The following is a 144179-nucleotide window of genomic DNA, read 5'->3' as shown; positions in this document are numbered from 1 at the left end:
ACTCCACAATGTATACATGTATCAAACATCATGTTGTATACAATAAATACATACGATTTTTACTTGTCAATTAAAAAATTAAAAAATATAAATTTTAAAAACAATAGTTCAGGATCCAGACCTTGGAAACATTCACCACAGACACAGAAGGTGCCAGTGGTGCAGGATCCATGCCTACTGCAGAGCTCAAGCAAGCCTCCCCGATGTATACGTGGTCAACTTGCCCAGCTTTGCTTTTCAGTTTCTTCTCCCTTCCGGATCCAGAGCAGCCCTGTCACACTAAAAGAGTGCTGTGCAAGTTGAAAGGAGAGTTTTTTTCCAGCTGGGTGATAGGTGAAAATTACATAGTGGAGGTGCTGTTCAAACCAGGTCTTGAAGAATGAGAAGTATCAATGACCATCTGCTGTTGCAAAGAACTGGGTGGCCAGAGGGTTATGGGCTGGCATAATAATGAGAGCACTGAACTTGAAATGCATCTGCTTCCTTGTTGCTCTCTGCACTTTATTTTTATTTTTTCATTTCAACTCAGCCAAAAATATCAAGGATATCACTAGCATGACAGTGTTTGGGAAACCCTACTCTAAGGAACACAAAGAAAATAATGCACAGGGTCTCTGTTCTAGGGATGCAAATAATTTTTTGGTGTCCTACTACATGCATAACTTAATCTTACTTAAAGGTGGGGAGGAAACTCTGCTCCAGAAGGTCATGCAGGGATCCAGGTTCTATCAACCTGTGGCATATTGTCCTTATTTGCTGGTTAAAACTAATCCACTATCTGCATTCCTACTTGAATGAAAAGAGGAAGTAGAGTACAAGCCACTTCCTTTTTAGGACAGGACCCGGAAGTTACTAACGTCCTTTTGGCCAGATATTAGTCACTTATCTAACAGCTGGCTCCTAGGAAAGCTTGAAAATGTACTCTTTAGCTGGGCACTCATGTACCCTGCCCAAATCTCTATTACTATGGAAGAGTACATATTGGGGAACACATAGAAGTCTACCACAGATAGGAAATGGAGGTGTTGTAACTAAAATCAGAACTTCTTACTCATACTCATAGACAATCAGAAAGCAGAAGTTGCTTTTTGCAAGCTCAAAGTTACTTCTGAGGTTAACGGAAAGTTGAATAAGATTTTCCTTTTGCCTTGAAATTAGCAAAAGGAACTGACAAAAGCTAAGGACAAAAAGGAGTTAAGTGGCCCCACATTCTGAAGGGAGCTGAGTATCAGTTGTGTCAGATATCCCCACAAAACCCACACCAGCCAACCTCTAGCCCCACCCCTAATTTCCCAAAGGCTGGAGTTAGCAGAGCAGTAAGAGGAAGACATTAAGCAATTGCCCTTGTGAGGAATGTAATTTTCTGTGGTGAGAGGCAATTCCCCACCACCAGCCCATCCTAGAAGAAGAGGGGGGGAAAAAGGGTATGTCCCTCCTCAAAGCTAAGTGAGCAAGGCTCAATAAAATCACTCCTAAAATTAGAGCAGTGTTACTCATCCAGGAGCTATTTTGCCCCCCAGATAAGATGACCAACAATTCTGGTTTTGGTTGGGACTGAGGGCATTCCTGGATGCTTTAATTTCCTATTGCTGCTATAACAAATTAGCACAAATATAGGGGCCTTAAACAAGGCAAACGTATGATCTCACAGTTCTGGAGGTTAGAATTCTCACTAGACTAAAATCAAAGTGTTGACAGGGCTGTGTTCCTTCTGGAGGCTCTAGGGGAGAACCCATTTCTTGCCTTTTCCAACTTCTAAGGACCGCCTGCATTCCTAGGCTCAGGGCCACCTTCATCTCCAAAGCCAGCAATTGTATCACTCCAACCTCTGCTCCTGTTGTCACCTCTCCTTCTTTGATTCTGACACCCTTGCCTCCCTCTTATAAGGGCCCTTGTGATTACAGTGGCCACATCCAGATCATCCAGGATAATCTTCCCATCTCATATACTTAATCATATCAGCAAAGTCCTTTTAGCCATGTAAGGTAATATGTTCATGGTTTGGGGGATTTGCCTGTGGTCAGCTTTACGAAGACATTATTCTTCATACCTGATAAGAGCAAGGGACTTTCAGGCCCAACAGCAGAAAGGTTGGTCACCCTATTACCAGGAGGCAATATCTGAAAACATTTTAGATTGTCACAATTGTCGCCTAGTGTGTAGAGGCCAAAGATGCTGCTAAACATACTATAACACACAGGACAGCCCCTCACAACAAAGAATTAGCCATCCCAAAATGTCAATAGTGCGAAGATTGAGACACTTGGGATTAGAGACACCTATGAAAATCAAGAATGGCACCCTTAAATGATAAAATTGATGACTTTCTCTGTGCCAACTTGAGCAGGAGAAAAGAAAACAGAGGAAAATGGTAGGTCTTACAGAAGGGCAGCAGTGACAGGCACGCGTTTCTACTCTTGGCATGGAACGGACACTTGGGTTTCCTGTGGGCTGAGTGGCTCTCGTGGAAGGCTGAGGGGAGAAAGCTGCCCTGCTAGTGCCACCCCCTGAGGATCTGTCCACCAAGTGAGTGAACTCTAGCAGCAAGGGCAGACAGACCAGACCTTCCAAAAAGGGAACTGTATAATGAGGAAGATTCATGCAGCCTCCTGAGAACATTAAATATTCCATGAGAGAATCAGCCTTGGGATGCCTGCCACAAAGAGAACATTCACAGCCCATCCGTTTTAGCAAAAGAAGCAGCAACAACCAACATGAGGAGATTGTGATGGGGTCTCCACCGCTCCTCTTTGTCTCTGGACCCTCAAAACAAGAAGATGCAAGGAACAGAAAGGCAGACACATACCTTCCGTGCTCCACATCCTTTCAGCCAGAAGTCTGACCCATGATGAGGGAGAAGGGATGCTTTAAATGAGATGTGATAACAGAGTTTAAACTGGACTAATTTAAATAAATTGGAAGTGACTAGAAAGAGGTCCAGGCCAAGATGTCTTAAAAATCTGCTGCTACCAAGTAGAGCAAGAAGAACGAACAGAGGGTGATTGAAAACAGTGATTGTATAACAGAAAATAAAACTTTATTCTTGCACTTCACCAAGTTAAGTCTCCAAAGAGTAATATGTGCATTGACAAGTATCATTTTTGGAAACATAAAAGGACCTCAGTCCCAAACTCAAAAATGTGGTGGCATTCTACATCCAGGGCCCAGAAACAACCACTTTCATGTGACATAAATGTGCATTCATGTTGCTATGGCTGGGTGGTCTTGCCTTCAGTGACCTAAAGGTCTCCTGGGGGCAACTGACCTACTTAAGGGAGCCCATTGCTAAAGTATGTCACCGGACCTGGGCATTTGCTCTCAGCAGTGGAATTACAGACTCTACAACCTCAAAGTAGGAAATGCTTCTCTTGTCCCCATAGCTCTTTGAAAGTAGCTTATTGCCTTAGCTTTTCGTGCCCACATATTGTTTACAGAAGGAAAAATATTAGCTTGCCTTTATCCTCCCTGTCATTTCAAACAAGTAGCCAGACACTGTGCCTCACGATAATGGGATATGTAAGAAGTTACAGAGCAAAAAGCAAAGGTTTTCTGCAAGATAACTCCCTTTCTTTCTTTTTAAAAATCCTAACTTCTTTAAAGAAGCTGCATTCATTGTCTGGAGGAAAAGAGCCTTTGAGAAGTGGTAAAGACACAGTGGTGATTCGGGCCTTTATTGGACAAGGGAAGGAGGTCAAGGTTGCAGAGAAATTGAGGACCAGGGTGATGCTTGTGGAAGGTCCTGGGAGGGGCCAGACACCAGACGGGCTGGCTGAACCCCCTCCCCACCTCAAGTGTGGCACAAGGTCATGGAGCCTTAGGAACTGAGAGGACCCTGTGGGCTATGACCATGGGTATCTCAACAATAACCAGACCAGAAAGGGGACAAATTGCTATAGGTATTTGAAAGATGAAAAGATCTCATCCAGTTGAGAAAGATCAGAGAAAATTTTAATGAAGCGGTATCATTTGAGATAGTCCTTAAAAAATGGCTAGGAACCTATTAAGCCAGAAGGGAGAGAAGGCAGTTAAGGCCAAAGGAACCCGTAAAACCAGTGATGATGCATTTAGGAAATAGCAACGTGCACCTTCCCCTCCAGATTACGAAATTCTCCTGTCTTAACAGAAAGGAGAAAAAAGGAAGGGAGGGATGGAGGAAGAAAGGCTGGAAAAAAGAAGAAAGGAATAAACAAAGAATGAAAAAAAGAATGAATGAGAAAAGAAATAAAGCTTCCCCGGACCCCACATCCCTTTGTAATTACCATGAACTTCATTCATTCCATTCAGAGCCAAGTTCAAAGAAAAAACACAACCCATTCCCCACTTCTAATTTCTCATTTTTTGCTCACTCTCCAAACTACTGCAATCTGGCTCCTGCCCACATCTCCCCCCTTAAACTTCTCTCAATAAAGTCCCCCACAACCTAATTGCTAAATATACCAGACACGTCTCAGTCTTTATCTTGCCTGACCTTCCTGTGTTATTTGACTTGTGTACCACACACCTTCCTTAAAACTCTCTCCCCATGGTTTCAGTTCCACCAATCTTCTTCTACTCCTTCCTCTCCAGCCAGTCCATTTCTCTGGCTCAACGTCTCTCTGCCCATCACTTAAATGTAGGTATCCAGTGCTGTGTCCTCACTTTCTCTTCTTTCTCTGTACGCTTACACTGGGTAGTTTTTTCCTCTTCTATGACTTTAAATGCTACCTATATGCCAGTGGTTCTCAACTGACTGGAGGTAGATTTTTCCCTCCAGGGAACACGTGGCAGTGTCTAACAGTTTTGGTTGTCACAATGGGATTCAGAGGTGGGGCTCCTGACATCTAGTGGGTAGAGACCAAGGATGCTGCCAAACATCCTACAATGCACGGGACAGCTTCTCAACACAAAGAATTATCTGACCCAAAATGTCAATTGTCCCAAGATTGAGAAGTCCCTGCTACTTACTAATGAATCTCAAAGCTAGATATGTATTGTGATTACATATCCAATCACCTTTTAGACAGTTCCACCTACATGTTACCCAAACATTCTAATCTCTGTGTGTCAAAAATTGAGCTCGTATTTCTTGTCAAAACCTATTTCCATCTCCTGTGCTCTATTATCTCAACTGATGGTACCACCAGTCATCCAAGTTGTCCAAGCCAGAGATCTAGAAATCAGCTTGGCCTCCTGCTTGCCTTTCCTTTGCTTATTGCCACACATCCAATCAGCAATTCTTTTTTTTTTTTCATTTTTTTTTTATTTCAGCATATTATGCAGGTACAGATGTTTAGGTTACATATGTTGCCCTTGCTCCTCCCTCAAGTCCGAGTTTCAAATATGTCCATTCTTCAGGTGGTGCGCATTGCACTCTTTGCGTATGCATATACCCATCCCCTCTCCCCCCTCCCCCCTGACCAACATCCAATAGATTTTATTCTTATATGTGCACTTATGTGTTGATCAGTTAATACCAATTTGATGGTGAGTACATGTGATGCTTGTCTTTCCATTCTTGGGATACCTCACTTAGTAGAATGCATTCCAGCTCTATCCAGGAGTATACAAGAGGTGCTATATCACCATTGTTTCTTAAAGCTGAATAGTACTCCATGGCATACATATACCACATTTTATTAATCCACTCATGTATTGATGGCCAATCAGCAATTCTTTCTCTTAAAGATCTTTCAAATCCATTTCTTCCTCTTCTTTATCCTTGCACATCTGACCTAATCTACTGTTGTACTTCCTAAGTTAACATCTGCTTCTAGTATCTGTCAGTTCACTGTAGTAGTCAGAATACAGGTTCTGAATTTAGAATATCTTGAGTTGAAATCGTAGCTTTGGTTGCACAACTTACTTTCTTGCGTCTTTCCTGTGAAAATTGCCTATACTCTCTAAACTTCAGTTTTTCTTCTTTGATGTTATCAGCATCTACTTCATGAGTTGGTTGTGAAGATTAAATGGCTTAATACATGTACACACATGCAGTGTGGGGGAGCACTTAATAGATACAGTCATTACTTTTATCTCATATCTTCAATTCAAACTGTCAGAGTGATCTTTCTATATCAGTCACTTCTCTGATTAGGAACCCTTTTATTCCTCTAGAATAACATCCAAACTCCTCTGTATGTTGCTTACCTGTCTCTTCAACCTAACAATTCATATTCACACACAGAATAATGTTGAGTTGAAGGATACATTAAGGGTCATCCTGTCCACATATCAGGGATGAGAAAAGAGGCCAAAAATTTTCCAAATTTGATGAGAACTATAAAATTGTCAACCAGAATTCTATACCCAGCTAAAGCAGCTTTCAAAAAATGAAAGTAAAATAAAGACTTAGTCAGATGTAAAAACCTGAAAGAATTCATCACCAGAAGACCCATACTGCAAGAAATGCTAAAGTAAGTCTTGGAGACAGAGGAAAATGATACCAAATGGAAATATAGTTGACCCTTGAACAACATGAGTTTGAACTTCATGGGTCCACTTATATACGGATTTTTTTCCAACTAAATATGGATTGAAAATATAGTATTCACAGGATGCAAAATCTACATAATCATGGGACTGACTTTTCATGTATGTGGGTTCCACATGGCCAACTGTGGGACTTAAGTATGTTCAGCTTTTGTTATATGTGGGGGACCTAGAACCAATCCCCTATGTATAGCAAGGGATGACTGTATAGACCCATACAAAGAAATTAAGAGCGTTGGGAATGGTAACTATGTAGATAAATACATAAGATTTTTTTCTTTCTTTCTTTCTTTTTTTTTAGAGATAGGGTCTCACTCTGTCACCCAGGCTGAATCATAACTCACTGCAGCCTCAAACTCCTGGCCTCAAGTGATCCTCCCACCTCAGCCTCTCAAAGTGCTAAGGTTAGTGTGATTAGCACAAAGACAATGGGGGTAGAAATGGAAGTATACCATTGTAAGATTCTTATACCATATGTAAAGTGATAAAATATCACTTGAATGTAGACTGTGATGAGTCAAAGATATATATGATAAACCCTGAAGCAACCATTAAAATAACAAAGAGTTACAACCAACAAAGGAGATAAAATTGAATCATAAAAATACTTGATTCATTTAAAAGAAGACAGAAAAAGAAAAAAGGGGGGAACAATGAACAGATAGGACAAATAGAAAAAAAATAGCAACATGATCAATTTAAACCTAACCTTATCAACAATCATATCCAATGTAAGTAGGATCTAAAAACCCCAGTTAAAAGCCAAGATTGTCAGACTGAATAAAACAAGACCCAACTATATATTTCCTACAAAAAATGTGCTTTACAAGTAAAGGCACAAAAAAGATTAAAAGTAAAAGGATGGGAAAAAACATACCATGCTAACACCAATCAAAAGAAAGCCAGGAAAAAATACAGTTAACTAATCACACTAATACATTTTCTAATATTAAAGTAAATTTGCATTTCTTGTAAAACCAGCTGAATCATGGTATATTTTCTTTTATATATGTGCATTATATTTGTATACATATTAAAGACAACATATTTATATAGATATATACATATTTTTAAAAAAGAAAGAAAGCAGGAAAAGCTATATTAATACCTAGCAAAGTAGATTCAGAGCCAAGAATTCTACCAGGGATAAATTTATGTCATATGATAAAGTTGTCAATTCATCAGAACAATGTAACAATCTTAAATGTTTATGTACTTATAACAAAACTTCAAAATATATGAAGCAAAATCTGTTAGAACTGCAAGGAGAAACACACAAATCCATAATTACAGTTGAAGTATTCAACAACCCTTCTCAATAATTCATAGAACAAATAGAAAATCAGTAAGAATATAGAAGACTCATGTATATGTAAATATATTGAGAATATGAGCTAATTGACACTTATAAAACATTCTCCCCCAACAACAAAATAGACATAGTCTTGAAGTACATGTGGAACATTTATCAAGTTAGATTATAATCTGAGCCATGAAACAAATCTTAAAAAAATAACTAAAGGAAGACATGTATGATTAAAAGCATTATTCACTGAAGTTTTAGATCATAATTTTGACAACAATCAGAACAAATATGAATCCGACAGGAATTTACTCTTTCCACAACAAAGCCTAAGACTGTGATTGAGTCACGTGAATTAGTCACACGCTGAAGGAGTGCTGGTCGCCACTACTCTTGAGAGAAGCAGCTTTCGCCACGTACAGACAGAAAGAAAATCTTCCCACCCACCTAAGGCCATAATACATCACAGAAAAGCATTCTTCACTGCTGGGTCATAATGAGTTACAACTGACTGACTGGGATAGCTGAAGGGATCAGTTAGGGAAAAAAATTTTTTTAAATCTTTGTGAAGATTTTATTTCCTATTTTAATTAAAAAAAAAGACTGACAAGTGGCTAATTAGAAAGGGTCATTTAACATTTACATAATAAATTAAACATTTCTCCAATTAGTAGGTGTGAGGGGTGATAGGGGAGGCTCCTTTTCCCAGCTCCCCTCTCCCACCGTGGTGTGTTGCACTAGTCACCGGAAGCTGAGATCTTAGGTCATGACCTATGCAGATGCGCAGAGAAACTTAAAAAGTGATATAAATATATGGGGAATAGGAAAGGATGGGAGGGGGTAAGTTATATCTTCATGTAGTACACCAAGAAGTCAGTTGACAATATCTATAATGAATAAATCACAAAGTTGGGACAGAGAATGTCATTTGGAGGTGTAAAAGAAACTACAAGAAGAACAACTCAAAGACAAGTGGTGACTTTTGGGGCACAAGGCTAGAGTTGAATGGGGTAAGTAGAGGACTCTAGCTTATAACTCTGTGAGTGTGTATTACTTTGGTTTTAAAAACATTTTTGAAGTATAATAAAAGTCATTAAAATTAATAGGGTGAATAGTTCAAGATTTCAGGACAGAAATGATGACAATCTTGTAGGTGTGTTGTCTCCAGGCTCTACCCACCAATGATTAACTATAACATCCCTCCCTCCCATTTGATTTCCTCAAACTTACACTCCTTTCCAGCTCATATACCTAAAATGGAAATTGACCTACATCTCTTCTTAGAGCATTTAGTAGCCTTGCATGGCCCATAGCACAAAGCCAGTGCTCCTAAACACAGGGTTTAAAATATCATACCCCTCCTGTGAGGTTTCTCACCACTCACTGCATCCCCACCTAGCTTCCTGCCGTGGCAACACCAAAATATTTTATCTTCCCACATACCCAGCCTGAGTGCCTCTCCCCTCTGGCCTGTATCTGTTCTTCAAGACTAAACCAATAGGTCATTTCCACCACCAGAAATCCATCTCAGATTTTACCCAAGGTGTGCTGGGTGTCTCTCCTGTCTTCTCCATAATTCCCTGTGAATATTTCCATCACTATTTCAACAATGTTTATAGTGTTCTGTTCTAGAGCCCCCACTAGATTGCGAGTTTCTTGAAGTCAGTCTTTGTATCCCCAATGCCTATCAATGTGTACATATGAGGTACTCAATAAGTGCTTTTTGGTTAGTTCCGAGAATTCCCATCAGGACTAAGAGGAAGTCATATCTAACAACAAAATTAGATCTAATTTTCACTCCGAGTAAATCCATCTTTGCCACAGAATGACCTATTTACACACACACACTAAAGCACATAAACAATCTATCCTGACTCACCGGCAGAATAGGCAGTTGCCTGAGGGATGTGATTTTAAAAGTTGCTGGAAAGTTCCTCCTTAGTCAGATATACCTTATCCATCTAGCTGCTTGCTATAATGCTAGAAATGCTTCCCCAAATTAACATCTAAAGAACTGCCTCTTCAAGCTTTGTCTTTGTGAACGCAAATAACCGTGAGAGTGGTTACTTTGGATTATGGTGTGATTTCCCCCACATCCAACACCCCCATGCCTTCCTCATGCCCACAGAGCCAGGAACATCTGGGACAATAACCTGAACGAGCGAGAGGCGGCTGGAAGGAGCAGGAAGGCACTGTTTGGGAATCTGGGGCTCTGTCACACAGAGACGAAGGTGGGCACCGCCGCACATAGATGAAATACTTTGGGAGCAGCCCTGGTTTAAGCTCAGCCTCTGACTCATATCTCTGTGATGTTGAGCAGGTTATTTTACCTCTCTAAGTCTTGTGGTGGGTTTTGGCATTTTGCTTTGTTGTTGTTGTTAGTTTGAGACAGGGTCTCACTCTGTCACCCTGGCTGGAGTGCAGTGGCACAATCACAGCTCACTACAGCCTCAAATTCCTGGGCTCAAGCGATCCTCTCTCCCCAGCCTCCCAAGTAGCTGGGACTACAGGTGTGCACCACCACCCCTGGCTAATTTTTGTAGAGATGGGGTCTCGTTATGTTGTTTGGGATGGTCTTGAACTCTTGGCTTCAAGCAATCCTCACACCTCCACCTCCCAAAATGCTGGAATTACAGGCATGAGCCACTGCACCCCGCTAAGTCTTGTTTTTAAGAGGCCACATTCTCCTGGTATAATTGGAGGATTAAATGATCCAATCTCCATTGAGCTCGTCAACAGGCTGTGGGGTAGTCTCTCAGGAAATGCTGGTTTTACCCACAGTACCATAAAGGGAAGATCAAAAGCATGGGGCCTCTAGGGGTAAAGAGACAAAGCCAGAGAGCATCAAAGACAGCCCTCAAATACTTCTCAATTGTGCCTGGAGCCTGAGCACTTCCTTGTAGGGGAACAGTCTCCCATATCTTCCAGAGGTAGTACTAGGGCTATCTCGTACAAAGTGATCTGCCTCCTTCTCTTAGCTTTTTTTGTGTATGTGTGTGCATTTCTACACATTACCTCTACTAATACCACAAAATTTGGTATTAGATCTGCCTCCTTCTTACAACGTGAGAGGAGGATGATGGTTCTAAGATTTCTATGTTAACAAACTTATATACTCACTTTGTCACATATATACTAAGTACATTGAGTGACTTCTCCAAACATTTGTAGATAAGGAAGACTTGTGAGGCAGAAATACTCCTTATATACCTCTAGCTGGTTGCTATATAGCCTCAGGTGGTGGTGGTTAGGGTAGGTGGGCAAACTGATTTATTTTTAAACCTTAAATCAGTGGTTTTTAAACCTTAAATCAGTGGGCCTGCATGGGAATCACTTGAGGACTTATTAAAACATGGATTTCTGGCACCACCCCCAGAGTTTCTGATTCACGAGGTCATAGGACCTGAGAATTTGCATTTCTAGCAAGTTCCTAGGTGATGTTCCTACTGCTGGTCTGAGAACCCCACTTTGAGAACCACTACTCTCAATAATACACTATGCAGGGCCGGGCACGGTGGCTGACGTCTGTAATCCTAGCACTCTGGTAGGCCGAGGCTGGAGGATCACTTGAGGTCAGGAGTTAGAGACCAGCCTGCGAGAGACTGAGACCCTATCTCTACTAAAAATAGAAAAAAGTAACTGGGTGTGGTGGCACGCTCCTGTAGTTCCAGCTGCTCGGGAGGCTGAGGCAGGAGGATCACTTGAGCCCAGGAGTTTGAGGTTGCTATGAAGTAGGCTGATGCCACGGCACTCTAGCCCAGACAACAGAGCAAGACTCTGTCTCAAAAATAATAATAATAATACACTATGCAACTTAAAACAATTAAATCTTAGTTTTGTTTTCAGAGAATGAAAGTCACCAAAAATGTATTTCATAAGTTCTTTTAGTATTTCTTTTAAATAATGTATTCTTTTTTAAAAAAGACATATACACTACCAAAGAAATCTCTTTTTAACAATCAAGTAATTCCAATCAAGTTTCTCAAATTAAATTACACACTGCTATTTCATTTTTAATCAATGCCATGATCTCAAGATCTTAAAGTGTGAAAAAATTCCAATTGGTATCAATGGACTTCCATATGTGGTATATGCACAGAACATGAAAAATAATTTTCAAATATGATTTATATAGTGTATACCCCTCTACAAATTATTTCTGTAGATCCAAGGTAACAATTTTCTTTTTGTGGCAATTTAATTTTTCTAGGTTATTGGTAATATTTGATATTACTCTACTTTGTTTCTTCAAACAGGATGAGAAAAGCATTTTTAAAATCCCTCTAAAATTAAAGCCAGAAAGCCCATCATGCTTTGAAGTCCTTCCACAGGCAAACTGGTTCAACCTTTCTGGAGAGAACTTCACCAGGATAAGTTACAACCCCTGGAAGATTTCAGATCCTTTGACCCATTAGTTCCTCTTCCAGAAACCATGAAGGAATACTTTGACAGACAGTTTATGCACAAAAATGTTCATCACTGCATTATTTGTAATGGTAACACTTGGAGACTCAATTATCACAATAGGGGATTAGTTGAGTGATCTATGACATGCACATACACTGGCATATTTAGCAGCCCTTAAAAATGAATAATTTTTAGTAGCATTAGAAAGTACTTATGATATAATATTAAGGGGAAAAGGCAGGCTAAAAAGTTTTTTTATATATTATTTAACTTCAATTGTGCAATCATAAAAAGTATGTACTGAAAAAATATTGAAAGCAAAACGCAAAATGTTGATGTGAGTTATCAATAGACGAAAGGATTATAAGTGAATTTTCTTTTCTTCTTTATACTTTTCTACATGGAGCACGTATTACTTTTCTAACAGGAAAACAATGAGCACTATTTTTAAAAACACGTAAAACAGGAGAAGGCCTTGAAATGTGTAAATTTATGCCCAAACTAGAAATGCTCCCAGAAATATGGAATGGGTGGAAATAATAAGTTTCCCCTTCACATAAAGTTACAAGAAAATACAACAAGCAAACTTTGTTTTCTGGGTTTTTTTTAAGAGAGTATTAGGAAATTGCAACTTTTTTAAATGGTCAATGAATTCTGCTTTTTAAAAGTCATTGTAAAGGCATTTCTTTCAATGCAAACTGCTGATGTATATGTTAACTTCCTAGCCAGCAGGCAAAACACAGGGCCACTCTCAGTTAGCCTGTTATTGAACTTGTTTTCAATGTGGTACTGTGCCTAGTTTTATTTTTTATATGTGTTAAAAATACAGACATTGTGCATGCTTACACTGCCTCATAACACTATTCCCCATAGAGAGAAATTCAGGAAAAGGCAGGTTAGGACTGAACATTTTCTTAAGTGGATTAGCAAATAAAAGCCCTGAGCACCTAGGCATGGGGTACATTATCTATAAGAGGTCTTACGCATTAATCTCAATACAGCAAAGCTCCACTCGATAGCTAATTCTCTCCTAAAAATGTGAAACATGTTTAAACTCAATCATATATTGTTAAGCAAAGAATAAAATTAAAAGGTTATGATTAACTCATTAAATTTCAAACACCTAAGCAATAAAGAAATAGCATGATAACGATATTTTTAAGTCCTTACTAGGTAGCTGGTACTGCGCAAACTGCCTTATATACATTATCTCATTAATCCTTAAATCACCTTATAAGGTACTAATTATGTCCAGATGAGGAAGCTGAGGTGCACATATCCCAATAAAATGGTCCTTTTGTCATTCAGGTCTCACACCGAGACCTGCTTAGTAGAGTAGATGCTATTGCAGTCCCCTCTTCCTTTCCATTTGCCCCAGTGCAAAATAGCAAAGAATGGAGTTACAAGCGCACGGAGACTACGACAGGCCTCCTGCCCGCACGTGAGGGCTCTGCAGCCCTCAAGCCGTGTAAACTGTCACCAGCTCCTTTTTCTCTGGTCCTGCCTGTCCCTCAGGCCCCTGACACATGAATGACAAGGGAGAGAGAAGTGGCACTGCCGGTAGAGAATGAAAAGGGCCTTCTCCTCTTCATTCCACAAAACCTCTCCAACCCAAACGGCTGTAGGTGAAGCCAATCAAACTAGCAAAAAGCTTGGTTCCCAGAATACTTTTTAAATAATGCAATAATGAAGGAACTTGAAATATACTTTATTCGCACTAGCAATAATTGATAGTAGAACTTAGAGCATGTCTTATAATCATGTTCTGATAAAAGTCACTCGATCTAACGTTAGTTCTTTGTAAAACTGCACACAAATAGCTTTTCTTAAGGCAATGGTTTCCCAGCCTGTGCCCTTGCCCCCCAACACAGGAACCAAAGTGATTCTTTTTAAGAGACAGATCCTGTCTCTGCTCAAAACCATCCAATGGCCCCCATCTCATTCAAAATAAAACCCGAAGTCCTTACCGTGGCCTAAAGGCCCTCAGAGGATCACCTGGGCTTAAGGCCTTTAAAAGCTCCACAGGTGATTCGTATGTGCAGTTGTGTGGAGAATCACAGTCCTGCACGATCTGACCTCATTCTCCACCACTCTCCTCCTCACCCAACCTGCTCTAGCCACTGGGCCCCTTGCTGGGAGCTGTACCTGGCAGGTGCCCACCTCACTGCTTTGGCACCTGCAGGCCCCACCCCTCCCCCGCCTGCTCACCTGAACTCTTGCAGGTCTTGCAGGTCTCTGCTCAAACATCACCTTTGCAGAGCATCCTTACCCAGCCACCCTCTGCACCCTTCACCCCTCGCGTTCTCTATTTTCCCCCACTTGCTCTATTTTTCTATATAACAATTATCACCATCCAATAGATTTACTAATTTTTAATTGTGTTTCCTGCCCCACCCCATGCCACTAGGATGGAAACTCCACAAAGGCAGGAATCCTTGTCTGTTTTGCTTCTTATACGTCCCAAGAGTCTAGAAGAGTATACGGTATTTAGTAGGGGCTAAATAACTAGTTGTTGAATGAATGAATGATTTAAAATTTTCTCAGCTTCTTTGCATTAATAATTTACTGGGTAAACCCCATTTTCATAGCTAAAACAAAGGTATACTTTAGCCTAGGTACTATCTGACAATTTATCACAAAGTCCAAAATTATGGGACCTAAATTGAAAAGCTTTCCTTCTATCTGGGGTTTTGTTCCATTTTGTTAAAATCAAATACAATCCCTGAGAGCCTGCTTTATGCAGAACACCACATCGTAAACTCCTGTTTATGCAGAAGATCGAGGATAGCATCCTCCGAGATATGAAAGTGATGACATACCATTTCCATTCAAGGACTGCCAAATATCAAAAAATTTGAGTACAGCAAGAAACTCCATTTAAATTGCCTTCATTTGCTGTCAGTATAAATCTATAAAAAATTGTCTTCAATTATTCAGAAAACTTCAGAATTTTACAGTAAATAAACGTCATTATTAGAAATATTATTTTAAGCCAAATGTGGTGGTGAGTACCTGTAGTCCCAGCTACTCAGGAGTCTAAAGCAGGAGGCTTACTTGCGGCCAGGAGTTCGAGGCTGTAGTGTACCATGATTATACCTGTGAGTAGCCACTGCACTCCAACCTGGACAACATAGTAAGATGCTGTCTCTTAAAAAAAAAAAAAATACTTCCTAATTTTTTAAAAAGGAAATATTATTTTAGCTTTCTAGGTAAATGAGTGCTAATCTCAGTGGTGTTGCTGATCATACAAACAACAGAGGACATGGTGCCTACTCTTGAGGGTTTACAGTCTATTAATATGAAGATAGAGCATAAGAACTAAATAATTAGAAAACAAGTTATGAAGCAACATGCCAACAAATGTTCATTTAAAATTTTACAAATGAAGACCTAAATGAGTAATGTAGATGGGTAATCTTAGAAGCCTTCCAGGAGGAAGTGACTGGGGAGTAGATTTTGCAGAATGTAAAAGTAAGAAAAAAAGTTAAGTAAACTGGTTCACATGCTTCTGATTAGGACAATGCTCTGTAAACAGTGAATGTTTCAGTAAACATTTTACAACAGACTGATTAACCTCTTTTTTTTTTTTTTGGTAGAGACAGGGTCTCACTATGTTGCTCAGGCTAGTAGTCTCAAACTCCTGGCCTCAAACTATCCTCCCACCTCGACCTCCCAAAGTGCTGGGATTACAGGCGTGAGCCACCACGCCCAACCTGATTAACCTCATTTTCCAGTGTCTTGGATGCCATCGATTGAACTCTGTCAGTGTCAACATCAGAAAACTCATTCATAATCAGGAGTCCATGTGAACCAAACAAGTTAAGATAAAAAGCACAATTTTAGAATGAGTGATTGATGCAATTAAAGTTTGTTAGTAAGTAAGAGATTGGCTATAAAGTAGCAAGTTTAAACAATGACACTATGCTAGGAAGCATTTCTAAAATTTTTGCTTACTCTGAAAAAGAGAATAAAATAAACTGAAAGAAATTTTTTTAAATCGAGGAAGAACTAGTCATTAAATTTATTTTTGAAACAACACTAAACTATGTTGTTAACAGTGTTCCAACAGGTAAATTAAGGAGCATAAAAATTACACATTAAGAAATCCAGCATATTTTCAATTTGGAACAAAAGCACCCCTGAAGTTTCCACAAATCAACATACCATACCGTAATTAAGCAACAGTGAGCTTACTGTAGAATTTTTTCATAGTGAATCATATAACCAATTTCCTTAATGTTCTTAATCTTCATTAAATTCCTTTGTTTTTCATTAATAAAACTAGCATATAACCCAATCTAATTGTAACAGTTTTCATTGGGACTGAATATATAAGGATTGAATTAAAATTTTGACCAGATGAACACATTAATTTTTCCAGGTATGTATCTTCACTAGTTTCTTGTATTAAAACGTTGGCAAGTTGGGAGTTTCCAGCTGAGCTCTGCTGCCCATGAAAACAGCCATGTGAACTCCAGAAATTGCCTTCTCAGGCTTCATGACTCCAGGCTTTCAGTTAGGGGGGGCCCCATAATGACAATACAACATTAGAAAACTTTTGATTTCTTACTCTTAGTTTAGAATTGGAGAGAGAGAGAAAGAGAGAGAGATTTGGGATGAAGAATAAATGGAATTGTTTTATTTAGAAAAATCATTGGGTCTCAAATGTTCCAAAAATTTTTCTTATATGTGATATGGTATAAATTTGTTTTATATAAATCTACCATCTCATTTGGGATGATTAGTAACCCACCTCTTTTAATCCTCGAGAGAAGGCTGGAAACTGCAATTGAAACTTTTTTCTTTTTGAGTCATCTCCAGTAAGCTGTCATTAATTCACTTCTTATGTGTGTTGCTTTTGTTTATTTGCATGGATTTTCTGGTTTCAAAATAAAACTGGTCTCAGATGCAGCTGTCCTGGCTTGTTGTTTGAATCTCTGCACATTCCAACAGCATTTTCCACTGGAATGTTGGATTTAATGAATGAAAGACCAGATGTTCCAGGTACATTCAGTCTGCGTAGAGAAGGGCATAAATGACAGGGCCCCAATGCCTTTTCGAATAGTTAAAAAAATTAGTATTCCTGTCAACTCTTCAAAAGTATCACTCCTAAACATAAGCTTAACATGTTCTATTAAAGTGAAATTTACATCTTTCAAAATGCTGTTAGATAACTTCACAGATAACATGACTTCATTTACATCATCTGATAATTATAAAAAGTCATGATAGGAGTGGCTATTCTACTATAACATAATAATTTAATTACTGTAAAACATCATTAATCCAATATAGTGTTATAGAAACAATTGTTTCAATGGTAAAAAGGCATATAGAGACTACAAAATGTGAAATACTCAACAGCAAAGTTATTTCCCCTGAAAAAAATTAATAGACATTTTTAAAGTTGTAAGTGAAAAGTTGAAAAACCTAAGTATTGCTGTACAAATTCAGCATCTGATTATACCTGGCTTTCGTTCCAGAATAATGGCCTTTATTTCCTTTTGGTTGCTAGTTGTATTAGTTTGCTAGGACTACCATAACATCACCACAGACTGGGGTCACTTAAACAAAAGGAATTAATTTTCTCACAGTCCTGGAGAAGTGGGAAGACAATTCAGTCTGTAACACTAGCACTATCAATCGCTTCTAACATCCTTTGAGCACCTTCTCTTTTGATAAGCAAAGTAAAGCAGCTGCCTTGGTTAAGTTGTAGCTTCTTCTTACTATCTAATTCCAAGGTCACATATAGTTTGCTATCATTTTACAACCAACAGCACACCATGCAATGTAAGTTATGCTCCTGAATAAATGGATTACTTTGTAAACAATTGTCATTACAATGGATGCCTTGGAAAGATGCCTACAAACTAGACAAGCACAGTAGGCCCGAGTTCTGGTACAAGTTCTCCCACTGACTACCTTTGTGACTCAACTTCTCTGAACTTTAGTTTCCTCACAGAATTGTGACACTCAAGTAAGACCATTAATGTAAGAGTACATTGAAAACCACAAAGCATTATGCAAATAGAAGGTGTTTTTAAAAGCTTTCTAGTGTGAAACATAACACAGATACAGAAAAATAGGTAATCATATCATCTAAATTACAGTTTTGTTTCTTCCATTTCAGTCATTATACTTTTATTTTTCCTTCTCACCTTACTGTACTGCCACGATCTCCAGTACAAAGTTGAATAGAGTTTTCATCATGAGTGGGTATCATAGTGGACTCCTAAAATAGACTCAAGGTTCTCTGGAATAATTTATAAAAGATTTTATTTATTTCTTTCATAAATGTTTAGTAGAGCTGCCAGTGAAGCCATCTAAGCTTTTAGTTAGCCCAACTCTCTTTCCTTTGAAGATAATCTGTCTTTTTTGTTTTTCTGTGCTTGATTTTATAAGACTTTGTTTTTGTCATTGTGTTTTTGTTGTTTTACTACAATGGGTCTAAGTGAGGATTTTTTTTTTTTTAATTTACCTGAGATTCATTGGGGATCTATAATCTGTAGATTGGTATCTTTCATCAGTGTTGGAAAATTCTCAGCCACTATCTCTTCAAATATATTATCTTCCAGCCACCATGGTGGCTCATGCCTGTAATCCCAACACTTTGGGAGACTGAAGTGGGAGGATCACTTGAGGCCAGGAGTTCCAGACCAACCTGGACAAACATAGAGAGACCCCATCTCTACAAAGAATTTGAAAATTAGCTGGGCAGGGCGGCATGTTCCTATAGTCCTAGCTACTGGGGAGGCTGAGACAGGAGGATTGCTTGAGCCCCTGGGAGTTGAAGGCTGCAGTGAGCTATGATTGCACCACTATACTCCACCCTGAGTGGCAAAGTGAGACCCTGTCTCTATAAAAAAAAAAACAAAAACTACCTTTTCCGTTGTCTCTGTCCTCTCCTTCTGGAACCCAAATTAAACCAATACGATGTTTCTCGATCTTCTCAAAGTATCTTCTATGTTTCTAATCCTCTTTCTTCTTGTTTCTCTCTGTTGTTCTTGGGATACTGACCCATTTTTTATAGTTCTGACCTACTTTATAGTTCTTCTGACCTACTTCATAGTTAACCAATTCCATCTTTAGTTGTCTCTAGTGTTAAAACCATTCACTAAGTTCAAATGTTTCTGTTATGTATTTATTTACTTTTAGTAGTTACATTTGATTGTTTCAAATGTGTCATAATCACTCTTCCCAGTTATTTTTGTGCCTGGTTATCTTTGACCATGCACTGCACACTGTATTTGTTAAAGTATTTATAGGAAGAATTTGAGGCTAACAGTGAAGGCACTTTGCTCCAGAGAGGATCTCTGCTCTCTTCTGCCAGATGTGGACTTTGGGTTTTGTCCTCTAGGTCCTCCAGCCTGTCAAAATGAAGATCCTTCTTTTTCACAGTTATAAAATGACCTCAAGGCAAAATATTCTTTCCTGCTTTCCTCTCTGGGTTCTCATTCTCCTTCCATGTTTGGCCTGAAAATTTCTTACTGTCTTCAATGTTTCCAGAGGTTTTTAAAAATATTATATCCAGCCTTTTTAGTTGCTTTCAGCTGGGGGAAGGACAGGGGCGTTGGTTTGAATACTATAGCTTACCATTACTGTAAACAGGAAGTTCTCACATAAGTTAGTATTTAAGAAAATGAATGTTAGTTTAGAGGAAAGGAGAACCAATATGTGTTGAGAACATTGTAGGTCAGGCCTTCTCTCACATAATTTCTACAGGAATGCTTCAAGGTAGGTACTATCTTTATTGTAAGGAGGTAAAACTGAATTCCGAAGAAGCCAAGCAGCTAGGCCAAGGTCACCAAGTAATTAGTAGTCTGGAGTTGAACACAGATATTTCTGGTACCAAATGGCTATTTTCATTATGGCATGTTGCTGTGATATCTTCTATTTTCCCCCTTTATTCTTTTTATTTTGAAAATGTTTAGGCTGTCAAAGAAGTCGCAAGAAGTATGTGATAAATATCTAGCTATTCTTCACTTAGATTCACCAATTGGTAAAATTGCCACAGTTGCTTTCTCTCTCTCTCATTGTGCATGTGCTTGCTCTCTCTCTCCTTCCCCCTTCTCTCCTTCCCTCCTTCCCTCCCTCCTTCTCTCCTCTCCCTTTTTCCTTCCCTTCCTCTGTCATTTGATGGTTAGGTGCAGACATCTTGACAGTTCACTCCAACACTTCATCATCTATCTCCTAAAAACAAGGACATTCTTCTATATCCGCAGCACACTTATCACTCTGGAGAAGGTAAATATTGATATAATATTATTATCAAATATAGAATCAATTTTAAATTCCCAGTAGTCCCAATAATATCCTTTATAGCTGTATTTTTTTCTCACCTAGGATCCAATCAAAGATCATGCATTTCATGTATGCATGTCCCATCCGTGACTTCTTATTTTAAAAATGAATGGCTAGAAAAAGATTTGACAAGATATATACACACAAATAATGATGTGGGTAAAAAGAAGAACTCAAACTTTTTAGTTTATACGCTGTTGCATTGTTTTAACTCTTTTTAATGTTCAATTTATGTAATTTTTAAACCAACATTTTTTAATGAAGGACAAGGGACCATCAAATAATTTATGATGTTCATAAAATATTGATATTTCTGCTTAGTATTTTTCTTATTATAATGCAGGTTTCTTATTTATTACAAATATTTGGTTTTATGTGACAACACATTAGATTATAAAAACTCTGTAAACAATTATTTTATCTTTCACCATATAATTATCAATTTGCTTTGCCTAAAAAATAGGGCCAGCAACTTAAAATACCAAAAGAAGCCATTAGTACTAAATCACAATTTAATTGAAAGAAAAAAATAAGCAATCTTAGGGGACTTTAGGGGATTATATTCATAACTACTCTAATATTTTGTAATAAAGTAGCTATTGTTCCAGGTATCTTTGAAAATATGCATGCTATTCCTTGGGAATGTGCTTTATCTTTGGGGAAAGACATGTAGTTTTAAAATCAGAAGACTTTATTTCAAATCAAGACTCAACTACTTACTATTAACACATGTGCAACCTTGAACCAGTCATTTAACCTCTTTGTACTTCAATTTTCTCATTTATAAATTGGAGATCATAGTATTTACTCTTTAAGGTTATTCTAAAGAAGAATTAAAATATGGAAGACATCTTATAAAGTCTAGGACACACACAAACACACAAAGAAATGTTAATTCTTCCTATTTCAGATGCAAATTCTATAAAACGATATTATATTCTCCCACCTGACAGAACCTGTTTGAGAATTTCGAAGATAATCTCAGCTAGAGAGATTAATTCCATAACTGGCTAAGTACGTTCCTTCTGATTATGTTATTTTTGAACTTTAAAAAATGCCTATCTCTATTATTCCTATCAATCCTAACTTTTCACTGGGGATTTGCTTAAAGAAGCTTCTTTGTCCAAAATGAATATGGGATTTATTTTTCTTCCTTGACTGAACTATTAACATTTTTCTGTGTTTAATATATAACAGAAAATGAAAAGTATTACGGTGGAATAGAAAAACTATATTAAGAATCTGTCTGATTTTAGTGGAAATTTTTCATCTGTGGGTACAGCATTGGCTTGAAATATTTAATTCTGGTCAAGGGACTACAGTAATTACATTAGTGTCTACTGGCCGGCTGTTCTTATCAGCTGACATTATAATTCACATCAGAAAGAAAGTTAATATGCCTGATGGTGCAGTATAAATTAGGGCAAACCTAATCTATCCTATAGTCAAGTTTTTATTAGATTAGAATTAAGCTAAGTAAAGCTAGATAAACTAGATGAAGTTTTTACTAGATAAAGATGAAGCTTCCGGATGAAGACAAAGGATTTCTTTTTTCTTACTATAATGTTTTTGAAGAATTTTTGTCTCTAAGTATTAACAATATAAGAATAGTATCTTCTATAGGACTGCGAAGATGGTAAACTAAAGAGCACCCTGTAATCCTGGTGAATCCAGGTAAAGGAGTCCATCCTAAAATATCTATACATTGTTAATTGTTACTCTGATTACATTTTTTAAAGTCCTTACTTGTATGTTTGATTCTAGAGGCCTAAAAGGTCCTGTTTCCTTCCAATAAAAGTAAGAATGAAACAGACTGGTTTTGATCTATAAGATGTGTTTGCTAAATCTTGGGTACAAATTTGATAGGAGTCAGATAATATTGATTGTAGAACTGGTTCTGCCAATGACTGACTGTGAGCAAGTCATGTCAGTTTCTGCCCAGGTAAAATAACAGAGTTGGATGAAATAGTCTTTAAAATCCCTTCCAGCTGTAAAATTCTGCAGTTCTCTGGGCTATTTTAAAATTCAAAATAGGACTGCCAATGACTCTTTGGTATTATTCTCTTTCCTTCGGCCTTTTCCTGACTGAATGCTAATCCTTGAGAATTGCTTAGTGTTACAAAACACAACTTTTTATCAGTCACAGGCTTGGACCCATCTTTCTCCCCAGCCCCACCCTCACGCCCACCCCACCCCCAACACACACACCCCTCTGTGATTAAAAGAAAGACCCAATGTCAGACTGAGCAAATACACCCTAAGGAGGTAATAGGAGGAAAGAGTGGGCTAAAGGCTGAGAGAGAGGAGGGGAAGCAATATCAATGATCTTTAGCTTCAAAGCCTAGGTCATTGGAATGGAGTACATCCTGCTTCACGGAAAGAGAGGATCCTGACTCAGTTACCCAAGTGCATTGGATGCCACCTGGCAAAAATGAACCTATGTCCAAATTGAGACTGCTGTGTCAGGTGCCATACCATTCAGAGATTGGGGGTTTTTGCTGAGGAATAACCCAGATAGAGTGTTGGTGATGACAAGAAGCCATCTTCCTTCTCACCCTTGGAATCATGAGGAACTGGGCTAACTGGCAGAGATCTATGCTAGGGATGGCTGGAGCCGCATCTCTGTGGGAGAGTGGGGGCTCTGGGCATGGTGGTCGGCAACCACAGAGCTTCACCAGTGGCAAATCCCTGGCACTTGAGGCAACTGAAACCAGAAGGCATGGCAAGGAGTGAGCAGTTACAGAGTTTAGCCTCGAGGTACATACGAGTTCTCTCTCCACTAGCAGATGGTAACAGAGGAACTGCAATGGTGGGAAAAACTGGAAAGCCTGCTAGTCAAGTGATGGGTGCTTGGGGCCTCTGTAAGTTGGAGTATTGTTATAAATTGGAGTATCAAGAGAATTATGATCTTATTTATACATCAAGGTTATTGAAGCCTGCACTACGTAAACTACATTTTCAACTATTAAAATTTCTTAAAATGAAGGCCAGCAGAAAGTTAGCAAGAGAAGGCAATAGTCATTTCTGTATATGACACTTATACATTCATCAAGAAAGCATGGTTAGAAGAAATAAGAACCCATCTTTGTAAATCCTAACTCAATGAATACCAGTCTACACTTTAAAATCTCTTTTTCTGTATTTGTTTGTTTTATCCATGTGAAAGTTGTTTTATATAAGAACTGTATCTTCATTTAAACAGCCATATAATATTCCATCTTTAGTCATGTACACTATGTATTCAATGACTACTTGTCAACAAGCACTATTTACTGAAAATATTATAACCTTTAAGATCTTATTTTCATGACTTCACAATAAATCCCTTTTATAAAGCCATTGACTCAGTAGTCACTAAGCCATAATAGAAGAAAACTTTGAAGAATTAAGGCATATTTTCTCATTTCTTTCTTTCTTTTTTTTTTTTTTTTGGAGACAGGGTCTTGCTCTGTCACCCAGGCTAGAGTGCAGTGGCATCATCATAGCTCACTGCAACCTCAAGTGATCCTCCTGCCTCAGCCTCCCAAGTAACTGGGACTACAGGTGTGCACCACCATGCCCAGCTAGTCTGTTTTTATTTTTATTTTTGTAGAAACGGGGCCTCACTGTGTGGCTCCGGCTGGTCTCAAATTCCTGGCTTCAAGCAATCCTCCAACCTCAGCCTCCCAAAGTGCTAGGATTACAGGCATGAGCCACCATACCGAGCCCTGTATTTTCTTAATATTCCACAGTAAGTATGTACTATTGTGCAATTAAAAGGTAAATTTTTACAAGTTACTAATTTAGTTCAATCCATGACAGACTTATTTCTACCTAATGTTGCATTTTGCTGGATTGTTTAAAGAATGTACTCATTCATTCATTTCTTCACTGAAACCTTTGCTATGCCCATTACAGGCAAGACCCTGTGCAAGGGACCCTGGTGGATGTAAGGGCAAAGACGAATCAGTGAAATCTAAGAAGTAGGGATCTAAATGGAGATGAACAGACTGTGGTAAGTGCCCCGAGGAGGGCACAAAGTGGGTGCTGGGAAGGTTGCAAAGATGGAAAGAGAGCATCTGTCTGGAGGATTGGGGGAAGTGGGTGCAGAGGTGGCATTGCAGCTAGACACTGAAGGAGAAGGTAAGTGGTTTGGGGTGTTTTTTTTGTTTTTTCGGTTTTTTCGGGTTTTTTACATTAGAATTTTGTTTAAACAACCTCAGCAGTTTGGATCACAGTTTGGAAGTGCTTAATTGCGACTAAGTTTATTCATACGTTCTCCTATGTCTGAGTGCAGGTAATATTGTTCACAGAGCTTCCCACTCCCACTTTCCCGTCCACCGACTTTCTCCCTGTGGTGGTCTCCTTGCCAGCCAGCCCTGAACCTGAACCGGGGAGTCATTATCTAAGGTCACAGCACTCTTGGTTTTATGGCCACCCAGTGTGGTTTCCTCAAATTCTTCTGTCAGTTTAAAGGAGGTCTCATTATTTTTAAAGATGCTTTTGGTTTTTTGTAGTGATCACATCTCCATTTTTACTGATGGTCACAGTGGGTTTTGCCAGACAGCCCAGTTTCCTGCTGGCTCTTCCTATTCCTTCAGTAACAGAAGTCTGCGAATTCAATCTGAAAGTGTCTGCTTTAGTTGGATCAACTCTTTCTGGAACTTCAGAAGTGGGGCATGTCTAGGCTCAACAAAGGAAGACACGTTATGAAACAGGTCACATTCTGATAAGCACAAATAGAAGAAATTGCAGGCACGATAGCAAAAGGCTAGGTCTTGATACTCTGCTTTCAGTTTACAAAGCAGTAGATTTTACAAACATGTAACACACACCCAATTTATCTATGGAAAACAGCACGGGTGTACCATGGTCAGGACCCCACAGGATCTCCCATCACTTTACCTAAAGAACTAGACGCATTTGTTTAAAAGTGGATTAATACTGTCCTCCCTTGGTATCCACCCCCATCCCTACTCGCCACGGATACCAAAATCCTTGAAGGCTCCAGTCCCTGAAATAAAATGGCATAGGATTTGCATATCCTCTACGTGTATCCTCCCGTATACTTTAAATCATCTCTAGATTATTTATAATACCAAATACAATGTAAATGCTATGTAAATAGTTATTATGCTGTATTGTTTGTATTTGTATTATTTTTATTATTGTATTGTTATTTTTTGTTTTGCTTTCCCAAATATTTTCAATCGAGATTGGTTGAATCCACAGATACAGATACAGAGGGCCAACTGTCCTGCAGTCTTTCCAAGTTTGGTTATATCACTTGAAAAATGTTGAAAATTATTTTGTCGCAAATAGAATGTCTTTCTTGCAGTTCACATATCTGTCTGAAATATTGATTATTAGCATAAGTGGGGTAGAGCTGGGGTGGGAGTATGCTTTAACATAATCTAATGTCAAATTCTTCTACATGAGCCCATAATGTCACTTGGCTCACCACAAGTTTAAATTGAAATACTGCATTAGCTTGTCACTTTGAAAACATTTCCTTTTCCTAAGGGCCCTATCCAATCTCACAAGACTGTTCAGACTCAGGAACCATTAAACATATAAAAGCACCTCCTAATCACTTCTTTGTCTCAATCATCCTGCCTGTTCTTTGCTGTTAATAGATGAGTTGTTAGAAACCAAAAAGCCTGACATTATCATGTGGAAAGAAAAGTACTTTGAAGAAAAAGAAAAGAAACAAAACACAATAGAACACAAAGTTCTTCAGCGAAATGCTGACTTTGAGCGTAACATAGACAAAGCAGTTATTCATACATCTGAGGTAACATTCTTTTCAATTTTCTTTAAAGACATGCTATAGTAGCTGAAACTGGATTCCAAGTGTTTCTTTACCATGTCATTTTTTCCTCCAATTTAGACACATAGACATTATAAAGTTCTTCAGAATTCATAAGATTTTCCATCTTATAACAGCAAGCATTTCAACATTTATTTTGGAAAATAAATGTTTAGAAAATTTTGTGTGAATTTTTCTAGTAAGTAAACCAACCAATAATTAGGTCTAGGATCAAGATGATTATCCAAAGCCTCTTCTTAGCCCCACCTCTAAGCACAACAATCCAAGTTTGTTTTCCTTTTTTTAAATTTCATGTGGAAATTTTGTTCTAAGAGAACAGGAAGGGAAAGAAGTGGGGAGGCGGGAGCTATCCTACAGGTCTATAAAATTGGGACTAAACAGTCTTATTGAAAACTTTCTGTATGCTGGGCATCATCTCCTGCTGGGTTCACCAGAGCAAGAAAGTAGGGGTGTGGATGGGAAGAGGAAACAGCCTATACAGAGATTTGAAGGCAGGAAAGACCATACAAAGTTTATTATCTTAATTTGTAGTTGGTAAACTTTTGAAAATAAAGAACTCCTTTGTAATGTAAGTGTTTTAAAATGTGGGTCCCTACACAACAGTAATTGTACTTGTGTCTATTTAGTTTTCAGACCATGCTACGGACCTATTTGAAATCACAGATTCCCTACAATAACCCCACAGTCCCCAGAGGGGACTATGCCCTCTCCTCCAGCCCCAAGATCTGAGGCTGGGACATAGCTGGTTTCTGTTCATGGATGGGTAGCAATGTGAGTCACAGAGCAATTCTATTGCAAATATGATAAGTATTAGGCCCTGAGTCCCACAAAAGACTGGGTTGAATTGGGGCATTTTTCTGCTACCTTAGCACAATAGCAGTCACAGAGCCAAGAGAACTTAATGTCTGGATAACAGGGCAAATAGGATGAGATTTAACAAGGACGGGAGAAGGGTGACAGGGATGAGAAGAGTAGTTCTCTTGTACTCTAAAGCTAGTATATGTGGAAATTTACAAAGTTCTGAAGTTTTCAGAACAGTAAGGCCAATAGCAAATCAACGAAGAGACAAATCCTCATTTCTCTTCCGTTCTACCACACCCCCACCCTGCCAAGGAACCTATTTCAAAGAGGTTCAGACTTTTTTGTCCGTCGGCCCCAGTCAAGATTTCTTTTTCTTCAATGCTTTTAACTGTTGTGGAAATGAGGTCAGTACTCTGTGATTGTCATTTTGTTCCAAATTCTTGAAATATTTTATTATTTACAAAGGTTTCCCTACTGACTTGGGACAGGAAAAAATATGAATGTGCAAAATCTGAGAGTCCTAATAATAAAAATTTTAGTTATCATGGCTTTGGTTAAGCAAAGGTTATTCCTAAAGGATTTCTTTAAAAAATATTTAAGGAACAACTTTTGATTAATTTTATTTTGTTTATTATTATATACGTAATATATTCATTGCTAAAAATTCAGAAAAAACACAAAAAAGATATAAAGAATAAAACGAAGATCACCCCTAATGTCACTGCCCAAAGACAATCTTTGTTATGTTTTTGGAATCTTTCCAGACTTTTTTCTATACATACCCAAATTCAAATACACATCCATATTTTTATATAATATCAGAGTATTTTTCACAAGTAGATTTCACTTTCATGAAATCTACCTAACATCTTCACTTGATATAATATTGTGACATCTTTTCATGTCAATGTATATAGATCCACATTATCTATATACGATTAATATAATTTAATCACCGCATCAAATTCAATTGTATTAATGCTCCATAATTTAACTCATTACTTATAAAGATGTATTAGAGTTGTTTTCAATTTTTGTACTATTATAAGGAATGTTGAAGTAAACATCCTTGGACATACATTTTCAAATATACATCCAACTATTTCTTCCTAGGAGTGGAATTGCAGGTCAAACAGTTTGCATATTTAAAATTCCAATACATGTTGTTAAATAGCCTTGCAGGAAGCTCACACCGGTTATACTCCCACTCCCGGATGTAAGAATGCCTCTGTCTCCATCATGCCAACATTCAGGTTTGTCCTTTTTTTTTTTCTAATCTTTACTATTAATAAACAAATAAATAAATCTCATTGGTTTTGCTTGAGTGGAATTGATTACTGATATTGAATTTGTTTTCCTATAATTACTGACCATTAGCTATACTTTTTTTTAAAAAAAAAAAAACAAAAAACCTCTCTTTTGCCCATCTCCTATTGCCCTGTGGGGTGTTTTTTTTTTTTTTCCCTTATGATTTTTAATAATCTTTTGGGTATTAGGGATATTAACTCTTAGTCTCTGCAGACTGTAAATTCCGTAAAAGCTACAACCATCTTCTGCATCATGATACAGGCAGCCTGTAGTGTAGTGCCTGATCCAGGGCAGATACTAAAAAAGTATTTGTGAAATGACTGACCTTGCCCATCATATATGTTGTAAGTTTGTTTTTCCAGTTTGCTAAGTGTCTTTTCTTCTTTTTTTATTTTTTCCCATTTAAGTTTTTAAACTTCGTGTATATCTGTCAATATATTTCTCTATGATAAATGACATTTGAGCCATATAGTTCCCCTATCAAGATTATAAAAATAATAACAATATTTATGTAACACTTAATACAATGCCAAGAACTGTTGCAAACACGTTAGGTATGTTCATTCATTTAATCCTTGTAATAAGTCTTTTGTCTAGTAGAGTGTGTCCCACCAGTCCCACCCAACCCCCAGCCCCAATTATTCCTCTGTAAAAAAACTGTTCTAGATATTCTTCTCAGATTTCATTAATTTTAACATATAATGCGTTCACATTTTCAAAATCAGAAAGAGGAAGGGATAAAATGAGATACCTCTCTCCCCTTTGTCTCAGTTGCCCATCTGCCTCCCCAATGTGTGTGTGTGAGAGAGAGAGAGAGAGAAAGAGATTTCCCCTTTCTTTAGACAAATCATTGCATGTTATACACACTGTTCTACAACCTGGTTATTTTATTTCACTTAATGATATATCCAGATGCTCCTTAAAATTCTGTCAACATTTGATTGCAATTAAGTTAAATTTATAAACTTGGGGGCAATTTTTATCCTTAAAATATTAAATCTTCCCATTCCAATGCATATTATTTTTATTTTTTTCCAGAGTTTTTGTGTCCTTCAATAGAGTTTTTAGTTTACTTCTTATAAATTCTACATTTTTCTTAAGTTTATTTCTGAATAGTTTGTCTTTTCAATCTTTCTCTATGTGATAGGCTGGAAAATAAAATCTCCTCTTATTTTTCAAATTTTTTTTTTTAAGAGATAGGGTCTCACTCTATCACCTAGGCTGAAGTACAGTGGCACAATCCTAGTTTATTGCAGCCTTGAACTCCTGGGCTGAAGCAATCCTCCTGCCTCAGCCTCCCCAGTAGCTAAGACTACAGGCATTACCACCATGCCCAGCTAATTTGTTTATTCATTTATTTATTTATTTATTTATTTATTTATTTATTTTAGAGACAGTGTCTCTCTGTGTTGCCCAGGCTGGTCTCTTACTCCTGGGCTCAAGAGATCCTCCCACCTCAGCCTCCTGAGTCACTGGGATTATAGGCACGAGCCACCACACCTTGGCTCCTTTTTTAAAAAACTTGCTTTTACATTATTACCAATGAAGTTGAAGTCTTTTTGTACATTTATTGACCACTTGTATTCTTTAAGCTCATGTATGCTTATCCTTATACATCTAAGTGACAGAGAAGGCTCTAGAAAATCCCCAGGACAACAAAAATTATTGTTTAACACATGAAAAATCTAAGTCATCATTCCCATCAAAGCAATTGATGGGAATCACCTTATTTCACTGTTTCTGTTAATAAGATAACAACTCTCCATTATTCAGGCTCAAAATCACATAGTCTTCTTTGATAATCTTTCTCCCTCGCCCCCTGTTTTCTTTCATTTGCCTAAAGTGATAAAAAAAATCTACAATGGAAATTTCTCTTGCTTCTGGTTCTTTCTTTTTATTGCCACAGTATGTTCAGGTGCTCCATACCTTTGCCTATTGACAATCGCTCTGTGGTTTCCCCACCTCCTCTCTCTTCCTTCTCTACCTGAATAGTGGATAGATGAAGTATAGACCCAATTATATTCCATTGTTCATAAAACTTGAATGGTACACCACTGCCTACCAAATCCAGTTTCACAATGCCACTTTTTTGCCTTGTCTCCCACCACTATTTTTCCTAGAATTCAGCAAAACCAGACTACTTAATGTTCCCAAAATATGCTCTATGCTTTTTCGACTCTGTGCCTTTGCTCCCACTATCATGTACACCTGAAATGCCCTTCCATTTTTTTCTGTCATTTGAAATCCCAACCCTTCTTCAAGATCCATCAGGAATATCATCTCCAGAAAACCCTTCCTGTGATCTTCTCTTCTGAACTCCCAGAGCAACTTAGTTTTTCTTAAATTGCCCACCCATTTTATTATTGCCATTAATAGCAGTTTGTAAATTGTTTAAACACAGAGAAGATGTCTGCATGATGGTATGATGAAAAGGACCCAGTATATGGAGTCAGAGAGCTGTTCGAAGCCCCACTGTTCACTTACTAGTTGTTTTATTAATAGATTGGGTAAATCACTTAACCTCTTAAACCTCAAGATCTTTAATTGTGAATTGGTACTAGTAGTAATGGTACCACTCTGAGTGTTAGTGGTAGCAACTGGTTATAATTAGTAAATTTGGTGCGCTCCGAGTTTCTGACATATTTGTTTATCACACCAGCGTATCAATATGCCATATTCTACATAAGATAGTAGCATTGCAATCTAGTCTCAAATATGGAAACCATCATTGTTGCTTACTTGGGAAGATAACAGAATTTTAAACAATAATTTTATAGTTATCTCAATGAAAAGAAGACCCTTAAATGTATTGAGCACTCAAATCCAGCTCAAAGATAGGTGACATTGTTGTAGATTGTAAACAATTGCTAAGTATGCTGACTGAAACCATTCTGAATGAAATTTATTATTATTAAAGAGGCTAATATATATGGTGAAAGGGAGAGACAGATGAGAAAATTAGTACATTCTAATTCCAACTGTTTTCAAGTCTAGGCTTGAGGCAAAGGGTAGATGAGTACATGAAGAGGACTGTTGATTTCTCTTGGCCCTCACTGTCACTATTCTCTGAAGTATGTCTTTTAATCATTTATAACAGTTTCTGGTGCTTCTCCCCACAGTGACATCACACAACACATACATACCATATTTTGTACACATAGGAGCGTGTGCATATAAATCACCTTATCTAGCCTAGAGAAATAAGACAAGAATAAATGAGTGACTCTCTTCCTTCACCTCACTGTCTCCATTCCATAAGTTTTGAATCTCCTTCCTAAGTCCCCTTGCTTTTCATATATCTGAAAGGATGAAGGCCACTACAAGATCTCTACTGTCCTTCTTTTCCTAAGCTGAAATTTCTTTACATTCTCATATGCCCTTTCTCCTTCTTTTTTCCCTACATTTTAATTGAAGCACAAAATATATTCAGTAAAGTGCCTAAATCACACTTGACTTTAGTATACGGCTCAATAAGTATTTGCCTATGTATAAATCCAAACCACCACCAGATCAAGATGTAGAACATTTCTGGAATCCCGGCTGGCTCCCTCAGGCCCCTCCCAACCGATATTCCTTATTCTGCACCCCACAGAGGTAATCAACCACTCCTCTGACTTGTGTGACCACCAATTAGTTCTGTCTGTTCTTAAACTTCATATATATGAAGGCATACAATATGTACTCTTGTGTCTGGCTTTTTTTCCCTTCCTCTCCAAATGTCTAAAAGATTCATCTGTTTTGTTGACTATATTAGTAATTCATTCTTTTTTAACATGTCACAGCTTAAGATGTAACTCATATGCCATAAAATTTACCCTTCTAAAGTCTAATATTCAGTGGTTTTTAGTGTATTCACAGAGTTGTGAAACCATCCCCAATAGATAATTTTAGAACATTTTCATCACCCCAAAAAGAAACCTCATACCAATTAGCAGTCACTCCATATTCTCCCCGCCTCCTTCCTCCAGCCCCTGGCCACCACTAATCTACTTTTTGTCTCTATGGATATGCCCACTCTGGACAGTTTATGTAAATGGAATCATACAATACTTGGTCTTCCACAACTAGTTTCTTTCAGTTAGCATAATGTGTTCAAAGTTCATCTATGTTGTAGCATGTGTCCATACTTCATTTTTTATTGCCATATAATATTCCGTTGATGAATACATCATATTTTGTTTATTCATCAGTTCACAAACATTTAGGTTATTTCCACTTTTTGGCTATCATAAATAACACTGCTATAAACATTTGTGTTCATGTTTTTGTGTTGATATATGTTTTCATTTCTTTTGGTTATGTACCTAAATTTTTAATTTTGGTAAAATTCAATGTATATGTTTTTTCTTTTTTAACTCATGCTTTTGATGTCATATCTAAGAAACCATTGCCCAATCCAGGTAACAAAGATTACCCCTATATTTTCTTCTAAGAATTTTATATTTTTAGCTTGTACATTTTGGTCTATGATGGATTTTGAGTTAATTTTTGTATGTTTTGTAAGGAGAGAGCTCAACTTCATGCTTTTGATGTCATATCTAAGAAACCATTGCCCAATCCAGGTAACAAAGATTACCCCTATATTTTCTTCTAAGAATTTTATATTTTTAGCTCTTACATTTAGGTCTATGGCCCATTTTGTATTAATTTTTGTATACAGTGTGAGGTAACTTCATTCTTGCACACACAGATATCCAATTGTCCCGGCACCCTTTGTTAAAACAACTCTTCTCCCCCGCTCCCCTGAATTGTCTTGGCAATCTTGTTGAAAATCAGTTAACCATAAATAAAAGTGTTAGTTCATTCTTTTTTATTGTTAAGTAACTTTCATTGTGTGACTATGCTACAATTTATTCATCTTTCTCTTGACAGAATTGGGTTGTTGCCAGTTCAGGGCTATTAAGAGTAAGGCTGCCATGAACATTCAGTTTTTGGCTATTATGAATAAATATGATATGAATATTCATGTACATGCTTTTTGATGAATACCTGTACTTATTTCTCCTGGATAGTACATACCTAGGAGTATTAGGGCTCTCCAGAGAAACAGAACCAATAGGAGATTTTATATATATATTAAACATGTGCATATATGATATATAGATATGATTTATTATAAGGGTCTGGATCACAAAATTATGGAAACTGGCAAGCTAAAATCTTCATAGTGGACTGGCAAGCTGAAGATCCAGGGAAAGTTGATGCTGCAGTTCTAGTGTAAAAGCCATTAGGCTGGAGAACCAGGTAGAGACAATGTTCCAATTCAAGTCTAAAAGTGATCTGCTGGAGAATTCCTCCTACTTGGGAGAGGGTTGGTCTTTTTGTTCTATTTAGGCCTTCAATTGATTAGATGAGACCCACCCACATTATGAAGGGCAATCTGCTTTACTCGAATTCTACCAATTCAAACATTAATTACATCTAAAAAAAACCCCTCACAGAAACACTCAGAACAATGTTTGACTAACTACTGGACACTGTTGGCCCAGCCAAGTTGATGCATAAAATTAACTGTCACACAGTTAGGTCATAGAGTAGGCACATTAGCTTTAGTACTGCCAAAGAGTTTTCCAAAATGGTTGAACCATTTATGCCCTAATTTGCAGCGTACAAGAGTTCAAGTTGCTCTACATTTTTCTTTGCCAACACTTGGCATTGTCACTCTTTTGAATTTTAGCTATTCTAGTGGAGATGTAGGTTATTTTGATTGTAATTTGCATTTCCTTGATAAGGAATTATATTGAACATTTTTGCACACACTTACTGACCATTTGGAAGTCATCTTTGAAAAGTACTTTTTCAAGTGTTTTCCCCATTTTACAAATTGGGTTGATTTACAGAAGTTTTTTATATATTCTGGGTATGAGTCCATTGTTAGATATATGTATTAAAATATATTCTTTCTTCCCTACCCACTCTCCTGATAGTGTCTTTTGATAAACAGAAGTTTTTCAAAGAAATTTCCCATTTAGGTCTATGATCCATCTTGAATTAATTATTGTATATGGAGTGAGGTAAGAGTCAAATACCTTTTTTTTTTTCCATATGAGTAGCCAATTGCTCCAGCACTATTCATTCAAAATATTAACCTCTCTTCACTGAATTACAGCAATGACTTTGTGGTAAATCAAGTTCTATCTCTGAATTCTCTATTATGTTCCTTTGGTGTATTCATCTATCCTCTTGCCAATACCACACTGTCCTAATTTCCAAGCCTTATAGTAAGTTTCGAAATTTGGTAGGGTAAGTCTTTCAACTTTATTCTTCAAAATTGCCTTGGTTATTCTAGGCCTTTACATTTCCATATAAATCTTAGAACCAGCTTTCAATCTGCATGCACACACACACATAAACACACACATACACACACACTTTGAGATTTTTTTTCCTTTTTTATTTTTGTCTCAGAAAATGTCCCTTCTTTAAAAAGTTAAACTCTCCTTTTATGCCTTCAATGTTTTTTCCATATGCTTCTCTTAGATGCTCAAGAGTTTGTCTCATTCTTTCCCTCTCCCCAATTTATTTATTTTTTAATTGACAAATTAAAAGTTCATATATTTATCACGTACATTTTGAAATATGTACACATTGTGGAATGGCTAGATTGAGCTCATCAACATACTCACCACCTCACATACTTACCATTTTTTGTTATGAGAACACTTAAAATCTACTCTCAGTGATTTTCAAGAATACAATATTGTTATTAACTATAATCACCATGTTCTCCAGTAGATCTCTTAAACTATTCCTCCTGTTTATATCCACCATCTCATTCTTCTACCCTCAATCTTTCACTCTACTGTGAATTTTACCCTCACCCTGAAAAAATAGCCAAGTGCCTTTTATTTTCTACCTAAACAAATGTTTTTAATTTTACGGTTCCATCAGATTACCATCCTCTGTCTTTGCCACCTAATATTTGTAAATATATGTATACATATTTTAATTATAAAATTTCTATTTCATTATACAAAATTGGAAAATAGAGAAAACCCCATTGTCCACCCACTCACAATTATCTATCATTTTATATATTTCTTTATAATATCTCTATATGCACATGTATATACTTTTTGGTATTGTAATCCATGTATTTTGGATTATTTTTTAAGTTTTCTATCTTCTTCCTTCACTTATATTGTACAGTAAGATTTTTCCAGATTTCTACATAATCTTTATTTTTTGATGATTCATCACATACAGTTGAGTACACACCCCCTAATTTTTAAAACAATAATTTGTTCAGGAATTTAGTTGTTTCCAGTTTTTAGTATTATAAATATTGCTATAAACATCCTCATTCATTTGGCTTTCCCTTTCATGACTACCAAACTTCTTGAAAGAATAGTCTCTATTTCATACCTCTACCTATCCATCTGCTCATTCCTTAATTCCTGAAATGTACCTGTTCCTGCCTTGCTAATACAACAACTCTCTTAAAGGTCACAATGACCTTCAAGTTGACAACCCAATGTTCCTAAGTCTGCATCTTCTTGCATCTCTCCATAGCCCTTAAGCCTCTTGGCCTTCTTGAAACTCCATCTGTTGCCCCTGATTTCTGTATAATATTAATACATGGCCCAGGTTTGCCCACCTCTCTGACCATGCCTTCCCTGTATCCATCTCTTCCTCCAGGGCTGTGTTGTAGACCCTCCCCACTCCTTCTCTCTTTTGGCAATCTTACAGCTTCGTTTATTACCTCTCTGCAAATGGCTTCCAATGTACATTCTCAACTTTGACCTTTGGTCTGAGTTCCAGTTCCATGTTTTCACCCACTGGTCATCTCCAGATGGACATCTTTTTGGCATTTCAAACTCAGGACTACTACAAAAATCATCATCTTTCCTGCCATAACTTTTCCTCTACTTTCGTTCTCTAGTCATTTGGCTCAAACCCTCAGAGTTAGCTTTGATTCTTACCTCTCCATCTTTGACTGCTGAACACTTGTTCCACTGTGTAGACCAGAAACTGGCTCAGGAATGGGCATGCATTTCAACTATGGCCTAGGAGATGGGAAGGGAAGGGAAGTCAGTCAGGGGCTTGGGGGAGGAGTTCTGAGAAACATTTTCCCTCTCTCTTAGCTGATATCTCTCCCTCCTCTGGACATTATGGTTTGGGATGCCTGGAAACTACTACCACCATCTTGCTATTGACCAGAGAATGATGCCTACACCCAAGATAGCGGAGCAGAAATGGAAAGAACCTGGTCCTTAGTGATATTATTGAGCTACTGAATCTTTCAGACCTGAAGTCTATTCTACTTTGTAATTTCCAAATTTGTGAGATATAAATTTCCTTATTATTTAAACCATTATAGTTTGGGATTTGTTACATGCAATAGACCACACTATATCAACTCTCCATTATCTCATCTGGGCTGTTGCAATGCTATCTGGTCTTTGTACCTTTAAACCTAATCCATTTTATATACCAGCTGCTAGATTATCCTTCCTAAAGATCTATTTGATCATGTCATTTGTCTTATCCAAAGACCTTTAGTATTATAACTTCCTGTTGCCTACAGAATAGTTCAGGCTCAGCAGCTCAGCATTTGTGGTTTTGTACAGCCCCACTCTCCTTTATAGACACACAGAATTAAATGCTGTCCCTTGCATTTGCCTCTCCCTTTTCTGCTATATTCATGTTTTCTCAGCCTGGAATACTCTTCACCTGTCTATACACAATCTTCTTGAAACTTCCCGATATTTCTCCCCCTTCAACCCCGTGCAAAGTAATCTCTCCTCCCCTAAGCATCCATAGAGTTTGTCCCCTTCTAGCTTGCATCAATATTATCTATATAGTGTAATCTGTTCTACTACTAGCACTGTTCAGTAGAACTTTTTGTGAAGATGAAACACATAGTTTATTAAGCACTTTAAAATGTGGCTAATGCAATTGAGGGCCTGAATTTTAATTTTGTTTAATTAATTTAAATAGCCACAGATAGCTAGTGGCTACTGTATCAGACATAGTGCTAGACTAAAAAGCTCTTGAATGTAGTACAGGGACTGTATTTCTTTTTTCCCTCTGTAACCACTACAGAGAACACCTGAAAGGCGTAGTCTGTTTTATTCCTTCTTATTTTCTCCAGTCTTGTGGATAATAGACATTGAATATTTATTAAATTAATAAATATGGAAATCACAGTTACCAAATACATAAAAAAGGATTCCTAACTATTTTTGGTCCCAAATTCAGATACATTAAATAAAGAAGAAAAAGCTGAATAAGGACCAAAATTCCAATCTGCTACTGAGGAACATATGGGTGGTTCCATTGTAAAAGGATCTATTATGTGTCTCTCTAACTCATAACATTTCTCTTCTTAGATAAAAGAACTCTCTGCAGTTTAAAGCTCTTTGTTTTTTAAAACTATTTATTTTGCAATAATTTCAAACTTACCAAAATATTGCAGGAACAGTACAGAAACATCCAGATTCACCAAGTTATAAATTTTATCAATCTCTGTGTATGATATGACAGATATGAAAGATGGATGTGTGTGTGTGTGTGTGTGTGTGTGTGTATACACATTGTTTTTCTGAACCATTTGGGAGAAAAATCACTACATCATGTCCTCTTACCCCTTAAATATTTCAGTGTACTTTCTAATGAACTAGGATAGTCTTGTACCTAACATATTCAGGAAATTTAACACTGATATACTTTACAGTCCAAAGTCCAATTTCATCAGTTACCCCAATACTGTCCTTTATAACATTGTTCTTCAGTGAAAGATCCAGCTCAAGGTCACATATTGCATTTAGTTGCCATATCTCTTTAGTTTCCTCTAATCTGCAGCTTTCTTTGCGTTTTATGACATTGACAGTATTTTAAGAATATAGGCTAGTTAATTTTCCTCTACTTGAGTTTGTCTGATGCTGCTTCACGGTTAGATACAAGTTAAAGCTCTCCAGTGTTGGTGCAAGGATGTATTTTTATACATACCTTCTCTGCCCCCAACACCAGTTCTTCCACTCCACCTGCTCATATTCATACATTTATAAAGCATATTTCCATTGAAATATGTACATGTACATTTTATAAAATAAATTTCTAAAAGAAAGTATTTTTGCATAAAATACACAACTCTACCGTTTCGAAAGCAATTGTTGGCTTTATACTTTATAGTGGTTTCAAAGACAAGTGAAATTCACTTAATAATGGATCTAATTTCTCTAAAATCATTACATCAATTATTTTATCATTCACCATGGAAATAACTTCTCAGAGAGAACTGCTGTAAAGTATTAAAGTTTAATGATTTCCTATTGCCAGTGAATAAATTAAAACTATAGAATCTTTCCATTTTTAAATCCTAATTTGCTTTTAATTCTCTTAATGATATCGCCAATGGAGAGAAAATACTTAAATTCCTATACTGTAAACCATAAACACTTTTGGCTTCTGAAGTGATAAAGTATTTGAATTGGTGCTACAGTCCAAGATTTCAGGTACTTTTAAAGGCTGAGTGAGGGAAAAGGAAGTGGGGAAAGTACCTTAATTGTAAGGAAGACTGTATTTCTTACAAGATGCTTTTAATTTTTTTCATTGTAGCTATAGCGCTCATACTGGAAACAGAAGAATAAAAATGGTCCTTCAGGATTTTTCTCGGGAGTAGGAATTATTTCAAGGAAGAAACTGGCAGGGATATGGACAATTTGGACAAGGACAGAAAAATGCTGTAGTGTTTTGGACACCATGAAAGCGCTAGAATTTTTAAATAAATATTTTACATTGTGAGAAATGTCTGAGTGTTAAATGCTTTTCCCCCCCAGGGGGAAATTAAACAAATATTTCTTTAAGGAGATAGAAACTTCAAGTCTCCCCTTCTCCCCTCAAAGCTAAAGTGTCTTTGGCTCTGCTTCTAGGACTTCTAGGAACGCGCAACTAAAATAAAATCGAAACAACAAAACCCCTGCAGCATTTGGATTGTTTTCCTCCAACTGCTCAAGAAAAATCAGAGTCCGACACCTTTTTCGAGACTCAAAGCTGCGAGTTCGGAGGCTCCCAAAACGTGTCCCGCACACCCGGGGGACAGTTCTGGTCTCCCGCACAGGTCACCCAGATTAGCCGGCGGCCTTCGCGCGGCCGGGCTCCAAGGGGGTGTGTCCGCGCCCGCAGCGCCAGGGCAGCCGCCTCAGCCGCGGGCCCACCTGCTCCCCTCGGCGGACACAGCGCCGCGGGCTCGGCCCGCCCCCCGGTCCCCACCCGCGCAGCGCCGCCGGCAGCCCCGCAGGTCCTGCCACCCGCTTCCGGACCGGGCGAGCCCCTCTGAGAGGTGTGGCTGAGACCCGACCTCTGTTCTTTTCTTCCTTCAGCCCAAATTGTCCTCAGCCCCCATGGGGGGAGGTGGAAACCTGCACCCCCCCAATCCAAGTATGGGCGCCCGACTGCAGTGGGATCCGGGGCCCCCCTCGCACGGCCCCGGCGGCGAGCCGCGCCAGTGCCTGCGGCGGCGCCGCGTTCCCCCTTAGCCTTCGCAAGACGGGCGTGGAGACTGCGAGTGCCGGGGGAGGGGTGCGGGGCGGAGAAAGAGCATCCCCGGGACGCCGCCGCCCGCTCCCCCGCCGCCCGGCTAAGGGAGGCCTCGTCACAGCCGCCGCCTCAGCCGCGGCCGCAGATCTCGCGGTGTTTGCCGGCCGCCGCGCCGCCATATTGTGTGACAGTATTTTGATTTGGACTGGGCTGGCGGAGCCGCGGCGAGAGCGAGCGAGACCTGGGGGGGTGGGGGGAGGGCTGGCGAGCGCGAGGGGGGTGGGGGCAGAGGGAGGTGGGGAGACCGAGCGAGCCGCAGCCGAGGATCGGGGAGCGTCGACGCCGCCCAGCCGTCGTTTTTGATCTGCAGCAGCCGCCGGCGGGGCGACCCAGCCCGACCCCCTCCCCTCCCCCTCAGCCACGAGCGGCGGCGGCGGCGGCGGCCGGAGGGAGTTGGCGGCGGCGGCCGATCGGAGGGGGCTGAGCGGGGAGGGAGGGAGGGCTGAGGTGTCCCCCCTGCCGGGTGGAATCGGAGGCGGCGGCGGCGCTGGCGGCGGCCGTGGTGGCGGAGGCGGCAGCGGCGACGGTGGAGACGGCTGCCCTAGTGGGAGAGGCGGCGGCGGCGGCCGAGGAGGAGGAGGGGGAAGCGGCGGCGGCGAAGGGTAAGCGGACAGCGCTGCCGGGCCTCGGCGGGATCCCCAGCCCGGCTCTCCCCTCAGCTTTCCGCGCCCCCCCCTTCGTCTGGAAGGAGCTGTGCCGCCGCGCGGGGCCCTTGCGGGGCGTCCGCGTCTTCCTCGCACTCGTCCTCCCTCCGCCTCTCTCTTTCCCCCAGTGGCGAGGCAGAGAGGGAGGCCCCCCAAGTCCTCCAGACCGGTGGGGGTGGGGAGCATCGGGCCGGGCCTGGGCTCCCGGGCGCCCAGGGGAAGGGGGAGGGGGAGATTCATTGGAGTCGAGCGCCCGGGAGAGCCACGGGTGGGGGAGGGTGCCAGGGGGTGGGGAGGGCCCCTGCCTGCCCCGGTGCCCCCATCCCGCCCTCAGGCATGTGCGAGGTGGGTGTGGGGGAGGGGAAGCTTATTTTGGGGAGCTGAGATCTGGATAAAGATGATTTAGGGGCAGAGGTGTTGAGGGGAGAGACAGGGGAGTTGTGTGGGGATCGGGGAGAAAACATCGTTCCCTTTCCGATTTTGGTTTTCTGCAGCCGTCTTTGAAGTGGGGAGCAAGCATGGCTATGAATATGTGGCTCCTTAGATTTCACAGGGTAGTTCTAGTTTTCTGTCCCATCAACCTCAAACCCTACGATTGTGGCCGAGGCAGGAAGGCTGAAAGGGTCTCGGTATTGCTGAACAGGTGACAGGTGGATCTTTCTGTTGCTGATGCTGTGGGATGTTCAGGCAGAGTTGTACACCAAAGTGTCAGAGCCTGTGTGGGTTTGTATTTATGTGTTTGGCCATGTTTCATTCCATATATAGTATATTTGAGATGTTAGGTTTCCATTCTTCAAGTCAGCTTAATTGTTGTGGAGAAATTCTTCAAATGTTTCTGATAAGAGGGGTTTCCAGGAGAGTGGAGGGAATTTGTGGCTTCACAGGGGCTTCTCAGTAGTTCATGAAATTCAGGTCCCTAGTGCGAGGGCTGTTCAGTGCCTTTATTCATTGGAAAGTTCTTGAACACTGAGGTCGTATTCAAAGCAACTGTACGGCAATATAATTTTGCATCCATTTTGTCTGTTTTAGGTAAGTTTACAAAGTGTCAAATTTGGGGGCCAGTTGACTTCACATTTTATAAAAGGAATTCTTTTCTGCTTTAGCATACTCAAAAGAATATGATGCTCATTATGCAATTGCAGATTTGGCCGGGAATTTTGGTGGGCATGGAATAGAATTTTTGCTTTCAGTTTTTACTCTGCTGCTTACCACACTCTTGGTACAGTAGCAGAGTATTGACACCTTTTCAAAAATACCTTTAAATTCTTTGTAACAGTGAAATCACAATTTTCAGCCTTGACAGTTTGAAACTTTAAAATTTGAAACCATTGCAGTTTCTAAATAAAGGAAGACATGGCTTTTCATTTTACTGTATGCTTTGGCTGAGCACTTTAATAATTAGAAACAATGGGAAGAACTGTCAAATAAATGAGCTATAGACTAAATTAGGGCCCAGTTAGTATAAGAAGGATCCTATAGCTTTTTAAAAAACATATATGGAGTGAATATGTTTAATGATGGTACTATCAGTGTGTTAACAGGAAATAGAACAAAAATTCCAGTGATTCAGAACTTCTGTTTGGGTTTTTCCCTCATAAGTCTAATCAGTTTCTAATAGAGGGTGCTTAAGTTTTAAATTATTAAAGAATCAAACTGAAAGTTGAATATGTTAATTAGGTGAATAAGTTATCCACTGAATATACTCCAGTATTTCATTTCTCTCTTGGCTGCATAGAATAATTTTTCCTGACTTTAAAAGTATTCTTTAAAGGCCACTGATGAAATATTGCCATTTGAACCCTCTTTAGTGAACTGTCTCATAGTAGAACCTGTGCTTTTGTGACTCATTAAGAAGTGGTTAAAATGATCACCGTCTCATCTGATACATGTTTCCTGAAAAGTAAATTTTAACTTAAATCAATCCTATTTGATTGAAATAGCACCTACATTTGGTCCTTTCTTTAGTGGAAAGGAGCACTTGCTTCAGCTAAGGATATTTTAAGATTCGGATATTGGGTACAATTATTACACCTACTGAATGAGGAGGTTTTTAAACTCTACATAGTTATATAGGCACTACCCAGATCTCTAATTATGTTGGGATTGAGGATTACTTCTTTAGTATTAGTAACACCTTATACTCCAGTAAATGTTTTAACATGATTGGTCTTGTGTCTTGACAGAAATAAAAGTTTATTCTACTTTTGTAATTTTCCTGGTAAGGAAAATTTCTTTTCACAAAGTACTATTTAGAATGAAATGTACATGTGTATCTATGAACCGACTGCATTTTGAAAAACAGGTATAATGTAGGCTATTTTACTCTATGAATTACATGCCCAAAAAGTCCTTGAGGAGTGTCTGAATTTTCTAAAACAGCATTTTTTTAGTTATATAAACAGATCAGGACTAAAAGTTTTTTATGATCCTCAGCATAGTTGAGAAGATAATTTTTGCCTTGTTATAGATGTTTTGAAAAAAGTTCCTAATAATCTTTATACTATATAAAGTTCATAAATTAAACTGTAATTGACAAAGGTTTTAATTCCATTATATCTCTGCCTGGCCAGGTTCCCGTGAACCAGAGAACAGCAGTAGTACTTTTCCTTTGTTTCACTTATGTCATCTTTATTTGATCTAAGATTGGGACTTTCTAAAATAGAAGGATTATGAGATAATAACAGAGGCAAGTGTGAAGATTGAGACAAAACAGTAATAAGAAGGAAGAGAGGGGGAAAAGATGCTAGTAGAGAATTAGATGAACAATTTTAGGCAGCTAGAAATGTGTAGATGTGGGTAGTGGTGGCTGCCAAGCACGGGAAAATGATCATGCTGAACTGTACTAAGGCAATTTGCTCTGAATCTTTTCATAGGCTCTAACAATCTATATATGTCATCTTATTTAAAACTCTCTGTGTTAAGATAGTAAGAATTTGGAGACATTGCAATTATATGGAGTTTAGATGTATGTCTGTTCATATTTATTTGCCTCTGGCTCATACTTCCAGAATACTTAACAGTATTTTCACATTTTGTCTCTTATGATTCTGATCTTAAAAAATCAAGGATGCTGCTTACTCGGAAAGCTAAAAGACCCAAGTACTCTTTAGGAGTTGTGCTTTTTACATTCTCTTTAGTTAATCACTAAACTTGACTGTAATCTTGATAAAGAGAGATGGGGGGTACTACTTCTTTGTTTTCTAAGTATCCTGCCTCTCAAAACAGCCTGTTTATTAGTAAGTGGTACTTTACCTACATTCATTCAGCCTTCTAATAAAAAAGAAAATGGTGCCAGAATAATGGTCAAAAAGCTCCTACTTTGCAGTTACCATTTCACTTAAATTTTTCAGTTGGATTTTTATTGATTCATTTTACAGAATGTGCTTAGTTTCTCCTTTCCTCATCTGTAGAAAAGGAGTGCGCAGAGTGAGCACAGTGGAAATGTCAGCTGACAAGTTGATGTTTCAGAAGGAGATCTCAGTCAAAATTGCCACAAAGTTAAAATCATGAATGTTAATATCGGTGAATGGTCTCTAAGAAAATTGATTAAAATTTTGGCACTTAAAAGTGTATTTGTTCAAAATTTAACTTACATAGGCCCCTTTATCTCCTAATGATATTTGATAAATGAGCCTTTGCTGGATGTGACTTTTTTTATTTGCGTCATTCATTTTTAATGTAAAACTTTATTAAGAAATTTTATTATATTTTTAGTCATTGATTCCAGTTCAGAATTTGGTTTCAAGGGAGTGGTATTCTGCATATTAAAGAGAAAGGAACAAATGTTTATTGAATGCCTACTGTGTGCCAGGCTTTCATTCATTTCACAGATATTTATTGAGCACTTGCTATGTGCTAGGGAGATGCAGTCATAAATAATAGACAATTGCGGAGATACAGTCATGAATAATAGACAAAAATTTGTGTTCTTATATAGTTTACATTTTAGTGGTAAAGAACATAATAAATGAATAAAATGTAGTATGTCTGGGAGAAAAAAGTACTGTGGAGAAAAACAGAAAAGGGGGTTGAGGAATGAACATTGCTTATTTGATCTTTGAAAAAACTGTGATGGGTATTATCTTTGATTTCAAAAAGCAAAAACTATCCCAAACATAAAATTTTTCTTTTAAGAATACACTTTATAACTTCAGAGCACAATTGTATTTGTACTTCAAAATTACTGAGTTACTACTTCAGAAAGCTGCTTTGTAGCTGGATAGAAAATTTTGGAATTTACTATCCTGGTTTGAATCCTGGTTTTGCCACTTAACTAGCTTTGCCTTTAAATTTGGGACCAATTACAATTTCTTAGCTTCTCTGAGCTTGTTCTCTTCTTTGTAAAATCAGTATAATAGCTATAAGGTTGTTATGATGATTAAATTATACATTTTATGTGAATTGTCTTATATATAGTAGGGGCATAGTAAATAGCAACTTTTTGTTTTCTCCCTCTGTGGTAGTCTGTCAAACAAATTTGTCTGAAGTTGATGACCCTTCAGGAAGCTCTAATAGCACTGTGTGGACATTATTTAATATGCATTTCATTTGAACAACTAAAATAGTTTTGTCTGATAGCGTAAGGTTAATTAAAACACAACAGTAACTTATAGTCACTAGCACTTTCTGGAGAGTTTGTGCATGTTATCTATCTAGACAATATAATATCAGAAGTAAACCAACAATCTTCCTTTTTCTGATGAAGGAACATTGTGTCACATTGTGTCATATAGGTTAATAGACTGGATCTCAGCATTTTGACAGGTAGACAGCAAATACTGTGTACAATTCCAGTTCATGTAAATACTTGTAGAACATTTAGTGCAGTGCCTGGCACATAGTAAATATTCAGTAAACATTCATTTTTGTCATTATTTTACTCCTTTATTGTGTGAACTGGAGTAATTAATTCAAAGAATTTACAAAGTATTAAGGAAAACTTTTACAGAAATAAAATAATGCAAATTGTGAATGAGTTTTTTAAGGGAAGAGTGAAATACTCATTCAAGTTGCAATGCTTATTTTCATTTTTAGCCTGGGAGAGCACTAAACAGCTTCTCAAGGACAGCCCGTCTTCTTCTTCTTTCAGTCTTTACTGCACAGTATCTTCAGTGCTTGGCCTGTAGTTAAGAGCTCAAGAAATATTGTGTGTTAAATGTCGAATGGTTCTTAGTGATATCACAACTCTGTTTGATAGTAAATTCCTGAGTCTGAAAGGTGGCTGCACTGGACTTTAAGTCTCAGTAAGGCTAGTTTTAGGAACAGGCTAAGATGTTACGCAAAGTCTTCTAAATACTATTTTTTGTATCTAGCAAAAAATTTGAAAAATACTGTAGAAATTGAAAGGAAGGAATCAGTTATTTGCGCTAGTGTTTATTAGCCTGTTCCTGTGATGTTGACATCAAACTGAAAAAGTGATACAACAGTCTTTTAAAGCAGAGTAGAAAAAATAATTCATGCATAACTGTATGTTCTTAACTATTAAAGGACAAGTTTATTTTATCTCTTTAAGGCAATTTCAGTGAAACTAGATTTGTACTGGCTTTATGGATTAAATGGCTCAGTCATTTAAGTTTCTATGATGTGGGGAATGTTGGTGTTTTCACTAAAAAGCAAAAACATCCCACAACCATCCCACCCCCAACTTTAACAGTAACCATTCTTCAAATGCTTAAATCTTAGCACCAATCAGCTTTTTCTTGTTCTGTAGCAAGTTATCCTCTACCTAAAGAAGAATAATTTTAGCTTTCCTAAAACATAAGACTTCTGTCAAGTTCTAAGACCTTTAATCATTTACATAAAATGTTTCTTAGATTTTTTAAAAATTCCCCACAAGACATATATAGGATGCTTTCTATTCAAATTTGGTATGCCATAATACTGTTTTGGAAGTGGGCTAGAAATACATAGAATTCAGTATTTTATACTCTGATGATACTTTTGTTTGCTCATTTTGAACAATAACAATCTACTGGAAAGAAATGCTATTGCAAAGTGTCAGTTTAAGTGGCTTCAGAAAGGAAATCCAATTTACCCACAAACAAGTACAACAGACGAGTAGTATAAGAATTTGTAGTATTTTAATTGCCTTGTTAAAGAAAGTGGCAGTCTTGTTTCACTTAAGAAAAACAAAAAATGGGCCTAGTACCAATACTCCTGATATAAGTCACAGAAGCCAAATAATAAAGTAGAGGTTGGAATGGTCGTGCAGAGAGAGAGAAGGAGGAGGTGGAGGAAGAAGAGGAAATAAAGAAATACAGATTTTTAGCAGAGATTTTGGTGGAAATATGAGCAGTGATTATTATTAATAGAATTGTTCAAAAGAATTAATCCATTAAAGAAAGTATTGTGTGAAAGAGTAATTTGTGATCAGTAAATTCTTATTTGCTGGTTTATTAACCATCATCTGAATCATTAAATAATACTGTTATTTTGAATTTTACCTTAAAGTTTTGCTTACATTTAGATTAAGGAAAATTATTATTATTATTTTTTTACCTTTAATGTCTTAATGTTAACCTTTTTCAGTGTTAGCAAAATGAAGTACATCACAAGTTTGCTTTCTGTCCAGTTGCCAGCCAGGCAGGCCAAAGATAAGGCTTGTTTCATCAGTATAGAGCCAATAGCAGTTCAGTGGAACGATTTTCCATTCTATGTCAATGAGAGAAAATATTTGCTAATACAAATGAAAACTTGAACTCAGCAACTTGACTTTGCATAACATTGTTCTCATACCAGGCAGGTTTGGTTTAGTTAGAGAAATCAGCAAAAGCAATAATTCTGATATGAACTGGAGAGATAGTGGTAAAAGGGACTTTACCTGGTTTTAAATCTCTCAGAAACTGAGGAGAATATTACTTTTGATTTTTTTTTTTTTTTTTTTTTTTTTGAGACAGAGTGTCACTCTTTTGCCCGGGCTAGGGTGAGTGCCATGGCGTCAGCCTAGCTCACAGCAACCTCAAACTCCTGGGCTCAGGCGATCCTTCTGCCTCAGCCTCCCGAGTAGCTGGGACTACAGGCATGCACCACCATGCCTGGCTAATATTTTCTATATATTTTTAGTTGTCCGATTAATTTCTTTCTATTTTTAGTAGAGACGGGGTCTCGCTCTTGCTCAGGCTGGTTTCGAACTCCTGAGCTCAAACGATCCGCCCGCCTCAGCCTCCCAGAGTGCTAGGATTACAGGCGTGAGCCACCATGCCCGGCCTACTTTTGATTTTTAATTGATCTCTTTGTTAACTTGTCAGCTTCTCATCCTCTACCCCTTTAATGAAATATCATAATTTTACCATGGTGGGTGTCAATGGTGTATAATAAAAAGACCTGGGCTTTAAAGTCAGATAAGTCTAAGTTCAGATCTGAGTTCTATTACTAATTATAGCTATGCGGTCTTAGGAATCACTCAAAGTCTTTGCACCAAGGACTTTTCTTCAGAAAAATGGAAATAGTAATACCTACCCTACATTATCTGTATGTCTTATGTTACCTACCACAGTACCTATCTGGAACCTAGTAGGCATCAATAAACAGTACTTAAAGTGTGAGATATATCCTATGATATCCTGGGCTTTTTAAGGCAGCTTTTCTTCCCTATAACTTTTTCATATTAGTTTCATTTTGATAACCTTCTGTTTAGCAAAGTTTAATTATAAAAAGTATTAATCTTTCACACAGAACAAGGTGAATTATTTTTCTGGTTGCATTAGATATGTAGCATAAACAGTGGGAAGTAATTTTACATTTGGAATTTTACTTTGTTAGGTTTTTTTCTTCAGGGTATCTGTTCACTTTGTTTTTCCTTAACAAATAGAATGAAAAAGAAATAATTTTTATACTATTTAATTTACTGTAACTCTTTAGATCAAGGATGAAATTTAAAAAAAGCCACTGTTATTTTTTAATCACAGAATAAACATGCAGATTATTAATTCTTATTAATTCTTCCCTATTCCAGTAGGAAAAGGCAGCATTTTCAATTCGTAGTTCACAAATCTATAATTTAGTTAAAGAAACGTAGAAAAAGGTAGGAAAAGCATTAGAAAATTGGCATGGATGAGATTTTTTAGAACACCTCAAATATGAGGTTAATATAATACTATAAAATTGTACCACTTTATCTGTATTAAATGATCTCTGTACTTTTTCTGTTTTAAATTGCTAGCTAATTATTTTCAGTTATTTCAGTAATACACTTTTCTATGTCTGTATTTCACATTCAAAAGAGAAATAGTGCTTTCTTCCCCTGTATTTATTATTGGATTAACTATGATTATCTTTTGCTCTGATTTTTTTCCTGAAAATTTTTTTCTTAATCCATTGAGTAAACTGGTGTGACTGTAGAATATTTTGCTCTACTAATTAGTATTAAATGCTGTTTGTATAAATAATATTTTAACATAGTAATACCATTTGTTTATTGATCAGTAAACGTCAGAACTCTTCCTGGTACTATAGCAATACTTATTACTGAAATATAAATCCAATTGCCATAGTTGCTATTAAAACAGTTTAAAAAACTGCATTTTATTAAGTACGTATATTTAGAACATTCTGCTGTGTGTGTGTGTATGTGAAATCTCTTATTGTAGAGATAATAAATACTCTTTTGTCTTACATACGTGCAGTTTTTGTGCAGTCTATAAAATAAAGCCAGAAGCACAAATAGTGATGGGGACCCAGCCATTAATCATTGGGTGGTAAATGACATGTTATTATTACAGAAAGAATTGTGAGGTACATGTTGGTCTTTTCAGTCTTGTTTTTATAGCTGAAAGTTTTGCTATTAGCAGAAGTCAACATGTAGTGTGAAGGATTATTTGTATGTATATGCAAAAAAGTTTCATTTTTGTTTTGATCAAATACCATTATTTTGAAAACCTATTTTCAGATCCTTTCGGATGGGTTACTTAATACCAGTAATAATTAGGTCAGCAAATTAATTTTATTTTTTTTGCAACAGATTATCTTATATGCAGCAAAGCCACTAATCAATTATTAAATTGAAGAAACTGCCCTTTAAAAATTAATGATATTTGGCCGGGCGCGGTGGCTCACGCCTGTAATATTACCTAGCACTCTGGGAGGCCAAGGCGGGCAGATTGTTTGAGCTCAGAAGTTCGAAACCAGCCTGAGCAAGAGCGAGACCCCGTCTCTACTAAAAATAGAAAGAAATTAATCGGACAACTAAAAATATATAGAAAAAATTAGCCAGACATGATGGCACATGCCTGTAGTCCCAGCTACTCGGGAGGCTGAAGCAGAAGGATCGCCTGAGCCCAGGAGTGTGAGGTTGCTGTGAGCTAGGCTGACGCCATGGCACTCACTCTAGCCCGGGCAAAAGAGTGACACTCTGTCTCAGAAAAAAAAAAAAAAATTAATGATATTTAAATCTGTGGTATAAAGCCTGTTATATAGATTCTTGCTTCCATATTCTTGACATTCTGTGGACTATTTTGTCTTTTACGCTTTTCTTTAATGCGAGCATTTCCTGATTAAAGGTTTCTACTGGTACTAAGTCTGCATTAGAAAATAATTATAGAGAAGATAGCAGTATAGGCAAGAAGATAGTTGCTTTTTAAAAAGAATCCAGGACAGATTGCATATTCCATTTTAATCCATTGAGCACAAATGGTACCTTTTAAAAAAGAATCCAGGAAAGATTACAAGTTCCATTTTAATCTGTTGAGCACAAATGGTGGTATAGTTGCTTGGTTAGTTTTTAAAAGGCAATTGTAACCTAATAAACATGGATGTCTACTCTTCAGAAGTTAAGTGGTTGTATGTAGGTATCACAGTTAAGTAGCTACTAGAATTGAAGAGAAAATGTGCGTATGGAAACATCCAAGGAATTGATTTCAAATAAAAGTTGCTGGAAATAAGGATACTGTATATTTATATTGGGGGTAACTGTTGCTGTTTACCCTGTAACTAGCATGTACCTGAACTGTACTTGACTAAAGTACTGTATGCCACTCATAGGGATGATTTTCTAGGAAATGGAAAAATAAACATGTGGAAATGGGGATTTCAGAAGAAAATTCCCACTTCCACATATGGCAATTCTGCTTTTTCACATCTAAAAGTGCATTGACACATTGGTTGGGTTTGCATGCCCTTTGAGATTTGTCTAGCTGAGGTGATGGATTGGCCTGAGTGAGACATCCTCATTCTCTTCATGAGATTTTCCCCTCGTGAACAATGGTGTACATTTAAAGGATGACTGTCCAGAGCCATTGCTGTAGTTCTGCAAGTGAAACAAGTAGTACTTTTTGGGGGAAGGTAACTCATTCATAGGAAAATTGAACTAGTGATCTTAGCCAGACCAAACTATCAATCAGTACATCAACTTATATAAGCTATCACATGATCAAAACAATAGAAAGAAACTTGATAGAGTGTGTTTCATATGCCTTCTATGACACACCTGAGCAGAATAGCTGGCTAAACCAGGAAATCTTGCCTTACTCATTCTTCCACTGTGTCTCACCTCTAAATTCTTTATTATTCAAACTAACTCACTTATCCAATAGTTTTGAGTTCCTACTGTGTGCCAGGTACTTTGCTAGGTGAAGAGGATGGACAGATGAGTAAGATATAGTTCTTGTCCTTAAGAGACATGCAAACAAGTGTGATATGCTGTGACAAATGCTGTGACAGGGTTAAATATAAAATACTTTAGGAATCATAGGAGGGGATATCGGATTCAATGAGGGGTAAAAGGATATGACAGGGAAACTTCATAGGAAAGGTGACCTTTAATCTGAGTGCATGTCAGATGAGCAAGGAAGAAGGGTCCAGGTTGCAGGTAGAAAGATGGACAGAGAGAAACAGCATGCATAAAGGATGGAGGTGGGAAAGTCCACATGTATGCAGTAACTGGGAGTCGTTCCACGGTGCATTAGACACCAGTGGTAGGTTAATAGGAAGTGAGGTGGAAAATTAGAAGACAAAGCATGAAGATACTTGTATGCTACGTAAGGGAGATTTGACTTCATCCTATAAATGATGGAAAAGAAGTTCTTAAATTAACATTCTAGAAAGACTCTGGCTGCAGTGTAGAGAATACCTTAGGAAAGAGCCAGGATTGAGAGAGAGGCAGGCCTATAAGCATCATCTATTTGAGAGTTGAAAAGGACCTGAATGAAGGCTGTGATAATGGGGTAATTAAGAAGAGTAGGTGAGATATTCCACAAGGGAATACTGAGTGTGAAGCAAAGCAAGATAAAGATCACACATGCCCTGGCTTGAGTTCCTGGGCACATTGTGGGGTGATTATTGGCTGATACAGAACAGACCAGGGGAATAACAGGCAAGGAAGATGTTTGAGTTCTGTTTGTTGATTTTTAAGGCTTCTATGGAAGGAGAAAGAGGAAGAAGACATCACTTTATACTGAGGGGAGACAGGGAAGGCTTCTGTGATTAGATGACATTTGAGCAGGTACCTGAATGAAGTGATAAAGGGAAAGAGCTTTCCAAATAGAGGCAGTAGCAAATACAGAGGCCTTTAGGTGGGAGTATGCTTGCCATCTTCCAAGAGCAGGAAGGCCAGCCAGTATAATTGGAGCTGGGGGGGAGGTAAGGTAAATGAGATCCAGGTGAATGTGTGCTTTCCATGTAGGGTCTTTAGACTGTGAGAAGGACTTTAGATTTTACTCAGAATGAGCTAGGAAGCCACCAAAGGGTTTTAAGATACAATCTAATTTGCCTTTTCCCTTTCACTTCTTAGAACATGATTTATTATTGGTGTTTGTATGTGTATCGTTCTATAACATTTATCATGCGTATAAATTCATACAACCCTCACAGTCAGGATATAGAATTGTTTCATCATCATAAAGAAACTCCTTTGTGTTACCCCCTTAATAGGCTCACCGTTCCCTCCAGCTATAACCCCTGGCAACCACCCATCTGTTCTCTATCACTATGATTTTGTCACTTCGAGAATGTTAAATATAGGAAATCATACATTATGTTACCTTTAGAGATTGCCTTTTTTTTCCCCCTCACTCAGCATAATGCCCTTGAGATTCATCCAGGTTGTTGCATGTATCAGTTTGTTTACCCATTCACTAATCTGAAGGACTTTTGAGTTTACAGTTTGGGGCTATAAAAATAAAGCTGCTGTGAACAGTTTTATACAGGTTTATATGTGAAAATATGTTTTTATCGCTGTAGGATAAATCTCTAGGAGTGCAATTGTTGGGTTGCATGATAGACGTATATTTAACTTTTTAAGAAACTGCCAGTCTTTTCCAGAGTGGCTGTACCATTTTACATTCCCACCAGCAATATCTGTGAGATCTAGTTTCTCTGCATCCTTGCCAGCATTGGTATTGTCAGTATTTCTTATTTCAGCCAGTCTAATAGGTATGTAATGACATCTTATGGTAGCATTAATTTGCATTTCTCCAGTAGCCAATGTTGAACAGATTTTCATGTGCTTCTCTGCTGTCTGTATAGCCTCTGTGATGAAGTATCTGTTCAAGTCTCTTGCCCATGTTCTTACTGGATTATTTTTTGTTGAGGGAGAGTTCCTTACACATTGTGGATCCAAAGCCCTTTGTTGAGTATGTGATTTACAAATACTTTCTCCTAGTATGTGGCTTGTCTTCATATCCTCTTAACAGCATCTTTTGCAGAGAGAAAAATTTTAGTTCTGATGAAGACCATTTTATGCATTTTTTTTCTTTTATGGATTGTGCCTTTCTTGTCTTGTCTAATCTTAGAATACTTTGGCTAATCTTTGGTCTGAAAGATTTTTCTCCTTAATTCTAAAAGTTCCCTAAAAGATCTTACATATATAGATCTATGACCTATTTTGATTTAATTTTTATATAAGGTATGAAGTTTAGATTGAAGTTCATTTTTTTTTTGGATATAGATGACCAGTTGTTCCAACATCATTTGTTGAAAAGACTGTCCTTCCTTCATTGCATTGCATTTGCGCCTTTGTCAAAAATCAGATGGCCATAATCCTCAGAGTCTTTTTCTGGATTCTCTATTCTATTCCATTGATCTTTGTATCTATACCTCCACCAGTATCACACTGTTTGATTACTGTGCTATATAGTAAGTCTTAAGATTAGGTAGTGAAATTCCTCCAACTTAATTTTCCTTTTTCGGAGTTGCTTTAGCTATTCCAGTTCCTTTCCATGTAAAATGTAGAACCTACAAAAACATCTTACTGCGATTTGGGTAAGAATTGCATTAAACCTGTAAGTCAATTTGGAGAAAATTGACATTTTTGTTGAGTTTTCAATCCATGAACATAGTATGTCTCTCCATTTATTTAGGTCTTTGATTTCTTTCATCAGCATTTTGTAGTTTCTAGTATACAAATTCTATTCCTGTTTTGTTAGATTTATACCTAGATATTTTTTTTGGAATGATTGTAATTGGTATTGTGTTTTTAATTTTTATTTCCAATTGTTCATTGTTAGTATGTGGCAAAATGGTTGATTTCTGTGGGTAAATCTTATGTCCTGAGTCCTTGCTAAATTAACTCTCAGTTTTAGGAGGTGTTTTATTTTTGTGTGTGTGTTTGTGGTTTTTGTTTGTTTTTGTAGATTCTGTGGGTTTTCTAATGTGTCTGTGAATAGAGACAGTTTTATTTCGTCCTTTCCACTCTGTGTGCCTTTTATTTCCTTTTCTTGTCATACTGCTCTGACTAGTACTTTCAATACTGTATTTCATAATAGTGGTGAGAGCTGACAAGTTTATTCCTGATCTTAGGAGGAGAGCATTCAGCCTTTTGCTATTAAGTTTATGTTAGGTAGGGTTTTTGTAGATGCTCTTTATCAGGCTGAGAAAGTTCCCTTTCTATTCCTAATTTGTTAAGAGTTTTTATTATGACCAGGTCTTGAATTTTGTGAAATGCTTTTACTACATCAATTGATAAGGTCTTTTTTAAGGGCTTTGCTTTAAATTATAGCTGGTGGAACTTTGCTATGTGGAATACATTTGGGGATGGAGTAAAGATGTAAGCAGGGAGACCATATTAGAATTTATTGCAGTCATCAAGATGAGAGCTGATGGTGGCTGAGACCAGGATGGTTACAGGAAAGGGTGAGAAGAGGTCAGATTTTAGATATGTTTCAAACCTTGTGTGGGCAGGAGTTGCTGATGATTGAATCTGAGGTATAAAAGAGAATTCAAGAATGACTGTTGAGATTTTTGGCCCAAGCAATTGGAAGTATGGAATTGCCTTTGACTGAGTTGGGGAAAAATGGTGAAAAGTGGCAAGTTTAGACTGGGCTGGGCAATCAGAAGCTTGTTTTTGAACATGTTAACTTTGAAATCTCTTTTAGATATATAACTGGCGATCTCACGTAGGCAATCCATTGAATATATGAAATGGAATTCAGGCAAGAGATTCAGGCTAGAAATATAAATTTGGCACTCATCACTTGAATTGATGTGTAAGAAATTATAGTGGTATTTGTTAAAAACTATGCCTGTAACTAACTGCTTTCTTTTTACTGCTATTTACGGCTTATTAGCAAAAAGCCAGATTCTCCTAGCATGTGAAGAACTTTGTGAAAGTTTGGATTAGTTCTGTTTATCGTCAAGCAGACTGTTGTGCATCAGAAATTATGTGATTGGAAGATAATTTGGGGGATGGATATTTACTATAATATGTATTTAATTGTACTTATTTGATAGGTAGATGGCTATAACAGTGGTCATCTAATAATGTCTTACTAATTTTTAGAGTTTTGTTCTTAATCTTTATAAAATGAAGTAGCTCTATGAATGTTGTGGAAAGAGTTTGACACCGTAAAGTGCCTAAATGGCTTTCTATGGCAACATTTCTATTACAGATAAAAACAGGCAGAGAGATGGGGCTCAGTGGCTCAAGCCTGTAATCCTAGCACTCTGGGAGGCTGAGGCAGGAGGATTGCTTGAGCTCAGGAGTTTGAGATCAGCCTGAGCAAAAGGGAGACCCCGTCTCTACTAAAAATAGAAAACTTAGCTAGGCACAGTGGCATGTGCCTGTAGTCCCAGCTACTTGGGAGGCTGAGGCAGTAGGATTGCTTGAGCCCAGGAGTCTGAGGATGCAGTGAGCTATGATGACGCCACTGCACTCGAGCCTGAGTGACAGTCTCAAAAAACAAAAACAAAAAAACAGGCCAAAAAAAAAAAAATCTTCCGAGTCCCACTCAGATATGTTTACTTTATATTAATGTATTCTGGAAAATGTTTTTTAAATGCCATGATTTTTTTCTGTTGTAACCGATTATTAGCTCTAATGATATTTTCTTATTAATAATTTATGTATTTATTCTACTGCGGGATTTACCGTGTTATATTACAATTATCTGTTTACTTTTCAGTTTCTCCCACTAAATGTAAGTTTTTATAGCGTTAATATGATGCCTTAGCACTTAAGCTTTCAGTAAATACTTGAGAATGAATGAACATAGACTACCAGAGTTTAAAGCTAATGGACATGCTTGTTTTTTAAGGTAAATCAGTTTTTGAGATTCCAGAGTATAGGTTGTGGTTGATGTCTTTTCTGATGCTTGCGAACAAGCATTCCACTCCTAGAGAATGCCCCCATACACAGTAGCATCACTAACCCAAGATTAGTGAGGCATATATTTTGCCTTTTGCCATTTGCTCTTTTTTCCCTAATGGATTTCTGCAAATTCATCTAAACTTTGGCCCTGACTTCTTGTGTTGAATGGAGTATGCATTGCAAATGATAGGCTGGACTTAGAGTTGAGTCCGTGGTAGCATATCTCATAGGGAATTTCTTGTGCACATTTTAAAATAAAGAAATGTTCATCTGTCTATGTTCTACCTAGTCTTTCTTCCCACTTTTAGGTAGATGACAGAGGTATAGACTAAGTTTCTCTTTAGTAATAATTATACTTACAAAAGCATTTTTGTATACCTTTTCACTTTTGAGCTTTACAAAACAAAATTACCCTCAGCTTTTACTATTCCAATGCAGGTTTAAGTACCAGAATGTGTATTTTTTAAAGCCATGGTATTATTTTATTTCCAGATCAATAGCATGTATATGTATATATCTGTATATACATGTGTACAGATATAGATCATGTTAGTCCAATGCAAATTAATAAAGTTCATGGGAAGAATGGCTTTCTCTGGTATTGTTGACACCAACATAGTTAAGAATGTTTAATATTCTGTTTTAAGCATCTCAGGGGACAAGGGAGGAGGGCTGTATAAAATAATTATTTTTCTAGTGGGAGAGAGCAAAATGTAGTCAACTGAGTCTCATATAGAGGTACCCACCTCACGTGATTATTGGGAACATTAAGTGAATCCATTATAAATCATTTGGCCCAGTGTCTAGCATTTAATAATGGTAAGCTATTAATAGAAAATTTATTGCTATAAAAATAATAAAACTATATAATAATTTTGTCATAACTTTTCATTTGGCTTTCTTGATACTATTCTTTACTAAATTTTATCTAACTAACTTTTCTTACTCTTACTGTAAGTTCTTGGTCCTCAAGTTTCTTCTCTTTTTGTCTTGCCTCTTCCATTATTCCCTAGGTCAGTGTCAACACCTTCTACTGAAACTCAGTACAGTGTACCTCTGCAAAACATCTTGCCTCTCTTAGGGAGGAAAGTGACAGGATCCAGCCTATATTTTAGGAAGCTAGTAAGTTTGTTACCAGAATGAAATACAATTTAGAAACGCTTGTGAGAATAAGCAATCAGATCAGAGGTCATTGGGTTATGTGGTTGTTCAGGTAACAGATACCTGAACAAAGACATGGGTGGGAATGAGAAGGGGATGAATGTAGGAAATTTTTGTGAGAGTAATCAGTGAAACTTTGCCATTGGTTGTATGTGGAGAGGAAAAGAATTGAAGACTGAGGTTTCTAGCTTCAGAATCATGCTATTTATGATTAACAAAAATATACATTATTGAGTATTTGAGTTAAGTTTTGGACAAGATGACTTTAGGTTGCTAGCATGATATTGTCAGGCTATTAGTTTACTTGTTCTAGTCCTAGCCCTCGCTTCTCCCTCACTCAACTCACTCTGAATTCCATTGCTATTAGTCTAAGAACTTCCCTTTAGGAAAAGTAATTTTTTTTAGTCATAATCAACAGTAGAGCTTGAAATGTGTGGAGAGCAATTTCTCATTTCCTAACCACATTGTCATTATCCTCTTTTGGTCCCTTTCCCCCAGTGAAAAATATTACTTAGAATAGTATTTACCAACATCATTACTACCACCCCACCCCACCTCCAGAATAAGTTTTTATATTTTTATACGAAATAAATGAGACAAATTGGCAGAGCTCTTTAAAGAAAAACAAAACTTTATGAAGTGTTTGTGATTAAAATATTAATCAGTCAATGAGCAGAGTAACACCTCATTCATCTAATATCATTAGGTATACTCTACAAAAGATGATTGACACCCCAAAATCTATTTCCTTAGAGATTTTATAGAGATTTTAAAAAATATATATGTTATGTGTAGATAGATACAGATATTTGTGGCTCTAAATCTTTTTCTTTATAATGTTTTACATGCTTTGCTGCTTTCTGAATTAGGGACACCTCTCCCTCCCCTCCCCCTAATACTAAACCTTTTCTGGAAAATAAAAAGAATTTTTTGTTGCAGCGCTTCAGAATGAGTCACGAACCCCAGGTTCTAGTCCAAGGCCAGGCACTAAGTTCCTGTGTGAGAATCAAATCCGTCGACTCTGGAACAATACCTAGCATGTAGTAGATGCTTAACAGATATGTTTGGAATGAATCATAGTTTTGTGCCTGCTTTAGTACTCCTTCCATGACTTACTGCTTGAAATTCATTGCTGCCTAGTAAATAAGTTTCTGGGTTGTATTAAATAGGAGTATCTAGGTTCCGATAGAGGTGAATTGTAAGTTTAATTTACAATATCTCTTTTAGCTGCTTAGTGGAATTTTTGGCCTTCTCTTAATACATTTTCTGGTACTTGATGTTGCCAAACAAGTGATCATTTACTTGGTTTATTGAGGTCACTTTATTTATTGAGTGTATTTTATGTGCCTATATTATATATAAGCAATGTCCTATATTTAAGCACATAGCCCATGTTCCCAGGACCTTACAACTTTGATGAAGAAACACAGAAGTAGAACTATAAGAGAATAATTAAATGTTGAATCGTATAGCATTGACGCACGGGTTCATTAGTAATGCTAGGAATAGAGACCTATGTGGGCTGAAGCAGGAGAAAAAGGATTCAAGATGGAGGTGAAACTAGAATTGGTTTTGAAAAGGTAATAAAGATTTTGATAAGCATCAGGGTAAAGAAATGACATTCTAAGCAAGGGCAGTAGCATAGTAAGGAACGAAGGGAGAGAAAGCTGGTTGAACATGTTCAAACAAGCCTGACTGGATTCCTAAGGGTGTGGGGACTTGTGGGAAATAAAAGTAGGTAGATTTAGTAGAATGGTTTTAATCTAGGCTGCGGGATCCTCACGAGTCTGGTGATAGAATTTAGAGGGCTCCATGCATTTGGATGAGGAAAAAAATGACATCCTTATATTTTCATAATTTAGCATTTCCTTCTATTATGATTTTGAGCAAAAGACCACACTAATATTAGCAATACCTGTGTCTTTATTACTAATAGGAAAAGCACAGATAGTTTCAAATTACCATTGTGGATATCATTAGATATAATTTATGCATATTACTACTTCAAAATTAGGATTGTTATTAGACCCAGTGTATTAAATGTTAATAAAGAAGTATATACATTAATAAACCACAAATAAGGTTTTAAAAAATACCTGGTAACTGTGTTTCAGTATAATTCCTTGGTAATCATATATTTTATGCATTGAAAATCATACTTCAAAATTAACATATTTTAGCAAACTGGCTTTCTTTGTAATCCTAGGTATTATATTTTATGCATTTAAAGCCTCTGAGAGGGACTCTGTGGCTCTCTCCAGACTGCCAAAGGGATCCATGAACCCTGATCTAGCAGAACCAGACTGGAGAAGGCATTGAAAACCACACTGAGGGGTTTTAGTCAAAGTGATAAGCAGGAAAGGAGCCTAGTCAACTTTGTTCATTTGTTTGTTTTGTCTCAATTAAAGAATAAATGTAAGTTAATTTAGAAAATTTTAAAATTTCAACAAGTTTTAAAAAATTGAGGGAACTCTTTTTAGCCCACAACTGAAGAGAAACTAAGGTTTAAAAAGATTAAAAACTCATCTGTAATTCCACAGTCACTATCCTTACTCTCTTACTACATATCTGTTTCAGTTTATTTAATAAATTCTTATGTAATGGAGTGAAATAGTTAAAGTGGTTATATAGGAACATTTCTTAATTAGTTGTGCTATACTTACAGATCAGGTGGGAAGACCATGATGGCAGGGAGGTAAGCAAGGGTCTGGTCATTTAGATATTGAATGATAAGGATAGCATGGTAGAAGTAGGGGTAGAGTAGGATTCCAGGGGGTATTAGAAAGAAAAAATTATAGAACTTAGTGGTATAGGGGGCTGAAATCCATATTATGTAACTCCTCCAGCAAGGTCTGAAGCATCACCTTATAATTAGACACTAAGATTTCTGCATCGAAAGCTGGAAATATTCACAGTAAGTGGGTTAAATCAAGCCAGCAAATAACCTTTTGTCAGTTCAAGTCAGGTTTTTGCCACCACTAGATGAGTTTCCCCATGAAGCTTCATGAAACAATCTTTTTATAACTTTTTAGATTTCAGAGCTATGGAAGTGATTGTGTACTGTATTGACTGTAACATCCAGTGAGGAGAGTCTTAGGAGGTGTGTTTTGAGGAATTTAATTATAAAATGGATGAGATTTGAAGGAGTTGGGTAAAGGTAAAGAAAGAGAAAAGTAAAGGTAACTTCAGTTTTCATGTCGAAAAGACAATTGCTACTTCAGACAAAAAAATGGGAAGTTGGAAGGAAACTAGTTTGGGAAGAGTTTAAATATAAGAACAATTAAGAGGAAAAAACATGTTTTTGCTTCACATGACATTCCCTTTTATTTTTCATGGATTCTATATCATAGCTAAATGAGCTTAAAAGCTTAGAGATGTTGGAGTGTAAAATTTACTTTTAAAATGAGCTCTTCATTTTCAGCATCCTACAAGGAGCCTAACAGACTCATGTTGAGATCTTAAAGCATTTCTGGATTGAGAGTGGTTGGACAGGTGTTCCAAGATAAGTGAGGGTTATGACCCTACTCATGGAACAAGACCTGGAAAATAGTCTAAAAGAAGTAGAGTGAGGTGTTCATCCCCTAACAGGATTCTTTTCTGTATGGTTGAATCATTCCTATGGCCATATTTATAATAATGTGAATATATTTAGAAGTAGCAATTGTTCAGTAGCAGTGGGAGCTGCCATGTGCAAGGTACTGTTCTAAGTGCTGTAGCAAGTGACCCATGGTATTTGCTTCTTACAGACTGGATCAGGAAAGCATTAGCATAGGTAGTAGTGTGGTTTTGTTCAAAAATCCAGAATGTAACTAATTAATGCATGCATATATAGGATCGAATAGGTTTTAACTTTATTGCCATTCTGTACTTTTTTTTTAATCCACTTTGATAAGTAGACTCGTACATTGACATTGTCATGTGAGTAAAAACCTTTTAGAAATAGGAGCATGTTTTTAACAAAAGTGAAATGAGGCCCAATGATTACTCTTAAATTTTGTTTAATTACTTTGTTTATATTTACTGTATATAAATATATACATTTATTTTATGATTCATAAGTAATAAGGCAGATTTCATTTTTATTAACTAAACTTTTATTCAGATATGACTGACGTATATGATTGGAACTTTGTTTTTCTTTTATTAAATAAGGGTGTTGGACTAGATAATCTGTAAGGTTCCTTTTACATCAAATCTGTTCTGAATGTGTAAGTTTCATCAAGTAGAATAGAAAGCTTAAACTACAATTTAAAGGAGATTGTCTTAGATTATGTATGCTGTGAGTGTAAATGAGATGCCAGAGAAACAAGTGAGAGAATGAATGTCATAGCTTTGTACCTACATCCTTTTGGCAAACATTATATTAAGAAGAGGCATAGAAATAAAGATCCTGGGAAGCTACAAGGGTATACAATATTGGCTAGAAAAGGAGTTTTCAAGGAGAAAGTTATCAGTAATGTCAAGTTAGTACAGTAAAAACGAAGGAACCCTGGAGCTGGAGCTATTTAATAGAAAGCTACTGAATACAGTTTTGTTATTAACTGTGCTGCTTACTGGAGTTTTGATAACCAGTAAAAATTACTTAATATGGTTATAGTTATTGAAAGTGGACGTCAATTCGTTATTATTTGTAGATGACATTGTAAAAGCCAAGAGAATCAACTGAAATATTACTGTGAGTAATGAGATTTCAATGCAATGGCTAGTTATAAAATAAACAAAAAGTGATGGTTTATCTAATGTGTTTTTTCCTAGATAGTCTTTAAACGGAAAGCCTGTCCATATGGGTTTAGTGCATGGGAGTCCTCATACTTATTTTTTTCTTTCTGAGGAATACACTAATTTAATCGTATATCTGATTAAGTTGTGATCTATTTTGAATGAATCTTTTCCATGTTAACTTCTTAAAACTATTTTGAAATAAAGTTGTGGCAGTGAACACATTTAAAGTGACTATACGGAAATCTTTTTTTTTTTTTACTCCTTGTGGCTTGTGATACTTGCTCTATTACTCTGTAATGTCAGAGAAGGTGTAATCTGATCTTTGGGCCATATTCGGTAAATAATAATTTTGTGTGGAACCCACTGTTCTATCAGTAGGAGGAAAATTATTGTCCATATGTAAGGCTTTTCTTTGCCCCTAAAGTATTTTCTGACTTAAAGACCAAATTATATCATCCATTATTTGCTTTTATGTTTTTTAAAAAGCACTGTATTCCAGATCTATATATATATATAACCTTTTAACAAGAGGTATGTTGGCAGAAGTATTTTCTACTTTACTTGGAGGCAAAAGAATTACATTACATCCTAAATGAAAATTGTTATAATTTTATTTATCATCAGCTCTCAGAATTGAGCTCTCTCAGGTATTCTCTTTCTAGCCATTCCGAAGTCAGTGTTAATAAATCACTTAGATCTCTTAGAATGTGATACAGTTTGAATTGTTTAAACCTAAAACTTGTTACATAGCTGTTGCTTTAGCATTTATGAAAATGAAAACTTAAGTATACCTACATGTTTAGAACAAAGAAAAGTTTCATTCTTTAATAATGCAGAAAAATGTATTGAATACCTAATATGTACCAGACTGTTGGGTGTTTTATATATACTTTAGCTAAATCTCATAGCAATCCAGTGAGATGGGTGGTGGTATCTCATTTAATAGAAGGGAAACATCTGCAGAGAGTTTTAATTCAAGGCCATACTGAAATCAGATGTGAACCTAGGTGTCTCTCCCAAAATTCTTTTCCCTACAACATGCCGTGACAAAAGATGGGAAATTTACATTTTTCACAAAAACTACTTTTACTCTATTTTGCTTTTTGTATTGCTAGTTACTAGAAATGCAGGCAGTTAAGTTTTTTGAGTCTTTGTCTTGATTTTTTTGTTGTCCTGTTATAATTCCCACAATATCTGCCATCATTTGACAGCAGCAGAAAATTCAATTTATTTTGACTGCTATGGAATTCGTTTCTAAGAGAAACTCCTAAGGGTGCCAGCCTACCAAGCATAAGGACATCATTTCCAGACCTTGGTAGTCTAATTAGTACAATATTCTACCATTTTTAATATCCTACCATTTCTGTAACCTTCGCAGTTGCAATTTTGTTTTTGGTTTTTGTTTTTATATGGGCCTGACAAAAACAATTTTTTTTTAAATCATTGAATCTATTTTGGTAATGGAAAAAAGATTTTCCAGTGTGGTTAAAAACCACATCTTATGAGCTGTTCTTTGCCTCCCTCTTTAAGAATTACCAAGTATTTTTAAAAATTGGAACTTGAAATTCAGTTCATTGCTTGAATATATCTAACACATTTCTTAAGAACCCCCTGAGAATGATTATCAGAAATTAGGGGAGCAGTTAGAAGATGTTTGGAGATACGATTGCGAAAGAGAAGAGCAAAATGACCTGAAAATAAGGACTTTACAATTCCAATTTTACCAGTAAAATGGGTTTTGTTGTTTTCCTCCTTCTGTTACAGTTACTCTGTGGTCTCCTGTTGGACAGTCTGTTGCTAAAAGCCATTAGAAATTTCATAAAAGCTACTGTTTGAATTTCTAGAATTGAGAGTTCAGAAAAAGAGTTGGGTAGGTTAAGAGAATGACTTAACTAAATAGCATGTTCTGGTAACTTGCAATTTAAGAGACCCTTTTTCCATTTCAAAATACTTTCTGTGAGAGACTTGGGGGACTACCTCACTGCTATTAGATCTAATAATGTTGTCTGGTCACGTTTCTTGTTCTACCTACCTCTAGTTTACTCTAGTTTCTCTTCTGCTTTTAAGGCTCCAGACCCAGTTCCTGGACCTGCCCTGGAAAAGAAGTATCCAGTAGAGATGAGCTCACTGCAGTTACTTAATTAAAAATTTGTAAGCTGCAAAAATGGCAATGGGCCAACCAAGAACAGCCACAATTTGAATTTTTCTATTTCCAGGTATGCTAAAGTCCATGGCACCAGTCAAGCTTAGCCTATGTAACTGCCTTATTATGAAATCTATAATAACCAAAACTTTCAAAACTTGTAGTCATCTTGCTTTAAAGTATAGTAACATCCCTAACATCTAGGTAACATGCAGCTACTATTAAGTTTAACATATCTTTTGCCTGAATATTTCTAATTTAACCTGTTTGCTAGTGGTAGCAAACTAATGCAAAAGCAGTTTAAGAAAAATAAATTTGAAATGCTGTTAAGCCCCGTAAATGTACAAAAAGTCATCTTCATTGAAAAGTAAATGTTAACAACAACAAAATTGTCTTCTTTTACAAGATCCACATACAGTACAAACAGTAGAGGAAATTAGATGAGTGAAACTGGTTCTCCTTCCTAAGATTCTCAACTGTTCTACACTACTAATGCCATCACATAAGAGTTAATACATTCTTTAGTAATTGGAAATCATAAGTAATATTTTTGGATAGAACCAAATAATGTATTATGGTACTTTTACCTGAAGAATTTAATTATATTTTAAATGTAAGTGTATAACTAATATTTGCTAATTTTTTTTGCTTGATTGCGCAAAAGAAGCCAGTCAAGGAAGTCATAAATAGTCAGAATTGTCCTGGAATGTAACAACAAAATAAAAAAATGAGGTTAATGCTTTAGATGTTAACCAAAAGAAAACTACTCATGAGTGGTTAGACGGCTGAGGTCAGTTAGCTTTTAAGGACACTTAATTGCTTTTACCAATTTGTATAGATTTAGAAACAGAATTAATCCATAAAAGATGAGTTTATTTACTAAACAGGTAGATAACCATACATATATTTGACTTTAAAGTTCAATTCATCTAGGTTAGAGATTACCCAAAATTGAATGGAGGAATTTTGTATCCCAGTTGTGAATTTAAAAGATGATCCTAATATTCTAGTATGTACCTAACTCCTTCCTTATATTCCCTCCTGCAGTGTTAATGCATAATGAATTTAATGTCAGGCAACCTAGTCAACATTAAGTTGCTGATTATGTGCCACATTTGTTTGGTATTGAAAGAATTATGTCTCAGTGTTAAATTAGGACTGGAAAGGGAGCTATTAGCAGAGTTACTATAGGATCATTACCACTATTAGGAGATCAAAGGGGAAATTAAAGAGGGAATTATATATGAATATCAAGTCTTACTAGTTATTTTCAGTGGAACTATTAGTAACAGTGAAATGTATCTACACTGAATATAAATTGTGTGTAAAACACTGTATTAGGCACAGGAAGGGTATACAAATGAATAAACCTTGTTTTTAGTGAGCTTACAGACAAGTGATACAAAAGGAAAGTATCATAATAGAGATGCACACAACCTACTTGAGAATACCAGCAAGAATTAGCTTTGCGGAGAAGGTAGTATTTCTACTGAGCCTTGAAGAATAGATAGTGTTCTTTAGAGAGGGTGGCAAGAGTATTTCTAAGTTAAGGAAATGAAAGTACGTAATATGTCCTAGTAATTGTGAGCAGTCCAGTGTGTTTAGAGAATAGTGGGGTATAGAGGGATATGGTGGGAGATGGAGCTATGTCATATGTGTTTTTGAATGTCAAGTGAAGGAGTTTGGATTTAATTTAGTAGGGAGTGGGAATCCACTGAAGATTTCTTAGCACTGGTGCATACAAGTCAGTGAATCTGTTGAACTGACTGCAGTAGAATAAGGATTGAATTAATGAAGTTAGAGATTAGGCAGTAGTAGTAATGCTACTATGTTAGGCATTGTGTAAAGAGTTTTACTGCAGTTTCTCATTTAATCCTTACTACAGGAATACTGTGAAAAGTAACTGAAATAATGCACGTTAAACATTTAGCACAGGACCTGGTGAGTGCAGAAGCAAAATGGTTAATACTATAGGCTCAGAGAAAATAGTGTGATACTTTTGGGTATCATAACTTTCCAGAAGGGTATTGTGTCTATTGGGGGACTTTTAAGCTTAATAATAACAGTAAACCTACATCTTTTTCTACCTCCCTTTACCTCTTTCTTTTAATCAATTAAACCGTCTCATTGGTGGATCAGTACTACTTAATCATTTTGAGGGCTCGAGTAATAGTTTACCTTAAGTTAGCCTTTGTGTGGAAAAATGTGACCTGGCTTTTTTTGTTTTAACCATGGGTTATAAATTAGGAGATTAAGCTTAGAGATGGTTAGGCATCCACCTAAACGTATAAATCTGTAAGTAACATTTAAGTTAAAATGTGACTGTAAACCTCATCTTTCAGTCATCCTGGTAATTGATCATTGCTGCACCTGTTACCTGTACATCACTAACAGTTTCAGCATAGGCACAAAGGCTTTGAGTTATTTGAAAGTACCTATGGTTGGCTAAGTACAGGTTCTTTCAAATAACTCATTCTATTCTACTCTTACTCTCCTATCCACATATCAGAGTATAAGTAATGTTAAGGGAAAATACATAGGGAATAATTTTATAGGGAAAGCACTCTATCTCTCATTGTTAATGCTTAATTATGCAAGTAGATGTGAATATACATATAAAAATTTAAATATAACAGAGATGACTAAATGTCCTTGGACTACTACATTCCTTCCATATGTCCCTCTGCCCAGTCCCCTCTCCAAAGTAACTAGTGTGTATACTTATAGAACTTTTCCTATACATTCATACATTAATAAAAATATCTGTTTAAAGTATATTTGTTATGTTTGTCTTTTTTTTAACACAAAGGGTATCATATGTAGATTTTGTATCTTGATTTTTTTCAATCAATAATGTCTATAGGTCTTTCCATGTAATTATTTGGATGTCTTACTCCCCTAAAAAACAAATAAACAAACAAAAAGCTACATGGTGTTCCTTAGTATGGCTGTGCAATAATATACATGCTTATTCCTCCTTAATGGACATTGAGGTTGTTTTTGGAAGTACACACTGGGGTGACCATCCTTGTATGTTCCTCTTTAAAACATGTTTTTCTCTAGATTAGATGCTTTAATTTATATAGATACAGATAGATGGAGGGAGGGAAGTATGGCTGGATAGATAGAAAGAACTCTGGTACTTATTATTATAAGTAACAAATATCCATTTACATTTTGTCTAACCCATAAACTTAATTATCACACTCCCAATGCTGTCTCTGTCTCTCTCTGTCTGTCTCTCACTCACACACACACACACGCACACACACGCACACACACACACACGCACGCACGCACGCACCCGCAGCTGGCCAGCCATGACATTAGAAAGAAGAGTTATGTGCAATGAAGAGGAAGAAACATGAGGCCAAGTAAGGGATTGAAACTGCATGGGAATCAGTTGGTGAAATTTCTTGTAAGTTTCTCTGAATCTTCGTATTAAGGTGCCATTTTAAATTAATATTTATCTAAATTATTATCATTTTTTTACATCATTGAGTTAATTGGTTTGTTATAAATGTTTATAGTTGGTGTAAGATGAAAATTGGTTCTTTCAAGTGCTTGCATTTTCTCCTCTTCCTTTCCCTTTTACCCATAAATAGGAACTTACTATCATACTTAGTTCTTGTTTTCTTTTATAGATTATATTTATACACAGGATTGACTATCCAAAAATTACAGTGAAAAGGGGCACTGAAAGATAACTTCGTTTCCCTCTTAAAACCATAATGTATTGGAAAATAATAATGAGATATGAATTAGAAAATACACACAAAGTAGTCAGTTATATGTTTTGATGAAGTATAACCATTCTGTCTCAGATTTATTGCAGTTTTCTTGATCCTTAGAAAATGGTAGTACCTACCACAAAACCACAATACATAAATTGCCAAGTGTGGCTGACTTGCATATTCCTTTTAGAAGAACTTATAACTGGTAAGCCTTTTAACCATAAGAAATGGTCAACATTCATGGCCTTGAGGCAATGCATTAAAGGAGAAAATTAGGAGATTTCTCTTTAAGAGGAGGTAGTGTGGATTATTATGTTACTTCAATTATTAATGTTTATTGTTTTTCTTTAGGAAGGAAATTATTGTAGGCTTATAAAATTGAGAAATCTGGATTTCAGTAACACAGTCTTTTGCTCCCTTCAAGCTTTTAAATCACACTACATCTGAACATTATAGCTAACTTAGAATAAGTACCATTTGGATGACTGATTTTGGATAACTGGTTTGTTATATTATTTTTGCAAATAACTGATTACATGAAATTATGCAGTGTTCCAACTGTTTTGTGATAAAAATTTATGCTAAAGATTGACCATAATAGTCTTATTTTTATCTAAATGGAGATATTATTTAAACTTTAGATTTTTAATTGCATAGCTCTAATTCTTGCATTTTATCTTAGAAAAATAACTTAGTATGCCGGAATTTTTTTTAAAGTTTTCTTTGCCGTGATAGACTTGTAACATCATGCTTCAAGAAATACAATTTCAATAATTTGCTGTACAAATAATATCAAAAAATTTTAGATTAAATTAATGACATTTGTAAATTCTTTTAAAGTTAATCAAATGTGAAGTTCACCAAATATTACCTGACTGGTGTATGATGTGGTGCTTGCATACTACATCAGTAATATAAAAGGTATTGATAATAGTGTATGTACTTAGACAAACAATGTGATTCTTAATTTGATACTTAATTTTGAAATCTTCATTGAGGTCAAAGGGTTTCAAAATTTACTTTAACTTAAATTTTATTCTTGCTATTCTGACTGAGTATCAATGCTTCTTTCTGTGGTGAAAATATTATTTAAGAATACCTGATTGCAGTCTGATAATGTCAGCCAATCCACAGAAGAGACAAAAATTGTAATTAGTATTAGAAACTGTTAGCATCATACTGACAAAAGGTTGAAACATTCCACATTCCCATTGACCATCCTGGAGAGGTTAGTGTTAACAGTTGTTGAGATCAAAAGAGTTTTGACATATAGTCAGTTCTGTCAAAATTTGACATATGTGCTCCTAAATATTAATATCGCCATGCTATGCAAAATCATGCTCACACACGCAAACACTGGGCTTATGGAGAAAATGGGATTGTGAGTACAAAACGCAAAAACTTCATCTGTGAACATTTAAAAAATGAAGATAGGGAACTTTAAAAAAGATAGCACAATTTATTCATGTTAAATGGTTAAGAAATATGTAAATACTACAATACATATTGTACTTTGCCTTGAAGAAGACCTGAAGTTTGCTTATGGAAGTGAACATAGGAAGGGTTGCAGCTCAAGAGTTATTGTAAAGTAGTTGAAAAAGGGTTTTCTGAAATCAAAAGGAAAGTTGTAACACAAAATGTGGCCAGGTGTGATTCGTAACATGCAGATGCATGCGTGGTAAGCCAAGGTAGCTGATAGATGTTTGAGGTGTGTGTGTTTACTTTTTGAGTATTCATATGCAGCTTGTTTCAGCTAGGTATGGGTCTCTGTTTACCCTAGTATTTCTCCCAAATGAAATTATAGCAGAATTCACTTAATGCTTAAATTGTTCTCCAATATCAATTGTGTTGGAACAAATTTACATTTTCAAAACAGATATTATAGCAGAATTGACTTATATCTGAGGTTAAGGGAAACACTTGAGTTTGGGGGGATAGAACCACTTTTTATAGTAATCTTTAAAAATTGGTGGTTATTAAAGACTTACTGCAAAAAATATTTACAGAACGTTTGCTTGACATCACTTTCTAAGTACTCAGGATATAGCAATGAACCAAATTATCTCTCCACTTTGGAACTAACATAACTTAATGTAAAGAGTTTTGTGATCAGAGGTTGGTTTTGATAGGTAAATTGGACTGGTGGGTAGAAGAGAAAGTATGGCAGGGAGTCTGCTGGGCAATAAGGCTTGTTTCTAACCTCTTAAATTATATACTTTTGGAAGATAACTTCCTAGGATCCTGTCCAACTCAGGATTTCATAGTTTACAGAAGAAATTATTATCTCTAGTATGTACTGTGAAAACCAGAATTCAATTTTAGGATATGTTGAAATGGAAAGATCTTTTTACCTTGTCCATAATCTAAGGAAGAATCCTAATGTAGTTGAGAAGTGAATTTTATGTATTTCTTCCTATTGCTATTTGATATTCAACTTGAACCATATTTTACCTTATTAACTAATTAAATTTGTTCCAGTAAAATTCACAATCATGTAAGAATGGGGCAAATATAAAATTATATATATGTAGTTTTACATAATATTAAAACTTCTGTGTTAGTGTATCTCAAGGCCTTCTCTAATAAAGACCACTGTACACTTAAAACTTTTCATTCGCCTTTCTCATCTTCTGTAACTATTCCCCACCCTGAACACCTTCTTCATAATCCCCTTCTTTTCTCTCCTCCCTCCTTTCTTCTTCCAGCCAGACAGGTGACACTATCCCTAGAATCTGCCTACTGTTTGATTGCCTTGCTTCGTATTTCAACCTTATTAAGTACCTATGCTTCAATACTCTTCACTCCTCAGCCCCGAGAGATTCCTTTGAACACATATAGCACAATTTATACCACTTATCTAGCACTTATGCACAGCCTAGTATTGTTGAGTTTTTTATGAGCTTTATCAGAGTTCCTCAGTTACACAAGTTATTTGTCCCATATATAGCGAAAAGGAAGGCTTTAAAGGTTGAATCAACTCCTTCAATATTCTGCAGCCAGGGTAACATTCAGCCCTATTTACTAAAGTTTTATTCCTTTGTACTTTGTGGAAATTCATGATACTTAGAGTAAATAATTATTATTACTACCAGTTTTTATTTTTTGCTATAGGCCAGGCAGGTATAATATTAATATAATACAATTATCTTTCACTGCGTTACCACTAATCCTTGAAACTCTGTTTTCTCCATTTTACAAAGAATAAAATTATAGTATTGCTATTTTATTTACACGTATACTTACTATGTACTCTTTTATTATCTTACGTGGATTACTCTTTAATTCTCATAATCTTATCAGGTAGCTACTCTCTTATCACTATTTTATAGATGGGAAAACTGAGGCACAGAGAACTTAAATGATTTGCCCAAGAATATACTACAAGAAACTGGCATATTAAACTTTATAAATAAATACATGGACTCCTAGAATTTATACTTAACCAGCTTCTACTATGTATCACATACTATGTGTTTTATATACATTATCTCATTTAATTGTCTCATTACATGAGACAATGTCCACTTATATGGAATTGACGCTGATATTTAGCTACGGTAGGTTATCTCTGTTTTTAACTATTAACGTATTCTTTCACAAGAAATTTTTAGAAACACAAATGGCTAAAGCACACTAGTAGAATACTGTTTCTTTTCGGGTTTTTTTTGTTTTTGTTTTGTTTTGTTTTTGAGACAGTCTCCCTCTTTCACCCCAGGTAGAGTGCAGTGGCGTCATCATAGCTCACTGCAACCTCAAACTGCTGGGCTTGAGTGATCCTACTGCCTCAGCCTCCCGAGTAGCTGGAACTACAGGCATGCACCGCTGTGCCCAGCGAATTTTTCTATTTTTTGTAGAGGGGGTGTCTCACCCTTCCTCAAGCCATCCTCCCGCCTCGGCCTCCTAGAGTGCTAGGATTACAGGCATGAGCCACTGCACCTAGCCTTGTTTCCTGAAGTTCCACCCTTAGGAAATTCTTCCCTTCAGGAAAGTTTATGCCTGTCTCAGAGTGACATTTTACTTATTAATTGATTCCCTTTTTTTGTTAAGACTTTAATAGTGAAGGTCAATACTTTGTTAGGTTTAAATTATGTAAATCTAAATAGTTTGTACAAGTTACATTACTCGTTATTCCTTTTATTTTAAAAGTTGGATCTCTGGGAACTTAGCTTTGCTCCACCATTTACTTTGTATGGTACCTCCTTGATAGTAAACAAAGATTTTTCAGAAATTGACCTGCCCAAGAACAGTTTGTATTTTATAGTATATAAGCTTCAGTTTTAGTTGACTTAAGATGATCCACATGTGTTTATTGTACAACTGCATTTGGCCTGAGCTGCTAAATATATAGTAGTTGCAGAACCCATTTATGGACACTTACAAAGGTAATTTTCCCTTCCACCAGTTATTTCTTTCCCATTGTATCAAATTACATAAGAATTCCTAACCATTCCTGTTAGAGGCTCAAATAATCCTTTCTTATTTCATTGCCTTTAACTCAGTTTTTTTTTTTTTAACTCACAAAATCCCATACCCCTTCCCATCTCTATTTTCCTTCCTTATATTGATTCCGTACTATCACCTTTTCTTATACATGATCCTGTAACCATAGTTGTCATCTTAAGTTTTGATTAGTCCCTTCCCTGCCTTTCATTTACTATATCATCAACTAGAAGTCTTGTAGGAACTGGAGTAAACTTTACTTGAGGAGACCTTCAGATGAACAGTTGGTCATCACAGTGGATTCAGAGAAGAATCAGTGAAAATACCTGGGCCCTCCCCTCAGGGACTCTGATTCAGTGGATATAGGATGAAGCCCAGTGATTATGTTAGAGGTGGTCCACAGACCAAACTGAAAAATGCCGGCCTAGGAAACACCCTTTTCTTGACAAGGAAAGTTGCCCATTTTCATACCATATCTCAAATCTTAAGGAACTTTTAGGGTTTAGCACTTTTTTCCTCTCCTACTTATATGCTCAATTTGTTGGCCCTAGATTTACCTGTTTAGACATCATTAGCCTTGTCAAATGGAATTACTGGTTTCATAATTCTTTGCCTTGAATGCCCTTTAAAGTTACTGATGGAGTATTTAGTTTTGTTTTTCTAGTAACAGAGATGCCCAGGCCCTACGTGCAGAAATTCTAATATTCATTATTAGGGTTGAGTTACCTTCCCAACCTTGGACTGTGGTTTTCAAAGCTCCATAGGTGCTACTACTGATGGCGGTAGATTGCTGTTGCTGCTGCTGCTGCTGCTGCTGCTGCTGCTGCTACTGCTACTGCTACTGGTGGTGCTTTCTCCTCCTCACTCTATCCTTCTTCCTTCTTTTAATAGGCAACACGTGAGTATGATACAGAATTCAACAAGCACAAAAAAGTATACAGTGAAAAAGGAAGTCTGTTAAGTCTCCCCCACCCCCAGCCCCTATTCTGCCAGATACCCTCTTCTTCTTCATCAGAGATAATAATTGTTACCAGTTTCTTCCACAAGTGATTTTGATGTGCATCCAGGTTAGAGAACCACTAACTCAGGGCTAGCAAGCAAGATACTATATAGGCACTAGGAGAAAATCACAAGGTGGGGGACAAAGATACTTTCCTTAAATAAAAATGACATCTAAGTGAAATCTTCATATTTTCACCTCGACATTGTAAATATTTGATATTAAGGCCATGTGCTCAGTGCTGAGGAAATAATTGAAATATGGAAATGTTTCATGTACAAAAAAATTTTATGTAGCCTTCTACAGAAAATGTGTGTGTGTGTTTATGTATATAAACAGAGAGAGAGAGAGAGACATATGTAAATTTTTTTAATCCAAATGACTCACCACTAAAACTTTGGAGTTCAAATTACATTTATGCACAAAAGATAAGTCCTGCATCTATGCTATTTGCTTTCTTCTCAAGGTTAACAAATGTCTAGATAAAATTTAACCTATATTTCTCCACAGTGTTCTTTACTGGATATTTGTTTCTTTATAACATGCATTAAAACCTCAATTATATGTATCTAATTGGTCCCAACTTCTGCTATTGAAAACAAGACCGTGCCCTTTGAACACGGCACCTGCTTACCTTAATTAGTACATCTTTGTGTTTGCCTTCCTATGTTACCACATCATTTTGTTTATTTGATCCTGTAATCTTAAAGAGAAGTAGGTAAACAAGCATTCTTTAGAGACTCATTTTGCATTGTGCAAACCTCAAAACTTGTATTGGTTAAGTAGGTACTTAATGTTTTAGAAAGCTAGATCATGTCATAGAATCATATCATAAAACTTGATCTAAGAACTTTGGGTAATCTTGGACTACCTACCACTTTTAAGTACCTTTTCCTCTCCAAGACTAAAATGTAAGACGATATAAAACATTTTCTCTTTTTATTTAACATATTTTTTGAATGTGAATGTAACATTAATTGAATATGATGCATTGCTTTTTAAAAAATTTAAATTATCGGTGTGTATTTTTTTTTATTTCAGCATATTATGGGGGTACAGATGTTTAGGTTACGTATGTTGCCCTTCCCACCCCCCCCCAAGTCCGAGCTTCAAGCGTGTCCATCCCCCGGAGGGTGCGCATCGCACTCTTTATGTATGCATATACCCGTCCACTCCTCCCCCCCACCATCTCCCCGCTGCCCGACATCCAATAAATGTTATTCTTATATGTGTACTTATGTGATGATCAGTTAATACCAATTTGATGGTGAGTACATGTGGTGCTTTGTGTGTATTTTTTAATAGAGCAGTAAAGCATACTGATGAAGAATAAATCTCCCTTAGTTTCTCTGTAGGCAGGCAGTGTTACCAGTTCTTGTATATCCTTCTAGAGATATTCCATGCATGTAAAAGTGTGTGTGTTGTTGTATATAAGAGTATACAGGACACTGTTCTGCAGTTGGTAGTGATTGTTTTTTAACTGAATAGTATGTCTTTTTTAACTGAATAGTGTATCTTGGGAATTATTCCATATTAGCACCTAGTTCTTTTTAATGGTTATATAGTAGTACTGCCTTATATGAATGAACATAGTTTATACATAATCACCATTAACAGATATTTAAGCTGTTTTTGGTAGTTTGTAATTACAAAAAGTACTATGGTAAATATCTATAATTTTTTGTGTGACTGTATCTGCAAACAGATTCATGAAAGTAGAATTGTGAAGTCAAAAAATACATAGTTTTAATTTTGATAGATTGACAATTTGGCATCTATAGAGATTGCACTGTCAGTACATGTAAGTGCTTGTTTCCGTTTGCACTCACCAAATGATATATTAACAGACATTTTGATGTTAATTAAGGATCATTACTTTTTAATCAAAAGTTCCCATGATCTCTTTACCCTTATACAAATACTACTTTTGTTTTGCTTCCAATTTTAATTTTTCCCCAACAAAAATTATTTACATGATGTTTTTCACTGTTTTTACCAAAAATTATATGACCATTTCCTTTCATTTTCTGAGCTTTTCATAAGTTTTAATGTCTGTAATAAAGTCAAATATTGGTAAGTTACAATTTGCAAAGCAGCTCACCAAAAGTTAGACTTTTTAGTTCTTTCTAGATTTTTGCTATTTGAAAACTATTTTAAACTTATGGTGAATTATTTCCTTAGGACAAATTCCTAAGACAGCAAGATAACACTGTCTTTTGATTACCTTTTTATATGACAGTATTTCCTCATGTGTTTCCTACCTCAGGATGTTTATGGGTAAATGGGATCATGCCCAGTTAAACTGGGGAAATATTTCATCTGCTCCTACTACCCAAGATTCACAGTGCATATTAAAGTACAACTGCAAAGAAACCTCCTTGACTTTAAGTAACAGCATTTTCTAAACATATTGCCACAAAAAAACTTGTTTTTTCATATAACAATAACAGCCATTGAAATGTACTTTGAGAAATGATAAATGGCAAAGTGACTGGTATGTTGAGTTTTCAAATAGATTTCTTAAAATTGGAATTACTGAATTTGTTCTCGTACTTCTTAACTTAATCATAATATTTCCTGATATCCTGGAAAATTCCAAATGCTTATTTTCTTCTAACTAGAGATAATGATAATTCTACCTTACCACGTAGAAATGTAGGAGATGGCTATTCAACAGATATTTATAGAAAACTTAGTATGGCTTTATTAAAAGCAGGGATATCACAGTGCCACTGTGACTAAAATTGAGGGTTGACTGAAATCAAAACTCAACTTCATTTTATACACATAGGTATGGATTGTCGAAATGAGCAACAGTTAAACGAGGCTACAGAAAGGAGGTGATGTCTTAGTCCATTCAGGCTGCTGTAATAAAATACCATAAACTGAGTAGCTTATAAACAACAGAAATTTATTTTTCACAGTTCTAGGGGCTGGGAAGTCCAAGATCAAGGTGCCAGCAGATTTGATGTCTGCTGAGGGCCTCCTTTCTGATTCGTAGATGGCATATTTTAGTTAAGTCCTCACATGTTGGCCAGGGCAAGTGAACTCCCTCTAGCCTCTTTTATAAATGCACTGATCCTATTCATGAGGGTTCCACCCTCATACCTGTTTACCTCCCAAAGGCCCCACCTCCTAATGCCATCACTTTAGGGGGTAGGATTTAGACATAAGAATTTGGAGAAGACAGACGTTTAGATCACAGCAGGTGAGGATGGATCTAAGACAAAAAAATCTTTCCAAACTTCATGTGTAGATCATGAGTAACCTCAATAAGAAAATCTTGACATCACACATTAAGTAGAGTATTCACTATTTTAGTGTGAGGTTTAGGAGTTTGTTTTTATTTTGTTTTGGTCTAAAATGAATTCAGTATTAAAACAAAATAATAGTTGGTTTATTACAAGCAGACTTTTATTTTTCCATAGGATTTTTTTACAGCAATTCGTCAAAATACACTTGCCATTTCAAAAAACCATATAGTTTTTTTTTAGTGTCACAGATAACAGATACCTTGACTATTCAGATTATTTCATTCATCAGTATTTATGACATTTGTAGCAGTCTAATAGCCGAAAACTAAAATAACAACGTCTTCATTATTTTTACTTTTTAAAGTAGTACGTTTTCAACATAAAAAATGTCAGACAGTCCTGATGTACATAACATAAAAGTAAAGACTCTCTATCAATATATAATTGGGATTACATTATACAGTGTTTGGTAATAAGCTTCCCCCCACCCCATTGAATGATATTAATGAACATCTGTCCATGTCAGTACATATAGATAAATCTCATACTTTACAAAATTTTTACTTAATCCCTGTGTGGACATGCCATAACTTTTTAAAAAATCTGTCTTCTATTTAAGTTGTTTCTAAATTTTTTGTATTATAAATGATGCTGTGATAAATATCTTTTCATGTATGTCTTTGTATGATTGTCTATTTCCTCAAGTAAATTCCTGGAAGTGAAATTACTGAGTTGGAATCAGATTTTGGAATGTTTGCATATATGTAATATCTTGGGGATGGGACCCAAGTCTGAACACAGATTCATTTATGTTTCATATATATCTTATACACATAGCCTGAAGGTAATTTTATATAATATTTTTAATTTGTGCATAAACAAAGTTTTTGTCAAATACTTCTGTGGAATTTTCCACTTGTAGCATCATGTCAGCACTCAAAAAGTTTCCAATTTGGGGACATTTTTGGATTTTGGATTAGGGATGCTCAACCTGTATTCTATTGTCTTCTGGCATCTACTGTGACTAATTAGAAGTTTATCAGTCTGATTGTTATTCCCTTCTAAGTTATAGCTCTTCTTCTCTCTTGTTTTAAAGATAGAATCTTTGTCTTTGGTTTTCTGCAGTTTCACTACAATGTATCTAGGTACAGATTTGTTTTTATTTTTCCTCTTCAGAACTGGGGAAGTGGGTGGGTCGTAGATAAATAGGTGAAGATAGTCCCAATCTTAAATATTCTTATCTGGTTATCTCATAAATGCCCAAATTTTCATCAGTCCTATAAATCCAGTTGCTCTTTTTTGTTTTTTATAAACCTTTTCAATATTTTTACTGTTCTGTACTATATATACTCTGCTACAATTTAGAATCCTTAAGGATTTAGTCCTCTTAGATCATTTTAGCTGGCAGAAGTTTAGATACCAAAACTTTGTACCTAATGCTAAAAACATTTTGTAAACTATGATTTCTTTATTCTCTTTCTCAGGAGAGCGGTTATTTTGCATCTAACCAGAGAAAATATGTCTCTATTTGTTATGAGAAATAATTTCCAGAATAAATTTATAAGGTATTTATTGGTTTTCATTTTGAAATTAAGTAAATACCAGTTTGTTTCAGTAATATATTTGGGTTGTGCTTACAAATTATGTACTGCTCCACAAAGGCTACATGTTAAAATATTAATAGTAATTTTGCCTTCATTTTTAAAGTTTACTTTTTTTATATATAGAATGTGGGTTGACAGTTTGAGTTTTTTCTCTTTCAGCACTTAAATTATGTCCTTTCACTATCTTCTGGCTTCCATTATTTCTGATAAGTCAGTGTTCATTCGAATTATTGTCATTGTTGATACATAACATGCCATTTCTGTGGCTATTTTCAAGATTTTCTTTTTCTTTAGTTTCTAGCAGTTTGACTATGTTGTGTCTATGTGTGGTTGTCTTTTGTTTTCCTATTTGGGGTTTGTTCATCTTCTTAAATCTATAAATTTCTATCTTTAGCAACTTGGGAAAATTTTTAGCCACTATTTCTTCAAATACTTTTTTCTACCTCATTTTTCTCCCTTTCCTTCTGGATCTTCAGTTACAGGTATGTCACCACTCTTACTACTTTGCCACAGGTCTCTGAGGTTCTGTTCTTTTTTTTTTTTCCCCCAGTCATTTTTCTCTTCATCCTTCAGATTGGATAATTTCTATTGCTTTATCTTCAAATTCACTGACTCCTCTGTCATTTCCACTCTGTGGTTAAGTCCATCCAGTGCATTTTTTTATTTCAGATATTTATTTTTCAGTTCTTAAATTTCCTTTTGATTCTTTTTTTATGGTTTCTATTTCTTTGCTGAGAAGTCCAAGTATATTTGCTCTGAAACCCTTGAGCATAGTTAAAATAGCTGCTTTAATATACTTACGTGCCAGTTTTAGCAGCTGGATCATTTTGGGCCTAGTCTCCATTGGTTGCCTTTTCTCCTGGGTATGGGTCAGTTTTTCCTGTTTCTTATGTGTGATAATTTTGGATTGTATTCAGGATGTTATGAATGACAACATAGACACTCTGGATTCCATTATGTTCCTCCAATGAATATTGATGCTGGTTTGTTTCAGTGGGCAGATAACTAAACTCAAAGTACAAGCTGAATTCTCAGTTCAGTTATTTTAACATTAGCCTGGCTGCTTGGAATCTGTCTCACATATGTGTAGTTTGGAGATCAGAGATATATACAGAGTTTATACACAGAATTCTGGGCTTCCTCTTTGTGGTTCTCTCCTTCCCATGATTTACTCAGTAAGTTTTTAACTGTAGTGATCATGCAAAAGTTTGTCCTTTGGTTCATCAGTCAAGTAAGACTGTAGGTTTTCTGTCTGGATTTTAGCTACCCAAACTAAGTGGAGCCTGCTCTGTGGGTAAAAGCCATTTGTTTCTGCCTTCAGGTAGTTTTCTGTGCTTTTCTAGTGTTTATAGTTGTTATTTGTGAAAGAGTTGGTCGAGTAGGAGGTACTCAACCATTACAGGAAGTAGAAGCCATAAAATAAAATTGTACATTTGAAGAGTGTCTCATTTATGTACTTGGTAGTCTTTATTATTAATAGAAAACCAAGCAAGTGTGGTAAGAGATTTAAGTTTACGTTTTAATAATGGAATATGGTGAAATTTGTTTTCATGATTCATCCTCTTTTAAATAATAAAGTTGTCACTCAGACTGAGTATTTATTTGCCTGTCCCTCAAATTTTGTATAAATTATTTTTTCCCAAGCAGATTTTAAATATGTTTTGGAAACAAAGTAATATGAGGAAACTTTATAGTAAAACTTTCATTTTATCCAACAAAGGTCACGTCCTCTGTGAGTCAAGAATGATCTAGATCCTGGGGATAGAGCCATGGACTTCAAAGACCTTAATCCTGTGGAGCGAATGTTTTTGGGATAGATAGATAATGAATAAATATATCTCAGGTATTGATAAATGCTATGAAGAAAAAGCAGTATGAAGATGTTGGGGTGCGGTGGGGGAGCAGCAGAGGTGTGGCATTATTTTAGATAGAGAGATTGTAGTCAGGGAAACTGTCTCTGAAGAAGTGACATTTGATGAAAGATCTTAAGTAAGAGAGGGAGCAAGGCAAGTAAGTATCTGAGGAAAACAGTTGCAAGCAAAAGGAGCAGTAAGTCCAAAAGCCTTAAGGGAAGAACAAGATTGGCTTCTTTGAGAAATCACCAGAAGGCCAGTTGGAATTGAGGGAATAAGGAAAGTGATAGGAGATGAAGTTAGAGGGGTGGCAGATAGCCAGCAGCCCTGCTATGTTGGATTTTGAGCAGGGAGAATGAGGACTGATCTTTTCATAAAGATTACTCTGCTCAAAAGACTGGAGGTCTGTGTGTGCCGAGGTGGGGCGACGGGGTGGGGTGGGTGTTGGAGCAAAGAATGAAGGCAGGAGGAGACCAATTAGGAGACCTTTGCAGTTGCAGTCTAGGTGGCTCAGTGGCTTGGACAAGAGCCATAACAGGTGCAGAGGAATGGTCAGATTCTGAATACTTTTTGTAGATAAGCCAGTAAGGCTTGATGGTAGACTAAACGTGAGATGAGAGAAAGACCACCTGAATGAATGATGGTACCATTTACTGAAATGGAAAAGATTGGAAAAATGTTGGTTGGGGGGGATTAAGTATTCGATTGTGTACATATTAAGTTTGAAATAAGTTGATATCCAAAAGGAGATGTCAGGCAAACAGTTAGATATATTAGTCTGGAACTCAAGGAAGAGATGATAATTTGCCAAGCCTCAGTATATAGATGCTTATTATTTATTTTAATCTGCTTTATTGTGAGTTGATATAGATGCTATTTAAAGCAGTGCATTTGAATGAAATTACCCTGAAGAGGAATGTAGGTATAGTTGGAAAGAAATCCTAGTACCGCTAGCCACCAACATTTAGATGTCCAGAAAAGGAAAAGGATCCAGCAAAGAAAACTGAGAAGAAGCTGCCAGTAGACAGAAGAAAAACCAGAAGAATATAAATCTCAAAAGCCAAGGGAAGTGATTGGTTAAAGGATGAAGGAGTAGTTGACTGGGTCATAAGCTGCAGAGAGGTCTAGTAAGATGAGGACTTAGAACTCACCACTGGATTTCATGACCTAAAGGTATATGACTGCGCAGATAAGTGTGGTTTCAGTGGAGAAAAACTATAAAAGCTTAATTGGGGTGGTTTTAAAAGAAATTAGGAGGGAGGAAATGAAGACACTTAAACATAAACAACTCTCTCCAGGAGTTTAGCCCTATATGGGGGAGGAGCAGAGAAATAGGCTGATAATTCGAGAGCAATCAAGAAAGGTTTTCTTAAGATGAGAGTTCTGTGGCATGTTCGTGACCCCTTAAATTATTTTTAAATATCATTTACTAATTTTCAGTACTTCTCTTTTCTCCTGCAACCCATTTGTAGAAATACTACTTTGAGTCTAAAATGTATGTATGTTTTACATAGAAATACTTTGGGAAGTCCATAATGCAAGTAACTTAGTTTGGCACTGATTTTTATCTGTGAGATGTAACGAAGCTAAAGTCACACAGAAAAATTAAGTAAAATTTAATCAAGTAATGATAAAAAGCTAAAAGACTTACTGTGTATGATATTTAAGTGAGCATTTATTCTGTTGAGGAATCAGGAGTTCTATCATAGTTAAATCTATTCAAAACTATTTCACCATCTACTGTTATGTTGAGGACTTTATAAAAGTGCTAGATACACAATAGTAAACAAAAGACACCTAATTCCTACATTCATGAAATTTTCAGATTTGTATTGTTTTAAGCTTATGTTAATGAGGTTAAAAGAAAAATACTACAAATAAGAAATTAATTTTAAATATACTGTCTTCTTGTTAAATCTGTCCTAAAATGAAATGTATTTTAATGATTAATCAAATAACATGATTTTAAATATTTTAATATTTTATTTAGGTTTAACGTACTTATATCTTATTTATATCCCAAAGAGATTTTCAAGATTAAACATAGTTTACATTAGGAATAAAAATAAAGTAAATAGTTTTCAACTTTGGCCACACATTGTAATCACCTGGGGAATTTATAAAACTCCCCATGCCCAGGCCACTTGCTCCCCAACCAATTAAATCAGAACCTCTAGTATTGGGGCCCAATTATTAGTATTTGTTAAATACTGATTTAATAGAAGCAGAGGGAATAAAATGCTAGTAAGCTCCTGAGAATGAATTGATTGTACATTTAAGGATTAAGTATGTCTAAAAGATAAAGCAAGATATCGAATGAATTGAGTTTTAGATCATTAAGTTTTAGACAAAGCATGCAAACTCATTTGTAGAACCAAATTTTTTCAGTATCCAAACTTTAAAATTTTTAAGTAAGCAAATATGACTACTTACTTTAGGCTGTCCTCTAATCACTAAGAAAAAAAATTAGTAAAGTTATTCATTTTCCCCTTTTAAAAGAAGGAGGGAAGACAAGGAGGGAAGACTTGACAGTAATTTCTTACTTGAATGCCTTTTGGCTCAGCCATTATAGAGCACACAAATACATAGGAATTAGTTAATATAAAGTTTACCAGAAGAAGTTATACTGAAAAGACAGTATATATATGAAAAGCATTCTAGGTCTAAAGTTTATTTTTATAGCTTATATTAAATCTTAAGTGCTAAAGCACATACCCTTCTGTAACTGACATTTTAAACCCACAATAACATTCATTCTGTAATCAGTTCTCATTAAAATTTTTTTTCTTTCTTTCACAGAAAATGCTTGGACAGAAGAGATGAGTACTATTTCCACTAAGGCCTAGAATTGCCTACTGTACAAATAAGTCCTGATCAGGCAATATACGAATGGCCCAAGGAAGCCACCAAATTGATTTTCAGGTTTTACATGACCTGCGACAAAAATTCCCTGAAGTACCTGAAGTTGTTGTATCCAGGTGCATGTTACAGGTCAGTGTTCAATGATTTCTGAATTTATTAATACAAACCTGGTTATTTTTTTAAAAAATTGGAAGAAAACTCTTTTAGGTTTATCTTCTTGTTGGCATTACTATGCTATGATGAAAAGAGGTGAGCTTTGGTGTCTGATGGTCATGTGGCCTTTGGCAAGATGGAGTTCTCTGTATCCCATCTGTAATATGAATAATAACTACCTTATAGAGTAGACGTGAGGGTTAAATGGATCTGAATGTAAAGCACTGATATATGGTCCATATACTTACTAGATATAAGCTTTCTTCACTCCCCCCCCCACCCAGATTTGAACTAATTTCAGATCTTCATATGAAAGTGAGAAAAATCATTAAATTAAGGAGTCAGGAAACTTGGGCTCTAATCCTAAATGGACACCCCTAGCATATTTGGCAAGTAATATGCCCTCTTTGTACTTCGGTTTTCTTATCTGTAAAATGAAGAAGTTTGACTATATAATGCATAAGGTACCAATTCTAAAGAAAAAAGTCTGTTTTTATATTGTATATTTTTAATTTGTAAGTTTTCCAATTAATATCACTAAACCCCTAATTTTTACATTGTTGTTAGGTTGTTAGTATACACACTTTTAGAAATCCATAATTCTGAATAGTGATAGTTGTGCCTTCACATTTTATTAAACTGGAAATCTTTCTATCAAAAGCTATTTGAAGCTCAGTCAGACATATTTACTCTTGACAAATGATTGTTAAGGTTTGAAATTGTGTGAAAGTATTATCAAATCTATACTTGGTATCAAATGACTACATGTTGTTCACAGTCCTTATCACCTTTTATCTAACCTTTTAATTGGTCTACCTGTCTTTAGCCTAACCCAGTTTTGATCTCTCCAGTCTATCCTCTTAGTTCTGCCAAAGTGCAGAGTTCATATATGTAAATAACATACATAAAACCTCTTTTTTTAATTTATTTTTTTTATTTTTTTAAGACAGGGTCTCTTTTGGACCAGCTAGAGTACAGGGGCATCATCATAGCTCACTACAACCTCAAACTCCTGGGTTCAAACAGTCCTCCTGCCCCAGCCTCCCAAGTACCTGGGTAGCTGGGACTACCCAGGCACAAACCACCATGCCCAGCTAATTTTTCTATTTTTTTGTAGAGGTGGCGTCTGGTGCTTGTTCAGGCTGGTTTCTAACTCCTGGCCTCAAGCAATCCTCTCACCTCAACCTCTCAAAGTGCTGGGATTACAGGCTTGAGCCACCACACCTGGCCAAAACCTCTCGGGTTTCCCATACCCTCCAGAATGAGGCTCATATATCTCACCTAATGTGTAGAAGGTCTGTGATCTGGAATCCTGGCCTCTTCTACAGCTTGATCTCTTGTCCAGTCCTGTCTCCTCACATCCTCTGCTGTAGCCATCCTGAGCTGCATGGAATTCTCCAAACTTGCCTGACTCTTTCCGTAGTATAATGGTTAAGAGCGTGTGTTTTGTGATAAACAGACTTGGCAGTTAGTGGCAGTAATTTAATTAACTTCTCTGGCCCTCATTTTCTGACTTTCATTTACTCAGTTTTACAATGAGAATTTTAAAAATTCACAGAATGCAGGTAAAGCAACTAGTAGGATACCTGATTCATAATGAGTATTCAGTAGATGTTAGTAGCTAATACTAATAGGAGTAATAATAGTAGAAGGCCCATAATAAATATTTGGTAATTTACATTTGTCTATATAGAATGAGAAAGGGGAAAAAAAGAGAGAAGAAAAAATGTAATAAGGATATAGTCAGAAGTTAAAGCAAGTCTGGGGAAGGAGTAGAGATAGTGAGAAAAAGTTAAGTCTTCCCCCTAGAACACAAGTACCTTTTCCTGACTTTTCAAATGAAATAGAATTTTGTGGTAAAATAAAGCTGTGTGCTGAGAATGTTCAGTGAGTTATTGAAAAAGTAATAGGAAAATACTTTAGATTCCTTGATAAAATTCTGTAGACTTAATATTGGAAAGAATTGTCCAGAACACTTCCCTGTTACACGGCTATAGAGATTTTTTTTCTTTTATTTTTTTTATATTTCAGCGTATTGCAGGGGTACAAATCTTTAGGTTATGTATATTGTCTTTGCCCCACCTGAGTCAGAGCTTCAAACATGTCCATCCCCCAGAAGGTGCATACCCCACCTATTAGGTGTGTATATACCCATCCCTTCTTCCCCCGTCCAATATAGAGATTTTTTTTTTTTCTTTGAGACAGAGTCTAACTCTGTTGCCCGGCTAGAGCGCTGTGGCATAAGCCTAGCTCACAGCAACCTCAAACTCCTGGGCTCAAGCAATCCTCCTGCCTCAGCCTCCCGAGTAGCTGGGACTACAGGCATGCGCCACCACGCCCGGCTAATTTTTTCCATATATTTTTAGTTGTCCAGATAATTTCTTTCTATTTTTAGTAGAGACAGGGGTCTCGCTCTTGCTCAGGCTGATTTCGAACTCCTGAGCTCAAACAATCCGCCCACCTCGGCCTCCCAGAGAGCTAGGACAATATAGAGATTTTGAAATGCCCCAACTGGTAGTAAAAGTAGAGTCTTTTGTGGAATTACTTAAAATATTTTCAAAAGAATAAAGAGCTCTAGTGTATTCTTACAGTGTGATCTTCAGGATGTATTAAGAAAACAAGATGCAGGTGGGGTGTGTAGATGCAGCAGGGCAAATAAATATATACACATATATGTGTTTGCCCCTGTTTGCATAAAGAAATACTGGAAGAGTGAAAAGCAAAATTAATAAAAGATGGTTACCGGCCGGGCGTGGTGGCTCACGCCTATAATCCTGGCACTCTGGGAGGCCAAGGCGGGCGGATCGTTTGAGCTCAGGAGTTCGAGACCAGCCTGAGCAAGAGCGAGACCCCGTCTCTACTAAAAATGGAAAGAAATTATCTGGACAACTAAAAATATATAGAAAAAATTAGCCGGGCGTGGTGGCGCATGCCTGTAGTCCCAGCTACTTGGGAGGCTGAGACAGAAGGATCGCTTGAGCCCAGGAGTGTGAGGTTGCTGTGAGTTAGGCTGACACCACGGCACTCACTCTAGCCCGGGCAACAGAGTGAGACTCTGTCTCAAAAAAAAAAAAAAAGATGGTTGCCCATAGTAGGCAAGAGGGAATAGCCATATGGGGACAGAGTTAGGACTGAGACTTCTCAATATGTATCTTTTTTATTGTTTTGATCTATGTAAATGAATTACCTATACAAAAATAAAATAAGCATGTTTTCAACTTTACCCAAAAATAGAAAGTAGGTGATTTTGAATTTCCTTTGCACATCCGGTAATACCACCCTCACTATGTTAATCTGATTTTGCAAAAAAAACTCCTCTACACTCAACATTCTTCCCAGCACCTAGTGATGACTCATATGAAATCTGTTTTGCCAGCAAATTACCCATGAAACAGACCATACTTTTTAAAAGTGAGTTGATAATCATTCTGGGCATCCAGATATTATACTTTTTAGCTGCTGAGAAATGTGACAAGAAAGGAATGGGGAGGGCTCTTTGGGGATACAACTAGGATGCAAGTTTTCCCAAATTTAGAGAGATATGTTTAAACTATAAAGGTAAATTAACCTACTTCTAAATGACAGCCTCTCTTTTGGGAGCTGCTCCCCTTTTCTCAACTGGATGGGCTTCTGTTCTTTCACTTGGGAGATCCTCGCTCTAGTATATTGGTTCAGAACTTTTTAAGAAATCAGTAAAGGATCATGCCATGCTGCCACTCTGTACATGTTCTTCTTAAACATCTTGCTTCTTAGGAGGAGAACATAAGTATCTATCTATCCTCTGTTCTCTTCTTGATTTTATTTGCACAGATCCTTTTTCTGGAATTACATGGTTTCCTTGTGGTATGGATTCTCTAAGGTAGCTATATTGCCAGCAGCTGTAATTTGTATCTTTAAAATTTGTTTTTATATTTGGTAACTAAAACTTAAAATATTGCATAGTTGAAAATATTGCATAGTTGGCACTTTGATTTTTTTTCTTTTTTAACTGAATTTTTCACTTTTTTTAAGTTTCATGTGATAATTGAATGAATCTGTAGATTTAAAATTGCTATTTCTTTTCTAAATAACGCATCAAGTATTATTCTTTCACTGTATGTAAGACTTGGTATTAGTTGAAGTCTTTCGGATGACCTTCACCCGTAGTTCTTATCCATTTTTCTATTATAACACATACCATCTTGCATTATATTTGTGTTCACATTAATCTTCTCTGCTAGACTTTGAGATTCTTGAAATGAGCAGTCATTTTCGTTTCCACTTGCCTAATGGATGCTCAGTAAATGTTGTTTGAAGGAGTAAATGAATCAGAGTTTGAAAAGGGTAGTTATAGGGTGTACTTTGATACTCTCTGTAATTTCTGTGTCTGTGCAAGAGTTTGGGGGAAAAGTGAAAGAGGAACGGAAATAAAGATTCAGACTTTTTTGTAGCTTTGAAGAGAATACAGATTTGTGGCTATATACAAAATAATGATTCTTAGCCTTTTAAAAACTCATATCCTATCCCTTTTGATACACTTAAAGGGAATCGTCTACAGTTTCTGACTAAAAGTAACCGTGGCTTCTTTGAGAAATGGCTGATTCCAGATCTGGAGTAAGAAATGTACAACATGAGCTTGGACATCTTGCCATATCAGAAAGCAACAAAGCTGTGAAAAACTACTGGATTCATTTTATATGTACCCAGGAGCCAACTTGAATCTATTCTCTCTAGCCTAAAGATAGGATATAATGACCACAATTGATTGAAGCACATCAAAATATTAAAGATACAGAAGTTTATAATGATACTAAAAATAAATCTAATCACCTTTGGAGATTGCTAGGGCACCAACTTATTCCAGAAACTCATAAAGAGAAAGAATTTCTTTATCCTGCCTCTTTCATGCAAAAAGTAACCAAATAGTTGAAGAGAGCAGGTATTCAAGGAAAAATTGTTGCTAAGAAACAAAGATGAAATCTTATAATTGGGATATCCCCAATATTACTATTTTGCCACCCCTAAGAAATAACGTTTCTAAACAGTGATCATCAATAGCTGCTAAAACTCATTACTTGGATCAAACTGACAGCATCTGACTCCACCAGTCAGCTTTAAAAATCACAAAAAGACAGATATACATTATTATGTCTGCTTGTGTGATGTGACAATAGACTCTGTGAAGGGTGTTACCAAAAATTATACATGCATTTGATCACACCCTTAAATATAACTGCTAGCTTACAATGAAATACAGGGGATATAGACACCACAGGGTGCAATCCTACTGGGAAATTCTACTGGACAAAGATTAAGTTTTCTCCACAAAAAAATGGAGGGAAGAGTTTAAAAGGAGGGAAGAGTTAATTAAGAGAAGAAACCTAAGAGGCATATCAACCAAATGAAATGTGCGGGCCTTATTTATATCCTGATTTAAACTAACTGTAAAAAAGATATTTATGAGACAGGGAAATTAAGTACTATTTGAATATTAGATGATATTAAGTCCTTGTTTTTTAGAGATATATATTGAAATATTTACAGCTGAAAACAAGATGATGTCTTAGACTTTATCTAATTTGGTGGGGGGAGTAGCTCAGGCATACACATTGTATGAAAAAAGATTCGTCATGTTGTTAAAGATAGATGATGAGTATGTGGGAGTTTATCATATTTCCTCTCTACTTTTGTGTATGTTTAAAATTTTCTAAAATAAAAAGTATAATGTACATTTTGTTTTGTCCTGTTGTAACCTTATAAAACCCCTGTAAATTCTTTCATGTTTTGCTGGTAAGAAGGTGATGTCTGTAGTCCCTGCTACCAGGGAGGCTGAGGCAAGAGGATCACTTCAGGCCAGAAGTTCAAGCCTGCAGCAAACTATGATTGTGCCACTGCACTTCAGCCTGGGTATTAGAAAGGGCATGTAAATTATGGCATAGCTGGGGCTAGAATATTGCTGTTTAATATGAACATATTAAATAATCAGATTACAAAGGATTATAGGAATTTTTGAGAGCTAAACAGGAAGACTTTTTAAATATGAGTATCAAGTTTTTACAAAGGTGTTATGGAGTTGGATTTGGTAGGAAATACACATTTTAATTTAAGAATGATAAAAGGGAGAAGGTGAGAGGAAGATGTGATCTCTGAGCTTTGGCTTAGAAGGGAAAAGAATTCACTTGGAATGGCAATAAAAGTAGTTTACAGCAAAAAGCACCAATTAGGCTAGGCAAAAGATAAGGTCTAACTATAATAAAGAGTTAATCAACCAATAAAGATTGTGACCAGTTTTTTAATTTTATTTGAAAAACCAGTATATATCAATTCAGAGTAGCAAGTAGGATAAAAGACCAGCCTAGGCAACATAGCAGCAAGACCCCATCTCTAAAAAAATGTTTAAAAGGTATGAGCCTCTCCTCCGGTCTCGTCTCCTCTTCCTCCTCCCGTCTCATCTCCCAGTCTCGTCTCCTCTTCCAGTCTGATCTCCTCTTCCTCATCTGGTCTCGTCTCCCGGTCTGGTCTCCTCTTCCGGTCTGGTCTTCCCTTCCTCATCCGGTTTCATCTCCTCTTCCTGTCTGGTCTCTCCGGTCTCATCTCCCTGTCTTGTCTCCTCTTCCGGTCTGGTCTCCCCTTCCTCATCCGGTTTCATCTCCTCTTCCTGTCTGGTCTCCTCTCCCTCATCCGGTCTCATCTCCCTGTCTTGTCTCCTCTTCCGGTCTGGTCTCCCCTTCCTCATCCGGTTTCATCTCCTCTTCCTGTCTGATCTCCCCTTCCTCATCTGGTCTCGTCTCCCGGTCTGGTCTCCTCTTCCGGTCTGGTCTTCCCTTCCTCATCCGGTTTCATCTCCTCTTCCTGTCTGGTCTCCTCTCCCTCATCCGGTCTCATCTCCCTGTCTTGTCTTCTCTTCCGATCTGGTTTCCTCTTCCTCATCTGGTCTGGTCTCATCTTCCTAAAAAAAAAAAAAAAAAAGTATGAGCCAGGTATGGTAGCGTGCCTGTAGTCCTAGCTACAGGCTGGAAGGATTGCTTCAGCCCAGGAGTTCGAGGCTGCAGTAAGCTGTGATCACACCACTGCTCTCCAGCCTGGGCGGCAGAGCAAGACCCTATCTCTTAAAAAAATTATGGTTTGTCTGTCTGATTGAGCTGCAAGCTCTTTTAGGGTTTTATATGTCATTGAGTCTACCACAAACTCAAACAGTGCTGTGCGTATGGTAGGTGTTCAGTAAATGTTTTTATAGATGATTTATCACCAGTGGTTAGTTTCTTTTGATAGTTCTTTAAAAACAACAGGATTTTTTTTTTTAACTTCTCTGGAGTAGATTTTTATGGTGCTATCTAAAGGCAGAGATATATTTCAACTAAGTTTATGTATTAAAGGCAGAAATATGAACTCAGTTCCTCTGGAGGCTACCTGGAGTTTATATTTCATATACAGATATATATTTTACACAGATTAAGAGGAAGCATATGAAGAATTGAGATGACTATAGTAAGAATTTTAGAACTTTTTTTATTTAAATACTACAAATGTCACCTCTTAAATGCTTATTTATTAGTTCAAAAGAATTTGCATAGTACTTGAATATGCAAGCATTGATAGAATATTTTTTCATTTAACTATTTCAAAAATGTTTATATGGTATTATATACTTAAGCTGAATGATTATGTTTTGTTCAACATTAAAATTGCATTTTTAATTAGGTTATAATCGTACTTTATTTACTTGAATCCATTTTACTCCTTCTATCCTTTTCGCTGCTAAAACAGAACAATGATTTGATTCAGTTTTAGCAATTGCTAGTCAGAGAGCTTTTCCATTACACTACTAATGAGGATTTTTAATTCAACCATTTGCATAAAAATATTTCTCAAATTAAAAGATTAAATTATATCTGTTACAAGTGTATTAACCAATCACTTGTTAATCATGTAATATTTTTATAGTGATGAAAATATAAGCATTAGCTTCTGGTTGTTAACATCAAGCTGTTTTTATTTTGTTTCATAGAATAATAATAACCTGGATGCCTGCTGTGCTGTTCTCTCTCAGGAGAGTACAAGGTATCTTTATGGAGAAGGAGACTTGAATTTTTCAGATGATTCTGGAATCTCTGGTCTACGCAATCACATGACTTCTCTCAACTTGGACTTGCAGTCACAGAACGTTTACCACCATGGAAGAGAAGGAAATAGAATGAATGGAAGTAGGACTCTAACGCACAGCATTAGTGATGGACAACTTCAAGGTGGTCAGTCTAATAATGAACTATTTCAGCAGGAGCCACAAACAGCACCAGCTCAAGTTCCTCAAGGCTTTAATGTTTTTGGAATGTCCAGTAGTTCTGGTGCTTCAAATTCAACACCACATCTTGGATTTCACTTAGGCAGCAAAGGAACATCTAATCTTTCTCAACAAACTCCCAGATTTAATCCTATTATGGTAACTTTAGCCCCAAATATCCAGACTGGTCGTAATACTCCTACATCTTTGCACATACATGGTGTACCTCCACCTGTACTAAACAGTCCACAGGGAAATTCTATCTATATTAGGCCTTATATTACAACTCCTAGTGGTACAGCTCGACAGACACAACAGCATTCTGGCTGGGTATCTCAGTTTAATGCCATGAACCCTCAACAAGTCTATCAACCTTCACAGCCTGGTCCCTGGACTACTTATCCTGCATCTAATCCTCTGTCACATACCTCAACCCAACAGGCAAATCAGCAAGGCCACCAGACCTCTCATGTCTACATGCCCATCAGTTCACCTACTACTCCACAACCACCAACAGTTCATTCATCTGGTAGCTCACAATCTTCTGCCCACAGCCAATATAACATTCAGAATATTTCAACAGGACCTCGAAAAAACCAGATTGAAATCAAACTTGAACCCCCACAAAGAAACAATTCTTCAAAATTGCGTTCTTCGGGACCTCGAACCTCCAGCAGTTCCTCTTCTGTCAACAGCCAGACCTTAAACAGAAATCAGCCCACTGTTTACATAGCTGCCAGTCCCCCAAATACTGATGAGCTGATGTCCCGTAGTCAACCTAAGGTCTATATTTCAGCTAATGCCACCACAGGAGATGAACAGGTCATACGGAATCAGCCCACACTCTTCATATCCACAAACTCTGGAGCATCTGCTGCCTCCAGGAATATGTCTGGGCAAGTGAGCATGGGTCCTGCTTTTATTCATCACCACCCTCCCAAAAGCCGAGCAATAGGCAATAACTCTGCAACGTCTCCTCGAGTCGTAGTCACTCAACCCAACACAAAATACACTTTCAAAATTACAGTTTCTCCCAATAAACCCCCTGCAGTTTCACCAGGGGTAGTGTCCCCTACCTTTGAACTTACAAATCTTCTAAACCATCCTGATCATTATGTAGAAACAGAGAATATTCAGCACCTCACGGACCCTACTTTAGCTCATGTGGATAGAATAAGTGAAGCACGGAAAATGAGTATGGGATCTGATGACGCTGCCTACACACAAGGTAATATTAATACTAAACTAAAGGTGGGATTATTTTCCATGCTGGACTTATGGGTGTACATTTCATTTCATAGCAGAAATGGGTGTCAACATTATTTCATCTTTTAAATGTTGCCCCAAATAATGTTATGTTAACATTTGAGAGTATTTATATAAATTTTCATTTTATTATCGTAAAACTTGAAGTTTGAATGTTTACTTTATCAGCTCTTCAGAATAATCAACTGATTGATTTGTTTGTTAATGTTCATAACACTTTTTTTTTCCAGCTAATCTTGTACCTGTGGTGATACTGACTTTTCCATTACAATTTCTACAAATAAAAATTCATGAAAACACATTTTAACAAGTAACTAGTTGACTCTTGACTAATATGATATATCTGCCTTCTTTGACCAGATATTTGAAGACTAAAGAATTTCTTCATTTTTCTAATATGACATTTTCATCTTATATCAAAGTCTAAATTGCTGCATGAGTCCTAGAATAATTTATCTCTAAGAGAAATTTGAATCTTGTTCCTGATACTTGTCTCTTTCAACTTGAACCTCCCTTAAATGTTGGTTAATACATTTCTTTTTATTTGGAATTGTGAATAAGAATGTGAATTTTAAATCTATATTGTTTGATTATCCTTTTCTGAAATAGAGTAGTTGTGGCATAATACTAAATTATATCCGTATTAACTCAAGCAGAGACAATTTCTCTCATATGTTCATATGTTTGATCTGACCCCTTAAGTTACTTAATTTTCAGTAGGAAACATTAAATTTATTGAGATAAGAAGGTGAAGGTTAAGTGTTTGTTTTCTTGAATGTTGTTGCAAGTTTGTAGATTAACTGAGTCTTTTAAAGCAGCAGTCCCCAACCTTTTTGGCACCAGGGACTAGTTTCATGGAAGACAGTTTTTCCACAGACAAAGTGGGGTGGGTCGGGGGGCAGGTGTCAGTTGCTGAGTTCTGCGGCCTAGAGGTTGGGGACTGTAGTTTTAGAGTAAGGACATATCTTAGTTATCTCTGTACCTGCAATGAATTGTTCCAAGTCCAGCTATAGGTTGGAAAATACTGTATAACATCACCCTCATGCAGCATGCAGCCCTCAGCTATCATTGGTACCACTGGGACCACTTGTCCTTTTTACAGTTTCTAACACAGTGACTTTACTACCGAGTTTCTGAGAGGAGCCTGATTTGGGGAGCTTATTTTATGTTCTAAACAGTTATACGCTAGTTATCCTCAATCCAAGCTGCACTATGGAGCTTTCAAATTCCATAATCACCTTTGCAGCTTTCAAAAAATAAAGTGCCCAGGACTCAGCCCAAACTTGCTTAATTAGAGCCTCTGAATGTGAAGACTAGGTGCATTGGGCGCGTGCTGTGTGCTTTTAGAGGTTCATGGTGATTTCGATTGCCCTATTAATTGTGTTAATACCTATATTTTCCACATATCTGTGACTAACTACAACCACTTTTCTTTAGTTTCAGCAATGAATAAATTTTAATATACTATTTTTTCCATTGATACTTAATTTCTCTTCTTCCCCAAAAGTCTTTTTTCTCCTCCTTGCCTTCTGTTAAAACAGCAGGCTTCAGGCTGAGTGCAATGGCTCACACTTGTAATCCTAGCACTTTGGGAGGCCGAAGTGGGAGGATTGCTTGAGGCCAGGAATTCGAAAACAGCCTGAGCAAGAGCAAGACCCCGTCTCTACAAAAAATAGAAAAATTAGCCAGGCGTGGCAGCGAGGCAGTAGAATCACTTGAGCGCAGGAGTTTAATGTTGCAGTGAGCTGTGATGACACCACGTCACTCCAGCCTGGGCGATAGAACCAGAACCTGTCTCAAAAAAAAAATCCAAAAACAACCCAAAAAATAAGTTTCCTATGTTTAAATAGTTGCTGATTCTTAATATGAAGACCAAATATTTTATGAAGATAATTTGATAAGGGAAATTTTCAAGTAAAGTAAACATTCACATTTAACTGGATGTTATAAATTATATTAACAGAGTTATTCACATTTATCTGGAATGTGAAAAGGAAGTGTTATTTAAACTTGCTATATCCAATTTCTCTCCTGTTCTTTCTTGAATCTACTACACTGAAGAGTTTTCCCGCTGTAGTCAACCGGAACTGCTCTTGTCAAGATCACCAGTAATAGCATTATTACCACATACGGTGCAGCCTGAATTTTTCTTGATCTATGTATCATCAGTACTTAACACAGTCTGTCACCCTCTTCTCTGTGAAACACTGTTCATTTGGCTTCTAGGATACTACTCTAGGATTCCTGCTGCTTTTATTCTTTGCTGGTTCTCCTTCATCTCTCTGACCTCTCACCTCTTTTTCTTCTACCTGTTTCTGCCCAGTGAAATCAAAGCCTCACAGCTCAATTCTTGGATCTCTTCTCTTTTCTGTCTATATTTATTTCTTAGATGACCTCATTCGGCCTCTTAACTTGAAATGACATAATATGCTCAAGACTCCCAAATTTGTAGAATTTGTAACTCAAACCACCTGGACTTCTTCCCTGGATTTCAAGTCAGTTTATTTAACTACCTACTTAACATCTCCATTGGTGTGTTTAATAGGCATCTCAAACTTACTATGTCTAAAACAGCCTCTGACAACTTAATCTTCCCCCAGCTTACTCTTCCTGTGATCAGTCTTCCCATATTTTTAGTGATTAGTCCAGAAACCTTGGAAACATACTTGACTCCTTTCATTCACATTTCACATCTAGTTTGACAACAAATCCTGTCAACTCTAACCTTCAAAGTATATCAAGAAAGTCACTTATCGCCATTGCACAGCACTCTGGTCTGAGCCACCATCATCTTTCAAATGGATTATTGCAGTGGCCTACCTGTTCTTACCCTTGCCTCCTTGTGGTCTTCTTTCAGTATCCAGAGAGATCCCATTAAACACATGCATCAAATCGTACCACTCCTCTGCATATGACGGCCATCTGTTTCATTTTCAGTAAAAGCTACGAAGCCTTACGTGATCAGCTGCCCCTCCCTGCCTCGCTTTTCCTTTTGCTTACCACCTGCTCACTCTATTCCAACACTACTGGCCTTACTCTTCCTTAAACATAGAAGGCACCTTAGGGCCTTTGTACTTGCTATTCCCACTGTCTGAATTATCTTCTCCCAGAAATCCACAGTTAGTTCCCTCACATGCTTCAGTCTTCACTCAAAGTCACCTTTTCAATGAAACATCCCAGGTCTCCCTATCTAAATCCACCCCCGACCTCTCAGCATTCCTGTCTCTTCATCCCTGCTTATATTGCTTAAGGAGGAAAAAATGAGTAATCTAATATTAAGATATGTAATAACTAATATTTGCAGAAAGCTAACTATGTTCTAGGCACCATTCTGAATGCTCATTTATTTCCTAAAACCAACTATAAAGTAGGCACTAGTAGTATTTCTGCTTGCAAGTTAAATAACTTGTAAAAGTACAAGTGACAGAGTCAAGATTGTAACTAGGAATTTGACAACAGGGCCCACAGTCTTAAACCACTGCACTATAATGTGTTTCTTTCCAGGTTTTCAAGATAAACCCTTTGGAAAGACATCTTGTAGCTTCATAGAGCCCATGGCACACCACTGGGGGGGGCCACATATGCCTCAGTTTAAGAAGCATGGAGCTAAAAGATCATTCAATAAAAAAACAAGAAGAAGCAACTATAGGAAAAGAAATCACAATAAACAGATAACAATTAGAAATAACTTGAAATTATAAAGTAATACCCTGGATAGGTTTAGAGAGCACCTTCTAAAGGCACCTGAAAGTAAAAAAAAATTTCTGATATGTGAAGGTTCTGGTTTAAGAGCTACCAAAGAAGCCGGCTTCCCCAGAATCTGCCACTCAAATTGCTCCTCTTCACTAATAGCTATAGACTCAGACTCAGGTTCAAACAGCTGTAACAACCTCAGTCACTTTTCTTTTTTAAGAGACAGGGTCTTGCTCTGTTGCTCAGGCTGGAGTGCAGCGGTGCAATCATAATTCACTACAGCCTTGAACTCGTGGGCTCAAGCAATCTTCCTGCTCAGCCTCTCGAGTCTCTGAGACTACAGGTGCGCACCACCACACCCAGCTAATTGTTTTTTTATTTTTTGTAGAGACGAGTTCTCACTACATTACCTAGGCTGGTCTCGAATTCTTGGCCTCAAGTTTTCCTCCCACTTAAGCCTCCCGAAGCACTGAGATTACAGGTGTGAGCCCCCGTGCACAGCTCTACCTTCTTTAAACATATCTGCATACATATAGAAGTTCATAACATTCGTATGACTGTGTGCCCTTGAGTTTTCTATGTATGTGCACTGTATTGAGATGGGTCCTGTTCTGGCAAACCTTCATCTCCTTGTTTTCTTCTGGATACTATGGAACTGGTATTAACCCAGGTTGACCTAGCATCCAGTGATGGAATCTTGATATAGTGTTTCATTCACTAGTTCAAGACAAGTCGAACGATTGTTCTTTGATGGAAAATGCATCTTTTCTGCTTTTACCCTACATAGTTTACAAGTACTCTCTACAGTAGCACTAAATGAGGTAACCTGAGTAATCCTGATCTTTAAGCAAGAATCTTTTCTGAACTCTTAACTTGAGTGGTATGGGTAAGAAAAAAGGAATATTTCTGTCTCCTGCAGGGAAAGTGACCTTTCTAAAACTCCTGGAACATACTGTTTCAGAGTAGAAAAATAAGTTGAGTTAAGTACTGGAATCATAGGAAAATATTTTTCCCAAAATGAGGAGGAAACATACATAAATGTGGTAACCATAGTGCATTATTTTTCTTTTAGTCTACCATTTAAAATCTAAAAATACTACAATAAAAATATTTTAATGAAAATGTTTATAAAAGATATATTGTTTGATTATGCCCTCTGCTATATAGAGATCAAAAGAAAAAGAAGTAAATTAATGAAACTTTTACCAAGACCTTGCTTGTATCAGTACTAAGTCTTTAACACCACCACTATCACCACTCCCACTACCCGCAAAGGAAATAAATTAAACTTGAGTCCTTAAAGACTACAGGAATCAAAGCTGAAAATGAGTGCTAAATAGAAAAAACAAATTAAGATTGGAGAGAAATTTTAAAGTTTATAGGTATAAAAAAGATTCTCATTTTGTTAAGAACAAATATAGAAGTGAAAATTGCTTACCAGGGGTAATGTCACTGGTCACATAGCTACATTTTTTCCCCTTGAGTCACACCACCTGACTCTACCTAACTTCTGAAGAATATCAAAAAATACTTTATCATTCACTGTGTTCTGAGACCTTCTAGTGTCCTCTCCCTTTCACGGCAATTTGTAACACTGGCAGCTTTTATATGTATGGAGGACAGTGCGTTACTTAACACTGCTGCCAAAAATGATTTCTCATTCTCTTATTTCTGCAGAAATCCATCTGTGGTATTAACTGGTAAACTGTGTTGTTTTAAAAAATATACACATATAAAATCCTAAATATTTTTAATGATACTTTAATACCTTTTCTTTCAGTTATATTTATGGTCCTATTATAATGTTAAGCAATAGCCTTGACTTTGAACCTAAAATAGAAATACAAGTAAGAAAAATTATGAATTGAAAATTAGCTTCTTGAACTTCGTTTCTTGTCATTTTTTACCAGTACGTCTCTCCAAATCATAATACTTTCCTGTTTAATGAGATTTAATAAAAATGCTAATCATGACACAAATTCAGTGGGCTAGATACTCTTTTCAAAGGAAATACAATTTAAATTCAGATTTTTAAATTTGCACTTTATGCAGCTGCTGATTGGAAGTGCCTTTTCTAGAATGTTCTGTGTTGACATTGAAATCACATTATTGAATAATTAACTCGGCCTGGTGCTGTGGCATGCTCCTGTAGTCCCACGTGCTCAGCCTCTGAGACAGGAGGATCGCTTGAGCCCACGAGTTCGAGGCCAGCCTGGGTAACATAACAAGACTGTCTCTTAAAAAAAAATTTAACTCAATAATTAAGATTAATTGACAGCAAACCACTTCTAGAATTTTGTTTTTTCAAATCAGCCCACTACTCACAGGTTTTTTCCAGTCTTAAGAGTAACTACCTTTTTAATTTGGGGTAAATCTCAGGGTTGGAAGAAACTTTTAAGGTCATGTAGAATCCTACACCAAAGGTTATCCAGTCCACTTATCTGTCCAGCACTCAAATCCCTATCAGATGTAAATCCATTCTATACTTGAATACCTGCGAGAGACACGCTGCCTCCTAAGGCAGCATGTCCCGTTTTTGGAGAGCTCTATCTACTAGCAAGTTATTTCATGTATTACACCAGTATCTTTAAAAAGTATTATGAAAATAACATATACCTGGTAAAAGAAATTTTAACCAAAAAAAGAAGATACAATAAAAATGTATCTTCTTTGAACCCTTGACCTGTCCCTTCCCCCCAACCCTTCCACCATTTAACTGTTAGAGGTAATTTCCATTGCAGTTCTCTAATGTTCCTCTCTGTTATATTCACTCATGCATACACACACTTTTTTTTAAAGCAAGACTACTACGCATATGGGTATATGTGAACACATGGGATTATGTAATGTATACATACTCTACAATATGTCTAATAGAGATACTCTAAATATGGAAATATACAGTATACATTTTTTGCTTAATATATTTTAAGATATTTGCATTTCAGTTTTTATAAATCTATTTCATTCAAGTCTTTTTTATTTATTCATTTTAACAGCTATATTGAAATATAGTTAATATACTGTACAGTTCACTCATTTGCAGTGTACAAGGCAGTTTTTAGTATATCCACTGTTCTGTGCAATCATCACCACATATACTAGTGTAGAACACTTTCATTCCGCGAAAAGAAACCCCATATCCTGTAAGCTATCATCTCCCTGTCCTGTTACCCCCACCCTCAGCACTAGGCAACCACTAATCTACTTACTTTCTGTCTCCATAAATTTACATATCCTGGACACCTCATATAAATGGAATCCTATACTATGTGATCTTTTGTGACTGGCTTTTTTCACTTAGCACACTCTTCACTTAAAAGTTCATTCAGGTTGTAGCAAATATTACTACTTTTTTATGGCCAAATAATATGCCATTATATAAATATGCTGCATGTTATTTATTCATTCATCAGTTGATCGACATTTTGGTTTTTTACTTTTGGCTATTGTGAATAATGCTACTATAAACACTCATGTACAAGTTTTTGTGTGTACATGTGTTTCTCTTCAGTATATGCCTAGGAGTGGAAGTGGTGGGTCATATTCTGTGTTTAACCATTGAGATGCCAGACATTTCCAAAGTGTCTGCACCATTTTGCATTCCCACCAGCAGTCTGTGAGGGTTTTGATCTCTCTCTGTGATTCTTGCCATTCTAGTGGCTGTGAAATATTTCATTATGGTTTTGATTTCTATTTCTCTAATGGCTAATGATATTGAGCATCATTTCATGTGCTTATTGGCCATTTGCATTTTTTCTTTGGAAAAATGCCCATTCATATCCTTTGCCTATTTTTTAATTGGATTATTTGTCTTTATTGAGTTGTATGGGTTCTTTGTATATTCTAGAAGTAAGTCCCTTATGTGATTTGCAATAATTTTCTTCCTTTTTTTTTTTTTTTTTTTTTACAAATATGTTATTCAGAATATTTTCTCCAGCCGGGCGTGGTGGCTCACGCCTGTAATCCTAGCACTCTGGGAGGCCGAGGAGGGAGGATCGTTTGAGCTCAGGAGTTCGAGACCAGCCTGAGCAAGAGCGAGACCCCGTCTCTACTAAAAAAATAGAAAGAAATTAGCTGGACAACTAAAAATATATATATAAAAAAAAAAATTAGCCAGGCATGGTGGCACATGCCTGTAGCCCCAGCTACTCGAGAGGCAGAGACAGGCAGGTCTCTTGAGCCCAGGAGTTTGAGGTTGCTGTGAGCTAGACTGACGCCATGGCACTCTAGCCTAGGCAATAGAGCAAGACTCTGTCTCAAAAAAAAAAAAAAAAGAATATTTTCTCCCTTTCTATGTGTTGTCTTTTCACTTTCTTGATGGTGTCCTTTAAGCACAAAAGTTCTTTATTTTGCTAAAATCCAATCTATTTTTTTCTTTTGTTGCTCTTGCTTTGGTGTCTTTAAATAAGAATCAATTGTCAAATCAAGGATCATGAAGATTTACCCCTATCGTTTCTCCTAAGAACTATATAGTTTAAACTTTTATGTGTTGGTCTTTCATCCATTTTGAGTTAATTTCTGTGTAAAGGCACAAGGTAAGGATCCAGCTTCATTCTTTTGCATGTGACTATCCAGGTATCCCAGCACCATTTGTTAAAAAGACTCCCTCCCCTCGCCCCCAACCATTGAATGATCTTGGTACCCTTGTAGAAAATCAGTTCACCATAAACACATGGGTTTTTTCTGGACTCTCAATTCTTTTCCCTTGATCTGTCATGTTCCTTATGCCAGTACCATACTGTTACTTTGTAGTAGGTTTTGAAATTGAGATGTATGAGTTCTCCTACCTTGTTTTTCCAGAGTTTTGGCTGCTTGGAATCTCTTGGAATTCTATATAAATATTAGAACCAGCTTGTCAGTTGCTACAAAGCTGTCAGCTAGGATTCTGATAGGGATTGGATTCAAATATTTTTCTACATACTTGAAATTTTTTTAAAAATGCAAACAAAACTAAAGGATATATAATGAAGAATTCCCCTCACTAGAGATAACCCATGGCTATTCACAAACAGTTCATTTTGCATTCTTCTGAAGAAATTGAAATTTTGTGTCAAATACATATATACCTCTTTTTATACAAATGGAACATAGTGTTTTGCTTTTTGTCTTTATCTCTTTGAGAGAATTCCGTGTCAGCATGTACAGATCTGTTTGTTAAGAAATGGCTGTATAGTATTTTGTACTATAATATCTAACCAATCCTTTCTTGATGGACCTTAAGGTAGTTATTATTCTTGCTTTTACAAACAGTGCTGCAGTAAAAATCCTTGTGTATACATATTTGTGTCCATGTCCAAGTATGTTGGCAGAAGAGATTACCAGGAGTGAAAGTGTTATGTCCAAGTATATGTTTATTTTCAATTTTGATAGATGTATCATTTAGGCTTGGTTATACTGTAGTAACAAACCGTGTCTTAAACACAAGAAAGGTTTATTTCTAGCTCACATTTCTTGTCCATTATAGATTAACTAGTGGGCTCTGTCCTGCATCATCCTCACCCAAGGATGCAGATTAATGGAAGTACCTTGACAAAGGAACTGTGTTAGAGCAGCTGTGGCTCCTTCAGCTTCTGCCTCAACACATGTTATTCCTTAGGTAAAACAAGGCACACAGCCACACCTAATTTGGAGGGAATGGGGAGGCACAATTCTATCACATAACTGGGAGATAGAGAGCCAGAAGTATGTGGTGAAGGACACTAATGACAGCCACAGTAAATGTTGCCAATTTCACTTTTGAGGCTTTTTCCAAAGTATACCAGTTTATACTCCCATGTTTATAAATGAGGAACATTTTTGGCAACATTTATAAGAATGTTCTTTCCCCCTCCCCTCCCCCACTCATCATGTATGTAGTTGTTTAAAAAAATACATTTTTGTCAGTCTGCTAGGTAAAAATGTATGTTTTGGTTTTTTAAAATTTGCATCTTTTTAAGGAGCTTAAATGAAATTCGCATCTTTAAATATGAGTGAGGTTAAGCATCTTTTCATGTGTTCTTTTTCGAGCCATTTGTATTTCTTATTTTGTAAACTTGCCTGTTTTTGTAGGATGCCTACTCTTTTTTCTAATTTGTTATTTTAACTTGGTCAATAACATTTTTTTGTTTTATAAATTGTTTGCTTTTATATATTCAGACTTAGTATTTTTTTCTTATGGCTTCTGGCTTTTGTGTCTTATGAGCCTTTCCTCAATGCCAAGATTTTGAAAAAAGAACAGAAATCTTATGCTGTGCTTTCTCTTTTGTTATAGTGATTCTTCTCTCCTTGAAACCATATTGAATTGGTCTCATATGGCATCCTTTCAGAACTTAAAAGCAGCTATCAAGCTACCATGTCCTCTTTTAAAAGTATAAACCTTTCAAAGCTGTAAACACTGCCACTTCCTATAATGGTTCATCCAGTTGTATTTCTCTGAGGCTCTTTTGATATCTCTAGGCCTCAGTTTTCTTTCTGTCTAAAATAAAAGTTTTAGACAATATCTTTATCTCAGTACTATAAGCTCACATGCAGAATCTTAATTATGTACAAATAAATGCCAACAAATTATTACCTAGCAAGAGGCCCCACCAGTTCTGCCAAAAATCACTAAAACTAATCTCTTACTAATACCTATGTATAAATAATTTAAATTTCTTTAAAATAATTACAGAGAATAAGCATTATTCCTCATAGTTTTGTTTGTTACATCAGTTGCCCAAATTATAGGCCCAGTGGTAGCACTGTTGCAAGATCTGATTTTAACTGCCTTTAATGATGTAAAAATAAATGAAAACAGTTGGCTTTATTTTAAAGTGTAATAGCCATCTTCGAACCTTTTGTGACTCAACCACCAAATAAGTGACTATAGTAATAGTGGTATGTAAAACAGATATGATCCCCCTGTCGGCAAAGTTACAGTCTAGAATAATCTTGACTTATTTTAGAAGCTGACGTTGTATCTTCTTAGGTACAATGAATTGGGCAAGATTTAGTCATTTACCTGCTAAGCATATAAAATTGTCATGACAGAAAAACTAAAAAGATACTAGAAGTTAGTACCAATTATGTTTTTCAATGACAGAATTTCTCTTTTTTCTTTTAAATAAGCCTAAAATCTTTTTATCTGTAAATACCTGATACATTTTCCAATGGCATAGGTGTTTTGTTTTTTTTTTTAATAAGAAAATTCTCTTTCATATTTTTGTTTTTAAACCTCTAGGGAAATTAGATGTTATTTACACTAAAGAATGCCTGAATTAATAAAGCTAACATCATCTGGAACTTGAAGTGTGTTTTTCTAGTTTCAGATAAAATTGAGTAAGAAATTGTCTGTTGTTCATCAGAAGCTGACAAAAGTTGGCTAAAATGTTAAGCTTGCTGTATAAAACATTTAGAATGCCCAGAGGAATGGTTTAAGAGCCCTAGTACTTGAATTTACTCAAGTGAATACTCATTTTAACAACCACAAGAGGGAGTTGCATGCTTAAATTAATCTTTATCTATTAAAATTTTAATTTTGACTGAAAAAGGATTTAAAAGGTACTGAATATTTTTTTTCTACCTGTAATTCCTTCGTCTTTATCTTATTTAGGAGGACAAGATGGACAGTTTAGTTTAGAAAACTAAAGAAGTCAGTATATGGTTGAGATGTTAAATACACCACTTACTTTATTTCCTTAGTAGGACTAGCATCTAGAAAAAGCCACCTATCTACAATGTCAGCAACCTAAAAGTCTTGCCATATTTCATAACATATTGAATCTTTCTAAGTGAGTGACATTAAAGCTAAACATTTAAGGAGAGTTTAAAATCTCAAGTTTTTGTTTTATCAGGTTATTTATTTCTTGGACTTAAAGTTAGTATTTTGCTCCTACTATCCATTAAAAGTCAAATTGTCATTATTTTACATTTAATAGATACTTATCTAGTACCTACAATTTTCAAGGTGTAAGACTACATACCAAGTGGTACAAAATTGAATTCAGTTGTTTAATTGAAAGATGTACTTGATAATGTAAAATCTAAAATGCTGAATTTTTCATAGTGCAAAATGAAATGAACCAGTCTACCCAAAAAAAAAAAAAAGATTCTTCTTTAGTATGATAATGATTTATAAATACAAAGTAATAATATATAAGCTCTTGAAATTCTTTCTTTAACTTTGTTTCTGTCCTTCACACTTCACTCATGGTATTAATTTATTTATTACCTTTTAAACAGGTACTACAGAAATTATGCTCCATTACTATTCAAATTATCTTGAATTCCAGAATAGTGAAAACTTTTGTATTTTTGTCTGAATAACTAAAATATTATTATGTAAATTTCATATATGAAACTGCAGCACAGTCTTTACCGATGCCTTATTATTATGCTTTTACTATTTATAACTAATTAGATATTACTTTAATTTTATCATTTTTATATGTACATTAATATATGTTCAATATATAATATAGTTTTTATATATAATTGCATGTATGTATTATAAAACATACAGAGCTTCAATATAGCTTTTTAAATATATTTATACATTTTTATTTATGAGATTTAAATTTTTTTCTGCTAACTTCTTGCAATGATAAATAAGTAAGGCTTTCACTAATAACCTATAGACTACTAGCACCTCTTCCTTTCTCTTCACCTCTCTTTCCAACTTGTGTCTTTTTTATTTTTACTTACGTAATATATATTCATAGTAGATAACATACACACTTTGTTCATAGTCTCTATCTTAGTCTGTTCGGGCTGCTATAACAAAATACTTTAGACTGGGTAACTTAAAAACAATAGAAATTTATTGCTCGCAGTCCTAGAGGCTGGGAAGGTGCCAGCAGATTTGGTATCTTGTGAAGGCTCATTCCTCATAAATAGTGCCTTCTGTGTATACTCATGGTAGAAAGAGAAGGGAAGAACAAGTTCCCTCAGTCCTCTTTGATAAAGGCACTAATCCCATAATGACCTAATCATTTCCCAAAGGCCCCACCTCTTAATACCACCACAATGGGGATTATATTTTAATATATGAACACAAACATCCAGATCATAGCAATTATATATTGTATTTGCTCTATAGATTGATTATAAAAGCTGAAACTTAATAAATGGTATATGTATAGTAGCCAAACTTTTCTAAATGTTCACTGCAGAGCCATATAGTTTATCTGGATTTTAGTTCCTTTATATAGCTTTCTGTTTTTCTTGAAATTTTTAATTTTTCATTCTCCGCCTTTATCATCTCCTTCCAACATCTCCAAGATACCATCTCTTCCTTTTTCTAGGAGACTTCTCTTCCCTGTTACAATATTGACAGGTTGTTTGGTAGGATTACTGCACAGCCATCATCTAAGGATTTTTTTTAAGCAAACACAGAAAGCATCTAAGGATTTCTTTTATCACTCATATAAATTGTAGAGTCAGTGTTTCTTGGATCTTATATTATCTTCCTTCTTGGTTTATGCACTGAATTACTTAGAATATCTCCTTAAATATTTTTCTAATAAAATACTTGGGAGATAAATTCTAAGTCCTTAAATATCTAAAAATACCTGTATTTTTAGCTGGGTGTAGAATTCTTAGTTGAAAATTATTTTTCTACAGAATGTATCACTGAGAGTCCCTTGTCATTGAGGAAATCTGATGTGTATGTGATCTTGTACCTATGTGTGTGACCTATTTTATTCTCTCTGGAAATACTTAGAATGTTCCTTTTGTCTTCAGTAGTCTGAAATTTTACAATGGCGCATCTTGGTGTAGGTCTTTTTTTGTTTGTTTCTTTTTTAAATCATCCTTGTCTCACATTTAGTGTATTCCTCCAGTGTAGAGGCTGGTGTCTTCCTTCAGCCCTGGGAAGTACTCTTCTGATTCCCATTAGTTTCTCTGTTGTCTTTGTAGACCTCTTCTTATTCAGCTTTTAATGTCCTGGACCAACTTTCTATTTATTTCTCATTATTATATCCTCAATATATTCCACCTCCTTGTCTTTCTGTTCTACATTTTAGATTTCCTTAATTTTTTTCCAACCCATATATAAAATTTTTATTTTAGCAATGATGTATTTAATTCCTGAGAGCTTTCTGATTCCTTTTTCATAGCAGATTGTTGTTTTATGGGTACAATAGTATCTCACATCTCATAATGATATTAATTAGAATTTAAGTTCTCGTTCTCTTCTGAATTATCTTCACTTAATCTGGGTTTAGTTTTTCTCTTCGTTTATCCAGATCTTTCACATTCATGTCAGATGTTCCTCAAATGTGTGGCGATCCTTGGCTGTTGGTTCATATTTAAGAATGAAGTGCTATGAAGGCTGACTGAAAGCCTTGTGTATGAAAGTGAGACTTGTTACTTGGCAGACTGCTTTGTGATGGATAGGTGAGGAGTCAGCTGCTACAAGCGAATACTCCACCATCACCACCTAGTGTTCTGTATGTGTGGAGGCCAGGATGAGAAATGTGTGTTTTGGGGAGTGGGAGGAAACTTAAAAATAACCTATGGCAAAGGCCCTTCAGGATGGGGAGAGATTGACTTTTCCATATACAGATAGCCAGTCAAGCCTCTGTTTTCTGGCCTGTTCTTCACTTCTGCCTCCTGTTGTTACTTGCATTCTCCAAAGTCAAGAGCTTCTTTTGGTTTCTGCAGAGCCCTCCCTATCCATGAGACTCTTCTTCATTAGTCTGTCATTTCATCTGCTTTTAGTGTTCTAGAAACTTACTGACATCTGTTGTCAATTAATTGCCTTCCTTTATTTTATCTTATTTTATTTATTTATTTATTCATTCATTCATTTATGAGACAGAGTCTCGCTCTGTCACTCTGGCTAGAGTGCAGTGGCATCATCGTAGCTTACTGGAACCTCAAACTCTTGGGCTCAAGTGATCCTCCTGCCTCAGCCTCCTGAGTAGCTGGTACTACAGGCATACGCCACCACACCTGGCTAATTTTTCTGTTTTTAGTAAAGAGGGGGTCTCGCTCTTGGCTCAGGCTGATGTCAGATTTCTGGGCTTAAGCAATCCTCCTGCCTCGGTTTCCTGGGGTGCTAGGATTACAGGCGTGAGCCACCGCACCTGGCCTGCTACCTCCTTGTTTATGATTGCTGTTGGATTATACCTGTTTTATTCCTCTGTTATTTTTATGGGGTTTCTTTATACACAATGCTCAGTCAACCATCTTTAAACAAAAGTCCTGGCCAATATAATTGAATCTTTGTAGCTTGGCTTTTTAAGTCAGTATTAATCTATCTGTAAATAAATGACAGAGATGGAGGAAATTTTTTCTTCACTGTAGTCTGTGTAACAAATCACCCTTCCTCTCCTATGTGACTACACGAGCCTGGTTCATCTGTATATGTGGTTGGTATGATTATAATAGTTTCCTTACATGTCAAAACAAGCAAAAACTAAAAAGCTAGTGTAAGTGATTTTCTCAAATCTCTAGCCTAACCCAGTGATTCATTTTGTAAGCCTTCCTTACTCTCTGTCCAACCTTCTTTTGGACCCTGGAAGTATAACCGTCCTGTTTCTTTCTTTCCAGTTGGCACCTAACCTTTTTTCATTTAGTGGAGGCTGATTAGAACAAAAGTATCTTTACTATAATTATCCTTCTTTAGTGTGGCTCTAATAACATGTTTCATAATGGACAAGGATTGGGTAATTATTTGGACAATAAAGGTCAAAATTGTAGACAAAACCCACAGAGAGGAGAGTTTATAGCTTTAGCTGAATTTTCATAGTGATTTTTAGAAATTAACCGTGACCCCCTTTTTTCTCTGTAATTCTTCTTTCTGAGATTCCTATCTAAAAATCCCAAACCACAAATGAAAAGTGAACTGGACTCATAAAAACCCAATCACTTTGAAGAAAAAAATTTGCTGAGAAATAGATATATCTCTGTCAGAGATTCTAAGCAGTCTGCCAACTGAGTAGAATACTGAGTCATTAAGAACATCTTTATCTCATAGTATATTTTTCCCTGAAGTCAAATCTTTTTCCGAAATAACTATATTAAAATTCTTCTGGCTGCCATACGATTTTCCCTCTATCTTTGGTTTTCAGCAAGTTTAACTATGTTGTGTCTAGGTGTTTTGTTTTGATTTAGCACTATTTGAGGATCTCTGGGCCTCTTGGATCTATGATTTGTTGTACTTCATTAATTTTGAAAAATGTTCAGCCATTATCTCCTCAAATATTTCTCCTGCCTTGTTTTTCTCTTCTCTTTTACCAATGACACATATACTATTTCATATTGTCCTGCAACTCTTAAATTCTTTGTTCTTTTTTTTTTTTTTTTTTTTTTTTTTTGAGACAGAGTCTCGCTTTTGTTGCCCGGGCTAGAGTGAGTGTCGTGGCGTCAGCCTCGCTCACAGCAACCTCAAACTCCTGGGCTCAAGCAATCCTTCTGCCTAAGCCTTCCGAGTAGCTGGGACTACAGGCATGCGCCACCATGCCCAGCTAATTTTTTCTATATATTTTTAGTTGTCTGATTAATTTCTTTCTATTTTTAGTAGAGACGGGGTCTCGCTCTTGCTCAGGCCGGTTTCAAACTCCTGAGCTCAAACAATCCGCCCGCCTCGGCCTCCCAGAGTGCTAGGATTACAGGCGTGAGCCACCGCGTCCGGCCAAATTCTTTGTTCTTTTCCCCACTTTTTTTGTATGTTCAGTTTGGGTAATTTCTATCTTCAAGTTCAGTGATTCTTCTGTATCTAGTGTGCTGATAAGCCTGTCAAAGGAATTTTTATCTTTGATGTCGTACTTTTTATTTCTAACATTTGACCTTTTTATAATTCCTACCTCTCTTCTCAAATTTTCTGTCGGTTTCCAGATGTGGTCCACCATTTAAACTAGTTCCTTTAATATGTTCATCATAGTTATTTTTAAATAACCTGTCAGGAGATGTCAGTATCTGGGTCATCTTAGAGTATAGTTTAGTTGATTGCTTTATCTCTTGATGATGAATTGGGTTTTTCTCTCACTTTTCAGTATGTCTCGTAATTTTTTATTGAATGCCAAACATTGTGTGTAAAAGAAACAGAAGAGACTGAAGTCAATAGTATTTATGCCCAGAAATTAGGATACCTCTTTTTCTGTTAGGTTATTAGTGTACACTAAGGGGTCAAGTCAACATAGTCAGGCTTTTGGTTTTCTTATTGCCTTCAGTGCATCAGCCTTCAAATACTACTACTTTGAGCAATTGGCTGCTAGTACTTTATGCCTCTTAGAGTGGTGCCTGAAATTCAGGATACTTACTTTAGTCCTTTTACTTTGAACTTTTCTGTGCTGTGATGGGTCCCCATCTTATTCAGAGTAATACAGTCAACAAGGTTCTACATGATCTGATAATGGGCCAGATAGTAAATTATTTAGGATTTTGCAGGCCACAAAGTTTCTGTCACAACTATTCAGTTCTATTGTAAAATGAAAACAGCCATAGACAACAAGTAAACAAAATACAAGGCCGTATTCCAGTAAAACTCTATCCACAAAGCAGGAAGTGGGCCAGATTTGACCCATGGGGCATAATTTGTTTACCTCTTATATAGAGTCTTGTTCTTGTTCTCCTGCCCTGCCACAGTCTATCCCGCCATTGTAATGTAAGTTCCAAAAGGGTAGGGATTTTCGTCTGTTTTGTTCATTAATTTTCCAAGTGCTTACAACACCTGACACATAGTAGGCTGTTAACTTATTAAAGGAGGGGATGAGTGAATTATGTTTTGAGTGGTTTTTTTTTAAATAGCATATAGCTGAGTTTTTAAAATCCAGTCCACTGATCTCTCAGGTCTCGATAGATACATTTAATTAGGTTGCGTTTATTGTGATTCTTGATATAATATAGTTGGAATTATTCCTGTCAGGGTTTTTTTGTTTTGTTTTGTATTTCTTTCTTTTATTTCCTCTTTCCTGCCATCTAAATTTAATCAGATTTCCTTTATTTCTCCTTTTGTTCTGTCTTCATTTAGAAACTGCACATTCTCTTTAGCTTCCTTTAGTAGTGATCCCTAAAGATTTAACATGTATATTTGGCTGAGCAGCATTTGAGGGTATTCTTATACTTTCCAGACCTTAGAATACTTCACCTTTGATCTTTACACTTCCAATTTCTTATTATTCTTTTCTAATATTTTAGTTTCACTTTGTTTTAGCTGCTTCCCCATCCTCATCATAGTCTTTTTTTGGTTCGTTTTATAGTCAAAGCTTTTTTAAAAATTTACTCATTTTATTCCATCCTTTTGTATTTAATTTCCTTCACATCTTTAGTAGTTATTTCAGCAGCTATCTATAGTTGATGAATTCCCCCAAACTTTATCTGAGTATGTCTTTATTCATTTGTATTCTTCGACAATTTAGTTAGGTGAACACATTATTTCATTATCTTCTAAAATTCGTCACCTCCTTTTTTCCTTCAATTTTAGAACATTTTCATCCAGTTTCTCTTCAGATCTTGCCTTTTGTCTATCGTCTCTGTTGTCACCTTCTAGAATTCATTTTTTAGATGTACATGAGACCTTTCAACCCCTCTTTCATGTTTTCTATCACTTTATCTGTAAGCATTCTGTATTCTCAGATATGTCTGACAGATCACCAACTGTGTCTTTGACTGTATCTAATCTACTGTTTTAGTCTGTTTATTCGACTTTTTCATTTCAATGACTTTTTTATTTCTAGAGGTTATTTAACGTACTTTGTCAAATCTGCATGTTTTCTCAAGGTAGAATCATCACAAGCTCTTTATAAAATTCAGATATTCAGGTATCATCACTTCAGTCTGGTATCCTAAAAGACGAGATTCACATCCAAGGATGGATCACAAGAAACTATGCCAGTTTTTATAGCTTAGTGAGGTCTCGCAAGCAGTTCATCGTTTAAGCTGCAAGACTGATTGCTTATTTTGTTTCTTTACAAATCTTGGGAGAATATTTTCACAAAATATAATCTGAGTGTAAGGAAATGTAAGTGATTTCTTTAAATGATAAAGTTTTTACTTTGTGAATAATTTAATGTTAACATTCAGGTGGATTGAAATCAGTCTACCTGTTTTATTTGTTACATATGGCAAAATAGATTCAACCTATTCCACATTTAGTTTTAAAATATCTACAAAATTTTCGTATTAGAATAGCTCATTCATAGATCAGACGTGCCAGACTCTAGAGTAAAAGTGCTTATTCTTTCCGTAAGTTAAATGTGAATTAGATACAGTGAGTAGGTCAGTTGACTAGAGAACCATTAGAGAAGCTATAGGTTTAAAAATGCTATCTTCAGCCAGTAAGTGAGTTTTTCCAAATCCTAAAATAAAAAATTAAAGTGAGTGACATTTGCTTAAATAATTAAAACAATTTTCACGTTAATATTTTTGAAAATTTTAAGTTTAAACTCAAAATATTTGTTTTAACGTAGCTTTGGAATTCTTGGCAAGTTCTTGTCATAGAAATATTCGTTTGTTTTGTTTTCCCAAGTCTACTTAAAGGTTAATTGACTAAAGTGGGTGAGTCTTCATGTTTACTAATATGTGTTACAGCTCTATTGGTACACCAGAAGGCCAGAATGGAACGACTTCAAAGAGAACTTGAGATTCAGAAGAAAAAGCTGGATAAACTAAAATCTGAGGTTAATGAAATGGAAAATAATCTAACCCGAAGGCGCCTGAAAAGATCAAATTCCATATCCCAGATACCTTCTGTAAGTTTTTATGTAACTGTTGTGACCTCTATGCTTGAACATGAGAATAGGCCATCTGCCATAAGTATATGTCTTCATCTAGTTTTCTACAAATGCTCTTAAGTCATACTTAATTTTTTCTGTCCTTACTTTCTCCTGCCAGACTCCACTCTTTATTAACTAATGACATGAGAATTCAATGCCAGTCTTTCTTACATAGAATTATTTTTCAGCTCGAAGAAATGCAGCAGTTAAGAAGTTGTAATAGACAACTCCAGATTGACATTGACTGCTTAACCAAAGAAATTGATCTTTTTCAAGCCCGAGGTAAAGTTCAGTGCATACGCAGCTGAAATTCATTGTATTAATCTACCAACTCTTTTCCTGTAGCTAAAAACAGACTTATTGATCATAACCTTAATACTGTCTCAGAACATCTGACTTTGGAGCCAGATAGCATGAAAGAACTATTGAGTTATTTCTTCTTTACCCTCAAAAGATAATTATGTACTTAGTTGAAGAGTAACTTGATATATTCTATGTCCTTCAGGTCCACTTTAGTCATGTGTTAAGGGAAGACAATACTATTGTCCAGATGCAATGCCAGAACTATTGCTTTTATTTATTAGTAGAATCTGTCACAATATTTATTGAGATTAAAATATACAATACAATTCATATAAATTTTTCCTGTTTCCTTTTTTACTTTTACCTTTCAAAAATTGTAATTTTAAGAATATAATTTAAAAGGTATCCCCTTTTCAATGGCGTTATCTAAATTGATAAAATAGAGAACAAAATAAAAATAAGATTTATACATTCTTAGGACAATGGTAGTTGTTTATACTTGAGCTGTTAGTAACAAGCAATAATTTATTATTGTAGTAAAAAATATTTACAATTTAATTCAGTTCCATAGAGAATTAAAAAGAAATTTTATCACTGAAATCTAATTCTGAAGTTGAGAAAATAATAGAAATATATAAAATGGAAAGGAAAGGGAAGGAAGCCAGCAAAAAAGAAGTCCTTAATCACATTTTTGAGCGTATTCCAAAATCCATTAAACCGGAAGACAATTAGTTTTATTTCTTGTGAAATGTTGGTTAAGCTGTTTATCTTAAAACATTCATAGAAAAATACCATAATTTAACTTTGGAGAGAAAAAGTTAATGCTGCTCTAGAAACTATAGTACAATCCTTGAACTTACTCCTTTTGCATAAAATCCAAACCATTATATTACATTAGTATAATGTTTTTATACTTACTTGGGGCAAAGCTATTTAATTGTTTGAGTCCATGTTTGATAATTTAAAATTATATTTTAAATTGTTAAATTTTAAGTCATTTTAACTTGTCACATAGAACAGGATTCTACTTCTGATTCTGTTAATGTCTTACCAGCATTGATTTGACTTCTTCCTCAATTTACCATCTACCTCTGTTTCTGAGTACTATAATATACCTAATAAATTATATTTAAAGTATTTTGAAATCTTATGTATAATTTGCCATTAGGAGACAGAATAAATTAAAAGCATTTTTCTGTTTATAATGTAGTATTTTTTAGAAAGAAATGCTTGCTTTAAAAATAAAGTTAAGTATTTTTGAGCTATAAACATTGATATATTTATTTTTTATATATTTCAGGACCACATTTTAATCCCAGCGCTATTCATAACTTTTATGACAATATTGGATTTGTAGGTCCTGTGCCACCAAAACCCAAAGGTTAGTGTATCCATTAAGTGTGAAAACTATTAAATTTTGAAAAGCGAGATTTTAGAAAATTTTTATTTTTAGCAACTTGCTGCTCTAGAAGTGCTTCAAACTTTGGCTTTCTTAGGTGAATTCATTAGGAAAATGTTTGTGTATTTTCATTTAAGTGCTAGGGATTGGGTAGGATGCAAAGGTGTAATAATATACTTAGCTTTTTAAGAGTAGTATGTGTAACCTTAGGAAATCACTGTATATTCCAAAATAGCAAGTCTTGGTTTAAAAAACAAAAATCAAGTACAAAGATTTATATTCTTTAAAATTTTACACAAATGATAAGAAAGATACCTTAGGGAAGTTTTTTTCATGCATATCATGTTTTACTTAATTGATACATAATTCTAAGTAATCAAAATACTCTGAATTCCAGATAAATGGTCATTTTACATCATTGATATTCACAAAATATATGCACATCAAACTTAGACATTTTAAAATATGTCTGCGTGTTTTGATTTAGGCATTAAAATATGTATAGAAATGGAAGCAAGTACTAAATACCACTAATGATGGTAAATATATAGACATATACATATTAATATAACATTATAATTGTATATAATTTGCTTTTAACCCTAATATGAAAGTTAAAATGTAAAAATTTGTTAATGGATATATAATTTTTAAAAAAGCATACTCTGTAAGAACACAAAGTGCGACAGGGTGGAAGTGGTAAAGGTACAGTATTCTTGTGTGCAATTGAAGTTATCAATTTAAAATAGACAAGTATAACTAACAGACACTTTATATAAGCCTCCAGCTAACCACAAAGAAAAATCCTGTAATAGATACACAAAGGATAGAGAAAATAATCAAAGCAAATCACTATTAAAACATCATCAAATAACAAAGACAACAAGAGAGGAAAAGAGGGCCAAAATAACTGTCAAATAGACAGGAAACAACAGAATGGCAATAGTATGTCCTCACTTATCAATAATTACCTTAAATGTAAATGAATTAAACTCACCAATCAAAAGGCGTAAAATAGACAAATAGATTTTAGAAAACAAGATCTAATGAAATGCTGTCTACAAGAAACTCATTTTATATTTAAAAACATACGTAGGCTGAAAGGGAAGGGATGGAAAAAGATATTTCTTGTAATGGTAACCAAAAGAAATCAGGAGTAACTATATTTACATCAGACAAGGTAGATTTTTAAGTCTAAAACTGTCCTTAGAGACAAAGGTTATATAAAGGTAAAAGATCAAAGGAAAACATAATTTTTCATATATATATATATATATATATATATATGTACCCCACATCAAAGTACATAAATATATAAAGCAAATATTGACAGATCTGAGGTCAGAAATTGACAGCAATACAGTAATAGTAGGGGACTTCAGTATTCCATTTATAATAATAGCACATCTAGACAAAAATCAATAAAGAAATAGCTGATTTGAACGTTATAGACTAGATGGACCTAACAAACACATATAGAACTGTCTGCCCAACAGCAGAATACACATTCTTCTCAGGCACACATGGAATATTCTGTTCTCTTGGATGAGTCACATGTTAGTTCACAAAACAAGTCTTAACCAATTTAAGAAGATCAAAATCATTGCAGATATTTTTTCTGACCACAATGGAACAAAACTAGAAATCAGTAACAACAATAAAAAAGTATCTTGAGACAAACAAAAATGAAAACACAACATATCAAAACCTATGGGATGCAGCAAAGGCAGTACTAAGAGGTAAGTTTATAGAGATTAATGCCTACATTAAAAAAGAAGAAAAATATCAACATAACTTTACACTTCAAGGAACTAGGAGAATGACAAGCTAAGCCCAAAGTTAGCAGATGGAAGAAAATAATAAAGATAAAAAGCAAAAAATAAGTCAAATAGAGAATTAAAAACAACAGAAAAAAATCAACAAAACTAATAGTTGGGTTTTTTTTTAAATAAACAAAATTGGCAAACCCTTAGCTAGACAAAGAAAAAAAGAAGACAAATAAAATCAGAACTGAAAGAGGAGACATTACAAAAGATGCCTCAGAAATAAAAGGATCTTAAGGGACTGGTAGGACTATTAAATGCCAATAAACTGGATAACCCAGAAGAAATGGATAAATTCCTGGAAACATGCAACCTATCAAAACTGAATCAAGAAGAAATAGAAAGCCTGAGCAGATGAATAACAAATAAGGAGATTGAATCTCCCAACAAAGAAAAACCCAGGACCAGATGGCTTCATGAGTGAACTATACCAAACATTCAAAGAAGAATTAATACCAGTCCTTCTTAAACTCCTCCAAAAATTAGAAGAAGGAACACTTCTAAACTCATTCTGAGGCCAACGCCACCCTGGTACCAAACCAGAGAAAGACACTACAAGTAAAGAAAACTATAGGCAATATCCTGATAAACATAAATGTAAAATGTCCTCAATAAAATGCTAGCAAACTGAATTCCACAACACACTAAAAGGATCCCAAGTGGGATTTATCCCTGGGGTACAAGGATGATTCAACATACACAAATCAGTGTGATACAATACATTGAAACAAAATGAAAGAAAATACCATGTGATCATCTTAATTGATGTATAAAAAGCATTCGACAAAGTTCAACACCACGATTAAAACTCAACAAGATAGATGTAGAAGGAACTTGATGATCAAGACTATATATAAAAACCCTGTGGGTAACATAATCAGTGCAAGAAAACTAAAAGCTTTCCTTCTAAGATGCAGTACATGGCAAGGATGCCCACTCTCACCCTTCTTTTCAACATAGTATCGGGAGTCCTAGCCAGAGCAGTTAGACAAGAAAAAGAAATACAAGGCATCCAAATCAGAAAGGAGGAAGTAAAATTATCTCTGCAGATGACATGATCATGTATATAGAAAACCCTAAAGACTCAACAACAACAACAACAAAAAACTGTTAAAACTAATAAATAAATTTAGTAAAGTTGCAAGGTACAAAATCAACATGCAAAAGCCAATTGTGTTTCTATGCACAAACAATGAACTATCCAAAAATGAAATCAGAGAGATCAAGAAAATAGTCCCATTCACAATAGCAACAAAAAGAATAAAATACTTAGGAATAAACTTAACCAAAGAGGTGAAAGATTCATACACTCAAAATTATAAGACATTGATGAAAGAAATTAAGACACAGATAAATGGAAAGACAGCCTGTGTTCATAGATTAGAAGAATGAATATTGTTAAAATGTCCTTACTATCCAAAGTGATCTACAAATTCAGTGCAGTCCCCATCAAAATCTCGATGGCATTCTTTACAAAAACAGAAAAAATCTTAAAATTTTATGGACCCAGAAAAGATCCCAATCAGCCAAAACAATCTTAAGAACAAAGCTGGAGGCATCATACATCCTGATTTTAAAATCTGTCACAAAGGTATAGTAACCAAAGTAGTATGGTGCCGGCATAAAAATAGACATATAGACCAATGGAACAGAATGGAGAGCCCAGAAATAAATCCATGCATCTGTGGTCTGCTTATTTTTGACAGGGGTGCCAAGAACACAATAGGGAAAGGATAGGCTCTTCAATAAATAGTGCTGGGAACACTGGATATCCACATGCAGAAGAATAAAATTGGACCATTACCTCACACCATATACAAAAATCAACTTAAAATGGATTAAATACTTACACATGATATCTAAAATTATAACACTACTGGAAAAGAACATAGGTAAAAATCTTCTTGACATTGGCCTGGGCAATGATTTTTTGGATATGATGCCAAAAGCTCAGGCAACAAAAACAAAAGTAAACAAGTAGGATTGCATCAAATTAAAACACGTCTATACAACAAAGGAAATAGAGTGAAAAGGCAGCCAACAGAATGAGAGAAAATATTTGAAAACTGTGTGTCTCATAAGAGGTTAATATTCAACACAGATAAGGAACTGTTGCAACTTAATAGCAAAAGAAGAAAATAACCAAATTAAAAAATGGGCAAAGTTCCTGAATAGACCTTTCTCAAAAGAAGACGTACAAATGGCCGACAGGTATATGGAAAGGTGCTCAACTTCACTAAGCATCAGGGAAATGCAAATCAAAACTGTAGTGAGACATCACCTTACAAATCTGTTAGAATGGCTGTTACCAGAAAAGATGAAAGATAACTAGGGTTGGTGAGGATGTGGAGAAAGGGAATCCTTGTACACAGGTGGTGGGATTATAAATTGGTACAGCCATTAAGGAAAATAATATGGAGGTTCTTCAAAAAAAATTAAAAGCCTGATGATCTAGCAATCCCACTTCTGAGTATATATTCAAAGGAAATGAAATCAGTACTTCAAAGAGCTATCTGTACTCTTATGTTCATTTCAGCACTATTCACATTAGCCAAAATATGAAAACACCCTAAATGTCTGTGGGTGAATGGATAAAGCAAATGTGAGATAGATGTATTAATATATACCCACACACACATGCAGACACAATGGAATATTATTCAGCCTTAAAAAATAAGGAAATCATGTTATTTGTGATAACATGGATGAACCTAGAGGACGGTATGCTAAGTAAAGTAAGCCAGATGCAAAAAGACAAAGACTACATGATCTCACCTATATGTGGAATCTAAAAATGTCAAACTCCTAGAAACAAAGACTAGAATGGTGGTTACCAGGGGATGTGGGGAGATTTTGGTCAAGGTGTACAAAGTTTAACTTATGCAAAATAAATAAGTACTAGAGATCTAATATACAACAATGTGGCTATAGTTCATATTTTACTAAATAATTGAAATTTGCTAAGGGTAGATCTTAAGTGTTCTCAACACAAAAAAAAAAACATGGTAACTATCTGAGGTGTTGGATATGTTAATTATCTTGATTTTGGTCAATATTTTACAATGTATACATACATCAAATCATCAAGCTGTATGCTTTAAATATAACTGTCAACTGTACCTCAGTAAGTTGGGGGAGGGTGTCCAAAAAAAGACAGCAAAACAAGAGCAGAGCTTTCATTCAAATTCTAACGTGATAAGTCAGCAAACACTTGGTAAATCAGATTAGTAATCAGCCTCACTAGTGTGCTGCAACAAATGCTGAAAACATGCAATTTTTTCTACATATGTTTGTATTTTCAAATGGCTTCACAGATAAAACTTATTTGTGGCCAGGCACAGTGGCTCATGCCTGTAATCCCAGCAATCTGGGAGGCCAAAGTGGGAGGATTGCTTGAGGCCAGGAGTTGGAGACCAGCCTGAACAAGAGCGAGACCCCGTCTCTATAGAAAACTTAGCCAGGTGTAGTGGCATACGCCTGTAGTCCCACATATAGTCCCAGCTACTCAGGAGGCTGAGGCAGAAGAATCACTTGTGCCCAGAAGTGTGAGGTTGCAGTCAGCTGTGATGACGCCACTGCACTCTAGCCCAGGTGACAGAGCAAGACTCTGTCTCCAAGAAGAAAAAAAACTTATTTGTATTACTTCTTCCTTCATAGTAAACATTAAGGTTTGTAGAAATAGGAAAGTATGAATTGTGGTTAGAGAAGTGTACATTTTTCCTGGGAGGCTGGACTTATAGGACATCCTATAAAATTTATGGTTACTGTCATTGAGAAACTAAGTACTTAATGTAGGGGAAGAAAGAGAAGAGGTTAATAAATACAAAATTAAATCATTTTATGAATCAGGCAGCTTCAGTTCACATGCTTATAACGTTAACTGCCATGTGAGTTGTATTTAACTCATGCTAGTTTGAGCCTGGGGCCTTGTGAACCATGTGTAAGTCACATATGTCTTTACCTTGGGAGCTGCTTGAACTATTTTCCAAGTTGCATGTAACTCATGCACAGAAAACAATAAAAAATAATACATTTTTCATTAAATGAGAAAGGATCATTTTGTTTTCGAAGTTTTTAGTCTATTTTTGTAGTAAAACACCGTGGCCTCTAGGAAAAAATGTTTTTTCTAGTGTGGCAGTCAGTGTGTTATATACTGGTGGGATACCATCCACGTTAAATTGGGCTTTAGACTAGGAGGTCAGAAAACTATGGCCTATGGTCCAAATCCAGTTTGCCATCTGTTTTTGACAATAAAGTTTTATTGGAAGGAAAAAAAATGAGAACAAGAAAGAAAAAGTGTTTTGCTGGTTCTTTGGTTTGTTAAAAGAGTTTTCATGTTCTTATTCAGTATTCTCCTCTTTTCACTACTTCGTTTTTGTTTATGTGTAATTAGACCTAGCTGTGTCTTCATATTTTATTTTATTTTATTTTATTTAAATGTTTTTAAACATAGCTGGAATATAATGAACAGTTATTACAGAGGATCAGAAGTGAAATTAGGGCATTTGTCACAGTAAGCTAGTGTTCAGACACTAGATGCTATTTGGATGTTAATTGAATAAAGGAATAAAGAAAACAGTGGCATGTGCACTAACTCCTTAAGCAAGGTGAGTATTTCATACTCTGAGTTTTAATATAGTCTCTTTACTCTTTCAAAAACTAGTTTTTCTCATGAAAAGATTCCTGTTTTGCTTCAGCATAATCCATTACTTGTGAATCAAGAGTAGGAGGGAGGAGGAATATAGAATGAAATAAGGTTGGTCTTGACAATTATTGAAGCAGGTTGAATACATGAGGGCTCATTTTACTGTTCTCCCTACTTTTGTGTATGTTTGGAACTTTCCATGATAAAAAGTAAGAAAAGACTCCTTTGTAGTTCGTAAGCATTGATGGTTGGGTTTTCGCATGCCTGTGTGAGATGTGCCTCTCTCCAACCTTGTTAGGATGTAGGCACATTTCCTGTCTGACATTAAAAAAAAGTAATAAAAGCAAAAGAAAAAAACAGTTACCTAAAAGCTTTTTTGGGAAAGAAGCTTGTATGGTGGCTGTTTGAGGAGGAGTAGGAAATCAATCATTTTTTGCCTTAAGGCTGAAGTAGGGAGACATTAATGTCATTTATAGAGTTTTGTTTAGTTCTTGAACTCAGTTCTGCTTCACAACGTGGAGATTTTTTTTTAGCAGCTAAAATTAAATGTGGGAACCACATGTCATTCTTTGCAATCTAACTTCCTTTTTTTTCTATTTTACAATTTTGCTTATTTAGTTTCCAAATACCTCTGATAAAAATATTCATAATTCTCAGTACCAAATGAGATTGTGCAGATGTAAGAAAACCACTGAAGATTTTCATTTAAAAAACTTTCGTAGATCCCCTATGGATTGCCTTAAGTACTACTTAAATAGTAGATTGAAGTGTAAAAAGGTACTTCCTTATGGTCCCCATTCTTAAAATTTTAACCTTTGAAGTTAAACAAAAGGAATAGGCAAACTTCCACTAAAAATGCACCAGGTGGGAATGTTTTCTAACTAATGCCTGAGATCAAAATTCCAGTAAGAAGAACGGCTCCCCAGATTAAACAGTTATTCTGTGAAATGTTTCCTAGGTGTGGAGTGTGATTTTAGGTGGTAAGGAGTCAAACTTCTTTGAACTGTATTTCTTTTAATGTGTTTCAGGCATGCTAACTAGTATTGTCAGACTCTTGATTTTTCAATTATTTTTACTTAGGATAAGACTTAGATGTTTTTAAATTATTCAATTTGGGGAAAATACTATATAAATAACACTCAAAAGTGTATGTGCATGTGGCAAACATTGTGACAGATGGAAAACCAACACCTACAGTTGGGGGCTTTGCAGTAAAATCTCTGTAAGACTAGTGAGTAAGTAAGGTGCTGCTGAGGGGGCATAGAGTACCAAATATCACTTGATTATTTTAAATTTGTTGTGAAAACTTCCTATATTTTCATCTACTAGGTACAGTTGTTTTAAAATAACAGGAAAAGTATCATTTAGTTACCAGCTTAGCAGAGTAGGTAGAATTTGCATATTAATACTCATTGTTTTAACTTAGTTTTGAATCTTCAAATTATATACCTTGGTGGGAGAAATCCAACAATGCATGCTCCTTTTACTTTAAACTTCCCAAAAATAATTTGTAGGAATACTGTTCTAAATTTATTATGAGACCCAAATTTTTAAAAGTAGTTTCATAAATGTAATTTCATATTAGAGATATTTAAAGAACATAATTATTCTGTATATTAAAGATACCACTATCCATTTAGACATTTTAGAACATTGGCCTCTTAGAACAGCAGTGACCTTTATTTTAAAATAAGAAACCTGTGATTTATCTGAAATCCAGAGTTAAAAGCAAACCGTGGAGCAGAACTCCATTCTCACAGCTTTCAATCCCGTAATAAATGTGATAAAAAATAAAACAAAAAGTAACGTATGGCAGTATTTTTACGTTGATTTACTTCTCCAGGGTCTATTGTTGATGTATAGTTCAATAAGACTTTAGAAATTAGTTTGTCTTTATATTTTATTTGTGTCATTCAAGAGTTATGTTTTCAGCAGATAGAGAACATGTGTTAACAGAAACTTCCATTTCTGGTTGAAAACAAATATAAACACTACTACTTCAGTGGGAAATGAGACTCTAACATTATTTAATCAGACCATCAGTATTGTTTTGCATTAGGACACCTTTTCACAATCTTAAGTGATACTATGGGAATCTTTGCTATTAGATACCCTTTCTCTTGCTATAAATTGGAGAAAAATGATGCTGTTTTCTCCTTTAAGGAGATATGGCGGTGATAACATCATGTCCAGGTTGCTATTCACCTGAAGGGAGAAGTACCAGCTTGATAGAGGTTGGTGATGCTCAAGCATGTGTGTCAGTTTCAGTTAGACGCTTCATTTGGTTAACAAGCTGCTTCATGCTGTGCAGTACAGATGGTGTTTAAAGTTGCCAGTAATTTTTTAGACTTTGTGATTTTTACTTCTAAAATAATTTTTTTGCTTCCTTACAGATCAAAGGTCCACCATCAAAACACCAAAGACTCAAGACACAGAAGATGATGAGGGAGCTCAGTGGAATTGTACTGCCTGTACTTTTTTGAACCATCCAGCCTTAATCCGCTGTGAACAGTGTGAGATGCCAAGGCATTTCTGAGCCAGAAGGCCCTGTATCTTCTCTAAAACACATCTGAAGTTCAAGAAACTAGTTTGTCATCGGGGAAAAGTTTCACTGCTGCATAGGGTTTTGTCAAATTGAAGGTGTGACAAGATGGTGGTGTGCTAATGCTAAATGTCAGCCCACAGAGCTAATAATACCTCAGTATAATGTCATGGGCAGTTGAAATTCATCACATGAAAGGTATTCTGCCGGAAGACTTGGGTGCCCACTGCCTAACCATGTACAGTGTTACCAGTATCCCATATGGATAATTCTCAATATGTTAATGCCTAGGTGTTCCCAGTACCTTTTCCCCTCATGTCACTACTGAATTTTGACAGGAGGAGGGAATAGAACGATAGCTTTTTTTATGTGTAAAGCTTTCAGTGAAACACTACATACACGAAGAAAAGGAACAAGGTTTAACTATTTAAAAACTGTTTTGCTGCCGCATAGTGCCATTGGATAGGGGAAGAAGTTCACAAATCTGTGGTACTCTGGCCTTGTCTTTGTCTTCCCTGAAAACCGTCTCCACTCTGTGAAGCCAGCATCTAGGGGCTAAAGATGCAAAGGAAAGCAGCATGCATTGTCTGTACAAACATGCAGTGAAATACCCCAGAGCTTTTCCTACTGTACAGATCTCTTGAGTCTGCTTTAAGTGATTTCTTTTCTTCTTTATTATTTTCTTATATTTCTATATGTATAGTGTAATAGCCTTTTGTTAACTAATTTCTTTTTTCCTTTTAGTGATTAAGCACGATCATGTCCCTTTTTAAGCCTTACCTGAGAGAAGCAATGCCTTAAAATAAAAAAGCATTAATGAGATGAAACTATGCACAGAATAATTTCCCTTTACTTATTCTGTACTTTGCCCTCATGAGTGCCAGAGTTCTGTGAAGACACACAGATGCAGCCAGTGAATCGCAGGCAATATTATAAGAATTGTGTCTGTAGTCACAGTATGTACTGACTTGAGCAGTGGGAAGCACAGCACAGTGTTTTTCTTCCACAGGAAGAAAGCTTTAAACAAAAGATATCTTTAACCCACTGACGGAACAACAAGGCTGAGCTTGCTTCATCTACTTGGTGTCCCACAGAACTTTCACAAGAGATTTATTATTGGGAAAGTGCAGTTTCAAAACCAACAATAGCAGCAGTACCTACAGCCCCTTTTTTGGAGAGAAATTTAAATGCTTTACTGTTGGGGCAATCCATTTCTAAACCTGACTTGGTGGCAGTATCATAAGTATTTATGAAACAAGGCTAGTCATATTTAGGACGACTGAAGAAAAGCTGGAAAAAAAGAAAAACAAGCAAACTTGAACACTGAAGCAACCTCAAGCATCTCTTTATTTTGATGATATATTTTTGTAAGGAAAATAAATATTCAGATGATCAGGAATGTATATAACTAAATGGAATCAAGAAAAAGAAAGTAACAGTATGCATTTAAAAAGACAGAATTATGAAATTATATATCAGTACTGAGCATGGGGCTAAGGGAAGTGCTGAAATATAGCAAAAGATAGAAGATAATGTAGACTGTCACCCACTGTAAATGTTTGCAAGTGGCTATGTTTCAAATAAACAGGATTATTACAGGTGATTTCTGTGAATGTCAAAGCCTTGACTTTCAAGCTTTGCATTTTGTATATGGGAAGAAATATGACAATCCTAGTTAATTAGACAATAGACCCGAAGCCCTTACATTTGATGCATTTTGTTTTAAAAATAGGCCTTGTTTTTCAGCTTCATCTGCAGTTCTATGTGAAGATTGATGAATCAGTTTTTACTTGTTTTATTAATAAAACGTAATTTGGATATCTTGAGTTGATGGTTTTGTGATTTAGCTGGGTAAACTATCTTTGTAACAGATAAGTTATTTATAAAAATTAAAAAACTTATATTCTAATGTGGATTTTGTGAGTTGTTTTTAAAACTTATGGGACAGGAGATAATTTATACCTTAACAGAACTTTAACTGTTAATTGAAATGAGAGAAAACTTATTCTCTAGAGTCTTCTCGTGATACCACGGCGTTCAAGTGCGTTTCTTGGATTATGTTATCGGTTTCCCCAGACTTCTTTTGAACTGATGAAAGGAAGCAACTATGATTCAACTGAGCCGGAAAAATGGATGTTGCTTTCTTAATAGTTTGTTATAGCTTTCCATGTCATTTCTTTTTGGGGTTTGAAAATTGACTCCATCATTTTCATTTAATGTGAGTAATCATTTGGTTAATATTTGCTCTATCCGATGATATGTAATGTAGGTCCTGAGGATGGTGGTGCTTCTCTTGAAGAAAACTTTTATATTCACAGCTTTCAAAGAATTATGACTCAGGGTTTTTCTGAGCTTAAGAAAAGCAAAGTAGCATTTGCTAATCTCTCCATGACAAAGTGGTATGATATAATAGAAGGGCCTATCTTGAATGGTCTCTGTTTTTGTTCTGTTTTTTTTGAAACAAGGTCTCACTCTGTTGCCCAGGCTATAGTGCAGTGGCATCACCGTAGCTCACTGCAACCTCCAGCACCTCGAGCTATCCTCCTGCCTCAGCCTGCCAAGTAGCTGGGACTCAGCTATTTTTTTTTTATTTTTTGTAGAGATAGGGTCTTGCTATGTTGCCCAGCTGGTCTCAAACTCCTGGCCTCAAACGATCCCCCTACCTCAGCCTTATACTGGGATTACAGGCATGAGCCACCATGCCCAGCCTTGAATGGTCTTTTAAACCTAGTGGGAAGGAAATATTTGCCAAGGTATGTGAGATCTGAACATGCTGGTCATCTGGAGACTACCTTCAGGAATCATTGCACTAAACCTAAGAACCTCCGTTGGAAAGATGGACTTCTAGGTGTTTCTTGACACTAATTATTGAGTGCTAACATTCTTTTTTTTTTTTTTTTTTTTTTCGAGCTTCCACGTAGCAGCAGAGTGCCAATATTCTCTGTATTTAAAGCATTTGGGGGGTGGAATTGGTGGAGCATGTAAACTGGACTTCTCAGGTAAATTTTAAGTTAACGAAATGCCAGCCAATATCTACTGTCATAACTAATACATTATACAAAGATGGGTATTATATTGCAAATTTTTGTGAAGAAAAAATGAACATTTATTTTTCTTTTAAAATCTCCATTTACTTTTTTAAATGACCAACCCAAATCAGTATACAGTCTCGTATTAATTAACTTTATGTTGGAGAATTAAAATTGTGCCAAAATATCTACAGATAGTCCAAAACTATTAGGTCATTAAATATGAAATGTCCAATTTCGAATCAAAAGTGTAGTTTATTATATCTCAAACAAGAAGCAGTACAATAATCAAAGTATGCACCTAAACTGTCGACACAGTTTTGCCATCTTAACGGTAGCTTGTTTATGCCAGCAGCGAAGAAGCCTCGAGAGTGAGTGGAGTTGAAATCATGAAAGACATTTTCCACAGTTGTTGAGAATTTAATATTTTTCCTTGCAAGAAGTGGTCCAAAGCCTGGAAGAAGTGGTAGTCAGTTGGTGCCAGGTCTGGTGAATACAGTGGATGACAGAGTTTCCAAGTCCAGCATCTGTAGTTTGAGCAGTGTTTGTGTGACGTGGTCTAGCGTTGTCTTGCAAGAGGATTGGCCTGTCTCTGTTGACCCGTCCCGGCTGCTTCATCCCAAGCATCCTCATCATTTTGTCCAATTGGTTGCAGTAGACATTGGCTGTAATTGACCACGTTTCATGAAGCTGTAGTAGGTAATACCAGCGCTAGACCACCAAACAGACACTGTTAGCTTTTTTTCAATGAATATTCAGTTTTGGACTGTGTTTCGACACTTCATCTTTATCCAACCATTGTGCCAAACGCTTGTGATTATCAAAAAGAATCCATTTTTCATCACATATAACAGTATGGTGTAGAAACAGTTCACCTGTATGTCATGACAGCAAAGAAAGGCAAGCTTCAAGACAATTTCTCCTCTGACACTCGTTTAATTCATGTGGAATAATAACTTCAAACCTTGCTGCTAATTCACACGTAGGTTGAGATGGATTCACTTCCACTACACCTTTCAGCTCATCATTATCCACCTTCGTCTCAGGTCACCCACATGGCTCATTTTCAAGATTAAAATCACCAGAAGAGAACTTCTCAAACCATCGACATACTGTGTGTTCATTAACTACATCCTTCCCAAACACTTCGTTGATATTTCTAGCTGTCTGTGCTGCATTGGTTCCATAATGGAGCTCATATCCAAAAATAACCCCAAAATCTTTGACTTATCAATGGTTTCACAAAAACTGCTCTAAAAAAAGTTAGAAAGATAATCACAAGCCAAAACGTGCATTGGGAAGACTGAGGATGTACCTTCACAATAAAAATAAGAAGTCTCAGTGAAATGTCAGAGATATAAACTGTCAAACTTAGTACTTAAGGAAATTGGACATTTTATACTTAACACCCTAATATATTAGCTATTAACTTTATATTTTAATCAAAGCATTTAAAAATAGTAAAATTAACTGACATTTCATCCATGTAATGTTGATAGGAAATTCTAGTGAGCAAAGATAGGTTTAAGAGGTAAACAGTGCACTTTCTTCACCTTAGAAATGTTTCCCAGATATTTGTTGTCGTTTAGAGACCAGCCCATGAGTAATTGAAGTTGGCTGTATTGCCCTAAAAAATAATCTAGTGTCACCCAAGACTGTTCCAGGTTTAATATCTATACACTGGGTATTAGCATAGTTTCCCACGTAATATTACAAAGCACTCGACACAACAAGTAAACATATTTTTGGCTCTCGTTTTTTGGAACTGTAATATATGCATTTCACTTGAAGATGACGTGGCTCAGAGCTACATTTTAATTTTCATTTCTCCCGTCTGAAAATATAATCAGGCAACTGAAAGAAAAGGTCTCTTGTAAAGATAACACGATTTTGGAGCTTTGTATTTGTTAAGTTAGGTTTTTTTTTCCTTTGCATTATGTAGTAGTCTGGTTTTGGGTTTTGGTTTGGGGAGTTAATGTAGTTAATCATAAAAATGCCTTGTCTTTGCAACTATAAATTTCTTCCTTATTGGTTCAAAAATAGAACTACCATGTTTCATGATGATAGTAAGCTATTCAGAGAGGTTATGAAAGCAGTTGCATTTTTAACAGTATTCTTTATATACTGATGTACGTAGAGCATTGTTCCTCAGGTAGACCTCTCAATTCTTTAAGAGTCAGGAAAGTTAAGATCCCATCCGGACATCTCCATAGATCTATCTACCCTGTAACCCTGGGGCAGTTGCTTGATTTTATTTCCCCTCCTTGTTAAATGAAGATAATTATATTAATGTTAAACCCACCTCACAGGGGTGTTGTGAGGAGTAATGTGAAACTATCATCTGAGCCTACTACCCCTTCTCTTGCACGAGGAACTGCATTATCCTAAAAGTGGGTCATGTTTTTACATGAATGGGTTTGGAGGTATTTTTCTCTGAACAGTATTAACAGGTAAGTTTGCCGTTTATTTCTCTGAATTGCTCTAGGGCCATCTCCGTGGATCAGAATTTAATGTTTCAGTCACTAAGATAGAATTTTTCCCTCTTGATGTCAAAGGTTGGTTGCCTTACAAAGATTATAAAAGTATCAAAGGCTGACCTGAAGATCAAGTGTGTTTATATTTCTATTGTATGTCTAGCTATTTAAATGTATATTTTATGATGGAGTACAACAGATTTTTCTCCAGGAAAATAAAACACTTTATTCAAAGGACTTACTTCAGTGTTTGCACATCTGCATATTTGTTTTAAGCCTAAAACTGACCGAGGCACATGTCACTCTAGTGCCTCCCTCCTCAGGGGCCCCTTCCTCGCCTCCATTCTTTTCCCTTGCTGGGGGGCAGCCTTCCTCTGTCACAATACAGAACCATTGCCACTTACTGCTCTTCGTTCCGAAAGTGCTTCTTGATCCTCATAGCACAGCGAACAAATACTGCACTTTCTTCACCTTAGAAATGTTTCCCAGATATTTGTTGTCGTTTAGAGACCAGGTCTCACTATGTTGCCCAGGCTGGCCTCAAACTCCTGGGCTCAAGGGATCCTCCTGCCTCAGCCTCCCTAGTAGCTGGAACTACAGGCGTGAGCCACTGCCCCTGGCTCCAGAGAGTTTAAAAAGAACAAACGTTTCACCTTTGAGCCCACCCGTGGGTGGTTAGGCTCAGTGCCCTTTCACGCTGTGACCTCACTGATGGCCCTGCCTCCAGGTCCCTGCAGCTAGATCCCAGCATATCGCAGGGATAACACTATGTCCACTGTCCTGGTCAGAAATCTTGATTGTTTCCCCGTTCACTGGGCTTACTTGTAAGACTCTGTCGTCTACTCCTTACTTGCCTCTTCGTCATTCTTAGTTACTTCCCGGTAGAATCCTTTTACAGCTGGATTGGCCTAATCACCCCCTTAATAGGTCTCACGCATCCTCACCGTGTACTCGTGTCCATCCCGTTTGCCCATCTCTCTGTTTAAGTTTAACTTTGAAGGATCACCGCAAGGGTCAAGATCCCAAGGCCTTTCCAGACTGCACCTTCTCTCAGACAAGTGGGTGGATTTTGCGCTCACGTTGCATTCATTGCTACTTTACCTCTCCACTTTCATACAAACAGACCTGGTTTTATCGTGTGTCACTTTATTGTGCTTCCCAGATACTGTGTTTTACAAATTGAAGATTTGTGGATTCCGGCATCAAGCAAGTGTGTTGGTGCCATTTTTCCAACAGCACGTGCTTGATTTGTGTCTCTGTGTTATGTTTTGGTAATTCTCACAATATTTCAAGCTTTTTCATCATTTGTATCTGTTATGGTAATCTGTGATCAGTAATCTTTGCTGTTACTATTTTAGTTGTTTTGGGGCTCTGTGGGTAAATGTGTGTGTGCTCACTGCCACTGACAGACTCTTCCCCCATCTCTCTTTCCTCAGGCTTCCCTACTTCCTGGGACAACAATATTAAAATTAGGCCAACTAATAGCCCTACAATGGACTCTAAGTGAAAGGAAGAGTTACATCTCTCACTTTTAAATCAAGAGCTAGAAAGGATTAAGCTCAGTGAAAAAAGCATGTCGAAAGCCAAGATAGGCCAAAAGTTAACCCTCTTGTGCCAAACACTTGGCCAAGTTGTTAATGCAAAGGAAAAGTTCTTGAAAAAAAATTAATTAAAAGTGATACTCCAGTGAACACACAAATGATAAAACCAGACAGCCTTTTTGCCAATAGGGAGAAAGTTTTAGTAGTCAAACCAGCCACAGCATTCCGTTAAGCCAAAGCCTAAACCAGAACAAGGCTTTAACTCTCTTCAATTCTATGAAGGCAGAGAGATGAGGAAGCTGCCGAAGAACACTTTGAAGCTAGCAGAGGTTGGTCCATGGGGTTTGAGGAAAGAAGCCGTCTCCATGACATAAAAGTGTGCAATGAGGCAGCCAGTGCTGACATAGAAGCTGCAGTAAGTTACCTAGAAGATCTAGCTAAGACAATGGAGAAAGTGGTTACCTGAAACAACGGATTTTCCATGTAGACCAAACGCCCTTCTATTGGAAGAAGATGCCATCTAGGACTTTCTTAGCTAGAGAGGAAAAGTAAATGCCTCCTGGCTTCAAAGCTTCACAGGACAGGCTGACTCATTAGGGGCTAACGCAGCTGGTGACCTGAAGTTGGAGCCAGTGCTCCTTGGCTATTCTGAAAATCCTAGGGCCCTTAAGAATTATGATAAATCTGCTCTGCCTCTGCTGTATAAATGGCAACAAAACCTGGATGATAGCACATCTGTTTATAGCATGGTTTACTGAATATTTTAAGTCCACTGTTGAGAGCTTCCACTCAGAACAAAAGATGCCTGCTCATTGAAATGTACCTGGTCACTCAAGAGCTCTGATGGAGATGTACAAAGAGATCGATGTTTTCATGCCTGCTAACACAACATCCATTCTGCAGCCTCTGGATCAAGAAGTAACTTCGGCTTTGAAGTCTTAATCTAAGAAATACATTTCATGAGACTGTAGATGTCGTAGATAGTGATTCCTCTGATGGATCTGGGCAAAGTAAAACGAAAACCTCGGGAACAGAGTCACCATTCTAGATGCTGTTAAGAATATTTGTGATTCATGGCAGGAGGTTTAAATACCAACATTGACAGGAGTTTGGAAGAAGTTGATTCCAACCCTTGTGGATGACTGAGGGATTCAAGACTTCACTGGAGGAAGTAACTGTAGATATGGTAGAAACAGCGATCTAGAATTAGCATCGGAGATCTAGAATTAGAATCAGAGATCTAGAATTAGAAGTGGAGCCTGAAGATGTGACTGAATTGCTACAATCTCATGATAAACTTTAATGGATGTGGAGTTGCTTCTTATGGATGAGACAAAAAAGTGAGTTTCATTTGTTAACTTGTTTATGTTTTGAGATAAGGTCTCACTCCGTCACCCGAGCTGGAGTGCAGTGGCACGATCATAGCTCACTGCAACCTCAAACTCCTAGGCTCAAGTGATCCTCCTGCCTCAGCCTCCCAAGTAGCTGGTATCACAGGAGCCTGCCTGGCTATTTTTTTTTTAATTTTTTGTAGAGTTGGGGTCTCACTATGTTGCCCAGGCTGATCTTAAACTCCTGGCCTCAAGCAATGCTTCTGCCTCAGCTTCCCAAAGTGCTGGAATTACAGGTATGAGCCACTGTGCCCAGCCAGAAAGTGGTTTCTTGAGATGGGATCTACTCCTGGTGAAGATGCTATGCACACTGTTGGAATGACTACACAGGATTTAGAATATCACATAAACTTAGTTGATATAGCAGCAGCAGGGTTTGAGAGGATTGATTCCAATTTTGAAAGAAGTTCTACTGTGGCTAAAATGCTACCAAACAGCATTACATGCTACAGAAAAGTCTTTCGTGAAAGGAAGAGTTAATCGATGTGGCAAATTCATTGTCTTATTTTAAGAAATTGTCACAGACATCCCACCCTTCAGCAACCAACACCCTGATCAGTCATCAGCCATCAACATAGAATGGTGACCTAACACCAGCAAAAAATATTAGGACTTACTGAAGGCTCAGATGCTCATTAACATTTTTTAGCAATAAAGTATTTTTAATTAAGGAATGTACATTGTGTTTTTAGACATAATGCTGTTGCACACTTTATAGACTGAAGTATGGTATAAACATAGCTTTCACGTGCACTGGGAAACCAAAAAATTCATGTGACTTGCTTTATTGTGGTATTCACTTGATTGCAGTTGGTTGGCACCAAATTTGCCGTATCTCCAAGGTATGCCGCATATGCTGACAGGGCAGGTGTTGTGACATAATTCTTTTGTCCCTATGGTAAATACTGTTATGTGTAGCAAGAGGTCAGTAATTTTTGGTGATAATGATTCCTTTTTTATCTTTTTTAAAGAATGGGGTCTTGCTATGTTGCCCAGGCTGACTCAAATTCCTGGGCTCAAGCCATCTTCCTGTCTCAGCTTCCCGAGTAGCTGGGACTACAGGCGTGCACCACTGCACCCAGCTTTGGTGATACTAATTCTTAGCTTGAAGGTCAAGTTAATTTCCAACATTTATTCAAGTTAACCAGTGGGTACAGCCACTTTGAACTTAGTATGTATTTTCCATAGAACCAATGTTACAAGTGATACGTTCTGAGGCCAGCCCATGGATTAGCTGGAATGCTTTGCATTTGAAATACTGAAATAGGGCACAGTAGCTTTATTGGGATACATAAATGTGACAATGAAATTAAAAAGTAATGTTTCAGTTATCTTCCATGTGGTGCTGGAGGAGGATGCCAGAAGAAGAGATCTCTGTGGATGTCTGGAATATTCAGAAATTGGCGTTTGAAATTGAGGCCTCTGATTCTGTTATTTTCTACTTCACTTCAAAGCTTAAAGTTTGTCTTTTCTTGGTTCTACATGCTTTAGTGGCATTTTGTTCTTAGACATGATGAAGGTCATTTTTTGTGGGGGGGGACTCAAAATTGGAGCAGCAAGGGATGTGGGAGAATTTTTTGCTGGAGAAATCTGATTGAGAGGAGAAAGAAAGAAGATTGAATGCAAAAGGTGTAGTAACCCTCTCTTCCTCATTCCCAAGAAAGACAGAAAGACAGGCTTCTCACTAGAGCATTAATAGTGGAGAGCAGGGGCTATTGGTATATATGAAAATTGGGTCCTTATAACCAAGACACTGCCTGCATAATGAATGACATGAAACAAGCCTGCATTTTATTGCATGAATTGGCTTGAAGTGTTAATTACTACCTTTTTGGTTTTTAATAGAAGTCTTTCAAATGCCCTTTTGCTGAAATGACAGATTTTTTTCATCACAGAACAGCATGGACACCTTAGAATACTAATGTACGGCTGGGTGTGGTGGCTCACGCCTGTAGTCCTGCACTCTATTGCTTGAGGCCAGGAGTTTGAGACCGAGCAAGAGTGAGACTCTGTCTCTGCTAAAAATAGAAAAACTGGCTGGGTGTGGTGGTGTGCGCCTGTAGTCCCGGCTACTTGGGAGGCTGAGGCAGGAGGATCGCTTGAGCCCAGGAGTTTGAGGTTGCAGTGAGCTATGATGACACCATGGCACTCTACCTGGAGCAACAGAGTGAGGCTGTCTCAAAAAAAAAAAAAACTAGTTAACTAATCCAGACAACCAAGCTCTGCTAAGCTAACAAATGAGAAGCAGTATGAGGGCTGTCCGGAAAGTATCCAGCCATTGTTAAAATAACAAGCATGGTTTGCATGACGTCACTGTAACCTGGCAGCCAAGGCGAGTGGACTGGGATGCGCATGCATGAACAATGATGCCATCACTGTGCTAGTTAGTGGTGCGCTAGACACCGTCGAGTGAGTCTGTGCACTGTGTGGCCACCACGTTCAAAATGACTGAGCGAGTAGAGCAATGAATCTGCATCCAATTTTGCATAAGCGTGAACATTCCTCCGCGGAAACTATTCGGATGATTCAGAAGGCTTTCAGAGATGATGCAATGAGTGCCCCACAAATAAAAGTGTGGCACAAACGCTTCAAAGACGGTCGAGAATCTGTTGAAAGTGATCTACGTTCTGGAAGGTCTGCAACAAGCAGAACACCTGGGAATGTTGAACGTGTACGAGTTGGGTTAAGAGACGCTGGGAGAACTGTGTGAGGTCCCAAGGTGCCTACTTTGAAGGAGACTGAGGCCTCATTGTCCTGTGTACCATGTTTCTTGTATCTTGTATCTTGTATCTTCAATAAATGTCTCTATTTTTCATATTATGGACAGACCTCGTATACACAGTCTCATTCCAATGAATGGTAGTAGGTGATTTTTGTTATGATCATGAGGTATCCCAAAACATAGTTAATATCAAATGGCTAAAACATACAGCAAGGATTTTAAAACTTGCCACCTTCTTTCTCTCTGTTAATCACAATCTTTTTTTCCCTACTGTTCACTATCATTAATAATGCTACAGGTTAATAGTGCACTAGCTTCACATTGCAAGAAACAAGTGACTCCCAAATTCTAAAACAAGCGAAATAAACAATAAGTAGTATACACTGAAAATCTTACACCAACTGTCATTCTTTCCCCTGAGCATATGTATGTGTTCTGGCTTCTAAACCACATTTGCTACGGTATAGAATACTTGAAACCCCTTCTAGAGAGGCACTTCCATTTCATAGCATTCATCTGTCTCCAAGTAAAAGGATCTGATTACAGTAATGAGCCTCATTGACTCTATTCTCTCAGTTGAACGTAGGCTCGATACTGAGAATGTGAGACAAAAAATTCCTTTCATTCTCAAAGAATGCAATTTGCTAACATTTCTCTTTCTCTTCTCTAGACAGAATAACTACCTTTCATCTTTCCTCATGCGACCTATTTTTCCATTCCTTTACTGACGGCCCAGCTTCCGCTACCACATTTTATAAATCGTGATTGGACATAGGACCTTTGGCATCCTGATTCATTCTGAAAATGGGCCGATGCTTATTTTCTGGCACTTGCAAATTGAGTGCTCTTGATTCCGTGTTAGGGACATATTGGACATTATTGGCATATTGGGTGTTAATCACGTAGGTTTCAGCTTGGGCTTTTCAGAGAGATGTCGTGAGTCCATGCTGACCCTCTGAATTGTACCATCTGTCACTCCCTCTGATTTTTGCTTTTGTTGTGTTGTATTTTTTTTAATCCATTGGTGCTGTTACTTTGTGACTATTGACTCTGTGCTGCTATTATAGAATCATTTTTTCTGATGTTTTAGGTTACTTAAATTTTAATTTCTCCTTCAGTGTGAATCCATTCTAAGTTAATCCTTGTCTGCATATCTGTGCATTTCCTCACTAGGTTTGTGTGTCACTCGCCAAGAGACTGAGCAGAGTGGCGATGTCGCTTCTGAGCCTTGGGACCCGCCGTGACTTAGTCCTGCAGGAAGGGTCTGGGTAGCTCTACCCTCAGAGCACGTCCTGGTGCTCGATGATTCACCTACGTGGTCAAGACCACATTTTCCTAGCTCGATAATGAGAACACCAGATAGAAGTAATGACCTCCATGTTTACTTACCTATTTCTCTCACAAAGATAATCAAATTGTTCTGACAAGATTTGCTTCCTCAGCAGATAAATTGGTTACTATGTAGTTTTTTTAAATGTGATTTATCAACTCATGCTTATGACATTAGGCACTATTCTAAATGAACTCATGCAGTCCTCATAACAACCCAAAGAGGTTGGGAATACTCTATTCCCACCTGCAGAGGAAGAGCTGGCGCAAGGAGAGGTCAGGTAACTCACCCAAGGTCACACAGCTAGTAACAGTCAGAGCCGGAATTCAACATCGAGCAGTCTGGCCCCGGTCAAGCTTTCAACCACTGCAGCACGCCGCCTTCGGGCTCCTGTAGGCGACCGCGAGTCGACCCTATCCCAACGTAGCTGCAGGAAGTTATCAGGTCTCAGTCCCCAGAACCATCTTTATATTTCAGGAGAAACTTTACATTTCAACTTTTGCCACTTCCCCCTTTCGCTAGTCTTCCTAATCTGATTCCAAGTTCTCTTATCTTGTTCACTCCCAGCTCGGGCTCGGTACACAGTAGGTAGACAGCAAATTTTATGTTACGTTGTAAGTGTGCTGACAGAGTCTAACTTTACTTTTCTATGATTTTCCCCCAAATGCTTTTCAATATAACACCCCTCCCATAGGCCAGGCAGTGTGGGTGAGAACATGGGAGATAAAGTCACCACCTCAGAGTCTACAAAAGGGAAATAAGCATGCAAGTACAGTCGGTTGTCATTATTCGTGGATTCTGTACACTTTGTGAGTTTGCCTATTCACTAAAAATGCTCATGGCGCACTCACAGCATCGCTGCACACATGCAGAATGGTGACAAATTGGGTGGCCCAGTGCTCACGCTCCCGGCCAATCACACAAGGAGACACTCTGCCTCTCGATCTATGAACAAGTGTCCTTTTTATGGTCTGCTTAGGGACACATTTTCTGCATATTTTTTTTGTAATCTTGCTACTTAAGAGCCCCCCAAGCACAGAGCTGAAGTGCTCTGTAGCGTCCCTACGCCCAAGAAGGCTGGGACGTGCGGCAAGGAGGAAACGCACGTCAGTGAAGCTTTGTGCCGGCGTGAGTTGTCGTCCTGTGACTGTGAGCTCGGTGTCCGTGAATGAACGATGCCTATTAAATAAGGTGCCTTTAAACAGAAACACACATAAAATAACATCATGTGATGATAGGCTGGTGAAAATGTCGTGACCAGAGGCTCGTGGGAACCTGACCCTGCATTTCCCGTAGGAGCAAGTCAGCATTCAGTATTAGCTAAGGCGGCGTTTGCCGAGACTTCATGGGATGTGACTGCCATTTATAAATAATGAGAACCAACTGCAATTATAACGCAATGCAAGTGCTGTACGAAGACATACAAAGTTCAGTGAAGGGAGAGATGACTTCTCATGGCTGATTCGGGGACAGTTAACGAAGGGAGGCTTTGGGGGCGGGACTGCAATGGCAGGTGAGACTGACAGAGGTGGGAAACATTCGCGATGGAGGACACAGTGTGAGCCATGGGGGACTTTAGAAACTGCAGGGGTGGTATAAACCTCAGTTGGCTGAAAGATGGGGAAGATGAGACGGGAAGGGTAATCTGAGCCATTCTGTGGAGGTCATTAAGAGTGTACTTAATTTAATAGGCAAAAATGAGCCATGAAACGTTTGGGGGTAATTTGCCCAAAAGAAACGAAAATGTAAGTCCACATAAAGACTTAGACACGGTCTAGGTGCGGTGGCTCACGCCTGTAATCCTAGCACTCTGGGAGGCCAAGGCGGGAGGATCCCTTGATATCAGGAGTTCGAGACCAGCCTGAGCAAGAGCAAGACCCCGTCTCTACCCAAAATAGAAAGAAATAAAGGCGTGTGGTGGTGCACACCTGTAGTCCCAGCTACTAGGGAGGTTGAGGCAGGAAGATTGTTTGAGCCCAGGAATTTGAGGTTGCGTTGAGCTATGATGATGCCATGGCACTCTAGCCCAGGTGACAGAGCGCAACTCTGTCTCAAAACAAAAACAAAATAGTTAAACATGAATGTGGATAGCAGCTTTATTCATAGCGGCCAAAAACTGGAAATAACCCAAATGTTCATCAATAGGTAGATGGATAAACAGATTATGGTATCTCTACACACTGGAATGTACAGCATTAGAAAGAAACAAATAAATACTGATACAACATGGATGAATCTCGAATGCAGCATGCTAAGTGAAAGAAGCCCAACTCAGAGGACACTCTGTATGATCTCATTTAAGTGAGATTATAGAAAAGGCAAAGCTATAGCAACAGAAAGCAGAAAGCAGTGGGCTGGGAGTCACTGAGACAGGGCACAAGGGGACTTTTTGGGGTGATAGAAATGTCTACATCTTGATCGTGGCAAGGTTACATGGGCATGTTCATTTGTCAAAACTCACTTTAAAATGGGTGCATTTCATTACATATAAAGTATAAAATTGATTTGAGTGCGTTTTATTGTACATTGTCTTAGTCCATTCAGGCTGCCGTAACAAAGTACCATAAACTGGGTAGCTTATAAAGATCATAAATGTATTTCTTAGAGTTCTGGAGACTCAGAAGCCCAAGATCAAGGTACCAGCAGATTCGGTGTCTAGTGAGGGCCCGTTTCCAGGTCCCTGTGTCCTCGCATGGTAGAAGGGGCGAGGCAGGTCTCTGGGCCTCTTTTGTAAGGGCACAAATCCCATTCATGAGGGTCCACCCTCATGACCTAATCACCTCCCAAAGGGCCCACCTCCTAATATATCACCTGCGGTTAGGTTTCCACATAAGAATTTCGGCAAGGACACAAACATTCAAATCATAGCATGTAGAAATTAAAATAATAAAGTTTTTTTAAAAAAAAACTTCAGGGGAAGAAATATTTAATATATTTCAAAACTTTCCTCCATCTTGATGGACAAACACCCATAAGAAAGGCAAATAAGAGGGAAAACAGAAGCACAAAACAAGGTACCGGCGAGACACCCCTTAGTAATCATCAGACAGAAAACAGAACCTTGTCATATTTAACACCCAAGACGGACAGACATCATCCTGCTTGATAACGTCCTTTATCTACACTCTTGCTAATTTGGGCTTTATTTAAAACTTACGTCATGTTAGTAGTATGCGTGCCAACTCCTCTAGATCACCACACATCTGAATGACTTTCTTCTCAAACCGTAACACTATCAAATTTGCACTGAGAAAGATCACTGCTTGTGGTCACCTGTGGCAGGAGCACTGCGTTGTCACCATTTTCTTGCAGGGAGCCAGTGCCACACCCTGAAAGTGTCCTAATGAAAGTGGCCATATGTGCACCAGCATCCGTGCCCTCCTAGTCGTTTGGTTCTCTGGTCCTTCCACAGGGCCACTCTTGCCGAGGGAGGAGAGAGCTGCGCTGTCCTGGTAGTGTCACACTCCCATGCAGCCACCACATGACAGTCCATAAAGGGACACGAGCGTCAGGGACAGACATTCTGCAGGCCTGGCCTCGGGCTTTCTGGAAGCTTGGATTCTCAGTAAGAACAGATGTTCCCGAGGAAGCTGCCCATCTTTAGTTCTCCCATTTTCGAGTGCCGTTCCACTAAAATACACAATTGTCCCCTGGTGCTTTCTGTTGCTATAGCTTTGCCTTTTCTATAATCTCACTTAAATGAGATCATACAGAGTGTCCTCTGAGTTGGGCTTCTTTCACTTAGCATGATGCATTCGAGATTCACCCATGTTGTATCAGTATTTATTTGTTTCTTTCTAATGCTGTACATTCCAGGGGATTGGTTCCAGGACCCCCTTGGACACCAAAATCCGTGGATGCTCAAGTCCCTGATATAAAACAGCATTTGCGCATCCTCCTGTACACTTGGTATCATCTCGAGATTACTTATAATACCTAATACGATGTAAATGCTGTGTAAATAGTTGTATTGTTCTATACTGTTTTTTATTTTCATTATTTTTTATTGGGTTTTTTTCCCTGAATATTTTTGATCGTCAGTTGGCTGAATCCATGGAGCGCTGGCCGCCTGCGCGTCTAGTAATTCTCTCGTACATACCATATCTCTGCTCACGCTCACCGCGTAGCATCTTATGCCGCCTACAAACCCCAAACAACTATCAGAGGTCTCTGCTTTCTAGAGTTGATTTAGAAACTTTATTTCTTATTTGTTCATTCCAACAGTGCAGTCCCATGTGCCACGCTTGCTCTGGGTTCCGGGACAGCGCCGTGAACGAGATGTTTCGTCCCACCCTCACCTGTGCTCTGGGCGCCCGCGGCCTGGGCTGGCTGCGGGAACCTGCTGGATGAGGCACCACATGCTTTGAGAGTGGTCTTGTTACGGTCCCATTTCAGATTCTCTCTTTAGTAGCATATGCTCAAATTGAGAAGAATAGATAAAATTCTAAATGTGAGAGAACATTCCATTTCCTGAAAACTGTGAACCTCAAACCATAATGCTTTTCTGGCTTCTCCTTTTCTGTGATATAATAGACCTCGTGAGTCAAGGAGTGTTGCTGAATGCTCAGAAAACTAGCTTTTGATCACGTCAGTACTGGCTTGGGCTGTGATGTCGCTGCCGAGGCGGGGTGCAAAGGGAATGGCCAGGGGACGGCTCTGGCGTCACAGCGCCCCAAAGCCTGGCGGTCTCTGCTCTGGATGCTGCGCTGGCGGCATCTCACAGTTGGGGAATACCAGCAGCGCCGATTTTCTTTTCTTTTTTTTTAAGTTGGACAGATTCCCAAATCTGACATCACTTTTTGCTTCCCTCCCGCCCTCTCTCCCTCTCGCAATGCCATCTATGTGGCAGAGGGAGAGTGGAGGGTATCGCAGTAGGATTGTTCCTTTCCACATTAAGGGCTGAGGAGGGAGGCAACAAGTGTGGTTTCTTCATTTGGGCTCCACTCTCTCTCTTTCTAAGCACACCGTGAGGATGTCTCTCGGTCAGCTGATCACCGTGGCAGGGCCCTTAACTGCTGAATAAACAGAATGGAAGTCAAGCAAAAGCAAATCACAAATACAGACAGAGGCATAATTACAAGGGAACATTTTAAGTTGAAAACATTGCTCACCCGGAAAAAACTTTACAGAGAAAAGTTTAAGCTATTTTCAGTGTTCCCTTCAGACATATTTTCTTACAGCATTGATATTTCCATAGTTTAAAAGAAACTATTAGAGCAGGCGATTAAGGTTTTGATTCATTCCAAAGACAGCACAAACGTGGTCCAGCCAACCTCAAAGCACCTGATTATTGATCGCAGGAAAGCAGCACATGAGAAGGGAGCAGGGAGTAGGGGCACCAGGCCCCCCTCACCTCCTCTCCCATCTCTGTCTCAGAAGAAGCTGTTAAAAAATTCCACTGCGGCGTCCTCTTCGCTGCAGGAGAGCAGAGTCCTTCCTACAGGGGCAGGTACCGACCATCTCTGACCGCTGCAAGGGCATCTAAACTTGAGCAAGACCCACCCCTGCCCATCCACAAAGCAGAAATGGAAAAATACCTAGAAGCGGCCACAGCGTCAGCACACACTGGGCGCAGGGGCAGCAGCCAGGCTGGGGAGAGCGGGAGCGCCCGGAGGCTGGTTTCAAACCTGGGTTCTCAGACGTCAGGCTTCAAGCCATCGCCGACCCAGAACTGATTTTTTTCAATGTTCTGTAGCAAAGTTAAAAAAACAAAAACAAAAAATGAGAACAATGTACTGAATTCTAAAAAAAATTTTTAAGGCTGCCTTTTATTCTAACATTCTAAGATATTTCATAGACCCTCACCCCCTTGAGAAGTGGCCTGACAGTCGATCTTTCAAATCCAAAGAGCGTCCCTGTCAGTGGCAGCAGCCACGAGGCCTGGTCAGAGACACCAGCGATCAGACACGGGCAGAGCCCCTGGAGGGTCTGCACCTGGAGGACTCGACAGACGGACTCCCAGAATGCGGCCTGGTGCTAAGAGAGGGGCATGGGGTCTTCAAGGCTCAGCTGCCCGTCAGAGGAGGCCAGTGTCCTCGTGCGGTGGCCTGACTTAGTAGCCCACTGTGCGTGGCCAGGGACTGGACACGGCCTGCAGGAAGCTGTGCGCCCATGTGGCTGTGGATCCTCCCCCAGCAGGACTCCTGCGTGGTGACTCTGAGGGCTGTCACTGCCCTGCCTTGAGCCCCAAGGTCCACTTTATCTCCTCACTGCAGGTCTGGAACCAGCTTCTCTATGGACCCAGAGGTTGGTAGGACAGTAGATCTCATCCTGTCCCTCCTCCATTATCCCCTCAGAGTTCTGCGTACCCTCAGCCAGCCGCTCAGCAGGTCGTAGGGTGTGCTGCTGGTGAGACCCAACCTTCTTTCCCAGGGGTGCTGAGTCTGCAATCAGCTGTCACCGGCTGACTGCAAATGCCCATCTGCAGTTACAGTGTGGCACGAGAGTACCGGAGGTGGCCGAGTGCGTGGCCTGGGCTCCACACGTGCTCCTCCCTGACCCCTCTCTCCTCCTAGGGTGAGGACGGGGACCCTTCACCTGCTGGTTGCTGCAGGCAAGGAGTCAAGGTGCCTGCCACAAGTGCCTTGGAGTCCACGGGACCTGGCCATGTGCTCTGGCCGGAGTGCCCTCCCTTTCTGGGCCACAATCTACAGCCCTGCAGAGCCAGCGTCAGGAGGAGGAGAAGTACACAGCCCCCAGCAGTCACTGATGGTCACTTCTGTGCCACCACCCTTGTCTCCTGGGCCATGTGTTCCTGCTGGGAACATAGTACCAAAGGGAGACGTCTGATGTCTTACCTGGTCTGCATCCCGAGGGGTGGCCGCCCGTCTTCTTGGAGTGCACCTGCTAAGCTGGCGCGTCAGCTGTGCCGTGCAGACCCCTGCTGCTGGGGTGCAGCGTGTGGCACCATCAGTGGTCTTGGGGTCCAGGGACCGACTGCTCCTGGTGCCACGTGGGACTCTGTGCCCAGGGATAAGGTGCTAAGGACACCCCACCACAGTGGCGCTGGCTGAAGCTCATGGGCAGGAAAGACAGACCCACGCCAGGAATAAGCAGACCCTTATTCCAGGATGGGTTGGGCCACGTGGAATCGATGGGCCACAGGGGTTTGGTCACTGTCCACTCTGCATTGGCTGTCACGCTGATAAGCCCCCCACGGCACCTTAGCAGGAGTTTGCCCCATCCCCTGGAACCCCTGACAGGGTGTTAAATCCAGCGTCCCAATAAAATGCCCCCAAATCAATGAACTCTTGTTTATCCAGTCGTATATTCTATCCTCCTTGATCAGGCCCCCTCGGAATCCAGCCCAGAAGTACTCCCTGCCTCCTGCTGGCACCAGCCGTCTGATCCCTGCAGCTCCTCTCGAGTGTGATCGCTGTCCTCCCTGATCAGGGCGCCATGTGCTGGACTGAAGCCTGTTACCAGCTTGGCGGCCAGGTGGGGGTGAGTGCAGGTCCTCAGGACAGAGCCTCTGCAGTGTCTTTTGGCGCAGCGGACCTCTCACTAGGGAAGAGTGGGCCCCCTCTGCAAGCTCGGGGGTCTGCGGAGCTGCACCCTTAGAGGCACCATGCACACGTCCCCTGTGTTTGTGGGCCATGTTCTCCCAACCAGAGCAATGACTTTAGCACAACAGACCTGCCTCTGCTGGGCATTTAAACATCCCTGAAGTTCTGTGAATATCAGAGCCTCAGTCCCCTGTTCAGCTGTGCCCGCTCCTGCACTACAGGAGACACCAAAGAGGCCCCCTGGCTCCCGCTCCGAGCCTTTAGCTGCTCATTAGTTTTTATTCTCCTGCCAGGGCTCCATACGGCTCAGCCGTTACGGCCATCCACCCTCCTGCAGCACTGTGTGCCCGTCTTCCAAATACCTCCACAGTCTGATGGTCGCCTAAATTCTATTCTGTGCAGGCAATGGGATGAACGGGCATCATAAGAGGCACAGTATAGCACTGGCCAGATGACCATTCGTGGGAACATTCTGGATGCAGAGAAAGCTGTAGAAGTAGCTGTGGGATCTGAAATGGAAGAGGGTTTTGAGCAAGTCATTTAAGCCCTTGTCTGCCTTAGTTTCCTCCTCTCAAACCCCACTTGAGGATCGGCTGCAAGGATGAAATGCTAGCGTGTGAAAGGCACCAGCACAGCGCCAGGACGTAGGGAGCACGCAACAGCAGCACCGGGAGGCAGTTTACTCTGGACTCCTCCCTCCCCGTCCTCCCTAAAGCAGAGGAGCACAGGCTCGTCGCTCACTACCATACAGCATGTTTGCCAAGATGCTCTCCTGCACCCTGCTTCTTCTTGTCAGCTAAAACCACATCCCATGCCTTATTGACTCCTGCTCCGTTTGTGCTCCCCTTGGGAGGAAGTGGCCCTCCCCAGGCAAAGGAGGAGCCCTCCAGATTCCCCAGGAGCTCACCCTCCCTGCGCTGGAGACAGCCACACTCAGCTCCAGGTCCACCCGGTAGGCAGACTCTAGCCAGGGACGGCTCAAACCTACACCGGGAAGACCCTGCTTCTCTGCAAATTGCATCACTGGCTGGAAATTTGCAGTGAACAGGAAGGGAGTTGATGGCCAATTTTGGCCCGAAGCAGTGGTTTTCCAAAATTTTTAGCAGCTGAACTCTTTTTCCAAATAAAATTTTACCAAAACCTTCAACATATAAAACAGATAAAAGGTGGACTTGCCGAGGTCGGCGTGAGTGTGGGCTCCGTCCGCTCAGCCTCCCCCACCCCCGCCCAAGACGGGCTCCCACGGGGGAGGCTCAGAGCCCTGGTCTAGAGCCCTGGTCCTTTATCACTTCGGCTCGCTGAGCCTCAGTCTCTTTCTCAATTGACACTCGAGCATCAGACAGTGCCAGGCATGGAGGATACAGCTGCAAACAGGGCCAGCGGGGTGGGATCAGAGGGGAGCCGAAGGGGGTCTGAGGAAGGGGGCGGCCAGGAGCAGGTCTGCCAGGTGCTCGGGCCTCCTGCCAAGGGACCCTGAGGGTCTGTGCTATAAACTCAGCTTCAAAGGCTAAGCCCTGGGGAAGGGAGTTGGGGCCGGAGCAGAGGAAACTG

The 144179-nt window shown here is 37.4% G+C and overlaps 1 protein-coding gene across 2 annotated transcripts; it reads left to right on the top strand.

Moving 5' to 3' along the window:
* The first annotated feature begins 64054 nt into the window (after positions 1-64054).
* Positions 64055-124551, top strand: TAB2 (TGF-beta activated kinase 1/MAP3K7 binding protein 2). 2 transcript variants are annotated; one of them, XM_012655555.1, is made up of 7 exons: positions 64055-64198; positions 82810-83001; positions 91013-92513; positions 111740-111900; positions 112113-112206; positions 113528-113608; positions 122488-124551. In XM_012655555.1, the coding sequence occupies exons 2-7, from the start codon at positions 82900-82902 to the stop codon at positions 122628-122630; spliced, it is 2082 nt and encodes a 693-aa protein (XP_012511009.1). In that variant the 5' UTR covers positions 64055-64198; positions 82810-82899; the 3' UTR covers positions 122631-124551. The 2 variants fall into 2 exon arrangements, with proteins under 2 accessions (XP_012511009.1, XP_012511010.1); XM_012655556.1 differs by lacking the exon at positions 64055-64198 and adding an exon at positions 78061-78118.
* Positions 124552-144179: the final 19628 nt, after the last annotated feature.

The sequence above is a fragment of the Propithecus coquereli genome, unplaced genomic scaffold, assembly GCF_000956105.1.
Source record: "Propithecus coquereli isolate 6110/MARCELLA unplaced genomic scaffold, Pcoq_1.0 Scaffold48, whole genome shotgun sequence".
NCBI classification, from domain to species: Eukaryota; Metazoa; Chordata; class Mammalia; order Primates; family Indriidae; genus Propithecus; species Propithecus coquereli.
The sequence above is the reverse complement of the archived record's forward strand: the minus strand, read 5'-3'. Positions and strand labels throughout refer to the sequence as shown.

Coding starts and splice junctions, on each gene's coding strand:
- TAB2 (XM_012655555.1), top strand. CDS start 82,900: ATGGCCCAAGGAAGCCACCAAATTGATTTTCAGGTTTTACATGACCTG. Junction 111,901..112,112: donor CCATATCCCAGATACCTTCT/GTAAGTTTTTAT, acceptor ATTATTTTTCAG/CTCGAAGAAATGCAGCAGTT. Junction 112,207..113,527: donor TGATCTTTTTCAAGCCCGAG/GTAAAGTTCAGT, acceptor TATATATTTCAG/GACCACATTTTAATCCCAGC.